The sequence below is a fragment of the Euleptes europaea genome, chromosome 17 (assembly GCF_029931775.1).
Source record: "Euleptes europaea isolate rEulEur1 chromosome 17, rEulEur1.hap1, whole genome shotgun sequence".
Lineage (NCBI taxonomy): Eukaryota > Metazoa > Chordata > Lepidosauria > Squamata > Sphaerodactylidae > Euleptes > Euleptes europaea.
In genome coordinates this window covers 17,530,327-17,674,505 of record NC_079328.1, presented here as the reverse complement: position 1 = coordinate 17,674,505, position 144,179 = coordinate 17,530,327, and the positions used below count along the sequence as shown (strand labels likewise).

General features: G+C 47.1%; 1 protein-coding gene across 2 annotated transcripts; it reads left to right on the top strand.

Moving 5' to 3' along the window:
- Positions 1-36,554: 36,554 nt before the first annotated feature.
- On the top strand, positions 36,555-141,132 carry WNT7B (Wnt family member 7B). 2 transcript variants are annotated; one of them, XM_056862613.1, is made up of 4 exons: positions 36,555-36,671; positions 116,932-117,158; positions 132,537-132,808; positions 140,584-141,132. In XM_056862613.1, exons 1-4 carry the CDS (start codon positions 36,601-36,603, stop codon positions 141,061-141,063), a joined length of 1,050 nt encoding a protein of 349 aa, XP_056718591.1. In that variant the 5' UTR covers positions 36,555-36,600; the 3' UTR covers positions 141,064-141,132. The 2 variants fall into 2 exon arrangements, with proteins under 2 accessions (XP_056718591.1, XP_056718590.1); XM_056862612.1 differs by lacking the exon at positions 36,555-36,671 and adding an exon at positions 48,548-48,636.
- The last annotated feature ends 3,047 nt before the right edge of the window (positions 141,133-144,179 follow it).

Below are 144,179 nucleotides of genomic sequence, written 5' to 3'. Positions count from 1 at the left end.
TACTACTGCCTTAGCCTGTTTTTTCTTTGTCCCCTCCGACCTGTAGCCGCTGATTTTTCATAAATGAAAATAGGGGATAAGCAAACGCTATTTTGCCTAATGTCAAATACGCTTAAACTCTATGAGTGAGAACGAAAACGGAATGTAAACATTTTGAGGTTGCACTTTGGTGAGAACTGGGAATTTGCCAGAGAATATCTAAGCATTTCATGTGAAGCCCTGAAGCCAAATCCATATTGGTTTCTCATTCCAAGTGATTTATATTTCTTTATGTTTCCCCTTACCTTTTATTCCAGCTGCTTCATTGGCAGCAAATCTGGGAATAAATATGTCACTAATTTCTTTAGGATTACATTGTGCAAACCTTTCTCTATGATCCTCTGGAAGAAAACTGCAATGAATGGTCCAGTTAATGGTCTGGGAGCTCTGGAGAGCCAGCGTGGTGTAGTGGTTAAGAGTGGTGGTTTGGAGCGGTGGACTCTGATCTGATCTGGAGAACAGAGTCTGATTCCCCACTCCTCCTCCACATGAGTGGCAGATGCTAATCTGGTGAACCAGGTTGGTTTCCCCACTCCTCCACATGAAGCCTGCTGGGTGACCTTGGGCTAGTCACAGCCCTCTTAAAGCTCTCTCAGCCCCACCTACCTCACAGGGTGTCTGTTGTGGGGAGGGGAAGGGAAGGTGAATGTAAGCCAGTCTGACACTTCCTTAAGTGGTAGAGAAAGTCAGCATATATCTTCTTGATAGCAGAGTGTTCCTGGCAGGGTCGGGCTCGATTCTGAATGGGAGGACATTGGGAATCTCATATGTGGGCTACTTCAGAATTGGCAGGGGCTGTTCTACTCTCTGAACAGCAGTCTAGGAACCAGAAATGTATTTTGCCTCACAAGCCTATTCACACCCCTTTTTAAGTAATGTGTGGTAGTGGACCACTTATTCACAGGCACAGTGATGTATGTAAATACAAATAATATTCATGTTAGGCTGCTTCTACACAGAGTATTTTTTCCCACCTTGGCTTCCAAATTTGAGCAACTTTGGCGGGAGCATCCACATGAGGTTCTCTCCATACTCATTACACTCTTTCCAAAACTGCTTTGCTTTTTTTTTTTAAATGGGGGGGGGGGGGCGGGGAGAATGCAGTCCAAGTGCACCTGGTTGGCCACAGTGCGAACAAATTGCTGGACTTGATGGACCTTGGTCTGATCCAGCATGGTTTTCCTTAGGTTCTTATGTAGTAACACACCACAGGGAAGGGATGGTGTGCGTTTTTCTGTCCTGCAATGGTGCACCCCACGGCAGTGCTATATTCCTAGCCTATTTTCCTGAAATTCATTTATGAAATTTATTTATATTAACAAAAGGCTTTTTGGCAGCTTTAGAAAAAGATACAGTGCTATAGCCCTATACGGTGCTATAGCACTATACACTATAGCGCTATAGCACTGTAACATGATAGACAACAGGACTGCCTACTGCTACATGGGAAATACCTGGAGATTTGAGGGTGAAGCTTGTAGAGGGTGGGGTTTGTGGAAATGAAAAACCTCAGATGGGTATAATGCCATAGAGTCCACCCTCCACAGCAGCCATTTTCTCCAGGGGAACTGAACTCTGTTCCCTGGAGATCAGTTGTAATTCTGGGATCTCCAGCCACTACCTGGAGGCTGACAACCCTATTTCTAATATGAGTTTGCACTGTACAAATGATGCCCTTGGAGTTCTCAAAACTGTCCACATATGGGTATCAATGCGTGGGCACATTGCAAGCATTCATAGGAAACTGAGTTTTCCCACATTCTTGGATGAGGAAGCAGGCGACCATTAGAGAGTATGAAAAGTATGTACTTTAAAAAGAAGAGAGTTTAAGAATGAATAAGACTTGGCTTCCTGTCCTAAAAAACCTCCAGACTAACAAAGACTATAGTCAACAATAGCCATGCAGATTAGCTTTGGACTTCACACATTAACAGATCACTTCAGGATACAATGGTTCCATATTAACATACCACACCGTCATTAGCACATTATCTTGATACTTACAGGACAATGACTAGCACATTACTTTTGCAGGACAATGACTCAGCTCAAACCCAACCCCTTTCTGACTATATCTTCCTACACACTTGATACTGAGAGACACTGTCCTTCAGTGTTACTACTCTGAAGATGCCTGCCACAGCTGCTGGCGAAACATCAGGAAAGAAAATTCCAAGACCACTGTTACACAGCCCGGATAACCTACAAGAACCAATGAACTCTGACCGTGAAAGCCTTCGACAATATTATGTACTTTAAAAATTCTCCGAGGGGAGGGCATTTTCTGAGGTAGAGTTGCCAAATTCGCAGCATAGCTGCAAGGGACTCTCCTTGCATGAATCCCAAGTTTGGTAAAGTTTGGAACAGGGGGTCTGATTTTATGGGGTCCTGAAGAGGTTGACCCCCTCCATAGAGAAGCATTGTAAACTTTACCATGATTCTCTATGGAGGAGAGGGGCAACCCCTTCGGAACCCCATAAAATCAGACCCAATGACCCAATCTTCACCAGATTTTGGGATTCATGCAAGGAGAGTCCCTGAAAATTTGGGAACTCTAACTCCAAAAATGCCCCCACAGGAGTTTCAAAAACAATCCCCATAACTATAATGGACCCAATTTTTTTTTTTTTTTTTGTAAACCTGGAAATAAAGCCAAAATACACCTTTACTGGTATGGGTATTCGGCTTATTCCAGGTTTACAAAACAAAACAAAACTGCTTAACTGCTTAACTTCTGAGATCTGGCAAGATCAGGCTAGCATGAGGTCAGGTCAGAGTGTTATGTATTATATACCAAGCTATATGCTGAGCCTCCTTTCAATTTAAACATAATGAATCAACATCTACTAACTGCAATGTTGTTTTCCTTTCCCGGGTCAGCATACCCTACTCCAGTACATCATTGAAGCTGGGGAAAAAATCTTATTTGAAGAAGGCATCTCTTGCTCCTGGTGTTGTCTTTTTCCTCCCAATGGGAAAGTTTCTACTTTTGATAAGCCTCTCAAACTATTGGACTGCAGAAATATCCCAGCTAAAAATGCGGGCTCTGTGACTAAACATATTCTCAGTTAGTTCTTCACATGTTGTCTTTCTCCTCTTATTTAGAAAAAGAAAGAATATCCCATTGGAGGCTTTTTAGCAACACTGTCACTGCAGCTGAATTTGCCAGGATGAAGTAGAAACTGACTTTGACGTAGAATTGAGGAAGATTTAGACTCGGATAAATGGAGTCTGGACAAACCACTCGCTCTGTTCCATCCGTGTGAATGCCAACCCAACAAGAACAACAGTGTATGTGGCACCAATCTAAACATATGAAGAAAAATGGCATTAATGGGGTAGCGGCAGGGTAGTGGCCCTTGTAAAATCTCCACTGGCATGAGAAAAAAATGCTCCGTATTTAAAGGCTGCACCTTCCCCCCCCCCCCAAAAAATTAAAATTTATTGGATAATAGCAATAACAATAAACAATAACAGCAACTGAAAGAAGCAGAAAAAAAGAAAGACAATCTTCATGATTTAAAATACAGTATATCTATATAACCGATAAGATAACAAGAGGATTCCTATGTTACAGCTTATTTCTTTGTCTTCATATTCATCGTTCCGTCCTGACTGAGCACAACGCATTCCCCTTTCTTGCCCTTATTTATAAACTTCTCTATTTTATTTACAGTTTGTGACCATAACTCATCTAAACTTATTGTATCTCTATTTTTCTGATATGCTGTGAGCTTAATTAAAACATAAATTTCTTTAACTTTAACCAGCCATTCCTCTATCTTTGGATTCGATTTTTGCTTCCAATGTCTGGCAAAGGTCGTTCTAGCAGCAGTTATCATATGTAATCCCATACAAAGTTGGTCTTTAGTTAGGTTAGGTACCAGATTTAACAGGAATATCTTGGGTTTACATGGAATTGCCACCTCCATTCCAACAGCTAAGCATTTCAGCATTTCAGACCAAAATGCTATAGCTCTCTCACATTTCCACCACATGTGTATCCCCCAAACCTAAAATTCCTGCAGATAAGTTTAGGGGTTAATTACACACAAATGAAAGGCTCATTATGCATGCTAAAATGTTGGTTTGGTCAACAAAAGGGGCCTTCATTCATTTTCTTTCTTTTTTTTTTTTAGAAAGAGTCGAGGCTAGACTATCAAAAACTGCATTGCTTCCTTCCCCCTTCTTGCCTGTCGCTCGCCTTCTTCCTTTTCTGTTCCTAACCCGCCGCTGGTACCCAGGCCCTGCACCCCTAATGCACATTTCTGCGGAGAATTCATAATGATACAGCGAAAGCATCTCCGTTTCTCCAGCACCGGAGGAAAACTCCACCCGGCCATAAGCTCCAATTACTGGCCTCCGAAGGCGACTGATGAAGGATTATCCTCTCCCTCAGCTACGTGGCGCTCTCCAGTCTAATCTTCAATTAGTTCAATTCAGAGAGTCCTCTGGCCGGGCCGGTCTCCGGGTTTCCCACGACAGACACAAACAGCCTTTCTTCGACGCCCCCCTCGCCCACTCCTCTCCCCTCCCCAAACAATGCCCAGATGGTTTCGGGGCTGTCTGTTGCAAACTTCAGTGCATATGGCCGCTAAACCCACCTAACGTCCAAGAAGCCGAACAAAGAGGGGGCCTCAAATGCTCGACAGGCCCTGCTTGTTTCAGTAACAGCAGGCTTTTCTTTCTGAGAGAGGCAGACCGAGGGGGGGGGGAGTTTTTTTTTTTGCAAGGAGTCAAAAAACAGGTGGGTAAACAAAAACAACAAGCAGCAACTCTTTTAGACCAACACGGCCCATTCTTCCTTGAGCCTGCTTTTGGGGGAGTCTGGAATGCCTTTCCCCCCCGAACGGCTAATGTCTCTTAAGCTCAAACCAGCCCCTGGGGTCTTTCAGCTGGAAAAAACCTCGATCGGAATTACTGCTTCAGTCTCCATCTTCAGACAAACGACAAGAAAGATGCCATGTTTCCTCTGGATCAGGCCAGAGCTGAGGAAACCGGGGGCATGGAGTCAGCTCGGTTGCTGAGAGGCAGTGTGGTGTATGGTGGTAGGGTTGCCAACCTCCAGGTAGTAGCTGGAGATCTCCTGCTATTACAACTGATCTCCAGCCGATAAAGATCAGTTCCCCTGGAGAAAGTGGCCGCTTTGTCAACTGGTAGAGTGACCAGCCTCAAGGTACTAGCTGGTGTTCTGCTATTACAACTGATCTCCAGCCGACAGAGATCAGTTTACCTGGAGAAAATGGCCGCTTTGGCAATTGGACTCAGTGGCATTGAAGTCCCTCCCCTCCCCAAAGCCCGCCCTCCTCAGGCTCCGCCCCAAAAATCTCCAGGTATTTCCCAACCCAGAGCTGGCAACCCTAAATGGTGGAGAGAGGCCTGGGCAGCATCTCGTTGCCTGGAAGGCCATTTGAGAAGGAACCAAAACTAGCCCTTCAATAGGGTTGCCATACTCCAGGTGGTGGCTGGAGATCTCCTGCTATTACAACTGATCTCCAGGCGACAGAGACCACTTCCCCTGGAGAAAATGGCCGCTTTGGCAACTGGTAGAGTTACCAACCTCAAGGTACAAGCTGGTGTTCTCCTGCTATTACAACTGATCTCCAGCCAGCAGAGATCAGTTCACCTGGAGAAAACAGCCGCTTTATCAATTGGACTCTATGCCATTGAAGTCCCTCCCCTCCCCAAACCTCGTCCTCCTTAGGCTCCACCCCAAAAATCTCCAGGTATTTCCCAACCCAGAGCTGGCAGCTGTACCCCTCAACCTGTTCCTCCTACCGTGGAGATTCTGTTGGTACCAACCAGTTGTCACTTCCTCCACACCTCTTTGTCAGCAACTGATGGGCAGCAATCATCCGGTAGGGGCTGGATTTGGCCCTGAGATCTCCAGCTCTTGGAGGCAGACATACCCCTCCCCAAGCAATTTGGGGCAGCCAACTAGGGATGCCAGCCTCCAGGTGGGACCTGAGAATCTCCTGGAATTACAGCTCATCTCCAGACTACAGAGATCAGTTCCCCTGGAGAAAATGGATGGGTTGGACCTTCTGAGTGGTGGGTTCGAGTGGACTGGATCAGGACTCAGTGAACGATTGGCTGTTTGTGACTGATGATGTCAGAGTCTCTGTATCTGTTTGCCCCCTATTGTTGGGCTTTTGCTAGTACTACGAACTCTCGAGGGAATTCAGGTACTTGCCTTGATAGATAGATAAATACTTTTACTAGAATAAAGACTTGGCACCTGCTTTTTTATAACTTGGGCTCAGGCTTCTGTCACCCCTGGAATTAGGGTTGCCAGCTCCAGGTTGGGAAATACCTGGATATTTTGGGGGTGGAGCCTGAGGAGGGTGGGGTTTGGGGAGGGGAGGGACTTCAATGCCATAGAGTCCAATGGTCGAAGCAGCCATTTTCTCCAAGTGAACTGATCTCTATTGGCTGGAAATCAGTTGTAATAGCGGGAGATCTCCAGCTAGTACCTGGAGGTTGGCAATGCTACCCAGAATTAAAGCTCATCTCCAGACTACAGAGGTCAGTTCCCCTGGAGAAAATGGATACTTTGGAGGGTGGACTCTACAGCATTGTACCCCACTGAGGTCCCTGTCCTCCCCAGGCTCCATCTCCAAATCTCCAGGAGTTTCCCAACCTGGATCTGGCAACCCTACCCCCCCCCAAAGCCCCTGCCAGTGGCCAAGAGGGACCTGGCAACCCTAAAAACTGTGACGCCTGCCATTTATGGCTACTGCTTAAGCAAGCCAAGTTGGTGGTGTGCACACTTAAATGTTAAAATGCTAATCCCCCCAAAAAAGAAGAGAGGAAACCGCCAAATGACACAAACAAGGAGATACAAAGTATCAGAAGTCTAAAAAATAATTATAGAAGCTTCAAAAAAATACAAGAAGGTAGGTCTATAATTCAGAAATTACAGAACATAACAGAAATTACAGAAAATTGTTATTGTGATTACAAAAGTACCTGGTTATGCCATAATATGTCCACAAGTCAATCAGAATCAGTGTCAAAAGGATTTACAAGCCTAATATAGCAAATAGCAATTTGAATACAGCTAATATATACACCTTCAATACGGCATTTCTATAAAGAGGTTAACAAACTGGAGAAGAGCACACATCAGACAGGATACTGGCTAAGTTCCTGTTTCGATGTGTGAATCTTCATTAGTCATGAACAACCTTGCATTGGTTAATTTGGAAGCCTATTTGTAAGCAGTTGTAGATAAATAAGAGCCAACGTCAGTGGTTAAGAGTGGTGATTTGGAGCGGTGGACTCTGAGATGGAGAACCAGGTTTGATTTCCCACTCCTCCACATGAGTGGTGGAGGCTAACATTCCCTACAGAGTTACACCCTTCTATTACCACTGAAGTCAATGGTAGGGTTGCCAGATCCAGGTTTGGAAACTCCTGGAGATTTGGGGTTGGAGCCTGGGGAGGACAGGATCTTCAGTGGGGTACGATGTCATAGAGCTCATCCTCCAAAGCGGCCATTTTCTCCAGGGGAACTGATCTCTGTAGTCTGGAGATAAGCTGTAATTCCGGGAGAGCCCCAGGTCCCACCTGGAGGAATCTCACCTCCCTTCTGTTTCTTTAGAGTAGGCCTGCACTGCAAGGACCCCCCCTCCCCGAGCTGAATACAGCCCAACTCACAAGAAGGGTGGTCCATCACAGCTTTGACAGCTCTCCCTGTTTTTATGTTTCTAGGGAGTGGGAAAAACCAGAAGACTTTTCCATGGATGACACTTGGACTTGCGGGTGGTCCGAGTTTAACTTGAGAGTTGCAAACTGTGCAAGCCAGCTCGGATCCAGTGAGAAACCTACAGTGTCTCTGAGGGTCACCCTTCCTTTCTCGATCAGAGGGGTGAAGTCTGCACATGACCTTGTTTACTTGGTGGGGGGAAGTGAAATGAGTCACATAACTCAAGAATGCGTCATTCAAACCGTCCTTTGTTTTGCATGAATGAAAGTCGTGGCTTCGGGCAAATTTGGCCTGGAAAGCAAGAATGGAATTAAAAATTGGCAATCGTGTTCCTTAAAAGGGCTAAAAAAAGTATCAGTACAGTTTTCTGTTCAATCACTAGTAAAGGGATTGAAAGTGTGTGTGCTGTGTATAGCTCTTGAAAAAGGGTAGAAAGTGGGCATCTGAATTTAGATGGGAATGGAGCAACCTCTGTGTGATGAAAGGCTACAATATTTGGGCAAGTCCAAACTGGAATCCTCTCAGCCCAGGGCCCCTCACTTGATGCCAGTGTCATATTGCGCTGGCACAACATGTGCAGAAAGCCCGCCCCCCCACCAGATGAGATTGTTGAACTTAACTATGATGTGGGTGCAATGCCATGCCATGAAGGTAGAGTTGCCAGGGCCCTCTTTGCCACCAGCGGGAGGTTTTTGGGGTGAAGCCTGAGGTAGGTGGGGTTTGGAGAGGGGAGGGACTTCAATGCCATAGAGTCCAATCGCCAAAGCAGCCATTTTATCTAGGGGAACTGATCTCTATCAGCTGCAGATCTGTTGTAATAGCGGGAGATCTCCAGCTAGTACCTGGAGGTTGGCAACCCTACATGAAGTCCCCTGTGCGACTGGAAGAAAATGAGCACACAGCCACAATTCTGGGTGGACAACAGCCAGTCCACTCTGGTCTCTGCTACATGACCCTTTTTGCTTTTTAGGATCAGAGTCTAGACTCTAACCCAAATGGGTCAAAACAGAGTTCCAATAACATTCCCTACAGGGAAAGGGTGAGTTATCCGCTTGGGCACAGTTTGATAGCATGCAACAGACCTTGGTGGATCAGAACAAGGGGCCATACAGTCTGGCTGTTTTCAACAACAGCCAGGGAATCTGTTGGAAGAACAACACTCCTCCCTGATTTATCCCCAGCACCTGATATTCAGAGCTGCATAGCTGTATATATCTATATAGCTAATATACAAGTGTGGGCCAATCTGCGGATATCTAGACTTTACCTGCTTTCTGTAAAGGGACCCTTTAAGAGGACTCATGTTTAGAAACATCTGAAGACAATCACTTACCTTGTGTGTGTGTGTGTAAAGTGCCTTCAAGTCACAGCTGACTTATGGCAACCCCTTTTGGGGTTTTCATGGCAAGAGACTAACAGAGGTGGTTTGCCAGTGCCTTCCTCTGCACAGCAACCCTGGTCTTCCTTGGTGGTCTCCCATCCAAATACTAACCAGGGCCGACCCTGCTTAGCTTCTGAGATCTGACAAGATCAGGCTAGCCTGGGCCATCCAGGTCAGGGCAATCTCTTACCTTACAGGAGGGTAAAAATAAGTGGTTGGCTAGAGCAGGTTAATGCAGCCAGATTCGGAAGGTCAGCCAAAGAGCGTCTCCGATGTGATGTTAAGAATGACAGTGTGGTAAGAAGGAATACTTTCCCCATGATTTTAAAATGCAAAATATTTATTGTGGTCATATGTAGTAGAATATGCATGTGTTAGGCAGTGGCTTTGCATTTTGTATTTTTTTAAAGTGTAATGTGAAAAGAACTGCTGAATAAGAAATTGAAGAGCTTCGTGCTCAAGTCCAGCTTCCCCAGGAGCGGGTCCAATTCTCTCAAGGGCAGCTGATGGAAGAAAGAGTTCAGAAAAAAAGGAAATACCGGCATCCTTTTCTCGTAGTGGATTGGACTTTTGTGATTTTTGTGGACTAGATATCAAGGACTGGACAATTGGAAGCATTTTCATGGGAATGGTGAAAACTAATGTGGAAAAGAACAATTTATAAAATATTATATAATAGTGTATGTTAGTAGGAATAGATTGCATTTTGATAAGTTTGCTTTTTGGCCATAGTGCTGTTTTCTTTTCATAACCTCTAGGTAGCAGCTGGAGATCTCCTGCTATTACAACTGATCTCCAGCTGATAGAGATCAGTTCCCCTGGAGAAAATGGCTGCTTTGGCAATTGGACTCTATAGCATTGAAGTCCCTCCCCTCCCCAAACCCCGCCCTCCCCAGGCTCCGCCTCAAAAACCTCCCGTTGGTGGCGAAGAGGGACCTGGCAACCCTAGGGGAACCCTGGGTGGATGGAGGGGTTGGAAACGTTGATGTTATGAATAATTTTTTTCTTCACGTTTGTTGATGTTACACACATCCTGAAACACTGGACATCATATACAAGGTGGGAGCCATGTTTTAAGGCGCATGGCTGAACCATTTTAACATAAAGCCACACAGAATAAAAGGCTTTTACGTATTTTTTTTACCTTGTACAACGTATATGTCAGAATGTGTATTGTAAAATTGTATGTATTAGGGTTGCCAGGTGCCCGGTGGTGGCGGGCAAACCCCTGACAATTTGCCCTCTGCCCGCCAACCACCTGAGGGTCAGTGGGCAAACGTGCACATGCGTGCTGACGAGCGTGCGCATCACTTTCGGTTTACAACCAGAAGTGCCGCCTTGTGAGGGGCCTTTTCCTCTTAGTTTGAGTGGTAAAGGGCCGCTTTACCACTCAAACTAAGAGGAGAAGGCCCCTCACAAGGCGGCACGTCTGGCTGTAAACCGGAAGTGATGCGCACGTGTGTCGGCGCACGCGCAATCCCAACCTCAGCCCCATAGCCTCTCTCCGGAGGAGAGAGGGGACCTGGCAGCCCTAGTATGTATGACCACTAGGGTTGCCAGGTCCCTCTTCGCAACCGGCGGGAGATTTGGGGGGCAGAGCCTGAAGAGGGCAGGGTTTGGGGAGGGGAGGGACTTCAGTGCCATAGAGTCCAATTGCCAAAGCGGCCATTTTTCTCCAGGTGATCTGATCTGTATTGGCTGGAGATCAGTTGAATTAGCAGGAGCTCTCCTGCTACTACCTGGCAGTTGCTGGAGAAGAAGGCAGCACAAGGCTCAATAAACATAAGAGAGCCGATAAGTCTAAGCTAATTTTTTCAGAATATATTATTTTGAAGTTCAAGCAAACCAAAATATATTATTAAGTTCAAGCAAACCAAAATATATTATTTTGAAGTTCAAGCAAACCAAAACACTTTCAAAGAGCGGCGGGTTACTTCACACGTTACTTTCAAAGAACAGCGTGTTACTTCACACGTAAATTGCCTCTCTTTGAAAGTAACGTGTGAAGTAACCCGCCGCTCTTTGAAAGTGTTTGAACTTCAAAATAATATATTTTGGTTTGCTTGAACTTAATAATATATTTTGGTTTGCTTGAACTTCAAAATAATATATTTTGAAAAATTAGCTTAGACTTATCGGCTCTCTTACGTTTATTGAGCCTTGTGCTGCCTTCTTCTCCAGTTTCTACTAATTCAGCATAGGTTATCTATTTTCTAAGTTCACAAAACTACCTGGCAGTTGGCAACCCCAGTGACCACTGAGGAAGGCCTGTAAAAGGCCAAAACGTGTCTGGTCAGATTTTGGTTATTTTATGTACTAACGTCAACTGTTATGTGTTGGTAATATTTATAACTATGTTAGTGCTTTTTAGGAAGCCTATATATTAGGCCCTGTGTTTTTAAATACAACTGTGCACAATATATAATAAAAATAGATTTACTGGCTGCTATGTTAGATAGCGTTTAGCTCAACCCCTTTGGTTTCCACTTATCTTTTTAGAGCCGTTGCAGTGTAGTGGCTTAGAGGGGCAGAGCGGGATCTGGGAGATCCACGTTCAAATCCCCACACAGCTGTGAAAGCTTGCTGGGTGACCTTGAGTCAGTCGCAAACTCTCAGCCAGACTTACCTTACAGGGTTGTTGTGAGGAGAAAATGAGAGAGAGGAGAATGATGTAACCTGCCTTGGGTTCCCATTGGGGTGAAAGGCAGCATATAAATGAAGTTAATCAATAAATGTAAATTCTAACAACGAGACTCATGAGACTCTAATTTAACACCTTAACCACAAACACAAACTCAAACCTTTATTGGCATAATTACGATGCCATAAACCTTAACCACTGTACCATGTCAGCGTGGCGTAGTGGTGAAGAGTCATCGACTCCAATCTGGAGAACCTGGCTTGATTCCCCACTCCTCCACATGCAGCCTGCTGGGTGACCTTGGGCTAGTCACAGTTCTCTTAGAGCTCTTTCAGCCCCATTTACCTCACAAGGTGTCTGTTGTGGGGAGGGGAAGGAAAGGTGATGCGAGCCACTTTGAGACTCTATAAGGTAGAGAAAAGTGAGGTACAAAAACCAACTCTTCTTCTTATACCCTGGAAAATTTTGTTATTGTTTAAGATGCTACTATGGGAGGGAAGACGGCATGCTATAGCCCAATCTTGTCAGATTTTGGAAGCTAAGCAGGATCAGTACTTGGAAGACTGCAGAGGAAGGCAATGGCCAGCCACCTCTACTTCTTACTTTCCTTGAAAGCCCCACCGGGGTTGCCACACTTGAATTTTGTTCAAGCACTTAACCAGCAAGTAACTTTATTATCCTAAACAAGATTCAGACTAGAAAATCAGGAATCGGTATCAAAGAGAAACAAAAGGGCAAACTATTATATCATGGAAGTCAATAAAAATCAGCTACTTTGTGCAAACCTAATGTGTAGTTGTGTTACCTGATTAAATACTCTAGATTGTTTCCGTCCCACTTGGCTAGTCCAGAGCAAACCAAGCTGGAGAATGGAGGCTGGTGAGGGACTGACCAAACATTTTGGCAGGATAAAGAGGAATGGAGCTTAGAGCAGAAGGAAAGGCGTTCCTAACCAGAATGCAATGGAGAAGGGCTGGAAGACAGAAAGGCAAGCCAGTCCTGGATGAAGAATGGAGAGCTAAGAGAAGGTAGAGAGGTGAACAGGATGTGAAGGAATAATCTTGGGACTGGGTGCAGAATAGGAGAGAAGACGTCATACTCTACCTGTGTTGAAGAGGAAGGGTCCAGTGATTTTGTGCTCATAGCAATGGACAGGGAATCATCTACAAAAATGGATCAATTATGATGCCCCTCTTAAACACCTGGAATTTCCTGGTGCCGCTGTAGGAGGGTGTGCTATTGGCCCATTTGGCTCTGGAACTAGGATCTGCGCTGACATTGAGCCAAAATTTCACAACCTAGCTGCCCACTGATGAACATTGGGTCAAGCTCTGATCAGTGCACCTTTGGATCTGGATCGCATCCTGTCGGTGCAAATTTAGGATCTGGGCTGCAATAGGATAGTATAACCAGCCTATGGCAGATGGAGCACTTTAATATCCATAGGAAATACACCTAAAATAGGTGAGAATGTTGACAAGGATCTGCTGACATTAGTAGTCGTGGATGGGTGCATGGTGATTCCATGAGTTCCCATTGTATCATGTGGGAACTGACTTTGCGAAGGAAATTCCAGTAGCTTCGGGTTTATCCTGCCGACCTGGGTCATGGCTTATGGCCACAAAGGTGTGAGGTTCCTCTTCCTCACATTGCCACTACGGAAGACCTGCACCTGATGGAACTATCCCTCCACTGCAATTCTCAAAGGGCCAAGAGACCTCTGGCTTCCCAACCAACCTTTGATTTGAAGTTGTCCCCATTTTTTAATCCACGCCTGTCCCTTTTACAGCATCTGACCATGCTTTCCCCCAGCACTGATAGGAAAAGCTTCATTCGCTTTGTTAAAGAGGGAAGCGTTACGTACAGGCCGGGAAAGGAGGCATGAAAATCCTGCTTATGGTGGGGGTCTGAATGTAAGACCTTATTCTGTGCCAAATGTATCTTGAGAATCACAGCTCAGGGTAATGTTCTTATTAAAAAGACCCATTGTAAAAATGGATTGGACTGCATCTCATTATTTGTTGAGCTCGGCCAGGATGGCAGCCACGAAACAAATGCAAGGCGATTGAGCTGTGCAGGCTGGCACCACACTGCTTGTCTCCTCTTTCCAAACAAGCTTGCAGGAAACCCTGCAGGATGTCTCACTAATCATCTCGGTCAAAAAAAAAAAAAAATGCCCCGCTGAAGAGATGGCACTTGTATTGTTCTACATGCACCATTTCAATCCATTACCGCCTCTCCTCAATTCCCAGGAACAAAGGTCTAACCAGCCTCGAACTGGGCACCGTGCCATCTGAGCAGATGGGCAGAGAAACTTGGGCAGCCGGGCATTTGTGCCTGCGTGTTACAGGCAGCGTATTGAGAGCAGAGCTAACTAGCTGCTTCAACGGCCATCCACCCGCGGTCTCCACCGCTACTGGAGGCTTCCTGTCCAGATGCTGGTCTGATCCATATCTACTGAGGTTCAGCAGGGATCTGCCCTCCGATATTCCCAGATCGTTCGCTGTTAGTGTGCCCCCATGGTGAGAGTTGCACTCAGGCCATGGCAGGAATAATGGTTGGGCAGGTGGTTTTGTGAGCAGGGGGAGGTCTCAGGAGCGCTTTTGCAAAGTCTTGGATTTCAATGATAAAATCAACTCATTACATACATTTCAGAGAAGACAAGCAGATAATAGTGAGAATTTTTTAAAAAAAATGACAAGTGGAATGGGGATCAGATCAGATCAGATAATTTATTGTGGTCATTGACCAGTATTACAAAATCAAAATATCCTTAAAACAACAATAGTTCAATACAGCAAAGAGTAACGGCATGGTCATTGGAGCTAGTCAAATGAGTTTAAGGCTCTGCATCAACTTTAGTATCATTTCCCCGCATTTTACATATCCCGAGACATCGTTTAGCTACTTGTCTGGATACCCAGTGGTTTTCATCGGACAACAAATATTCCAATTTAGCCTCATCGGATTCGTCAAGGAGACCATCTAACGCTGGCTGAAGAGATTTAAATCTGGCCTCCTTGAAATATGAACATCTCAAAAGCATGTGCTCTGTAGTTTCCACCTCCCCCACTGGGCATGAACATCATCTTTCTGAATATGGGATCTTTTTGAATCTCCCTACCAGCACGGCAGAAAGTGGCATGGTGATCTATAACTCTGTTCGCTGTTGTAAATCCTTTGGCTTCTTGTCTTTATTATGTTAATTATTTATTGGACAGCGATGCTGTTCCCTTGCGAATACTTGCTTTTCTTTTAAAGAATGATAATATTTTCCGAAATGTTTTTAAGCCCTCCCGAACAACTTATGACAAGGTTAGATTTGGCACGGCGTAGATCAGAAGAAGAACATTCCATCTTGTTTTATGTTTTCATTCTTTATTGGGGCTCTTCTACCCTCCCCCCCAGCCACAGCTGCTACTGGAGCCTGAACTTCAACGGAAAAGCTAGCAGGAGGCGAGATTCCCTTTGAAGACCAAGGCTATGCCCTCCACACATTGGCATGTGGGCGCTGCCTTTGAAAAGGTTCCCTTGGCAGCCTCTCAAAAGACCCTCCGAATGTGAGAATCGCCGAAAACGTACCCACTTGATCATGTACAATTGTCTGACCCTCCAACGTCTCATTCAGATTTTATGGGACTCTATATAAAGTTATTTATGACCGACTTCTGTCTACTGGATTTAAAATATTAGCATGCCTAGGAAATGGTTGCCCGGGGCTGAAAATGTTTTGTTGCAAACTGATTTCAAACACAAAAGCAGGGTTGTAGTTGGAGCGGGCTTTTGAGAAGGTGTTTTCAATTTGTGTTTGGGTTTGGACAAACCTATCTAATCTGCTGAGAACTGGGATATTATTGCACATGCATTTCACAGTCTGATGTTTAGATATGAGCCTTTCTATCACCATCACCACACCAATAGAGCTGCAAGAGCATCTTTTGATTAGAAATGGCCCTGAACGCTCCAACTGGCGGCTCATAGGATTTGGGAGGGTGCAGGTTTTTCAGAGCCATATCAGAACTGGGGTGGGGGTCCTCAGTCCAAAAGAGGTCCTCCAAAGGGTTGAAGTTCCTTTGTCCCCAAGTCCCATTTTCATGTGTGATGCCATCATGAAGCAGAAAGGAGCCCAGCTGGGAGACTTCCTGGGATTACAACTGATCTCCAGGTGACCGAGATCAGTTCCCCTGGAGAAAATGGCCTCTTTGGAAGAGGGACTCTATGGCATTATACCCCTCCCCAAACCCCACCCTCCTCAGGCTCCACCATCTGAATCTCCAGGTGTTTCTCACACCCTTCCTGGATGGAATCATCCCCTTCTGCGTGGCCTCTCTCTACATTAATTGCTATAGGTACTAGGGATGGCAGAGGAAGACCCATTTGGCCAGCAAGGGGGCACTGTGTGGGGGGACATCAGAATGCTCTGTCACCTCAGTGAAGAAGAAGAGTTGGCTTTTATATGCCGACTTTCTCTAGCGCTTAAGGAAGAATCAAAACAGCTGACAATCACCTTCCCTTCCCCTCCACGCAACAGACACCCTGTGAGGTAGGTGGGGCTGAGAGAGTTGTGACTAGCCCAATGTAACCCACCTGGCTTTATGTGGAGGAGTGGGGAAACCAACTCGGTTCACCAGATTAGCCTCCGCCGCTCATGTGGAGGAGTGGAGAATCACACCCGGTTCTCCAGATCAGAGTCTGCCGCTCCAAACCACCGCTCTCAACCACTACACCACACTGGCTCCATTCAAGGGCTCAGTGGCACCATTCAAGAGCTCACAACATTCTGCATCTTTCCAGGACAAATCCCAGAGACCGAGGGAGGAGAGGGGCTGTTTTTGCCTGCTGGGGTACAGGTTGGGTTTGGTGTCCCCACACTGTGTAACAGATATGATTTTCAGGTTCTGTTTAATTCCTACATGCATGCTACCCAATTGAAATCAGGACTGTGCTACACATGGAGAAGGGGCTTCAGGCTTCCCCTCCATACTGAAGAGGCAGTCAATAGCAAAGAACACGTTTCATGCTAACAGGATGAGGAGATATATGGGGATGTGGCCAGAAAAGAGGGCTTTAGCAAAGCTTTTGCCCAAATGTCCTTCTGCTTCTTCCTCCCATTATCCTCTTAGGTCCCCTTATTCCCCACACTGCTAATTTCCCCCACTCCTAATTCTCCCCACTCCTCCTTCATCCGCCACTACCTCACAGGTCCTCTTCCAAAGCGTGGTACCAGCATGGTGTAGTGGTTAAGAGTGGTGGTTTGGAGTGGTGGACTGGAGAACCGAGTTTGATTCCCCACTCCTCCACATGAGTAGTGGAGGTTAATCTAGTGAGATGGATTTGTTTCCCCACTCCTCCACATGAAGCCAGCTGGGTGACCTTGGACTAGTCACAGCTCTCTCAGCCCCACCTACTACATCACAGGGTGTCTGTTGTGGGAAGGAGAAGGGAAGGCGATTGTGACCCGGTTTGATTCTTCCTTAAGTGGTAGGGAAAGTTGGCATATAAAAACCAACTCCTCCTCCTCCTTCTCCTTCTTCTTCTTCTGCTGCTGCTGCTGCGGTTGGTTATAACAAGCTGACACAGCGATCCAATGGTCCATCTCATACAACCTCAGACAATTTACCCTGTTTGCTAATGTAGCATTGAGAATACATTAAGCTATGATTAATTTGAACCAGATCTCAACACAGCTATAGGTATGTCTAGAAATAAATTTCCAGGGCAATACTGCAAATGATGGGTGTGTTAAGTGCCGTCAAGTTGGCTTCCCACTTATGGCGACACTAGGAAGTAGCAACAACTATGAGGGTGCCTCTGAGTATATGCAGAGTGCTTTTACCTCACCATGTTGCTTGAGGCATACAACCTATACAAGGGAGGGAAGGATTCCTCAGGCTCTTCCCAGTAGCAGAATGCAGGTAAAATCAGCTAACATTTTGGTGATAATGCTTCCCTTAGGAAAAAGGAAAAATCTTGTTAGTAAGCAACAGATAGCTGCTGAGTCATATGTTTATGAGAAACTGAGTTTACAGAATGGATTTTTTTTTTTACAAGAAAAAGGATAAGAACGCATTCCAACATCTAGAGATTGTCCAAAGAGTTTATGACCCAGTAAAGCTTGTCGGAGAAACTGCAATGAAAGCAGTGAAATAAGCAGCAAGTAGTTTGAGTAGGATGATAGCGCCCCCTGGTGGAAGAGGAGTTTCTAGCAGAAACCAGCAGAGAGTAAAACTCAAACCCCACAAGCCATCACAGTCCTTTATTGGAACAAGGAGTGCAAACCAGGGCATTAGACCTCTTTTGCCACCGCAACAGTTGTTGATGGAAGAGGATGCAACACAAATCTTTATGCCAAGCAGCGTGCAATTGACCTGTCAGTCAAACTGAGAATGCAGGTGGTAATTCTGACTTCTCAGCTGCTTAGGGTTGCCAACCTCCAGGTACTAGCTGGAGATCTCCTGCTATTACAACTGATCTCCAGCCGATAGAGATCAGTTCGCCTGGAGAAAATGGCCACTTTGGCAATTGGACTCTATGGCATTGAAGTCCCTCCCTTCCCCAAACCCAGCCCTCCTCAGGCTCCACCCCAACAATCTCCCGCCAGTGGCGAAGAGGGACCTGGCAACTCTACAGGCAGCTGCTCCAGCTTTTCTTTGGAGATGAGCTGTAATCCCAGTAGATCCACAGGCCCTACCTGGAGGATGGTATCCCTAGACATCAGGGAGAAGGATGCTAGCCTAATGTCATCCCAGATGTGCCTTACTTAAAACATTGTAACATTAAACCAATAAAAAGAACCCCCAGATAATCCCCTTCCCCTGAAAATATGCCTACAGTTTATACCCCTTTAAAAGCGCCAGCAAATGAAATGGCCCTGCGGAGCTTCCTGAAAATGTCGGAAGTCTAAAGACTTTGTGGCATAAGTGTTTGTGGGCCAGGGCCAGTTTCAGCAAATGCGCAAGGAGATCCAGGACAGCACACAACCCATGGAAGTATCATAGTTAATTTGTAGAACTCCCTTCCCCAGGATGTGGTGATGGCTTCCAACTTGGAAGGCTTTAAGAGGAGAGTGTAGGGCTGTCCATGGCTACTAGTTAAAAGGAATAATAGTCATGATGCATACCATGAAGCCCACAAGCAAGATGACTGCAGCAGCATTATCCTGTCTGTGTTCCAAAGCACCTAATATAATGGGCATGCTCATCTGATCCTGGAGAGAATAGGTATGCCTCATGACCAGTATCCATTTTGACTAGTAGCCATGGATAGCCCTCTCCTCCACGAACATGTCCACTCCCCTCTTAAAGCCTTCCAAGTTGGCAGCCATCACCACATCCTGGGGCAGGGAGTTCCACAACTTAACTCTGCGTTGTGTGAAGAAATACTTCCTTTTATCAGTTTTGAATCACTCACCCTCCAGCTTCAGCAGATGACCCCGCGTTCTAGTATTACGAGAGAGGGAGAAAAGCTTCTCCCTGTCCACTCTTCCAAACCATGTATAATTTTATAGACCTCTATCATGTCCAATCTACTTTTGTCCACAGCTGCTGCTTGTGTTTCTAGGAGCAGCTGTCCCAAGCTATAGCTCTTCCAGAGCCGCGATGCCTCCCTTTCCTCCTCTTACAGCTCATTCCTGAGCCTGGGGGCCGAACAGGCTTAGGAGGTGACCAGCCCTCTACGCCGGCGTCCATGCCACTTGCGCCATGCATACTGCCACTTGCAGTGGCCCCTGAGGACTGCTGTGGCAGCACGGCCCTTGGATGCTGGCTCGGCCTCCTGCCAGTGTCCTGACAGCGCCAGGCTGCCTCCTAACCCCTTTCAGCCCAGGAACGCCCCCTTCAGAAACAGCAGTGCTATGCCAGCTTTTTGTTGCCGCAGCATCGCTGTTTTCAATGGGGCTACTTCCTCCATGTTGGCATTTTTGTTTTAAAAAGGGTTCCCCCCCCCCTTCAGCAGGGGCGAATCCTCTTTGGAGGCGCCGCGGTGGTGCCTTGGCCACACTGTCTCCAGCTGCTGCAGGGAGGGTTGCCAATGTCCAGGCAGTAGCTGGAGATCTCCTTCTATTACAACTGATCTCCAGCCAAGAGAGATCAGTTCATCTGGAGAAAATGGCCGCTGTGGCAATTGGACTCTATGGCATTGAAGTCCCTCCCCTCCCCAAACCCTGCCCTCCTCAGGCTCCACCCCAAAAATCTCCAGGTATTTCCCAACCCGGAACTGGCAACCTTAGCTGCAGGCCTCAGGAATGAGCTGTCTATGGACCACTGTCTGTATTTATTACCTGCATACATTTTGACTTATTCACCCTTATTTAGCGCAACACTGATCCCAGCAGTCAGAAAGCTCATAGGCTTACCTGGCACAGTTTGTTTATTTACGTACTTAGAAGATTAGTATGTCAGCTCTCCAGACCTGCTCGAAGTGGTTTCGTTAGCGATCTGATGGCACTTCGCTCTCAATCTTCAGATTACATCACCCAGTAGTTTCATGCAGATGTTAAAAAAAGCCGAGAAGACAATAACAGGCAGGATTGTTCCGCTGGGGAAGGGCAGTAGTATCCTATGCCCTCTCCTGAAAAGACAGCGCCATAATCCTTGCAGTGTCTCATGTCCAGTGCTCCACCTGCAGAAGTGGTTCAGAAAGAGCTCATGGTTGATAGTGTGATAGTGTCAACCAGCATTGTGTAGTGGATAAGAGCGGTGGTTTGGAGCGGTGGACTCTGATCTGGAGAACAGGGTTTGATTCCCCGCTTCTCCACATGAACAGTGGACGCTAATCTGGTGAACCGTTTTGGTTTCCCCACTCCTACATATAAGGCTAGCTGAGGGGCCTTGGGCAAGTCACAGCTCTCTTAGAGCTCTCTCAGCCCCACCTACCTCACAGGGTGTCTCTTGCGGGGAGGGGAAGGTAAGGTGATTGTAAGCCGGTTTGATTCTCCTTTAAGTGGTAGAGAAAGTCAGCATATAAAAACCAACTTTTCTGCTTCTTCAAAGGCTGCAAAGAAGAATGGGGTGGGGGAAGAATAGAATGATAGTTGAACCACATTTTATTTGTTGGTATGTGTTTATGTACAAGTAGTAAAGTGAGGATCACAAGAAGAAGAAGAGTTGGTTTTTACATGCCGATTTTCTCTACCTTTTAATGAGAACCAAACCGGTTTACAATCTCCTTCTCCTTCCTCTCTCCACAACAGATACCTTGTGACATAAGTGAGGCTGAGAAAGCTTGAAGAGAACTATGACTTCCCCAAGGTCACCCAGCTGACTTGATGTGTAGGAGTGGGAAATCAAACCCAGCTCTCCAGATTAGAGTCCACCACTCTTAACCACTACACTATACTGGTTCTCAGTGATTGTTGAGAACACACTAGATTGGATTCTATGATTCCCTTTGACCAGTTCTTCCTCTAACAGAGAAAGAATTTCATCAACAAAGAATTTCTTCATCAGAGGGAGCCGTTCTCCATTGCAGGAAGTCTTTCTACCTTGATGACTTAGCTAAAGAGTCGTAAGACTCAGCTTAGTAGAAGGGAGTCAAGATCCAACCCACTGTGACCAGTGTTGAAAGGTTGCATCGCCTTTTGCCCTGACACTTATTTATTCATTTAGAATCCAGTCCTCTCCAGGCACCAAACTTAGGCAGTTCGATCACTCCAAGAAGCATCTTGCAATCATCAAGTCCTGCAGTAGAACCCATATACGCTGTGAAGCCCCAAACACTGGTACCGTCGTCCTCATTTTGACAGCTTTCCCCCCAGGCAATTCTACAATATCAACTAACAGCTTGTTTTCCAGCTGGACTCCTGCAACAGCTGTATGAGATGTAGAAAAGGCAGCTAATGAAACTTTCCCCATTAATTCAGCTCCCTGTCAGGAAGAGCTTCCCCTGCTGCGTTTCTGCCTCCTTCCTCTGGAGGAGCCCTAAGGTGGTGATCCTTTTAGTGTGATCTGAAAGGCCCCAAGATCAGTCAGAGTGCACTTCGCTGGAGTGTTGCCTGCAACAGATCCTTGGTAGGTAAGAAATGCAGGTGAGAATGCAGTTCCCAGGCCAGGAAAAGCTCCTCCTGCACCTTCTTGCTGATTGAGCTGCCCAACCAGAGAGATGGGTTGAAATCTTAGCAACCTTGAATTGAAGCAGGATGATAACCAAGGCTGAGTTATGCCTAGGGATGCCAACCTCCAAGTACTAACTGGAGATCTCCTGCTATTACAACTGATCTCCAGCCGATAGAGATCAGTTCCCCTGGAGAAAAGGGCCACCTTGCCAATTGGACTCTATGGCATTGAAGTCCCTCCCCTCCCCAAACCCTGCCCTCCTTAGGTTCCACCCCAAAAACCTCCTGCCGGTGGCAAAGAAGGACCTGCCAACCCTAGTTGTGCCCAGCTTCACTGGTTTTGCTGACATATTTCCTTAGAGACACAGAGAGGAATAGGTGCAAATAAAAGTATCCGTATGTCCTGGATGGCCCAGGCTAGCCTGATCTCTTCAGATCTCAGAAGCTAAGCAGGGTCAGCCCTGGTTAGTATTTGGATGGGAGACCCCCAAGGAATACCAGGGTTGCTGTGCAGAGGAAGGCACTGGCAAACCACCTCTGTTAGTCACTTGCCATGAAAACCCAAAAAAAGAGGTTGCCAGAAGTTGGCTGCGACTTGACAGCACTTTACACACACACATGTCTGTCTATCTATCTGTCTGGAGGTAGATAGGAAGACGAAGAAGAGTTTTTATATGCCAATTTTCTCTACTTTTTTTTTTAATTAAAAAGGAGAATCAAACCAGCTTACAATTTCCTTTCATTCCTCTCCCTTCAACAGACACCCTGTGAATCAGGTGGGGCTGAGAGAGTTTGGAGAGAACTGTGACTAGCCCAAGGTCACCAAGCTGGCTTCATGTGACGTGGGGAAACCAACCTGGTTCACCAGATTAGAGTCCGCCGCTCTTAACCACTACACCACACTGATTCTCTTAATGCATAGGGTTGCCATAAGTTGACAGCGCTTAACACAATGCATATGTGTGTGAGAGAAATAGAAATCTAGGTTTTGCTGCACAGGCCAATCCTATCCATACTGAGCAACTTCAGGAAAAAAACACACACACAGGTTCAAGTCTATTGCCATTGGCCTCCTCTGGGTGGCAGATTCTCCTCATCACAAATATCGCCTGCAATAAAACCAGGAAATGTGTTGCTTCTGTCGATTGCCAGCAGAGGGTGATGCCCCCTTTTAAATGGCTGGCCGCACAATGCCGCTGCCTCTGCCAACTGCTGGAATTATCTCTTGGCGTTGAGGAAACAAGATCCTTTGTTCGCTATCTCCGCGCACCATCTCTGCTCCTGTCACGGTCTTCCAAATAGCCCAGTCACCTATTTTCATTCAACCACAGCTATTTCGAAACACTTGCTTATGTTTGCTAGTCAAAACAAGACATTCCTCCAGATCCTTTATGGGCAGCCGGTCGCTGCTCCCTAGGCTAACGGGGATGGAAAGGAACATCATTCCCAGGCAGGGTTGCCAACCTCCTGCTATTACAACTGATCTCCAGCCGATAAAAATCAGTTCACCTGGAGAAAATGGCCACTTTGGCAATTGGACTCTATGGCATTGAAAGCCCTCCCCAAACTCCACCTTCCTCAGGCTCCACCCCAAAAACCTCCCACTGGTGGCAAGGAGGGACCTGGCAACCCTATTCCCAGTGCTGTGCCATTAGGATCATTAATCTGCTATGCACATTACTGTTGTAATATTTACATTTATTTAGTACATTTTTATTCCATCTCTCCTCCAAGGTGATCAGGTGACCTGTGTGGGTTTTTTCCTCCTCTGTATTATCCTTATAACAGCAACCCTGCAAGGTAGGCTAGGCCCAAGGTCACCCAGTGATCCTCATCTGACATTTTAACCACTACAACATATTGGCTCTTATTATTTTGAAAGAATATTATTATTTTTCATATTATTATTTGGAAATATTACTTCTGAATGTTTATTGGGGCAGGTGGGTGGGCAAATATAATTGCTGGTAAATTATGAAAGAAAGCTTACATTTTAATCTATTTTACATGTAGAACAAACTACCTCCTTCATTCGAGACTATCAGAAAAGAGCCTTCTTTGAGTGCTTGCATAGGGTTGCCAGCTCCCTCTTCGCCACTGGCAGGAGGTTTTTGGGGAGGGCGGAGTTTGGGGAAGGGCTTCATTGCCATAGAGTCCAATTGCCAAAGCGGCCATTTTCTCCATGTGAACTGATCTTTATCGGCTGGAGATCAGGTGTAATAGCAGGAGATCTCCAGCTAGGAGCTGGAGGTTTGAATTCAAAGCCAGAGCACAAGAAAAAATAAGCCCTAAATAAGGCTATTAGAATACAGTGTTGCTGTTCATAGGATAAAGGAGTGTACCTTCCTAGTGTGTATGGACAGCTGGATAAGATGTCTTATCTAGCTGTCCATACACACTAGGAAGGTACACTCCTTTATCCTATGAATGAACCTTTGGCATACTGAGGGACTAGAAGCTTGAAAAATTCTACATGAAATGGGAATTATACCGGAAGCCCATTGCACAGTGTCTTGATTCCATTGCTTTCTGTTGCAATTTACATGTATGGACTTGATATGCTTTGAGCGTTTTACGCCTATGTTTACTTCATTGTAACGCCTAGTGCGCTTTTGTATTGTGTCTTCATTAGACCAGTTTGTAATTCCTTTTTTCAACTGCGGTTGTGTTTGTGAGGTTTCACCTCCCAATATATATTTTTCTAAACAGCAACATTGTATTCTAATAGCCTTATTAAGGGCTTATTTTTTTCTTGTGCTCTGGTTTTGAATTCAGAACTCCTGTTTAGCACTTGTAGCCTTCATTTGACTAGGACCTGGAGGTTGGCAACCCTATGCTTGCAACATATAAATGTAGGGTCATTTAATCAATAAAAACAGTGAACTGAATCAATAACTCCAGTGACAGATTAATGGTTTTAAAAGGCATTCAAACGGTTTTAAAAATAACTTCAAATCCTTAATATTGCTGGGCCCAATCCAGCCAAAGATTTGGGTCTGGCTGAGTTCAGGTGGTCAATGGATCAGTCGCTTCAGTCTCTCAGTGCAACCCATTAGATTGGGATGTGCTTAATTTTGACTGGATTGTGCCCATTACTGATACGGTTGTTCTTTTCTATTTCATATTCACAGGCCAAGCGTTTGGTACTATCTTCACCCCCTCAGTTCAACTGGTATTATCATTACCTTGTGTTCCTCTGCTACTGGGTCGTATAAAGATCCTCAGTATTCCAGAATTACCTTGCAAAAACCAAAACACTTCAGACATTTCCATCATGTGTTCAGATTCCTGGCTTGCGCAAGGGACAGGCCGTTCTTGCCACGTGCCCTCAAATTAAACTGCACCTTGTCTAAAGTTGGCTCTTTTCCAAGAGGTGGGGCGGGGATCCAACCAGAAGAGCAAGAGGGCTGCAAGGGAAGGACATGCTGAATCTTCCCCCTCTTGCATGGCTTAACTCCTTTCAGTCCTTACCTAAACGCCCACACACATATGCGCACTAATGGGCACTGATGCCAGAAGTAAGCTTAGCTGGGGGGTGGGGGGGATAAGATTTCTGGATGAACACATTACTGAACACGTGAAGCTGCCTTATACTGAATCAGATCCTTGGTCCATCAAAGTCAGTATTGTCTACTCAGGCTGGCAGCAGCTCTCGAGGGTCTCAGGCAGAGGTTTCTCACATCACCTACTTGCCTAGTCTCTTTAACTGGAGGTGCTGGGGATTGAACCTGGGACCTTTTGCATGCCAAGCAGATGCTCTACCACGGAGCCACAGCCCCAAAACACATGAAGCTGCCTTATAGTGAATCAGACCCTTGGTCCATCAAAGTCACTATTGTCTACTCAGACCAGCAGACTGCAGATGCCAGGGATTGAACCTGAGACCTTCAGCATGCCAAGCAGATACTCTTCCACTGAGCCACGGCCCCTCCGCTAATGCTTTCTGGATCATCCATATCTTTATGATAAGAACTGCAGGGGAAATAAGATTTGGTGACCATTGGGGGGAGGAGATTCAGCTCCCTTTTTGCACTGAAAATCGCCTTCCCCCTTCTGGTTTATACACTGGGGCCAACCTGTTTGAACAAAGGGATTATTATCATTATCATTGTTGCTGTTGTTAATTAGATTTATAACCCTCTCTCTTCCCGGCTGAGACTGGGCTCAGAGCGGCTAACATTCCTTGGACAAGTCGACATCATTACATAAAATTCTAATAGAACATAACACAGTTAAAAACCAATAAAATTTAACAATAAACCAATAAAACCCGTTGAACCAACTGGCGTGCATTAATACTGCTCTAAGGCTATAGTAGCCCAGACCTGGATGGCCCAGGCTAGCCTGATCTCATCAGATCTCAGAAGCTAAGCAGGGTCAGCCCTGGTTAGTATTTGGATGGGAGACCACCGAGGAATACCAGGGTTGCTGTGCAGAGGAAGGCACTGGCAAACCACCTCTGTTAGTCTCTTGCCATGAAAACCCCAAAAAGGGTCTCCATAAGTCAGCTGCGACTTGATGGCACTTTACACACACACACAAGGCTATAGTGAGCTGGAAGGGAAAGCAATCCGGCCCCACCAAGAATAGATGGAATAAAGCAGAGGGATCTATTGCTGACCTTTGTCATTTGAGCCTCTGCCAAGCCCAGCTGCAGGTCACGGTGGATCAAGCTCACAGATGTGCTTCTTGCACTGAAATCAATGGGATATTCTTCAGAAGATGCCAAAGGAGGGTGCAGAACATGGCCACGACCCAACCAAAGTTCAACGTGCTTATCTGCCATTGATTTCAATTCTCCCACTGAAATCAGTGGGGCTTTAACATGTGCACCATGCCCAAGTCTCCTCTGTAGCTTGTAGTGCCCTCTAGCTAGTTCCTTTCCACTGGTGTGCTTATTTTATTTGTTTTTATTTTAAATCCTGTGTTTCTCCTTAATTTTGGACTCAATGCAATGTACTTCCATCCTCCACTCTACCCTTACAACACCAACCTTATGTGGCAGGTTGGGCTGAGAGATTGTGATGGGCCCAAGAGCACCCAACAAGCTTCCACAGCAGAGTGAGGATAAAAACTTGATTGTCCCAGGCCCAAGTCCAGCACTCTGACCACAATGCCACCTTTCCTAGAGAGCATATTTATTCTTGCTTTCTGCTCTAGTGATTTCTCACGGGTTCGTGAGCTCTGGTGCACCAAGGAGGAATGGCTCACCCCATCCATTTGGTTGGTGGTCACAGAACTACTTGGATTTTCCTTAATTTCATCTAAATAAATTTGGAGGTGAATGAGGAGGCTCTTGTTCAGATAAAACATCGAAGAACTTTAAACAGACCTATTTGCATCCATTCGTTCCTGCAACTGCTGCTGATGTTCTCGGGCCTGACTTGAAAGGACTTCTTTGCTGCTTGATCCCAGCCAATCAGAAGCTGTGTAGTAAATAGAGTGAGAGCCAGCGTGGTGTAGCGGTTAAGAGCAGTGGTCTGGAGTGGTGGACTCTGATATGGAGAACCGAGTTTGATTCCCCACTCCTCCACATGAGCGGCGGAAGCTAATCTGGTGAACCGGGTTGGTTTCCCCACTCCTACACATGAAGCCAGCTGGGTGATCTTGGGCTAGTCACAGCTCTCTTAGGGCGAAAACGCAAGGTCGCTTTAGCCTCCTTTATTCCCTGTTTCAGCCAGGATTCAACCAGGATCGAATGCATGCGTTTTGCCGAACGTGCGTTCGATCCTGGCTGAATCCTGGCTGAAACAGGGAATAAAGGAGGCTAAAGCGACCTTGCGTTTTCGCCCTTAGAGCTCTCTCAGCCCCACCTACCCCACAGGGTGTCTGTTGTGGGGAGGAGAAGGGAAGGTGATTGTAAGCTGGTTTGATTCTCCCTTAAGTGGTAGATAAAGTTGGCATATAAAAGCCAACTCTTCTTCTTCGTAACCATTCAGTATGGCTGCATGCCTTGCCACTCACTTTCTGCCCCAACTAGAGTGGGTTTAGGGGACACACTGGCTTATCAATGAGGACAGATCCCGCTCCGGCCCCCCAGCCCCTGTTACCTTGCCCCTTGTTGAAACATTTCATGCCCTTTTACAAAGGGTGCAAAATTATGAAATGGAAGGGGAGGAGGGACTATTTCACAGGGGAAGAAAATGTCCATGAAATGCTACCCCATTTCAGTTCCAGACTGTATATAGTGAAATGCCCGTTGCCCACCCTGTAGGTGGATGGATGCCTGTACCGTGAGGTTTGCATCTCTGCTGGGCAATGCCAAGGGCTTTCATCCCATCGTGATGGTTGCCCTCTTCCAGTGCAGCCATCTACTGCTCTCCAACAAGAGTGAAACATCCACTTAACAACAGTGGTCCCCAGAGTGACATCTGTGCTTGGCATGGTGACCCCCAATGCGTTTCCTGGAGCCTGCTCTACACTTCTTCTCAAGGCAGTGAGCCAGTCCTGGCTTTCCTCTACCTCAACAGAGCAAAAGGCACTTCAGAAGACCCCAGAAGGTGTTCACGGAGCGCCTATTTAGAAAGAGCTCCCTGTATCATCAGAGGCTGCTTGGGTTGGGCTTGGGACCTCCCAACCTTTTGTAATTGTTTTCCAGGGGAGCCTTTCTTTATGTTTCACTGCCCTTTCCCAAAATTCCCAGTGCCCAATGGCTCAACAAGGTTGGCAACACACAACTTAAAAAAATATATATTGACAATCGGCATGTCATTATAGTATTATAACTTCATTCTGATCTATCAGGTCCTCTGAATTACCAGCTTCCGTTTTTTTTTTAAAGTAAGTCTCTAGCTCGTTTTGTTGCAGAGATATGCCTTTCCCCTTATATCTCTGCAACAAAAAGATTGCATAGAATAGTATGCTGATTGGCATTTTTTTAAAAAAGGCCCTTGACAGGGAGGGGAATGGTCCATGTGTGTGACTGGGTCAGAGAAAATGCAGGGGACCCACTGGTGGGGAAGCCCCATTGCTGATATATTGTATTGGTGGCTGCTGCAGCAGTTAACAAACTTCACAAGTCCACCTCCGAGTGGAAAACACAGAGATGTTGGGTGTTGGTTTTACATATGCAAATTTTGAATCATAGCATCTTGCTGTATGGAAAGTGGCTCTTGTTTCTAGGGTGCTGGACCACTGCAAATCCAATGGCAACCCTGAACAAGGTGATGCCACTGAGTTCCACAGCTGAGAAAAGGGTTCAAGGAGGAGGAGGAGAGTTGTCGTGAGCCAGAAGAAAGACAGGCCCAACAGACTGTGAGGAGCTGGGCATGTGATGCTGCATTCGCTGAGGACTGAGCCATGAATCTGCTGTGAACATTTTCAGCTGCGTGGAAAAGAGCCTCTCCCTGTTCTCCATCACTTTATGACACTTGCTTCATCAGTGTTCTAAGAGGTCCAGTGGTTCAGGACGCATCGCCCTCCAGTGTGCAGTGATCACCTGCTCTTAGGGTTGCCAGGTCCCTCTTTGCCACCAGCGGGAGGTTTTGGGGGCGGAGCCTGAGGAGGGTGGGGTTTGGGGAGGGGAGGGGCTTCAATGCCATAGAGTCCAATTGCCAAAGTGGCCATTTTCTCTAGGTGAACTGATCTCTATCGGCTGGAGATCAGTTGTAATAGCAGATCTCCCGCTACTCCCCACCTGCTCTCTGAGAGGACATCACAGAGCCAAGCCTTGTGGACTATCTAACATTGTGGTGTCAGTTCATTTGTTACATAAACAATGATATGCTGGGGTTGCCCATATGACTGATCCAGGAAGTACCGACCTCTCTCCCAGTTTGATTCCTTTGCCTCCACTATCCTCTTGTAACCAAATCTGCTTAATTACTAGGGTTGCCAGGTCCCTCTTCACCACCGGCAGGAGGATTCTGGGTTGGAGCCTGTGGAGGGCGGGGTTTGGGGAGGGGAGGGACTTCAATGCCATAGAGTCCAATTGCCACAGCAGCCATTTTCTCCAGGTGAACCGATCGCTATTGGCTGGAGATCAGTTGTAATAGCAGGAGATCTCCAGCTAGTACCTGGAAGTTGGCAACCCTATTAATTATAGGATTCTCACAATAAAGGTTCCCAAGATAGCAGGGGCAGTGGGGGGAACGGGGGGATAAAATCATAGAATCATAGAGTTGGAAGGTATCCCCCAGGATCATCTAGTCCACCCCCTGCACAATGCAGGAAATTCACAGCTACCTCCCCCATTCCCAGGACCCCTACTCCATACCCAGAAGATGGGGCAGCAAAATTAAATATGGTTAATCTTTAAGGTGACTCTGGACTTCTGTTTAATTTTGTCAATGTAGAGGGTTGTTTCAGGAAACATGGCTACTTCCTCCACAAAACTATCAAAATGGGACATGGTTTGACACAATGCTACGTTTAATCAGATCTGTGTCAACCATCGGGGCAGCTTAAATTTAGCCAACTTCTTGACCAAGCAAACAGACAAGTCACCGGAGACACACCTCAGCAACTCAGATAATCCTCGGCATCTTCATCATAAACTTCTTCTTCTTCTTCATTGGTGCCATATGCACAGCACAATAGAGAGTTTCTTTTTTTTTAAGTCAGGTCTCTGTCCCCAAAAAACATACAATCTAAATAATCTCGTGTCCATTTTCATTTATTTTTTTTACAAGGCACTTGCTTTTTTAGGATCCCTGAAAAGAGCCTGTGAATTCTGAACTGACATTTGTCTATTCACTGGCTTATTTTTAATGTCTACAATGGGTTTAATGTTCATGTGGGTTTGGGTCACAAACGGCTCTAAAATGAAATTCTGGGTGACGTGTGCCAAACCAGACCACGGAGATTCCTGGAGAAGACCAATCACTCCCACTCAGCAGCTCCAGCAGAGGTCCTGGTCAGCTGAAGCCAAGCCACTCATGAGAGGAGTTGAAGTGGGCATTGCTTGAATGACAAGATTGGCCCCAGATGCCCAAACGTTCCATTGTTTTATCCATATGAGTGAATGGAGGTCATTTGCTTGTGTGGGCGAAAGTAAACAACTGGCGCGGCAGTTAGATCTGCCCTGTGGTGACCTTAGCATCTGAGCTGAGGGTTAGGTTTCCCTTCCCCCCTCAACTGTGTCTTTGTCCAAGACTTAAATAATGTTGAATTGCCAGCGTGGTATAGTGGTTAAGAACAGTGGTTTGGAGCAGTAGACTCTGATCTGGAGAACCGGGCTTGATTCCCCACTCCCCCACATGAGCAGCGGTCGCTAATCTGGTGAACTGGGTTAGTTTTCCTACTCCTACACATGAAGCCAGCTGGGTGAGTCACAGCTCTCTCAGCCCCACCTACCTCACGGGGTGTCTGTTGCGGGGGAAGGGAATGGAAGGTGATTCTAAGTCAGTTTGATTCTTCCTTAAATGGCAGAGAAAGTCGGCATATAAAAGCCAACTCTTCTTCTTCTTCTTCTCCTTCGTCTCCTCCTCCTCCTCAGTGGAGGCCACCAAGAAACTCAGCCTGGCAGGCCCTGAGATGGGTTTGGGGTTGCATTCTGTCCTCTGATATCAACAGACAGTGAAGACCCACAAACATTTGCAGATGTGTTTTTGGTTTGCGATTGCCCTTCCTGTATTCCCACTGTTCCCATAGTCCAGGAAATGTTCCTTGAAAGTATGGGTGTGGTGCGCTGCAGTACACTACCTGCTGGGATCTTGGGAGATGAAGCCAACATGGAGTGCTGATAACATCCTTTGTGAGCAGGCTTGCGGAGACTAGCATAGTTCCTCATCCCACCCCTGGATTAGCAAAATCCAGAACAAATTATGCAGAAGAAAATGTTGGAAGAAATTATGCACAATTTGCGCAGCCTTGAGCAGTTGCCGATTGCAGTCTTTCTGGTACAAACCCCCCCGTGAATATCTTTTCATCATAGCTTTCTGCCCGGCTGTCATTATCCCAAACCCAAAACTGAAGCAAGTGTGAATGGGTGGAGGGTTGGTGACTTGGAAAAGACACAGAGACAGACATTTGTCAGTGTATGAATGTTGTTCAGGTGCATTGCGGCTAAGCATACAAACATACCGGGCTTGAAGACCTGTGTATTGGCATGGCTTGAAAGCAGAGAATTTAAAGGCTAGATTGATGACAGGTTTTTTTGATTTGATTTAAAAGATTGCTCCTGATTAATCAGGACAACGGGAATTTTTGTAAAGAGGAAAAATAGGACTGAATCTGAGTCTTCTTCACTTGGCTCTCAAAGCATCAGTGTGGATGGAAGGTGTGCTGGGAATTCTGCCAGCAAGGAAAGGACTCAGTGAGGGGGGGCCCACAACCCCCCCCCCCAGTGCCTTGCGTTCTACAGCTGGGAACAAAGAAACTGCTTTGATCCGCTGGTGGTGGAATGACAAGACAGGCTTGCTGGAGGCTGTTCCTGTTGTTTCCTAAGGGTAAGGATTAGGCCTGCAGCGGTTACTCAATCTGTTCCATGCATTAAAAAGACATCCTGATTTTAAAAGACAAGACAACCACGACAACGATTTGTGTTTGGTTGATTTCTTTACTGCTTTCCCACCCAACGGGGTGCCTCTTTGAAATACCAGTGCTTACCAAATCCAAAAAGAAAAAGCCATGCGGTACCTTCTCGGTAATTCGGAGTGGTGGACTCTGATCTGGAGAACCGGGTTTGATTCCCCACTCCTCCACATGAGCGGTTGAGGCTAATCTGGTGAACTGGATTTGTTTCCCCACTCCTACACACGAAGCCAGCTGGGTGACCTTGGGCTAGTCACAGCTCTCTTAGAGCTCTCTCAGCCCCACCTACCTCACAGGGTGTCTGTTGTGGAGAGGGGAAAGGAAAGTGATTGTAAGCTGGTTTGAGTATCCCTTAAGTGGTAGAGAAAGTCGTAGGCATATAAAAACCAACTCTTCTTCTTCTAGGAGGACTGAGCAAAATGACACCAGCCTTGTCACAGCTTTCAGGTTCTCTGGAACTTTTCAACAGAACAACTAAAAAGAGAGGGGGGAAACCCCAACCAAATATGTGGAGAGAGCTTCCAAGATTGAGCTACAAACTATACACTATAAAAAAATAATTACACTTATTGCAAGGTGTACCCTATAAAATTGTTAAAAAACACAGGGTCCAGAATACACGCCACATATAAAAATATCTGTTATAAAATTCTGATACACAGTTTATGTTCAATCAATGTAAATGACCAATGCAGGACCAGGCGCATTTTGGCCGGAATAGGCCTTGGTCAGTGGTCTTAAATATAGAAATTTATAAAAAAAAACACATACGGAAATAAACCTTATGAGAAGTTTTTATCTAATATTTTGTGTGGCTTGATGTCAACTCTTAACCCAAATCATGGGTCTTGCCAGAGGGACAAGAGGGGGAAGGGCTGTGGCTCAGCTTGTAGAGCATCTGCTTGGCATGCAGAAGGTCCCAGGTTCAATCCCTGGCATCTCCACTTAAAGGGACTAGGCAAGTAGGTGATGTGAAAGACCCCTGCCTGACACCCTGGAGAACCGCTGCCGGTCTGAGTAGACAATACTGACTTTGATGGACCAAGGGTCAGGTTCAGTATAAGGCAGCTTCATAAGGGGAGGGGCTGTGGCTCAGTGGCAGAGCCTCTGCTTGGCATGCAGAAGGTCCCAGGTTCAATCCCCGGCATCCCCAGTTAAAGGGACTAGGCAAGTAGTTGATGTGAAGGACCCCTGCCTGAGACCCTGGAGAGCCGCTGCCGATCTGAGTAGACAATACTGACTTTGGTGGACTGAGGGTCTGATTCAGTATGAGGCAGATTCATGTGTTCATATGACAATTGCTCACACATCCTGGTACAGAATCAATAATGCTTCCGGATGTGTGTACAACAACCCGTGATAAATCTGACTGGCACTAGTACTCTGACGAAGTCAGCTAATATTAAAAACAAAATAACAGAACGCCAAGAGCTCAAGCTCACCCGGGCACCCTTCTGCATCCCTGCTAGGCCTTCCCCAAAACATCCTTATGGGGTAGGGCAGGAGACGCCTGCTCCACTGGATGAAGAGTTTCGGCGAACTCACAAGCATGCAAAGTGGTCTGGGGCATTTTGGTTGGGCCTCAGAGAAGGCAGTTGCTGGATTTCACTTCGGACCAGTGGGGCTTCCTGCAACCTCTCTGTGCTCTCTGCAACCTCTACAGTGTGGTGTAGTGGTTAAGAGCAGTGGTTTGGAGCGGTGGACTCTGATCTTCAGAACCAGGTTTGATTCCCCACTCCTCCACATGAGTGGCGGAGGCTAATCTGGTGAACTGGATTTGTTTCCACACTCCTACACATGAAACCAGCTAGGTCACCTTGGGCTCCTCACACTTTCTCAGCCCCACCTACCTCACAGGGTGTCTCTTGTGGGGGGGGGGAAGGGAAGGTGATTGTAAGCTGGTTTGATTTTTCCTTAAGTGGAAGAGAAAGTCAGCATATAAAAACCAAGTCGTCTTCGTCTTCTTGTCTTAACAGCATTATAGTCCCCTGGGCCAAGCAGTGCAATGGGGCCCCTACCTACATGAAAAGCAATATCAGTCTGCCTGCGACAAGGCCTAAATATTTAAACATTCTGCTTCCATAATGAACAAGTCTTTTCTTACATTGTACTTCACTATTTATTCTTAATCCAAACCCAAATTAACATTCATATTGTTCATTATCTTTAGTAAAACACATGCTAAATATGCATTTTCCAATAACAAATATTTATAGTTTAGTATGTGTGTGTTAAGTGCCGTCAAGTTGCTTCTGACTCATGGTGACTCTATGAATCAAAGTCCTCCAAAATGTCCTATCTTTGACAGCCTTGCTCAGATCTTGCAAACTGAGGGCTGTGGCTTCCTTTATTGAGTCAGCCCATCTCTTGTTGGGTCTTCCTCTTTTCCTGCTGCCCCCAACTTTTCCTAGCATGACTGTCTTTTCCAGTGACTCTTGTCATCTCGTGATGTGACCAAAATACGACAGCCTCAGTTTAGTCATGTTAGCTTCTAGGGTCAGTTCAGGCTTGATTTGATCTATAAACCCAGTGATTTGTTTTTGTTTTTTTAGGTCCAGGGTATCCGTAACACTCTCCTCCAACACCCCATTTCAAAGGAATCTACTTTCTTTAGTATAGTATAGTATTTATTTATTCATTGACAGCAAGTCACAACATAGATTAGCATGGGGCCCCTATGCTCGGGAGCAACTGCCCAGTGTGCCCATGCGTTAAGATGGCCCTGCACAGAGTGCACGCACACGCTTGCTTTCAAAGAGGCCACCTTCTGTGACAGATGCCCGCAGTAACAAAGGAACATCTCTGCCTTCAAAACTATTGTTTTATGCATATGCAACCATATGCAGCTTCAATTAATTGATCAAAACATGCAATGCATCAGCTATGGCTTCTTTAGTCTGTTAGCAGCCGGAGTAATCAAGGCTTATGAAATTTTTTAAAACCTAATGGTATCTCCAGGACTGGTGCCAGGCAATTTGGGGGCCCTAGGAAAGGCTAACTACTTGTGCCCCCCCACTGCTAACCAATTTTTCAAAAACAGATGTCTTGTAGAAAAAAAAAATAAAAGCGCAAAACTTTTAATAAGATGTTATAATTAATTACATTCCATCACACTGTTGTGGTACTTATCTTAAAATAAAAAAATATAAATTGTCCGTTGCGTTTTTTTCAAGAAACTAATCTGTTTAAAACAGTGCCCTTCAGGCCAGTTCCGCTCCCCTCTGAGGTCTGTGCCCTAGATGACCGCCTAGGTCGCCTAATGGTAGCACCGGCCCTGGTTATCCCGCATCCTTCAGAAGCCTCAGTCATAAACAGGGCTTATTAATTTTAAGATAAGTACCACAACAGCGCAATGGAATATAATTCATTATAACGTTGTATTAAAAGTTTTGTAGGAATGAATCAGGCTTTTTTTCCCCCTACAAGACATCTGTTTTTGAAAATTGGTTAGCAATGGGGGGCGGGGAAGGCACAAGTAGTTAGCCTTGCCTAGGGCCCAAAAAAGACTGGCGGATAAGCAGATATGGCCAGTCAGGTACCCGGGAGGAGATCCCCTGGAAAGGAGCGAGACTTCCTTCTGGGTAACCATGCCGTGGATGGGGCTGTACGGTTTGTTGGAAGGGGATGACAGCCGCCCCTCGGGTTTGGTAGTTGGTTTTGCAAGATCTACCCCCCCTCCGCCACCACCACCTGCAGGGACCGGGCTGTGCATGCATGTGCGTGCGGGGAAGACAACTGCTGGGTGGCAGACCCTGTCATTATCTGCGAGCCCCCCTCCCCCGGTCCGGTGCGCGCCTCCGGCTTCCCTGGGGCGATTGCGAATTGGGCAGAGGAGCGCTGCGAAGGCAGAAGGAGGCGCAGGCAGCGCAGGAGGTGTGCGTGCGAATCCGAGAGAGAGAGAGAGAGAGAGAGAGAGAGAGAGAGAGAGAGAGAGAGAGAGAGAGAGAGAGAGAGAGAGATCCTCCTCCCCCTCCCCTGCCTCCTCCCCTCCTACCTGGAGCTGCAGATCGCAAGATACGCGGCGCTACCTGGGGGAGTCCGAGCCCGGGAGTCCCGCCGCCGCCCGTGCCAGCCTGGTGCCCCTGGCCGGAGCCATGCCCGCGCCCCTCTCCGGCTCCGCCGCGGGGAGCCGCCTGGGGGGCCCCGGCGTCCGCGGCCGCGCCGTCGAGCTGGGCCCCGCGGGGCTGGCGCTGGGCACGGCCGGAGCGGCGGCCCCGCTCGCCGCCGGCCTCTAGCCGCCCCCCCCGGCCCCCCGCCCCCCCCGGCCGCGATTCTCTTCTATGGCTCCCCTCCTGCCCTCCTAGACCATGCACAAGAACTTCCGAGAGTGGATCTTCTACGTGTTGCTCTGCTTCGGGGTCCTCTACGTCAAGCTGGGGTGAGTCCTGCCCGTCGGCCCGTCCGCCCGGGGTGGGGAGGGGGCGGTGCAAGCGGGGGTCCCCCTCCCCGGCTCCTGGCCCCGGGGGGCTCTCGGCTCTCTCCCGGACCCGGAGGAGGGACGGGGGGCGCTCTCCCCGCCGCCCCGACGCCGCGCCGGGCTTTCGAGGGCTGCCCACGCCCACCCTGGCATCGATCGGCCGATTTTGCGGCGGGCGGACGCGGGTCCGGGGATCGCGGACTGGGGGGGGGGGCGCGCAAAAGCCCCCCTGGACGGGCGATCTCTCCCGCGGGGTGGGGGCGTTGCACCGGTGGCTCCGGGATGCCGCGCCAAGGCGGGCGTCGGGTTCGGAGGAAGCCCCGCGGGGGTCTCCCGGGGAAGGGGGCTGGGGCCGGGCTGCGGCGTCGGAGGCTGCGGCAGAGGAGCGCTGCGGGGCCGCCTGCCCAGTACGTGCAGACCCGCCCGGGGCAGGGACAGCCTCCCGGCCGTGTTTACCGGCAGAGGAAGCCCACTGAGACCCCCGGGACTTGCTTTCCAAGCAAACGCGGCGAGGAGCGGGGCGTCGACCCCCAAGGACGCCCCGCTGAGGCCGAGGGGGCCGACTCGCGCCGGATCGCAGTCCCCCCCCCTCGCCGCCCGGGCCCCCGCCCCTCCGCCAGGCTTACTCCCGAGTAAGCGGGACCAGGATCCGCCTTGCAAGGCTCCCGCTTCCTTCCTGGGGAAAGCATGGGGGCCGGGGGGCCGGGAGGGTCCCCCGGGCAGGAGTCCGCCCGCGTCTGCTCCCCGGCCGGCGTGCGCGTGGAAGGAGCGACCTCCTCGCGAGGAGCGGCTCCGGGGGCTCCTGCCCGCTTCGGGGGGCCGAGGTTGCCCCGCCAGGCCGGCCCGGGCCTGCCCGGAGGAGCAGCCCCGACGGGGGGGGGGGGTAGGGCACCCGCTGGCCCCAGAAAGTCGGACCAGAACCAACGGGTTGAAATTAAACCAGAAGAGTTTCCCTCGAGAGACGTTAGGAAGAATTTGTTAACAGCGACAGGGGTTCCTCGGCGGAACAGGCTTCCTCGGGAGGTGGGGAGCTCTCCTTCCCGGGAGGTTTTGAAGCAGAGGCTAGATGGCCATCTGTCAGCAAGGCTGATTCTGTGACCTTAGGCAAATGATGAGAGGGAGGGCACCTTGGCCATCTTCTGGGCATGGGGTAGGGGTCACTGGGGGTGTGGGGGGGTAGTTGTGAATTCCCTGCATTGTGCAGGGGGTTGGACTAGATGACCCTGGGGGTCCCTTCCAACTCTGTGATCCTATGAAGCTGGGCCGGTGGGATCCTCCAGGCGCGGCGGCCGGAGTCCTGCTCTCCCCCGGCCTCTCCTCTCCTCTCCCTCCGCCCGCCCGCCCGCCGCGAGTTGTCTTTCCACATTCCTGAGCCGCAGCCGAGTTCCTACCTGTCGAGCGGCGGCCTGCCTCCGGCTCTCCTTGGCACGGCCGCCGGCCCCAGGCGCGCCGGCTCCCGGCCCTCCCCGGCCAGCAGGCGGCCAGCGCGGAGGGGACCAGGCGCGCGGGGGGGGGGGGCGGCTGGGTGGAAGAGCTGCTGCTTGGCAGGCGGGAAGCCCCGGGTTCGAGCCCCGGCCTCTCCGGTTAAAAGAGTCGAGCTGGGGGTGATGTCAAAGATCTCTGCCGGAGACCCTAGAGCAGGGGCGTTGAAGTCATTGGGGAGGGGCTGTGCCTCTGTGGCAGAAGGTCCCAGGTTTAATCCCCGGCATCTCCAGTTAAAGGGACTAGGCAAGCAGGTGATGGGAAAGACCCCTGCCTGAGACCCTGGGGAGCCGCTGCCTGAGACCCTGGGGAGCCGCTGCCGGTCTAAGTAGACAATACTGACTTTGATAGACCAAGGGTCTGATTCACTCTAAGGCAGTTTCATGTGTTTTGGGGAGGGGCTGTGGCTCAGTGGTAGAGCCTCTGCTTAGCACGCGGGAGATCCCAGGTTCAATCCCCTGCATCTCCACTTAAAGGAACCAGGCAGGTAGGTCTTGTGAAAGACCCCTGCCTGCGACTTTAGAGAGCCGCTGCCAGTCTGAGTAGACGATACTTACTTTGATGGACCGAGGGTCTGGTTCAGTAGAAGGTAGCTTCATGTGTTCAAGCCCCCAGCCGCCTCGCCGGCCCCGGGGTGGGGGGAAGGGCAGAGCCCGGTGACTGGAGCAGGACTGGCTGGGCCGGCGCCATCAGGAGAGGGATCGCTGGAGAGGGCGCAGGGCCTTCCAGTGGAAGCTTCACAACAGCCCTGTGGAGTAGGACGGTTTGGTTCGCCGCAGGCTGCCAGAAGGGAGTGGCTCCCGGAAGGAAGGTCCTGCAGGGGCGAGATGGGGACCCGGAGGGTCCGATCCTAGCTAGGACTAGTGCTGGTAACCTGAGACGGATCCCCAGGCGTGCCCGAGACGGCACCCGAGCCGTTCTGCCCCACTCCCGCCTAGACCAGGGGCCGTTTTCACCAGTTACGCCGGCCCGTATCTCCGGACTTAATGCGCCCCGGATGCAGGGCCACCTATGGGCGCTGAGGCATTCCTTAACGCTGGTATTTGGCAAGACATGACTTCTTTTAGTTGGGCATCTCAACATTTGATTGTGCCTTTTATGGTCTATCGGTTGTATTTGCTGCCTGGCTTGGCCACCACAAACTTGAGCGTGTTTTAAATGTGTTTTTAAGTTTTCGCTACATTGCAGGGTGTCTGGATAGTTTCACTGCCGGTGGCCTCCGTTTTAATCTTGGTTCTCCGTTGCAAAGGAATTTATTTTACTTGACGCTTTATTGTTGTCCACTGATCTCCTGGAGATCGACTGGCTCTCAGATATTATGTCTGTTAAATACGCCACCCTGCATGTAACGGGGCTGCTCCTAGGTAACTCTTCATACTTGGGAAGAAAGTCCCACTGAAATAAACTCTAGTATGCTTAAAATCAGAAGGAGATTGAGACTGGGAAGGGCAGCCATGAAGGAGCTAGAAAAGATTCTGATGTGTCAGGATGTGTCACTGGCAGCCAAGATCAAGTTAATTCATGCCATCGTATTCCCTATTACTATGTATGGGTGTGAAAGCTGGATATTGAAGAAAGCGGATAGGAAGAAAGTAGATTCCTTCCAAACGTGGTGTTGGAGGAGAATGTTTCGGATACCCTGGACCGCCAAAAATTAAAAAAATAATAATTAAGGAGTTATAGATCAAATCAAGCTTGAACAGACCCTAGAAGCTAAAATGACTAAACTGAGGCTATCCTATTTTGGTCACTTTATGAGAAGACAAGAGTCACTGGAAAAGACAGTCATGCTAGGAAAAGTGGAAGGCAGCAGGAAAAGAGACAGACCCAACAAGAGATGGATTGATTCAATAAAGAAGCCACCGCCCTCAATTTGCAAGATCTGAGCAAGGCTGTCAAAGATAGGACATTTGGGAGGACTTTGATTCATAGGGTCGCCATGAGATGGAAGGGACTTGACTGCACTTAACACACACACGCTCGCGCGGGCGCGCTTAAAATGGGACCTACTGATTTCAGTAGGAGAGATCTAAGCACATGTCTGGTAGCAACCCATCCATCATAAAAGGGCTTGATTCCGGCAGGCTCGGGAAAGTTCCTGTGTTTAAGTCGGGTTCGCTCACAAAAGCACACCCGTGTTTTCCTGAAAGGATCCCACGGGAAAGCATTGCAATTGAGGTAATTTGGAGACACGGGTGGTTTTATACTCATCAGGCTGTGACTGTATTCAGGTGCGAACCAATGACAATAGTTCCCAGGCAAGACAGAGCCAGTTTGAAGGCCAATATCTTTCCTCCCTCCAGTGGGGACGCTGGTCTATTTCTGTGAACTGCAGCAATTGCTGAAAATACTGTAGATGTGAGGGATGGCAATGCCCCGTTTTCTTTTCTAGACCAAGACTGGGTGGACGAGGGCCTCCTTTCCACAGGCCTGCCTGACCCTCTGTTGTTCAGTCCTTTGGTGACTGGGGACAGGTTTTTGGTAACAGATTTAAGAGCCAGCATGGTGTAGTGGTTAAGAGCGGTGATTTGGAGCGGTGGACTCTAATCTGGAGAACTGGGTTTGATTCTCCACATGAGGGGTGGAGGCGAATCTGGTGAACCAGGCTGGTTTCCCCACTCCTCCACATGAAGCCGGCTGGGTGACCTTGGGCTAGTCACAGCTCTCTTAGAGCTCTCTCAGCCTCTCCTACCTCACAGGGTGTCTGTTGTGGGGAGGGAAAGGGAAGGTGATTGTAAGCCAGTTTGATTCTTCCTTAAGTGGTAAGAAAGTCGGCATATAAAAACCAACTCTTCCTCCTCCTCCTCCTCCTCCCCCCTCTCCTCCTCCTCCTTTGTGTTTATGATATATTTATGTTATGTTTATATCCTGCCTTTCCATTAGTATACTTAAGGTAGCCAACAAAATAAACGTTCCATAAAGGAGCTAAGCTGGTGAGAATCACACACTGAATGCCACTTATAGGGAACATCCAGGGGTTTCGGGAGAAGTGGGCCGCGTGTTGGCTGATCGCATCCCAGGTCCTCAACAGAGCTAGTGAAGGGAGGCAGTTCTATCTGGAATGATTCATTCACACGTTGAAATCACCCTGATGTTGTCCAGTTAGGAAAGTACCGATGTGAACTGTCAGTTTCGAGTCCAATAGCGCCTTAGAAATCAACAAGATATCCGGGATATGCATTTATGACACTCCTACACACGAAGCCAGCTGGGTGACCTTGGGCCAGTCACAGCTCTCTTAGAGCTCTCTCAGCCGCACCTACCTCACAGGGTGTCGGTTGTGGGGAGGAAAAGGGAAGGTGATTGTAAGCCAGTTTGATTCTGCCTTAAGTCGTAGAGAAAGTCGGCATATAAAAAACAACTCTCCTCCTCCTCCTCTCCACCCCTTCCTTGGACTGGCTGCATGAATAAGGCAGGTGGGAACCTATCCTGCCCTTGACTGTTCACTTGTTAACAGTGAAGGCGTCCACAACCTACATGTACCTGTGTACACCTGTTTGCAGGAAAGAGCCAACGCTCCTTCGCTTTACCGAAGAAATTGGGGACCAGTACTTGGATATTGGGGGGGGGGGTTAAATTATACCTTCACCTCTATGTGCCTTGAATGTAACCTGAGAATGACTTAACCCACATACTAACAAACTCGCGTGTACTCTTTAAACGGATTGTAGTGCATTGACTGGAACTTAGGAACTGGGCTGCAGATGGTGGGATATGCCCAATGAATAGTAAGGTGTGGTGGACTGAAAGGCGACGCCTCCGAGTAGGGCCTGACATGTTTGCATTTTATTGTGGCTGTTGGGATCTTGGCCATCTACTGGGCATGGAGTAGGGGTCACTGGGTGTGTGTGTGTGTGGGGGGGGAGTCAGTTGTGAATTTCCTGCATTATGCAGGAGGTTGGACTAGATGACCCTGTAGGTCCCTTCCGACTCTATGATTCTACGATCTCTGTTTTGGTGGGGGCGAGACAAGGAAGGGGCGCGCATGAGCAATTGCCTACACTACAGACTCAACAGGGCCGGGAACCCCTGCGATAAACTAAACCAGCGCTCTGCCATTTGATAACTGACCTGGTAATCTTGTCCAAGACGGAGAGGATGTTGATTTTTATTATTCAAAAAGAGTAAAGAGCCCCTTCCAAGCTCAGAAAGCCCCCCCTTCTGCTGTTGGCTCTGCCCATGGCTGAAATCTACACTTCCAGGTGCCATGGATGGGTCCCTCTTTTTGGTTTTGCTCGGCTTCCTTGTAACATTCCACCTTCAGTGGTGTGTTTGGGGGGATATAAACGAGACCAGAGGGCTGCCTTCAGCACTTCCTAAATTAGTGCTTTCTAACCTCTCCAGACCTGGGACACACCTCTGCCTTCCACTTGGCAGCAGGTAGCAGGGGAACAGCAGGCACCTGACTGCCTATGCTCAGAACACCTGCCGGTCCCTCTCATGTCCTGCTTGCCAGCGGCAAACAGGGAGCCAGTTTTTCAATGGTCTATTCGTCTCATCACCAGTTAGTCTGCGGCTGCTCAGCAGGTTGCGCCAACTATTCTTTCCTCGCAGTGCAGAGCGGCACAGCTGGCTATGCGTGCACCTGTGTTCTCAGCCCCCCCCCCCATCCCCACGGCGCCACCCTTTTGCTTGGTGATCAGTTTAAACACACAGTTAAATCGGTTAAAAATCATATATTAGTCATAAATAATGTGGGGGTTTGTTTACAGCTACTTTTCGTGTTTTTAGAGTCTTGATTAGAGGAGAGGTCGTGGCTCAGTGCTTGGCATGCAGAAGGTCCCAGGTTCAATCCCCGGCATCTCCAGTTAAAGGGACTGGGCAAGTAGGTGATGTGAAAGACCCCTGCCTGAGACCTTGGAGAGCCACTGCCAGACTGAGTAGAAAATACTGACTTTGGTGGACCAAGGTTCTGGTTCAGTAGAAGGCAGCTTCATGTGTTCATGTCACTGGCTGCTCTTCTGTTTGGATCAGCGGTGTTCTCATTCATGCGCAGTTCTGCCCAAACCTCAGGCAGATTTGTTCACTAGGAGCTCAAGTCATTTGGTGCTGAACCGAATTGGCTCGAGCCTGATCCACACAGTCGGATAAATAGTAAGTTTGACAGTTGTACCCAGGAATGCGGCTGAAATCCCGGGCACACTAACTTTAAAATAAATCTAACTGAATGCATGCGTCTTTTTAAAATTCTGCTTTTACATTAAAATTTTATTATTACTATCATCATCATCATTATTATTATCATTATCATCATTAAGGATTTCCATAGCGCTATGAACGGGGGATCTTATCATTTTCTCAGAAGTAAGTTCCACCAAGTTCTCGGGGATTTACACCATGCGATGCAGCTTTCCCGTTATTCAGAATGCTTCTCGTGTACATATTTGGTCAGAGATGAGCGGTCAGGATCGGGCGCCGGATCGGGTCTCCCCCACAGCCTGGAAGGTCATAAGCCGAAAGTGCCCACTGGCTGATCCCAACCTTCTCCAGCCGATCAGAAGATGGATTGAAGAATTTAAAAAAACCCGCCTCAGAAGTGGAAACGTGGAATCACCCATGAACGAAAACATGATTTTTCTTTTTCCATCGTAGCAGGTTAATACACCTCCCTGCGCAAACAAAAAATTTACGAGGTCCTACAACAACATTGTCGCCAGCTGATGTTTCCGGCTTAGAATACACATTGATAAATGTTGTTTGTCCAATAAAATCAGGGTTTTAAAAAATTGTTTTGTTTCCTAAGGGCTTTCTCAAGGACCAGCGTCCTCAGCCAGAATCTTGGGAGGGCAAAAAGCCCTCGCTGGAAACACGAGCTCTTCTTTCTGACGTTACTTTCGTTGGGTTTTCTTAGGCGGGCTCTAACAACAAAGGCAAGAATGGCGCATCCCTTGCCCAAGGCTCTCGAAGATGCTCTTTGAGTGAGGACCGGTTTTCAACAGGAACCCTGCCCAAACCACCTCCAGATCCGCAGCCCGCTTCGTTTGCCCCGACGGCAACTGTAGGTGGGGCTGTGGCTCAGTGGTAGAGCCTTTGCGGTGCATGCAGAAGATCCCAGGTTCAACCCCCGGCATCTCCAGTTAAAGGGACCAGGCAAGTAGGTGATGGGAAAGACCTCTGCCTGAGACCCTGGAGAGCCGCTGCCGGTCTGAATAGACGATACTGACTTCGATGGGCCAAGGGTCTGATTCAGTGTTCAAAACGCCTTGCCCAGATTTGGAGGGCGCTCCCTTCAGACGTGAGCCGGCATGCCCGCCGGACTCCGGGCCCGGCTCCAAAGCGCCCATCCTTTTCTGGAGATTTCAGCGCACGGAGGGGACTCCTTTTCTGGGAGGAGGCGAAAAAGAACGAGCGACGCATCCTATTCCGCAGGCTGCCGCTTGAAGGGGAAACTTTCTGAAAAGGAAACGGAGCCAACCGGAACGGGACCGTTCCAAGGCTCCCGGGTCTGTTCCCAGAAAAAGCAAAGTTATGCTTGAAGCTGCCTTGGAGACAAGGACTGGAGGCGGCCGGCGCCGACCCCTACAAGGGGGGCAGACCCCGGGGGGGCACAGTTTGTCTGCCTATTTATTTACTTCGTTTAGATCCTGCCTTTCTCCCCAAATGGAGACCCCCCACGAGGGCGTCCCTGGCAGAGTGGTGATGAGTCTCCCAGATGCTAGTTGGGCACTCCGACCCCTAACCCGCATGGCCTTTGCTCGGCCCGACCGGGCGCTGGGAGATGCCTCGGCCCACCCAGAGGAGCAGGGGTCCCAGGCCGGAGGGAGAAGGCAGGGAAAAGACAGGCATGCGCGTCCTTTGCCCGAAATCCCAATCGATTCCGGAGCGAGGAGATACCTTAGAAGGTCTGCAACGGAAGAGGGAAGCGTTCACAGCCGCCGAGGAGGGGGTTTGCTGACATTTTTTTCGTGGATTTTCAAGAACGGAAGGGGAGGGGCGGATTAAAAAAAAAAACCCAACCTGAGAATTTCCCGTCGACTGGAGATGCGTCTGGAGGAAGAGGGCCTGCTCAGTCAGGTGGACTCACCTGGCCCTTTGGCTCCTTGACCCTTGCGAAGCGAGCTCGACCAGAAGGGAAGCGGTCGTGGCGGTCTGGAAAGCCGCCTCTGCTCTTGAACACATGAAGCTGCCTGATACCGAGTCAGACCCTTGATCCATCAAAGTCAGTATTGTCTACTCAGTAGAAAAGGGCAAGAGTCCAGTAGCACCTTAAAGACTAACAAAAATATTTTCTGGTAGGGTATGAGCTTTCGTGAGCCACAGCTAGGCGACACTGCCTGCCCCTTTTCTTCTACCCGGGACTCCTGGCTTAGAATCCGGCCAGCGTCCCCCGAGGCAGCAGAATGAGCTCCGGCATCTTTTAGATCTTGAACCGGTTTGATGCCAGGAGCCACAGAAGGGGTGTCGCACCTATGCTGCCGCCGCGCAATCCCATCCTAAATTAGCAGCGATTTACTGCAAAGTAGCAGCGGATGGCGCCCTGACCTGGATGGCCCAGGCTAGCCCAATCTCGTCAGATCTCAGAAGCTAAGCAGGGTCAGCCCTGGTTAGTATTTGGATGGGAGACCACCAAGGATTACCAGGGTTGATGTGCAGAGGAAGGCACTGGCAAACCACCTCTGTTGGTCTCTTGCCATGAAAACCCCAAAAGGGGTCGCCGTAAGTCGGCTGCGACTTGAAGGCACTTTACACACACACACAGCAGCGGATGGCAGCCTTAATTACACCCGAGAAATGCTTGATGCACCAAAGCAGCTATTGAAAAGTCCCCCTAACTGGGAGATGAAATCCCCATCTTCTTCTTCTGTCAAGGTAGATGGATTTTATTTTATGTTTTAATACCCCCTTCAGGTTCACACGTGTCAACTGCTTGATGAGCGGATTGAGGGTGTGCGTGTGTGAATGAGCCGGTACGGGTCCCAGAGGTTGCGCGGAGCGAGGTTAACCTTTCTGCCGCAAGAGCTAGCGGACGCTTCTGGGATAGCAACAGCCGGTCGCCGACAGCCAGAAAGCCCCGCGGGTTTGGAAGAGCTGGCAGGTTCAGCTGTAAGTCTTCAGTTCGAATGTCGCCCAGATGTTTTACTCAAGCCTCAGTTTCCCCATCTGCAACAGGGCGACAAGATCCTGGCCTGGCTTTTGAGATGCTCAGGATCCCCGGGATGGGATCTGTGAAGGTCTCAACGCGGAATGAGAGCTACTGATGAAATCAGGGGCTGTGGCTCAGTGGTAGAGCCTCTGCTTGGCATGCAGAAGGTCTCAGGTTCAATTCCCGCTATCTCCAATTAAAGGGACCAGGCAAGTAGTTGATGTGAAAGACCCCTGCCTGAGACCCTGGAGAGCCGCTGCCAGTCTGAGTAGACAATATTGACTTTGATGGACCAAGGGTCCGATTCAGTAGAAGGCAGCTTCGTGTGTTCATGTGTACTGGCTTCCAGTGCTGGCTCTCTCCTCCTTTGTATTGCCTTTCTCTGGAGCTCGGGTGCTCTGAAATCCCGTTGTTGTTTTTTAAGGGGAAGAGTGGCTATACCTCAGCATACTAAAGACACATGAACACATGAAGCTACCTTATACTGAATCAGACCCTTGGTCCATCAAAGTCAGTATCGTCTACTCAGACTGGCAGCGGCTCTCCAGGGTCTCAGGCAGAGGTCTTTCACATCACCTACTTGCCTGGTTTCTTTAACTGGGGATGCTGGGGATTGAACCTGGGACCTTCTGCATGCCGAGCAGAGGCTCTACCACTGAGCCACAGCCCCTCGCCAAACAAACAAACACACTTCTTTTTAAAAAGGTGGGCAGGGACTTTTATTCCAAAGAGGGAAGAGATTAAAAGAGGCTCCCAGGTAACGTCATTGTAGTGCCAGGTATACCCGCCTGCCCCGGCAGGCCTGGCGTTTTAGAGATATTGTAGAGTTGGAAAAATGTACCTTAGGGCGCACTTGCACACAGATCCCACACACACGTGTTGTAGGGGACTGCTTGTAAACAGGGCCTGGGGTTAAGACAGGCAGAGTCCCTCAACTATGTCTCGTTTAAGCGGCCTAGTAGCCTTACCAAAAATGAACGCAGGAATGTAAAGTAATTAATATGACTTCCTAATCGGAGTAAGATGTAGGCAAGAAGAAGAGTTGGTTTTTTATATGTCAACTTTCTCCTCCATTTAAGGAAGAATCAAACCGGCTTACAATCACCTTCCCTTCCGCTCCCCACAACAGACACCCTGTGAGGTAGGTGAGGCTGAGAGAGCTGTGACTAGCGGAAGGTCACCCAGCTGGCTTCGTGTGTAGGAGTGGGGAAACAAATGCAGTTCCCCAGATTAGCGTCCGCCTCTCATGTGGAGGAGCGGGGAATCAAAGCCGCTTCTCCAGATCAGAGCCCACCTAACCGTGCAATCCTATGCAGAGTTCCTCCGGTCTAAGTGGGTAACTCTGCCGAGGATTGCTGCGTTAGTAGGCGCAGAAGACCAGCACCGCGCGTAAAGCCCCGCCTGGCGGCCTTGCCTTCGACGTGCGGGCGGCGGAGGCGGCTTCTGCTGTCCGGAGCTGCCTGCTTCCGAGGAGAGGACGGCCTTGGGCTGGCCAGCGTCCTCCCGACTCCAGTCTCCGGGGGTTTCCACGTAGGCCAGTTTTAGAACCCCCATAAGAAAGGGGGGGAGACCAGAGCAGGGAGCCGGAGGAGGGCCCCCGATTCCCTCCTGCTCCGTCGGCGCCCCCTCCGAAAGGAACGCTCCCTGCCCCGGGAGGCTCCCGGGGCCCCCGGCGCCAGCGGGGGAATGGCCGGAGGGGGGATTCTGCCATGGTCTCCTTGCTGTGGGGTGGGGTGGGTGTGGGGGGGGGTGAGCGTGGCCCAGGCCGCAGCCGTCGATTGCCGGCCGCCGGCGGGCAGGGGCGCGCCTGCCGCTCCGGCCCCTGCCCGAGAGCGCGCGCCCGACTCCCGCCCGGAGCGCCGCTCCCCCCGGGAGCGCGCGGCGCGCCCCGGAGGGGGAGCTCTGGCTGGGCCGTCGGGCGGCGTGTCACTCCATTGTCATCCTCCCCCAGGGGTGGGGTGGAGGGGTGGAGGGGTGGAGGGGGGGGGGAAGCCGGGCGGCGGCGGCGGCAGCGCTCAGGCTAGGGGAGCCGCGCCATGCCCGGCGGGAGAGCCGACCCGCAGGCAGCAGCAGGGGCGGGCGAGGACTGGCCCCGCTGAGCAGCGCGGAGCGCCCGGCGATCCCCTTCCCTGCCCGCCCCGTCCAGCCTGGCTGGCGGCGCCCCCCGCCCTCCCCGAGAAAAGCCCCCGCCGGGGCAGAAGGGCGCCGCTCGCGGGGAGGGGGCCCCCGAGCCGGGACAGACCGGCCAGCGGAGGAGGGCTAGCTCCGGGAGACGACCATGATCCTCCTGTCGTCCCGCAGCGCCTTACTCTCCGTCTACTACCCGCAGATCTTCCTCATCCTCACCAGCGGGAGCTACTTGTAAGTGGACCGTCGGTTTGTCTCCCCGGGGGGGGGGCGGCGGCTGGAGGGGGCGGACTTCTCTCTTCGCCCCGGCCTGCCGGGGGGCGACTTGCCGGCCTCCCTCCCGGTCCGGGGGGCGTCTGGCACTGCCCTCCCGGCTCCCGAGATGCTGCCGGCAGGTGCCCCGAAGGAGGGGGGGGGCGAGCCTTTCCTAACCTGGGGGGCGCAGGAGAGAAGGGCCCCAACAGCTCTGCAGGGCAGGGATGCAATCCTTTTTTGGGGGGCGGGGAGAGCAGGTCCCATTGAATGGAGTTAGACTTGCTGCTGGGTAACCGTGCCTAGGATCGGGGGCTGGAAGACAGCTGGATTGGGGGGGGGGGCGGTAGGCAATGGCATCTCCAGGGTTGAAGATGGATAGGAGAACAGAGGTCTTCCGGGCGCGAACGCGCGTGTCAATAGCGGTTGAGGCAGGGCTGCGACCCTGCGCGCCTCCGACCCTGCCAGGCTTACTTTGGAGCAAACGGGCCAAGGCCGGGAGTGCGATCGGGTCCCGATCCCATCCGTGGGAGTGAGAGGGCCCAGTGCCTTTGGAAGGTGACCGGGCGACGGCGGGGTCGGCATCCTGAACCCCAGGCCTCCCTAAAGAGATTGGGATGAGGCAATGCGACTCAGGGCGCGATCCAGTCGCCGCTTTGGGGTTTCGCGTGAGAATTCACCTCCGCTCTCTCTCTCTCCTCGAAGTGGAGGCGGCACTTTGGATCGGGCCCACAGGTTTTAAAATATTTGCCCAGGCTTTCATCCAACACCCCCCCCCCCCCAGTGTTTCCCTTCCACTATGTTCAGGATAGGTGTCCGGCAAGCGTCGCACTGCGCGTCCGGGGGCTTTTCGGGCTGGGGGAAGCGCGTCCGCTCCGACCTTCGTTCCCGTATTTGCTTGGGGAAGCCCCCCTCCCCCGGGCTTGCCCCTTCCCGCCCGCCCCTGACTTCTGGCCCCCTAGCACCGGCTCAAGCACCTCTCCTGCCGCGCGATCTCCGCGCTCTGGTGGGGGCAGCTGCCAGCGAGCTGCGTGCGGGCCGGGGATCGCGGGTGCTCCGCGGCCTGGCTCCCGAGGAGGCTGCAGGAGCCTCGGCGCACCGTGAAAGGGGAAACGCTCCAATCTCTTCATATGCGTCGTGGCGCTGATCTCCCAACAACAGCCCTGCAAGGTAGGCAACTTCCAGCCTGTGGGGCTGGGGGGGGGAACGGGAAGATGGGAGCTTCTTGCCTCCACGCCCCCCCCCTGCGCCCCCCGTTCGCTACCAGGACGGAGGCAGCATTTGAACAGGGAGCTTCCCAAGCGGAGCTGTTGGGAGGCGCGGCGGGAATCCGAGACGGTGCTTCTTGCGCTCGATCCGTCGCGGCCGCCTTTCGGAGTCTCCGGCGGCGACCCTGCGCCGCCTTGCAGCTGAACTCGGCGGGAACTGCTACAGAGGAAGCGTGGGTTGGGTCGGATTCTGCAAGCCCGCGCCTCTTTACCTGGGAGTAAGGCCCATTGAGTTCGGAAGGGCTTACTTCGGAGCAAACAGGAATGGGCTCTTTCGGGGCCCTGAACGCGTCTCTCCGCGACCATTTGCGCGGGGGACGTTTTGCCTTGGATCTGCCGCTCTCTAGATGCGCATTTTCCCCCTCCCAATTCTCCAAACTCTGCATGGGGGCTTATTGTTGAGTTTTAAGAACGGGGATGGGGGGGGGGGAATGCGAACCTAGACAGCAGCCAGTCCAAGGCGAAACCTGCCGCGCATTTGGGACACCCGCCTGCCAGCTCTGGACCCGCGCCCACCCAGCCGTCGCCTGGATCGCGGAGCAGGGCTAGGGCTCGCCTTACTCGCGGGGAAAACGCGCCTGCTTCTCCCTTCGCGGGCCCGCGAGCGTCCTGGGAACGCGCCCGAGGAGCCGTCGGATCCGCTGGCCGCCCCGGGCCGCCCCGGGGTCTTCACGTCGGGGCGCTCGCAGCCCCGGGGAGCGGCGGACGGGTCTCTGGCCGTTGCGAGCCGGAGGCCCAGAGGTGGGGTGGGGCGGGATCTGGGGGGGGGAGAGAGACGTTGCGTTGGGGACCCGAGAAGCCTCGGCGGACGGCGAGGCCGCCAGATTTTCTCGACGCGCTGTAGGAAATGACTCCCCCCGACCAAGTTCTCCTTGCTATAAATAGCCGCCGGCCTCGAAACAAAAGTCTGCTCGACCGCACGCCAGATGCTGGCGGTTTCCATTGCAGTGTGACATAATTATATGGTCCCCAGGCAAAGGCTGGAAGCGAGAGAGGCTGCGAGCGGCGGAGGCGGCCGCGCCGAGGGGGAAACGCGCGCGCCCGCCTCGCCCCACGCCCGCTCGATGGGGAGAACCGGCTGGGGGCCCCCTCGGATCTCCCCTCTCCCCTTCCCCGCTCTCTATCCTAATCTACCTTGCTCTTTCTCTAGGTATGAAAGGGCATCTGCCTTCCACTCCATCTTGGGGGTGGGAAGGCCTGGGCGCAGAGAGCCCCGGCTCCTGGGTCTTGCTCGGATGATGGGCAAAAGGGAAGAGGGAAAGAAGGGAGGTTTTCCCTGACAATGCATCCTTTAAACATCAAAGGGACAGGAAAGGAGGGCAAGGTGTAACTAGAGATGACCTCCCCTTGTCCTGTCTATCTATCTGACTTTGTGGTCAGTTTCCCCCCCCCCCTCTCAATGTGCAGGCAAGTGACACCGTTAGGAAGGGCAGATTTTCCAACACCCTTCCCCGCAGCCTGCGCTGACCTGCCCGCAGCCTGCGCTGACCTGCCCGGCCTGGGGAACAGGCTGAGCGCTGGGGCCTCCAGCCCTCCCCTGGCACAGGGAAGGAGAAGGCATCCAAGGCGCATCGTCTCGGCGGCCTCCCCTTCGAAGGGGCGGGGGTGCTTCTAGGGGCTCCCAGGGAAGGCACGGAGGGGACCGCAGTCCTCTCTGGTACCCTGCCCCAGAACGTGGAGGTTCCCTCTGTAGCCAAGAGCCTCAGATCTGCGGAGTCATCTCCCACTAGCCAGGCCCATCCTACGGGAGTCCCGTCCTTTTAGCACAGGGCCCTCAGGATGCCTGGTGGCGCAGAGACGAAACCGTTCCGGCAGTGAAACGTCCGGGGTGAACCTGCGCAGCTGCGCTGGCTCTCTCCTGGGCTCCAGCCTCGGGCTTAGGCAGTTTCCCCTCCTTATGTCTCTGAGCTAGACTTGGGAGCAATCCTAGGCGAGTTCACTCAGGAGCCTACGCCAACCTCTCCCAGGGTCTTCCTCCCGGGCACCTGCCTTGAGGATGGTCATGGAGGAGAGGGCTATCCATGGCGACTAGTCAAAATGGATACTAGTCATGATGCATACTGATTCTCTCCAGGATCAGAGGAGCAGGCCTATTACATCAGGTGCTGTGGAACACAGGCAGGACAATGCTGCTGCAGTGGTCTTAGAATCCTAGAGTTGGAAGGGGCCACACAGGCCATCTAGGCCAACCCCCTGCCTAATGCAGGATCATCCTAGAATATCCCTGACAAGTGTTTGTCCAGCCTCTGCTTAAAGACTGCCAGTGAGGGGGAGCTCAGCACCTCCCTAGGCAGCCAATTCCACTGCTGAACAACTCTTACTGTAAAAATCCCCCCCCCAATATCCAGCGGATACTTTCCCACCCGCAATTTAAACCCATTATTGCGAGTCCTATCCTCTGCTGTCTGTGGGCTTCCTAGAGGACCCTGGTTGGCCACTGTGTGGACAGACTGCTGGACTTGATGGGCCTGGGTCTGATTAGGGGATATGATAGCCATCTTCAAGTACATATAGAGGATGGTGCTGAGTTGTTTTTTGTTGCCCCAAAATGTCAGATCAGAACCAACGGGTTAAAATTAAATCAAAAGAGTTTCCATCTAGACATTAGGAAGAATTTTCTAACAGTTAGAGCGGTTCCTGGGGAAACAGGCTTCCTCGGGAGGTGGTGAGCTCTCCTTCCCTGGAGGTTTTTAAGCAGAGGCTAGATGGCCTATCTGTCAGCAATGCTGATTTATGACCTTAAGCAGATGATGAGAGGGAAGACATCTTGGCCATCTTCTGGGCATGGAGTAGGGGTCGCTGGGGGTGTGTGAGTGGGAAGTAGTTGTGAAATCCCTGCATTGTGCAGGGGGTTGGACTCGATGACCCTGGTGGTCCCTTCCAACTCTATGATTCAGCAGGGCTTTTCTTATGTTCTTATGACTACTCAGGGGAGAAGCGCAGTCTGCATTAGAGCTAGGAAGGCCCTTTCCCAAATCCGGCCTTTCCCAAATGTCCCGACTGATGTTGCATTTCGGAGCCAGGCCCGCTTCCCGTGGCCCGCCAGCTTCTCTTCCCACCAGAAGAGGCAGGTGGAGGGAGGGGGGCTTCCTTACCCCTGGCTGAGCGCTCCTGCCCGACGGCTCCTGCCTTCCTGGAGCCTGGCAGGGTGATGGACGGGGAAGAGCCAAAGTCCTGGAGGAAGGGTTCTTGTAGGTTACCTGGGCTGTGTGACCATGGTCTTGGTATTTTCGTTCCTGACTTTTGCCAGCAGCTGTGGCAGGCATCTTCAGAGGAGTAACACTGAAGGACAGTGTCTCTCAGTGTCAAGTGTGTTGACACTGAGAGACACTGTCCTTCAGTGTTACTCCTCTGAAGATGCCTGCCACAGCTGCTGGCGAAACGTCTGATCGTGAAAGCCTTCGACAATATCCTGGAGGAAGGCTTTCCCCCCATGTTAAAGGACCTGACTGTCGAAGGGCCAGAATGCAGACCAGGGTCGATTCAGCAGGGGTTGTTGGCCGGCTTTCTGCCCACTTTTCGGCGCAGCCAATGCACGGCCTTTGCCAGGGAAATCTCTCCCTCCCTCGGGGTCCAGGAAGAAGGGTTTCTCCCGGGATCTCCCGTCAGGAAAGGGCTCCCCGCAGGAAGCCACCCTTGCAGCGGGACCAATCTCAGCATTGGTCCCGCGGAGCACACGTCCAGCCCAAGAGGCGGAGTTAGGGATGCGCAGAACTCGACGGGGAGAACAGACCTCACCCTGGCAGCTGGAGGCACCCAGTTTGTGTTCCGGCCTCTCTACCCACCCGTCACCTTCGCCCATCTTTTGCCCACCGTGCGGCCTTCGCTTTCTTTTCTTGAGTGGCCAGACAGACCTCTCCTGATTTAGTGTGTGTTGTGTTAAGTGCCCTCAAGTAGCTTCTGACTCATGGCGACCCTATGAATCAGTATCACCCAAAACGTCCTATCCTTAACAGCCTTGCTCAGATCTTGCAAACTGAGGGCCGTGGCTTCCTTGGTAGAGTCAATCCATCTCTTGTTGGGTCTTCCTCTTTTCCTGCTGCCCTCAACTTTTCCTGGCATGACTGTCTTTTCCAGTGACTCTTGTCTTCTCATGATGTGAACAAAACAGGATAGCCTCAGTTTAGTCATTTTAGCTTCTAGGGTCAGTTCAGGCTTGATTTGATCTATAACCAACTGATTTGGTTTTTTGGTGGTCCACAGTATCAGTAACACTCTCCTCCAACACCATATTTCAAAGGAGTCTACTTTCTTCCTGTCAGCTTTCTTCATTGTCCAGCTTTCACACCCATACATATTAACAGGGAATACGATGACATGAATTAACTTAATCTTGGTCGCCAGTGACACATTCTTACACTTCAGAAGGGAAGACCCCATCGGGAAAGGGCTCCCTGATTTAGTAGTGGCGACCTTTTTAATTTCTGTGTGGGGTTTCTTTCTGAGAGCGCCGGAGGAAATCTGTCCGCATCAGGTGGATAGTCAGTGGATTGAAGAATGGCTGCCTGGTACTGAAAGGCAGAACCCAACAAGAATGCAACATGAGGTTAAACTACCTCAATTGGCTTCAGTTATCTCTGAACCTCATGCTACACTTATCTCCTAAGTTAACGCAATGGCTTTCAAGGATGTGGAGAGAAGAGAGCGAGGAAGATGATCATGGGCTGGAGACCAAGCCCTACAAGGAGAGGCTGAGGGATTTGGGAATGTTTAGACTGGAGAAGAGAAGGTTGAGGGGTGACATGTTTGCTCTCTTGAAGTATTTGAAGGGCTGTAACTTAGAGGAGGGCAGGGAGCTGTTCCTCTTGGCAGCAGGGGATAGGACTCGCAATAGTGGGTTTAAATTGCAGGCAGAAAGGTACTGGCTGGATATTAGGGGGATGGGGGTGGAAATTACGGTAAGAGATGTTGGACAGTGGAATCAGCTACCTAGGGAGGTGGTGAGCTACCCCCTCACTGGCAGTCTTTAAGCAGAGGCTGGACAAGCATTTGTCAGGGATGCTCTGGGCTGATCCTGCATTAAGCACGGGGCTGGACTAGATGGCCTGGATGGCCCCTTCCATGATTCTGTGATTCTAAGTGATTTCTAGTTTCTCTTCTAGAAAAGGATTTTGAGTCTGGCTGGTTTAGAGAGGTATCAGAGACATTGTTTGGACTTTGTTTATTCTATGGTGCGTAACAGTTTGACTGTCTCTTGCCTGGAGTAACTTGAAACCAGCTCCCTTTGAATCTGCTCTGCACCTAACACACAATGCAGGACTTAATACCCTGCCCTGGGGCATTCTCTCTTCCCAAAGCTCTTTTTTTCAACTATTGTTTTAGTAACATCCAGCCCAAAGAAGAGATCTGATGAACTTAAAAGCTTGTACACTGTTATGTGTCACTGGGTTAGTCATCATAAAAGCATGGCTTATTTTCTTGGGTTTTGGATTTTACCTTTTGGACTAATCCAGTTGGAAGCAACTCCTTTCAAGAAAATAAGAACAGCTTTTCCAGGGGTTGACAATGGCCAGGTGGCTGGTTCCCACATTTTCAGAAGTGTGTTCATGCCCTTGTATTCTGCAGTTATAACCACTGAGTCCTGGGCTTTCAAGCATTAATTATTTAAATCTCCACTCAGTTATTAAGCAACATCTCTTGCCTTGAAAACCACATGGGGTCACCATAAATCAATCATTAAATCAGCTGTGACTTGATGGCAAAACAAACAAACAAACTACAGACTAACATGGCTATCCACTTGAAACCTGAACTCAGTTACATTTGGGGGTGCCAGTGGCAATGAGTTTCAAAGACTAAAGTTCTCTGAGTTGTGTGGTGGAAAACCTTTTTAGACATTTCTTACATTAAATAAGCAGCCCTAAGAGCCCCGTGGCTCAGAGTGGTAAGCTGCAGTACTGCAGTCAAAGCTCTGCTCATGACATGAGTTCGATCCCAACAGAAGTCAGTTTCAGGTAGCCGGCTTGAGGTTGGCTCAGCCTTCCATCCTTCCGAGGTCGGTCAAATGAGTACCCAGCTTGCTGGGGGTAAAGCGCAGAAAACTGGGGAAGGCAATGGCAAACCACCCTGTAAACATAGCCTGCCTAGTCACCCCATGGGTGAGGAATGACCTGGTGCTTGCACAGGGGACTACCTTTACCTAAGGGCTCATTCATATGTACATCACTTGCTTTCTCTGCACATAGTTATAGTATTGGTACACCTGAAGACTATCGCTGAATATGTGAACTGACTCCACCAAAGGGTATTGTGTTTGAGGAGATGTGAAAGTTCTGTCTGTCGTGCAGTGCTTGTGAGGGCCCATTTACACACTTGATGTTGCAAAAAGAAATGTACATGCATGTGCAAACTGGGTGATGATAGGCAGTTGACTTCAGGAGCTTCCTCCATTGACAAATGTGTTGGATGTGATGTTGTGTGATAGGGCTTGGAAAACTCAGCAATATTGTTATGGTTACCTAGCAATCCGCAAAATGGCCACTGAGAACTCAGTGAGCATTCTTTCCTTAAAGCTACAGGTGTTGTTGTTATTATTTTGGTGAGTTTTAATCCCCCAATGTATCTTTTCTTCTTCTTCAGATTTCAGACTTTTCTGCAAACTTGCAAAGAAATCCACTCTGTCTATCCCTAGCTCCATTTTGTGGAGCTATTGATTGTATATTTTATGGCCCAATAAGGAATTAGACATAACAGGAAGGGGCTTGCAAGACTCCTGGGGGGAATCTCATCCATACCTCCTTGCCAGGCTGCCCTATCAGCCAGCCAGTATCACTGCCACATTTGCTGCTCATGTGGTTGCAGCAGTGCGGGGGTGGGGGCAGTAGCTTCTTTCCCTGCCTGTTCCTCAGTGGCTTACACAGCAGAGGTGTTGGTCTGAACAATAGTGCAAGTGGTAGCTCTCACTCCTCCATTCATTCACCTATCATGCCACCTACCCGGGACACCCACTCATCTGCCTCTGCTCCCTCACCCACCTGCCAGCCAGCCTAGTATCAGTGACACCGCTGCATCTCATACAGCTCCTCCCTCTGCCTGTTTCCATTCCTATGCAGGTCACATGAGGGGGGTGGGAGTTGTGGCATCTCCTTCCTCCTCCACCCGCCCCTCCACAGCTCACACTGCAGTGGGGGATATGGTGGCAGCAGTTTCCGTTCCTCCTCTCCTGCTTTCCTCCAGCTGCCTGCCACACATGGATGAGGCCAGGCTGACAAAGGTGTGTTGCCTGCTCAAGTGCAGACAGTTCTCTTCCATTGTGGGTGGGGAGTGGAATTAACTCCCCCCTCTTTTTTTAAAAAAATTTTTGAGATTTTTTTCTGCAAACCTTGCTTTCTCCCAAGTTTGTAGAAAGATCTTTTCTCTCTCTGCATGGTCCCAACCCACAGATTTAAGTATCCACTAATGGGGCCATACTGCAAATGAGATATAGTGACGATGATATGTGTGTGTGTTAAGTGCCGTCAAGTCGCTTCCGACTCATGGCGACCCTATGAATGAAAGTCCTCCAAAATGTCCTATCTTTGACAGCCTTGCTCAGGTCTTGCAAATTGAAGGCTGTGTCTTCCTTTATTGAGTCAATCCATCTCTTGTTGGGTCTTCCTCTTTTCCTGCTGCCCTCAACTTTTCCTATCATGACGGTCTTTTCCAGTGACTCTTGTCGTCTCATGACGTGACCAAAATACGACAGCCTCAGTTTAGTCATTTTAGCTTCTAGGGTCAGTTCAGGCTTGATTTGATCTAGAACCCACTGATTTGTTTTTTTGGCAGTCCACGGAATCCGTAACACTCTCCTCCAACACCACATTTCAAAGGAATCTATTTTCTTCCTATCAGCTTTCTTCACTGTCCAGCTTTCACACCTGATGATATACAATATATAAAAGTTCCATTTTTCTTGTGAAGGACAGAAACTGGAGAAAGGCGAGAGGCAGAGGTACTGGGTAGTCAGGAAGCTCAATTTGGCCAGCCTGGTAGCCATGGGTTGTATCCAACAAACCCTCCTCAACAGGAGAACCTGGGTTTTCTGTGTGTTCCCCTGCAGGGGAAATTTATGCATCTTGTAATGGTGGTTGGATACAACCCTCTTTGTTTATATGGAAGTCTTTCTAGAGGGTCCAGCAGAGATCATGTTGACCTTGGAGCCAGGACATCTAACTTCAAAGCTTGGGCTTGCTGTGTGGCTTGGCCACGTTGCTATTTTTCAGCCTCTCCCCCCTGCTGTGTATAATGGATTGGACAAGCTCATTTCCTGCCTCGACGGTGGAGCTCCTGATGTTAAACTTGGTTTGTGAAGAGCTCCAAGGAGGCAAACGGTTAGCCAACTCTGACACTCGCTGGGAAGGACAAAAATCGGCCCTGTTTTCAAGCTTTTCCATTTGGTGGGTCGCAGATTCCCGGTTATGACCTTGGGATGGACAGTGAAGAGTCAGGTCTGCTGTCAAGCTGTTGGTAGGGTTATTGAGGCCAGACAGGGAAACAAAGAGGAAACAAAGCAAAGGTGACACATCTCCAGCATCTCCATTAGGGTTGCCAGGTCCCCCTTCTCCACCGGCGGGAGATTTTTGGGGCGGAGCCGGAAGAGGGCGGGGTTTGGGGAGGGGAGGGACTTCAATGTCATAGAGTCCAATTGCCAAAGTGGCCATTTTTCTCCAGGTGGTCTGTTCTCTATCGGCTGGAGATCAGTTGTATTAGCAGGAGATCTGCTACTACCTGGCAGTTGGCAACTCTAGCATGCCCGTTGTATGTGGAACCTAGAGCCAAATTTTTAGATGGGTTATTGAAAGGTGTAAACTTCAGCTCTGAATCTGAAAAAAAACTGATCTTATTATTATCATAAGATACGTAGATACGTGCTACTTATAAAATGTCACTATTTGCCCTGGCTGCAAAGAAAATAATTGCTAAAGAGGTTTTAAAGAGAGTAACTGTTTAGAAATTTTAAGAGAGATTTTTTTAGTTTAAAATTATTTATAGAAGAAGAATTGGTTTTTATATGTTGACTTTCTCTACCAATTAAGAGAGAAACTGGCTTACAATCACCTTCCCTTCCACTCCCCACAACAGGATCAGAGGAGCATTCCTATTATATTAGGTGCATTGGATCAGGCAGGATAATGCTGCTGCAGTTGTCTGGTTTGTGGCTTCCTAGACGCACCTGGTTGGCCACTGTGTGAACAGACTGCTGGACTTGATGGACCTTGGTCTGATCCAGCATGGCCTTTCTTATGTTCTTATGGCACCCTGTGAGTTAGGTGGGGCTGAGAGAGCTCTAACAGAGCTGTAACTTGACCAAGGTCGCCCAGCTGGCTTCATGTGCAGGAGTGGGGAAACAAATCCAGTTCACCAGATTAGCCTCCGCTGCTCATGTGGAGGAGTGGGGAATCAAACCCGGTTCTCTAGATCAGACTCCACCGCTCCAAATCACCACTCTTAACCACTACACCACGCTGGCTTATACTGCATGGCAAATCTCTTGACAACTGTTGTTTTTACCATACTATTACTAATTTAGAATTTTTAATTTCTTACTTTTAATGCTTTTATTCCTCAAAATTTTGTAAAACTATACGGTTATTTTGTAACGGCCTATGGCTATTCAAATAAATTTACTCTTACTTAAAAAAGGTAAAGGTCCCCTGTGCAAGCACCGGGTCATTCCTGACCCATGGGGTGACGTCACATCCCGATGTTTACTAGGGAGACTTTGTTTACGGGGTGGTTTGCCAGTGCCTTCCCCAGCCATCTTCCCTTTACCCCCAGCAAGCTGGGTCCTCATTTTACCGACCACGGAAGGTTGGAAGGCTGAGTCAACCTTGAGCCGGCTACCTGAAACCAACTTCTGTCGGGATCGAACTCAGGTCGTGAGCAGAGCTTTTGACTTTAGTACTGCAGCTTACCACTCTGCGCCACGAGGCTCTGGCTATTCAAATAAATTTACTCTTACTTACTTACACATAAACAGCGGCACAAGCCCCATTCAGATTTCAGAAGTCTTCATCAGCATCAGGGAGCATCCCTTGACCTGGTCTGCCTAACTGTGCTGAAGAGACATCCTTGCTGATGCGGCTGTAGCTCACCTGTATCCCTGCCTGCCACATGTCAGGTGATGTCCCAGAGTCAGGATCTGCCTCAGCACTGAGTCCTCACATAACAGCACATGTCTGTCAAAGTCTGGAAATACCCAATGAGTCGGCATTCATCCACAGCCTGGTTTTGTTTCCTCTGCCAACGGGGCCAGTCAAAACTATTGCTGCACCATGTGGTACAAGTGAAGCCTGGTCTCTGTGTGCCCCACACCGTGGTGCAGAAGCCGGCGGGAGTCATTGGGGTGACCCTATTCGCATGTCAGAACCCTTTCTGTCTGTGCACATACATGTGCTCACTGTAAAAAACATAGAACTGTCGGGCCAGACAGGTTTTGTGGGCAAAGCTTTTGATTATTTATTGACAAAAGATCAAGTCCACCAGAGACACCTTAACAATACCTACCATCATTACTCTATACCTGACGATCTTTTAGATGCTACCTCGGATAACTCTGCACTTGGCGACTGGGTGTTTAGGATGGGATGCCTTAATTGATAAAGTAGTAATCCGAGAATCTAAATTTCCCCCTTAGTTCCATACTTATAAGAAAGATAATCTCATATCAGATCCCCCTATTTGGTCAACCTCACATCACAGAACGTTAGGGTGGCATTCACTTCCCTAAGATTTCAGACTATGCCTTCGGCCCTTCTGTCAGGACTGTATAACAAAACCCCAAAGGAACATTGCACATGTATCTGTGGATCCTCATCACTGGAGGACATCTTTCATTATGTGTTAATATGTCCACTGTACAGTGAGCCTAGAGCCAAATTTCTGGGTGGAATCCTGAAGGGAGTAACTTTTTGTTCTGAATTTGATCAATTGATCTTCCTACTTTCTGACTCTGATTCGCATGTAACCTTTAGAATATCACACTTTGCTATTACAGCCAGGAAGATTAGAGCTCTTGAAGTTATTAAGAAAAATTCTGCACAGGAATCCAAATAATGTTTTAACAGAGATTGCGTATATAATTGATTTTACCAGGGAAATGCATACCGTTGTAATTTTATCTTTTTTTATATATTGTTTTAAGTTTTCTGTATTTATGTAAGGAAGTTTTGTAATGGCCTATGGCTAAACAAATAAACATATACTACATGTACTCACTGAGCTGAGTGTGCAGACTGCTTTATCTGGCAAGTCACTGGTTTAACCCCTTTCTTTCTGAATGTGTCTGTACTCGGGATTCCTGTTCAATTAATTCAAATTATTCATTGTCCGACTTTTCACTGGTATTGATCAATTGAGTGAACCGATAACATGTTTTTTTTACGAGCTGGAACTGTTTTGATTATTGCAAATGGATATACGACCATGATTTTGCCTCCATTTTTGTGTCATTGAAGTTAGAGGTTTGATAACAGACCTGCGATATTCCTTTAATGGTGATGGATGTTCTTCTCACTGGGCAGTTTGCCTTCTGGGAGTCTAGGGTCAATGCTCCTCAGGATGTGCATGTGTGAGGCGGGAAATGACGATTTTGCAATCTGAATTTTAAAGGGAGAGAAATGTTTTTGGTGGATTTAGCAAAGGGGTAACATGCACCAGGTTGGGGGGGGGGTCGGAGAAGCTACATATTGCTCCTAGGTAATCTGATGCTGGGTTAGTTCTGTCTGCTTATAAGAGCGGCTATTTGCTTCTGGTAGGCTCTGCTTGCGTATTGGAGGCCCTAAGGCTCCTGTGCTTTCTTCTGCAAAGGAATATATAAACTTTCCATTATTTTGGTGAAGAGTCGAAAACTAGAGTGAGGCAGGTGATATCTTTGTATGCCAAACGGCTATACTGGCACCATGTCAGCGTTGGTGATGTGCCAGCTTCCAGGGCTTAGGGTGGCACTGTTAGGTGATGAGTTGTTTGTAGAGATTTGCAACACCAAGATATATAATCTCTTTCTTAAAAGTGGTTTAGAATTATGGATGATCCCCATGTCACTTCAATATCTTTTTATTCTGGGGTTGATATGCCTGCCTGTGAAAACTTTCGACAAATTGTCTCTGAAAACTCTGGGGGTTTGTTGAGCTGTGGCTAGTAGAAACAATTCAGACCCATGCAAAAAAAAAAGAAAAAAAAAAGAGAGACAAAGGCAATTTTTGCAGTACGTTTTAATGACTGTCAAAGCTCAGATCCCCAGCCCCCCCTTTACATTCCTCCTCAGATGAACATTATTTTTATTGCCTTGGTGGAAGATTGGAAACGGGTCAACTTTACAAAGATCATCTCTGCTAGGGGAGCTTCCAGGTACCCATGCTGCAAACCACCAGCTACTGCTGTGGTGGGTTTCACGAACAAATCTCTTAATGAAAAGCTTTGGTTGTGTATATGTTTGCAAAAATTGTCTTGGGCAGTTCATTCCTGAGCTTTGTAGCGGCTGGGGGCGGTGTAGCCATGGCACTGCCATGACGCCTCCAAAGAGTTTTCCCAGCCACCAAAAGGCTAAAAAAGCCTTTGTAAATTAAAATAAATAAATAAATAATGGGGCATTTCCCCCCATAGAGAACAGCAAGGCTGCACCAGGAAAAACCTGGTGCAGCAACACTGTTTTGGAGGGGGGCTTTCCTGGACTGGAAGGGGTTAGGAGCAGGGCCGGTGCCAGGTTTTTTTGTGCTCTAGGCAATGCTTACTTGTGCTGCCGCCCCCCATTGCAAACCAATTTTCAAAAACAAATGTCTTGTAGAAAAAAATAAAAACACAAAACTTGCAACTGCTAATTTTTTTTAAATTGCCCCTCAGGTAAGTTCTGCACCCCTTTGAGGTCTGCGCCCTAGGCCACCGCCTAGTTCACCTAATGGTAGCACCAGCCCTGGTTAGGAGTCAGCCTAATAGCAGCCCTGACCTCTGGAATGCCCCGGGAACGCCTCCCAGGTCGCCGGCGCAAGCACTTGTGCTGGCAGGACGCTGGAGGGATGCTGAGCAGGCAGGACGCCGGCGGGAGGCCGAACCGGCGTCCATGGGCTGCACTGCCGTGCTAGTCCTGGGCCACTGCCGCAAGTGGCACTACGCTGGCGTCCATGCCACTTTGCACAGCGTAAGTGGAATGTACGCCGGTGCAGGGGGCTGTTCGCTTCCTGAGCCCGCTTGGCCCCCAGGCTCAGGAATGAGCTGTTAGTGACATATATTGTGTGAGGGGGAAAAATCACATTAGAGAGATCCATGCAAAGATGGTCTGTCCCAATGGATTAGGAAGCTGAACTTGTGGACAGAGGGAGAGTTAGTAGATATGGTTCCAAATCGTAATGTTACTTATGCACATCCTAATTTTGGAGAATTAGGGGTGCATAGGACCAAACAGACCACAGTACCTATCAGTGATGCGTTCTGTCAAATAACGATATTTACTTTCCATGCTGGCTCATGCATGCATGGAAAGAAGGCTTTTCTAGCACCAGATGCCTGGCTCAACCGTTCAGCAAATGACAAAATAATCCCTCGGGGTGATAGCAAGCCTGAGATGCGTCCAAGTGCTGCTAATCCACCCATGGGTGTGATTTACTTACAGTAACCACACCCTCGAATGGAGGCTTTGGAATTCATAGGCTTGTGGTGGTTGCTTAGCTCGGAAAGGAAGTGACTGCATGTTGGTTGCCACTGTGTGCGCTCTCAGGAAGGCAAAAGTACACAGACGCTGCCATGCTGCCAGCACTGATCTGCAAATATTGTTTAATTTCTAGACAAAACAGTGATCCAAAGGGGTCAAACTAATGGCACCATTTGAGGTTGAGGGAAGCACATGATCCACACAGGACACCAATGAAAATACAAAGCAAAACAGCCAACTCAACCCTGGCCTTTTCCAAAATGTGTGATTCATTCCTTGGTTCCAGATTACCTTATTCTCTCTGGCATGGCACCATCAATGCATGTGGTACTTTACAGAGTAACATATGCAAAAAAGACAGGGCTCTGCCTCTAGGAACACAATTCCAGCAGCGGTGAGAGATAACTGAGGAAGAGAAGGGGGCGGATGAGAGGACAGTTAGAGGTGAATGACAGGGTCAGATGCTGATTCAGCTTATGCCAAAAGCTTCTCTTCTTGTGTGTATATGCGTGTGTGTGAATGTGAGTGGGGGAACCACGAGTTAAACTATGGTCGTTTATGCATGGGTACTTTCACTCATGTTCGCCCCTGGTCTGTCTCAGTTATTCCTTGGAGTTATGCATGAATTTTCTGTCCATTAGCGATGACTTCGCAGCTAGCCCTCGCAATGTCTGGGTCTTCCCATTCCTCTGTTAACCCAACTCTTCCATCTTCCTTGAGCAAAGTCCAGGTGAAGTCCCCATGCATAAGGCAAAGTGCGGGGCACGCAAGCTTGGTTTCTCTCACAGCCAATTACAAAGCAGCATGCCCAGAGGCGGGGATTAAAATACTTCCTGCTTCCTTGGAGCTCTTTCTGAGCAGAAAAAAAACTTTTAAAAACCAAGGCTTGGATTTCTCCCCTCCCTTCCTTTCAGATTGCTCCATTTTTTTGTTGTTCTTAAAATGCTTTTTAATATGGCAGCTGGGTTTGGGGGAAGGGGAATTTTCTCTCACAGTAAGCACTACTAGTAAGCCAATTACAATGCAGCATTTAAAGGGGCGGGACTTGATTTGAGCTTGGAGACTGCTGGTGCATAGATTCCCAACAGGTAAGTGTGGGTCCAGAGAGCAACAAACCTCTGGTAAAAACCCCATGCATAAAAAGCCTATGTGAGATATGAAACACATGATTAGGGTCATCTGACTCCATTTTTTCAAAATTTGATTTGATTTGAAGAAGAGTTGGTTTTTATATGCCTACTTTCTCTACCACTTCAATTTCAATTTCAATACCTTTAATGGCATACCATCATGCAGTCAATTCTCTGCCACTTAAGGGAGAATCAAACCGGCTTACAATCACCTTCCCTTCCCCTCCCCACAACAGACACCTTGTGAGGTGGGTGGGGCTGAGAGTGTGTGACTAGCCATAGGTCACCCAGCTAGCTTCATGTGGAGGAGCGGGGAAACAAATCCAGTTCACCAGAGTGGCCTCTGCCGCTCATGTGGAGGAGCGGGGAATCAAACCCGGTTCTCCAGATCAGAGTCCACTGCTCTAAACCATCGCTCTTAACCACTACACCACGCTGGCTGTTTTGAAGACTGGGAAAGGGTCTACGAGGAAGAAGGTGTCCAGTCCTTTCCTCCTACACCTCTCCTGCAGTTCCATACAGAGATGTAGCATGTAGAGATCCAGCCTTGGGGCATCTGGATTTGACCTTGCTCAGCTGACAAGCTTGTTAGGCGATCGTACTATTCTAAAAAGAAGACAGAAACACACACACACCCATACACACACGCATACACACTGCTGGCCAGTAGGTAAGCGGTCTGTGGCTGAGGTCGTCTTTGAGTGGCCCAAAGCTCCATACGAGTCTCCCCCGCACAAACCAGAGAACCAAATGTGACTGGGGCTGCTATGAACACAAATGAAAAAAAGCGCTTGGGTTTGCTAGCAGATTGGGAAGGGAGAGGCCAGCCCACAACTGTATATACATTCACCAGGCAATAAAACATTCAGTACAACTGCCCAATTTTGAAGAAATTCCTATATAATCAGTTGACCTACAATTGTAATTTATATTTCCATTATCTTTCCTACCACCTTTATAGCATGAATCATCTGACGGAGCGGTTGTTTCCAGAAATGGAGTATTTAATTCCAAGTAGGCGTGCTAATGACAGCCAGCGTGGTGTAGTGGTTAAGAGTGGTGGACTCTAATCTGGAGAACCAGGTTTGATTCCTTGCTCCTCCCCATGAGCAGCGGATTCTAATCTGCAGAACCGGGTTCGATTCCCCACTCCTCCACATGAAGCCTGCTGGGTGACCTCGGGCCAGTCACAGTTCTCGCAGAACTCTCTCAGCCCACGGGGAGGCAGGCAAGGGCAAACCACCTCCGGACGTTGCCGTAAGGCAGCTGTGACTTGACGGCGCTTTCCACCACCACCAGGTGTGCTGACATTTGGGGCTCACCTTTGCCCAATGACTGACACATTGATAGAAACAAGGGGATGCCACCGCCCAGTTTACATGGAGGCAGTAAACTTGGGTCTCGTCTGTACATGTTAGAATATGTGGGGTCCTGTGACTGGATAGTCTTCTGCATTAGAAATTTCCCTGCACCTAGGAAACACTGCAATCTTATGTAGGTTTATACCAGCATGGTGTAGTGGTTAAGAGCGGTGGTTTGGAGCAGTGGAGTCTGATCTAGAGAACCGGGTTTGATTCCCCACTCCTCCACGTGAGCGGAGGAGGCTAATCTGGTGAACCGGGTTGGTTTCCCCGCTCCTGCACATGAAGCCAGCTGGGTGACCTTGGGCTAGTCACAGCTCTCTCAGCCCCACCTACCTCACAAGGTGTCTTTTGTGGGGAGGGAAGGTGATTGCAAGCCAGTTTGATTCTCCCTTAAGTGGCAGAGAAAGTTGGCATATAAAAACCAACTCTTGGAGTGATCATTAGGTTTAGACTTAGGGTTGCCAATATCCAGGTAGTACCTGAAGATCTCATGCTATCTCTAGCCAATGGAGATCAGTTCCCCTGGAGAAAATGTCCACTTTGGCCATTGGACTCTGTGGCACTGAAGTCCCTCCCCTCCACAAACCCCACCCTCCTCAGGCTCTGCCCCAAAAACCTCCTGCTGGTGGTGAAGAGGGACCTGGCAACCCTATTTAAACTGGAGTAACTCTGCATATGACATCAGGCTGTGGGAGAGAAGAGCACTAAACGTCTCCCTGACGTGCTTTCTACGTGCGGGGAATATTTGGGGTGCGGAGCAGTATCCAATCATGTGAACCCTGCTATACTCTAAAATGGTATAGACCAGGCACTGGTGGAAATTGTATTTATTTGTTTATTTATGTATTAAATTTATAGCCCGCCCTCATTCCCAGTCAGTCCAGGCTCAGGGCGGGTAACAACATCTGAAATCACATAAAACCACAAAACCTCAACATTAAAATACCCCAATCTTAACAGCCTTAAAACCGCAGTGATGGTAAAATCAAGATGGCACTCACATAAAGATGGCAAGGGCCACTGTAAAACCGGTGAGCCGATTGAGGCCCCACAGGTTGAAAAAAAGTATGTGTGTGTATGTGGGGGGGGGGGGGAGATGGGGAAACGAGGTTAATGCTGTTTTCGTACTCTATTTTCAGGGGTCTTTACAGCAGTATTTAGTCTAACCCTTTGGTCGGGGAGGGGCTGTGGCTCAGTGGTAGAGCCTCTGCTTTGCATGCAGAAGGTCCCAGGCAGGTTCAATTGCCGGCATCGCCAGTTAAAGGGACTAGGCAAGCAGGTGATGTGAAAAACCCCTGCCTGAGACCCTGGAGAGCCGCTGCCAGCCTGAGTAGACAATACTGACTGTGATGGACCTTTTAACTGCACTGTGTAGATATATTTTAGTATGCATGGTTATTTACGTATTATGGAATGTATTGAATTTGTTTTGCTTATGACCGGTTGGTCCACAAGCATAAAGAATGGAATAAAGGAAATAAAGGAACCACTTTGATGGACCAAGGGTCTGATTCAGTATAAGGCAGCTTCATGTGTTAACCTAGTCTAGTACCTCTACCTCATGAAATTTCCTATTTTTTTATTATTATTATTTTACCTGTGTGCCTCAGATTAACATGACCTCTCATGAATGCCTCTATTGCAGGCATCAGTCATCTTGCTTAAGCCTCTGTTATTGCTGGTAACCGAAGCTCCTGTTTTTGCTTTTCTTAATATCGCCTAATGTGTGTTCCAAAGGAGTATCATCTCTTGGGCTGCCTCATGGCTCCTCGACCGCTTTTGTTCCTTGTGCTTATAATAAGAAAACCTTCCTTAACTCTGCTGCACGCCCTGGCACGGGCAGTGTTCGCTGCAAGACATCTCGGGAGATAATTGAAGTGATGACGGATGCTACTTAATGCGACGAAAGGAATTTCTCTCGCCGTGTAGAGGGGACAATTAAAGGCTGCCTGTGCCAAATCCATCCTTGGCATCGTTCCATTCCCTGCAATTAATTGCACCAGTTTGATCTCAAACTTCATAGCTTCAGGGAATCCCTTTCCCAGCTGTTTTGTCTGCCATGAAATCCTGGCATGTTGCAGCGGATTTGGGAATGGGTTCAGTGGTATACATTCAGACCAGGCTATATGCAGGCAAGGTCTTTAGCTCCATGTGAAGTTCTTTGAGCAAACGCATTCTAGAGCACCCCCCAGCATCCCTCTGTATGCAGCTATATATCTTAGGGGAGAATCGATGGGGGTGGCAACCTGTCAGTCAAGGAAGCTTGTCCACCATTAGCTGATGTTGTCACCGATGAGCCTTCAGATAAGCTACCAAGGAAATCCAGGTCTCCCTGAAATGGTGTGGAGTAGTGGTTAACCGTGGCGGACTCTAATCTGGAGAACTAGGTTCAATTCCCCACTCCTTCACATGAAGCCTGCTGGGTGACCTTGGGCCAGTCACAGTTCTCTCAGAACTCTCTCAGCCCCACCTACCTCATAAGGTGCCTGTTGGTGGGGGGAGGGAAGGTGATTGTAAACGGCTTTGAGACTCCTTAAAAAGTAGAGAAAGTTGGCATATCAAAACCAACTCTCCTCCTCCTCCTCCTCCTCCTCCTCCTCCTCCTCCTCTGTTCCCAAATACAGAGTGATTTTCTCCAAGGCCAGTTTAAATGCACTACTATTAGGGGAGTTAGAAGGCAGGTTTTCAGGGGTCCCCTTTCCTGAACGATTTTGTGATTAAGGATCAGGGAGTTTGGACACTGTTTGGTGGTTTTTTTAATCGATTGTAAAAAGCACGATCTTGCCAGAGACAAATGGATCACAGTATACATTGAGAGGTGGGGACCTGCCCTAAAGCAAGAGATAGTTGCAAACCTATTGGCTGATACTGATCCGAATGTAACCCTCGCCGTGGCAAAATTTTTATCTATGTTTTTTAATGATACTTGAATTTGTATTGCTCAGGTTGGTCTGCGAGCATAAAGAACAGAATAAATGAATAAAAGAATGAAGGAAAGGGGTGTAAAAACCAACTCTTCTTCTGCTGTTCTTCAGTCTGAAGCCCACTCCAAGGATGACTCCTGCCTGTTATTTAAAGGGCAGTCATGGAATTTCCTAACTTCTTGATCAGTGCGACTGTCACCGTATGTGGTCCAAAGATCCATGTACTCTAGATACGTGTAAGTTTGAATGTGGCCCACAAACACCCAACAGGAAAGACTGAAAAAAAACACACTTTTAATATACAGTCACTGGTTGAGAAAACATGTTGCTCTCTGTGTATTGATACAATTGGCTGGTGAGTGGTGAACAGGGGTGACAAGTCTGTTGGTGAGGGGGAAGAAAGGACTGTTTTCGAATTGTGTGTGTGTGAAATATAGCTGGTTACACAGTAATGAACTGTACTGTTTGAATACATGAAAAATATCCTGCAGAACTGGCTGGGATCGGTTGAAAAACTGGCTCCCTGCTTGCAACCAGCAAGTAGGATGGGAGCTGAGTCAATAGGTGTTGGAGCATCCCTAGAAGGAGCGAAACCCACAAATACAGTGTAGCACAGAGTGGTAAGCTGCAGTACTACAATCAAAACTCTGCTCACGACCTGAGTTTGATCCCGATGGAAGTTGGTTTCAGGTAACCGGCTGAAGGTAGCAGGGAAGGCCATGCTGGATCAGACCAAGGTCCATCAAGTCCAGCAGTCTGTTCACACAGTGGCCAATCAGGTGCCTCTAGGAAGCCCCCAAACAACATGACTGTAGCAGTATTGTCCTGCCTGTGCCCCACAGCACCTAATATAATAGGCATGCTCCTCTGATCATGGAGAGAATAGGTATGCATCATGACTAGTATCCATTTTTACTAGTAGCCACGGATAGCCCTCTCCTCCATGAACATGTCCACCCCTCTCTTAAAACCTTCCAAGTTGGCAGTCATCACCACATCCTGGGGCAGGGAGTTCCACAATTTAACTATGCGTTGTGTGAAGCAATACTTCCTTTTATCTATTTTGAATCTCTCACACTACAGCTTCAGCAAATGACCCCTAGTATTACGAGAGAGAAAATGACCAAGCAAAAACAAATAGCATGACTTCATTGGCTCCATGGGTGACCTGGCCCCCCAGAATTTTGCCCCTTCCATCTGCAGCTCTAGCAATAGTAGTACTGCCAAACTGAAAAGAAGCTGAGAGAAAGGCTGAGGGAGTTGGGAATGTTTAGTCTGGAGAAGAGGAGGTTGAGGGGGTGGGGAGAAGATTGCTCTCTTTAAGTATTTGAAGGGCCATCACTTAGAGGAGGGCAGGGAGCTGTTCCTGTTGGCAGCAGAGGATAGGACTCTCAATAATGGGTTTAAAATTATGGGCGGAAAGGCACCGGCTGGATATTAGGGAAAAAATTTATACAGTAAGGGTTGTTCGACAGTGGAATCAGCTACCTAGGGAAGTTCTGGTTATTGTATCTCAAAAAGGACATTGCAGAGGTAGAAGAGGGCAATGGTTTATAGGCGGGAGCACCTTTCCTATGAGGAAAGGCTGAAAAGTCTGGGATTTTTCAGTTTAGAAAAGAGATGACTAAGGGAGGACATAATAGATAGGGTTGCCAGGTCCCTCTTCACCACTGGTGGGATATTTTTGGGGCAGAGCCTGAGGAGTGCGGGGTTTGGGGAGGGAGGGACTTCATTTGAGTATAATGCCCTAGAGTCCACCTTCCAAAGTGGCCATTTTCTCCAGGTGAACTGATCTCTGCCACCTGGAGATCAGTTGTAATAGCAGATCTTTAGCTACAACATGGAGGTCGGCAACCCTACTTGACCCTCATCCTCCTGTGGCAAGGGGGCATAGTCTTGTGAGAATATTCTCATATTCCCAGTGATCTTCTGAGGTTCTCCATCACGCACAACAAGGGTGGTGGCACATAAACCCATGAATCTGCCTTCCACTGAATCAGACCATTGGTCCCTCAAGGTCTCCTCAGATTGGCAGCAGCTCTCCAGGGTCTCAGGTGAAGGTCTTTCACGTCACCTACTACCTTGTCCTTTTAACTGGAGATGCTTGGGATGATCTGCCACTAAGCCACTGTCTCTCCCATGTCCTGGGGAATCCTGGCAGTGGCAGCAAATGCTGGCCTTGAAAAATCATCTGCTGTCAAGTCATTGATAGGCTAACCCAAACAATTAATATATATATCCTTTCAGCTCCCCTGCTGATGCCTTTTTAAAATATGATATATTAAGAGTGAACACAGTATTATTTTGCAAGCACTTTGACTGAGTGCTTTGGAAGGGGAAGTCTTTTTCCACCCACAATGCAATATGACTTTTCCACATCTTTGTGTCTCGGCTGTGACCTCCAAGGGCAACCTCTAGGCAGGAGCGGGCTGTGTTTTTTCTCCCTGTACTTATTTAAACCTCAGCCAAGTTGCTTCAGCTGACAATCAGGTTGCCAAATGTGGTGGTGGTTCCTGTGATGTGGCCGGTTGCCCAGTGGGAACTGGATTAAGATCATCGATGCATTTGCAGTCCTTTCAGCCACAAAACATCTGCCAAATGGTAACTGTTTCCCTTCCCCCCACCTCGGTCACTACAGACTTGTACCATGTTTGGATCAATGATGAAAGTTTCCACATCCCAATAACAATCCCTCAAACAATCTCCTTTCCCAGAATATATTTATTTTTGAGAACAAGAAGGAGGGGAAAAAACCACATTAAATTGTCTTAAATTCTCTTTCATGAACTATTTTTAGGAGTATGAGTCGGTTCCGTAGGTGTATGGTTTTCTAAGCCTAAATACTTGGGTTGAACGCCTGGGAAATTGCTCCCAACAAAGGAAGTGATGTACATTGTGGACCTGGTTGAACTGTGCCACAATGAAGACAATTTTCCTGGAAATGGTCTCAGGTTCTGCCAGGGACTAACTTGTGACCCACATGTTTTCACAAATCGGCAGCAAAAGTCTTGGGTCATGTCTGTCCTCATGGTCCGGCCATTTCAGAACCATGGGAAAAGGCAGATTCAGAGGCTGGAAGGGATGGTGGCCACACCACATGAAGAGCTGGAAGAATGGTAGATACCAGAAGTCAAGGATCTGAGCCAAAGTCTAGTGAAGGGAATCGCGCTGAGTCAGAAGGCCCAGACTGAGGCGGGCGACTGCAGTAGGAGCATAGGGGTGCCACCGGTCTAGCCAACCGACCACGATCACTTCAGTTTCATTAACCAAGCATGTTTTGCTTCCTGCCAGGAATGTATATAGCTGAGAGGCACCTTGTTAATGGGAAAGGCTGCCCCACCCAAGTCTGGATTAGGACTTGTACAATAGAAAAATGGTCATCGCTGATAGTATATATGACAGGCAGAGCCAGCACTCAAGCCAGACATGTTGAAATCCCGTTGAAATAGATGGTGCTAATTTGCTAAATGGTAAATTTAGGAGAGTTGTAATTCTGACTCATTGAAACCATCTCTAGGGTCCCTGATTCCTTCTCTGCCTTGTCACAGGGCATTTCTGCAGGGGAAGTTCGTGTTTGGTTTGCTGCACAGTTTTCTGATCCGAATTCTCAAACATCATATGCATGAGGACTCCCCCCACCAAGAAATTCCAGGAGTACCTTGTGATGAATTATGTATCCCCAGTGAATAACACAGTTTCTGAGTCCCTCCCCCTGAAAACGCAGCCTTGATGCAGTTTACTTGGAGGGGGCGGATCAGCTCTTAAAGGGACTGCTCCTTGCAGTTGCTTTTGCAAAGCTGGGTATTCCTCCCCACCTTTCTTCAACAGCTCCCTGCCAGGAGCTGCCTTCCAGCCTCTCTCCGGTTGGTGTCTTCCTGCACATTTCATGAAGGTTTCAATCCCTCTTTTGTGCTTCACTTTGAGGGAAGTGGTTGGATGGGAGGGACAGACACGTGGGAGGGAAAAACCAGAATAGGTGTGAGGAGAGAAACCCAAAGTTAGGACTGTGCATGGAAATGGTGGGGATTTGCCTCGCTCTTGCCTCGAAGCAGAATTTAAATTCATTATAAAACAGCATCCTAGAACTGCGGGGAAAGAACGAGGTGGGAGTGAAGTGACTTCTAAAGGTTGGTAAAATCATGAATAATGCAAAGGAAGCCTTAAAGCAGTCCATCAGGGATCGCAAGCTAAATACCCCTGCATAAATGGCCAAGGCCATTTAAAGTTTTCAGTTCTTACTCTTGCCTCTTTTAAACATAAGCAGTGAAAGAGTCTTCTCCATCAGAGTTAACTTCCATAGTTCTAGAAACCACTATTTATTTCTGGGTTCCTATTGATTTCAACGGGAGGGAAGGTGGCATGGTATAGCCCGCTCTTGTCAGATCTCAGAAGCTAAGCTGGGTTGGTACTTGGAAGGGAGACCACCAAGGAAGGCTCTACAGAGGAAGGCAATGGCAAAACCACCTCTGCTTCTCACTTGCCTTGAAAACTCCTTGCTAGGAGTCACCATCAGTCAGCTGCCGCTTGATAGCACTTTACACACACACACACACACACACACACACACACACACACACAGATTTCAACAAGACTAAAGGTGTGATTCCCCCCCTCCCCTGGGGTCACTGTGTCTGAGACCAGTGGGGAAACTCCAGTAAATGTCATTTGTATTGATCTCATTGTTGCATCTTTTTATCCGGTTCTTCATTTAACTTCACAGATATCACCTTCCCCTTTCAGATTCAACTCAACCCCTTATTGGTATTCAAAGCAGTTTCATTCTTGTTGGCAAATAAAAAGTAGTAATGTAAATAAAAATAATACAGACTTTTGTGCTGGAAAGAGGGAAGGCACCGAGGTAGAACTCCCGCTGAGAACATTTCATGTCAACCTTGCATATAAGTACTCGAAGCTTCCTTATAATCAGATTACTGGTCTATTTAGCAGGGCTATTGAAATGGGGTTTTTTGTTGTTTGTTTTTTGCTTTCAGTTTTTAAAATTTGTTTCCATTTCATGCTAGGAAAAGTTGAGGGCAGCAGGAAAAGAGGAAGACTCAACAAGAGATGGATTGACTCTATAAAGGAAGCCATGGACCTCAATTTGCAAGATCTGAGCAAGGCTGTTAAGGATAGGACACTTTGGAGGACATTGATTCATAGGGTCTCCATGAGTCGGAAATGACTTGACAGCACTTAACACACGCGCAACACATGGAGGGACTTCAATGCCACAGAGTCCAATTGCTAAAGTGGCCATTTTTTCCAGGTGAACTGATCTCTGTCAGCTGGAGATCAGTTGTAATAGCAGAAGATCTCCGGTTACCACCTGAAGGTTGGCAACCCTACTTCCTGACGTTCTCAGGTAGGCCATTCCACGAGGTGGAGGCCTTGGTGGAGAAAGCTTGGGAACAGGTCACTGATGTTTTTAACCTATTGCATGGTGGCACCTTCTGAAGACTTTGCTCAGATGGGTGAAACTGTTATGGTTGGGCATTGCAGATTGGGTTGCCAGCTCCAGGTTGGGAAATACCTGTAGCCTGGAGATAAGTTGTAATAGCAGGAGCTGGAGGTTGGCAACCCTAATTGCAGAAGAGGCAGTCGCAGATAAGTGGCTCCAAGGTTATTAAGAGCTTTGTAAGTGATAATCAATACCTTGAAATGAACTTGGTAACTGATTGGCAGCTAAAGGAGTGACTGCATAATACATGTAATAGGTCGACTCCCAATAGAAACTAAGCTGCAAAACTCTGTATTTCCCCCTCCCTCCCCCAACCTGGGGCGATCGTACTGTCTTATTACACAAAAACTGGATACCAGCAGCCTTGTTGCTCTCTGCTCTCGTGACCTTTGATATCGGTCAAGGTGTTCTTTCATTTGTGCGATCCTCTCATGGCTCGAAGCAGAGAAAGTGCTCCGGTTGCAGTGGCTTTGGAGGTAGGGTTGCCAACCACCAGGTACTAGATGGAGATCTCCTGGTATTATATCTGATCTCCAGCCGATAGAGATCAGTTCACCTGAAGAAAATGGCCGCTTTGGCAATTGGACTCTATGGCATTGAAGTCCTTCCCCTCCCCAAACCCCGCCCTCCTCAGGCTCTGCCCCAAAAACCTCCTGCCAGTGGCAAATAGGGACCTGGCAACCCTAAAGAAGCCCCACAGAACAGAGGAGGGCAGCTTTGGCATCCTGTCAGTCAGTGGCCACATAATTATGGGGTGGTTTGCCAGTACCTTCCCCAGTCATCTTCCCTTTACCCCCAGCAAACTGGGTACTCATTTTACCAACCTCTGAAGGATGGAAGGCTGAGTCAACCTTGAGCCGGCTAAGCCCCTTCAAAATGTTGGGGGGGGGGGATGGTGTAAATTAGCTTTATGTGTGTATAGGACTCCATATGGATTATCCATCCCACATGCACAAAACATAAGGGGAACAACACACATCCACTGCCCCACAGTTAAAATTTGTCCGTCACTGCTTAATGAATTGGTTTAGTCTTCTGAAGTGATTAAGAGCAGTAGTTTGGAGTGGTGGAATCTCATCTGGAGAACCGGGATTGATTCCCCACTCCCCTACATGAGCAGCGGACGCTAATCTGGTGAACTGGGTTGTTTTCCCCACTCCTACACATGAAGCCAGCTGGGTGACCTTGGGCTAGTCACCACTCTCTTAGAACTCTCTCAGCCCCACCTACCTCACAGGGTTTTTGTTGTGGGGAGGGGAAGGGAAGGTGATTGTGAGCTGGTTTGATTCTTCCTTAAGTGGTAGAGAAAGTCTTCTTCTTCTTCTTCTTCTTCTTCTTCTTCTCCTCCTCCTCCTCCTCCTCCCACAATCTAACATTACAGAGTGGTGCTGCACAAGAAAAGTACATATGCTACTCTGCTTTGAAATTTTGCCTGGACATTGTAATATACTTGGATGTAATTTCTAGAACTTTACCACCACCACCTGCCCCAAATTCTTGAACAAATCCCTCAGCACTTCAACATTCCTTCTCACAACTGAGGAGGCTCTAGTTTCTGCACAACAGCCGAAGTGGTTTGCGCAACAAAACACCTATTGTGCTTCGGTACCCGCTCAATGTATCAGTAGCCTTGATACTTCGTAATATAGCCTGTTTGGTTTTTGAAGTCATCATATGAATTAAGCCCAAGTGTGTGATCTTTTTATTAATCCACATCTTCTCTCTCTGGTATGTGTTGTTGTGTATGTGTGTATGAGAGACCTCATCTTGAGTAGTGTCCAGTTCTGGGCACTGTACTTTTAGGAGGGATTGTAGGCACTGTACTTTTAGGAGGGACTAAGTCAAGAGGAGGGCAACAAAGATGGTCGGGGTCTGAAAAACAAATCCTCTGAGGGAAGACTGAAGGAACTGGGCATGTTTAGCCTGGAAGAGAGAAAGATTGCGATGGGTAGCCGTCTCTGTTGCAGTAGAAAAGAGCAAGAGTCCAGTTGCACCTTAAAGACTAACCAGATTTCTGGCAGGGTATGAGCTTTCGTGAGTCACAGCTCACTTCTTCAACTAGGTATCTGAAGAAGTGAACTGTGACTCATGAAAGCTCATACCCTGCTAGAAATTTGGTTAATTTTTTGTGCTACTGGACTCTTGCTCTTTACTACTGCTACAGACTGACTGACATGGCTACACATCGTGATCTATCTGTATGAGAGATAGAGAGTGATCTATATGCAATGGCTAGAAGTAAGCCATGCAAAATGTAGCAACAGAATTTTAATGTCTTTTTCCAAGCCCTTGAGCCTAACAACTGTAATCTCTTTGGCAAACAAGCACAAAGAATTTTTGGACCACGTATGCAGTCTTTGGAGATCTGTTGAGCAGGGCACTCTTCCAATACTAGCATTAGGAGAGGTCCAGAAGAGAGCATCTCACTCTCCCTCCTAAGACCAGCCAGCCATGGAAGAAGAAGAGTTGGTTTTTATATGCCAACTTTCTCTACCACTTAAGGGAGAATCAAACCGGCTTACAATTCCCTTCCCTTCCCCTCCCCACAACAGACACTCTGTGAGGTAGGTGGGGCTGAGAGAGTTCTAAGAGAGCTGTGACTATCTTAAGGTCACCCAGCAAGCTTCATGTGTAGATGTGGGGAAACTAATCTGGTTCACCAGATTAGCGTCCGCTGCTCATGTGGAGGAGTGGGGAATCAAACCCCGTTCTCCGGATTAGAGTCCACCGCTCCAAACCACCACTCTTAACCACTACACCACGCTGGATAACAGCAGGAGAAGATGTTGTAGCCTGAAGCATTACTATGATTCTCTCTTGTATGGTTTGCATAGTGGTTCTGGTGTTTGTGGTGCTAAACTGGCTGTGGGAAGGATAGTTTCAGGTGGATCGCCATTTTAGACTGTAGTGGTAGGACAAAATTTGAGTCAGATGCTTCCTCAGCGATCTGACTACGTGAGCTTTGACTCATGATGCTTATACCTCTTGGGAAATGTTGTTGGTCTTTAAGATGCTACCTGACTCAATTTTTGTTGGAAGGAAAAGATCCCTGGCTCTGCCTCCTGCAGTAGGATCCTTTCCCACCCCCCACCCCCACTGAGCTTTGCAACTTCCTGCAGGTGTCTTGGGCATCCACCAGAGGGGTCCAGCCCCCAGTTGGAGAACCACAGGATGAAATGCATGAAGAATGTATTTAATCAACAGCTGTTCTCCTCCTCCCTCTGAATGCTGCATGCTGAATACCAGATGATCGTCATCATAATGGTGCCCTGCATGGCAAAGCAAGAAAACCATTTTTAAAATAGGCCCCAATGGCTGACACAGGGACAGGAGGACCTGTGCCTATTTGGGTCTCCTGAGGGTTGTTTGTTGATAAAGAGAGAAATCCTTTCTCCATTCTGCAAAGGGAGTGGGCTGCCTATTGTGAAACGGTTGCGAACCGTTTGCTGGTTGCGAACAAGTCGCTGACTTTTGACGGGCTGTTTGGCTGTTCAGGTGCAGTTTGAGGCAGTTCACCGGGTTACTTTCCCTGCAGGGAAACAGTACAGTAAAGTTCAGCGCAGTCAGCAGTATATCATGCACATGGGTTCTCAGACAGCCCAAAGCGAGTCCTGGTCCCCCCAGCCAGAGCTTTCCTTGCTATATACCATATGGGTGCCAACTGCATAAATGAACAGTACACAAATCAATCAAGCAGCCAATGATTATAAACGCTATATTTTTAGAAGAGTTCTTATTGTTTGATCTTCATTTAAGCAGTTGTTATCATCAAGTTTATTTTGTACATTAGTGTTGCCAGGTCCCACTTCGCCACCGGTGGGAGGTTTTTGGGGTGGAGCCTGAGGAGGGCAGGCTTTGGGGAGGGGAGGGACTTCAATGCGATAGAGTTCAATTTCCAAAGCGGCCATTTTCTCCAGGTGAACTGATCTCTATCGGCTGGAGATCAGTTGTAATAGCAGGAGATCTCCAGCTAGTACCTGGAGGGGGGCAACTCTATTGCACATGCATGCTTTCACACAGCCTTGTGAGAGCTGTAGCACCCCTGCATCATTCCCTTATCTGACCTGACCATTCATGACCTCAGGGGATAATAATTTACACCATCTGAGCAGATGCAACAGTGACAGAAGGAAACAAAACTCAATCAAGCCTCCAGGTGGGACTTGGGGATCCTCCAGAATTACAGCTCATCTCCAGACTACAGAGATCACTACCCCTGGAGAGGAGGGATGATTTGGTGGGTGGTCTCTGTGGTGTTGTACCCCACTGTGGTCCCTGCCCTCCCCAGGCTCCATCCCCAAATCTCCAGGAGTTTCCCAACCTGTGTCTGACATCCCTACACCCCAACTCCTGATGGTGGCAAGTGGGGATCTGGCAGCCCTATATTAAGCAGTATACATCTGTAAAGCTGCTTGGCAGTTGTTTGAGACCAACACTGGACAAGTGAACAGGGCCAATACTTGGCTCCTGGGAGATCAAGGCTGTCAAACATTGTATGTTTTCTATGACGTTCATGGCATTTCCTCAGTGGGTAGCCGTGTTAGTCTGTTTGCAGTAGTCAAAAAGGGCAAGAGTCCAGTAGCACCTTAAAGACTAACAAAAATATTTTCTGGTAGGGTATGAGCTTTCGTGAGCCACAGCTCACTTCTTCAGATACCCATACTCACTTCTGAAGAAGTGAGCTGTGGCTCACGAAAGCTCATACCCTACCAGAAAATATTTTTGTTAGTCTTTAAGGTGCTACTGGACTATTGCCCTTTTTGACTATGGCATTTCCTGATAGTGATGGACAGAGGAGGACGGAGCACAGAAAGACTAGGCTGTGGTTCTTTGGCTACTCCCCCCCTCCCAATGCCACAGCTCCCCTTTAGTATTAAGGGGTGGAAGCAAGGCTTTGCCACTTTCTGGGTAACAGAAATGATGGACATGTCTACTGGATGGGGGATAAACTTTTGGGCAGCGGTGTGTGAACAAGATCTTGGGGTACGGGTGGACAGTAAGTTAAATATGAGCAGCCAGTGTGATGCAGCAACAAAAAAAGCTCATGCAATCTTGGGGTGCAGAGGTATAACATCCAGGTCACAAGATGTCATGGTTCTGCATTGGTCAGGCCGCACCTGGAGTATTGTGTGCAGTTCTGAAGGCCTCATTTCAAAACGGATGTGGACAGAATCGAGCAGGTGCAGAGGAGAGTGACGAGGATGGTCAGGGGCCTGGAGACCAAGCCCTATGAGGAAAGGCTGGGGGAGTTGGGAATGTTTAGTCTGGAGAAGAGGAGGTTGAGAGGGGACATGGTTGCTCTCTTTAAGTATTTGAAGGGCTGTCACTTAGAGGAGGGCAGGGAGTTCTTCCTTTTGGTAGCAGAGGATAGGACTCACAATAATGGGTTTAAATTGCGGGAGGAAAGGTACCAGCTGGATAGCAGGAAAACTGTTTTTACAGGAAGAAGAGTTGTTCCACAGTGGAATCAGCTACCTAGGGAGGTGGTGAGCTCCCCCTCACCGGCAGTCTTTAAGCAGAGGCTGGACAACCACTTATCAGGGATGCTCTAGGCCGTATGGCCCCTTCCAACTCTATGATTCCGTGAGTTCTACAAAGATAGCAGGTGGCAGGCATGGGGGAAGGACTGGATGAGCTACCTATGTCTCTAATCCCTCCAGCTCCTAGGAGGTACAAACAAAGCATTTGTCTACATCTGCAATAAGTAGGGTTGCCAGCCTCTAGGTGGGGCCTGGCCTGGAGATCTCCTGGAGTTACAACTGATCTCCAGGCGACAGAGATCAGTTCACCTGGAGAAAATGGCCACTTTGGAAGGTGGACTCTAGGGCGTTATGCCCTACTGAAGTCCCTCCCCTCCCCAAATCCCACCCTCCTCAGGCTCCACCACCCAAATTTCCAGGTATTTCCCAACCTGGATCTGGCAATCGGAGCAATAAGGCAGGCAGGTCCCTCTCCCCCAACACAAAGATGTGCAGCAGCTCATGATCCTCTGCTGTGCTTTTTCTGGCACCGCTTGGTGTTTTATTTGTTTTAAAATTCGTGTGAGCTGGTATTATTTTTTAGTTATCAGTGTTAGCTACTGTGAGTCTTTCACAGGAGAAAAGCAGGCTAAAAAGCCCTTGTGTGTATGTGTGTGTGTAAAGAGCCGTCAGGTTGCAGCTGACTGATGGTGACCTCAGAGGGTTTTTAAGCAGAGGGGGTTTGCCTTTGCCTTCCTCTGCAGAGTCTTCCTTGGTGGGCTCCCTTCTAAGTACTGACCCTGCTTAGATTCTGAGATCTGATGAAACCAGGCTATAATGTACCATTCCACACCCCCAACACCCCTTAAATAAGGTAAATAATAATTAAATAACATCTGGGGCTAGAAAGACTTAGGCAATAAGAACCCCTGCATATATAGAAAAAGGGCCCTTCCCTATCAATGTAATTGGGGACATCACTGCAAACAGAAATACCATTTAAGGGTGATGATAACCAGGACTGGCCCTGTTTAGCTTCCAAGATCAGATCGGATTAGCCTTGGCCATCCAGGCCCCCCAAATCATTAAGGTAAAGGTAAAGGTCCCCTGTGCAAGCACCAGGTCATTCCTGACCCATGGGGTGACATCACATCCCAACATTTACTAGGCAGACTTTGTTTATGGGGTGGTTTGCCAGTGCCTTCCCCAGTCGTCTTCCCTTTACCCCCAGAAAGCTGGGTACTCATTTTACCGACCTTGGAAAGATGGAAGGCTGAGTCAACCTTGAGCCGGCTACCTGAAACCAACTTCCGTTAGGATCGAGCTCAGGTCATGAGCAGAGCTTGGACTGCAGTACTGCAGCTTACCTCTCTGCGCCATGGCGCTCCTATACCCCCCAAATCATTACAGGGAGCCAAAAAAGTAAACACAGACAATCTTCAGCTCATCCAATGCCCAAGCAAACTCTGGTCCCATGATGTCAGAGAGATGATAATTATACTGAATAGACCCTATTCCTGCACACATGAAGAGTTCACAATATGCAGGGAGCAATCCCAAGCAGGTCTACTCAGAAGTAAATCCCATTTTATTCAGTGGGCTTACTCCCAGGAAAGTGTTCTTAGAATTGCAGACAACACATACACACAGTGAACACTGCTCGCTGGAGTTATTCTAAATGAAGAAATACATATGAAAATACATGTTGACCTCAGGTTATGCCCCTTGGAGAATGGTGGGGCTTATTTCACGTTCAGGGTCATGCTATGAGGTTTCTTAGTAAAGCACAAACTCATGCTGTTCTCATCATTAGATTTCTATGAATTTTAATGCTGGTTTGTTTGATTGAAGGAGCTGGGTAAGTTTAGCCTGAAGAGGAGAAGACTGAGAGGTGATATGATAACCATCTTCAAGTACTTGAAGGGATGTCATATAGAGGATGGTGCTGAGTTGTTTTCTGTTTCCCCAGAAGGTCGGACCAGAACCAACAGGTTGAAATTAAATCAAGAGTTTCCATCTAGACATTAGGAAGACTCTTCTAACAGTTAGAGTGGTTTCTCAGTGGAACAAGCTTCCTTAGGAGATGGTAAGCTCTCCTTCCCTGGAAGTTTTTAAGCAGAGGCTAGATGGCCTATCTGTCATCAATGCTGATTCTATGACCTTAGGCAGATGATGAGAGGGAGGGCATCTTGGCCATCTTCTGGGCATGGAGTAGGGGTTGCTGGGGATGCGGGGCGGGGGAGGTAGCTGTGAATTTCCTGCATTGTGCAGGGGGTTGGACTAGATGACCCTGGTGATCTCTTCCAACTCTATGATTCTATGGGTGTTATCTCACAAAGTCAAATTGTGCGTCCTCACCACCCGTCAATCCATTTAGGAAAATCATCCCTGCACCTCCCCCCGCTGACGCTTTCAACCCAGGGTCCAAGACGTAACATTGTCCCTACGATTCTATGATTTCAATTGCTGTATTTTATTGCTCTGTTGGGAACCCTTTTGAGAACATTTTGCAAAAGGCAGAGTAAATTCCTAAATAAGTAAAGCAGATGAAAGAAGCTCCACATGATATTTCTGTTGGTGGGTCGGATTGTTTCAGCCTACAGTACCTCCTGTGACATATTGCCTTCGGATGCAAAACAAGCTTAAAGGGAAAAAAGTTCTATGTTAGACTTTCCCCTGACTTTTTATTTTTGTAAATACGGAGGAGCGTTCCAACAGCCCCCCCCCTTCCCCAGTTTGCAAAGTGAAATGGTACAGTACCGGGATGGCTCCTTCATTCCACATGATTTCTGCTTGTCCGTTTCAATCCAGAGAGAGTGTCTCTGACGAGGGAATGTGATAACTGCGGGTACCGAAGCCGCAGAGGCATCCCAAGAATCATCACCACAACATCTTTACAGAACGTTATTACAACTGTCACCGGCCAGTCCATCAAAAAAAACGAGAATCCGCAGGGGATCAAATGTAACTGCTGAGGAACAAGGAATGTGACACCATGCTGGCGGAATTTGTGCAGCTCCCCAATGACTATGCCACAGAATGGAAGGGAGGTGTGCGGGGGGGGGGAATGGATGCATCTCCGCTTGTTACTGTTATATAATCTTCTCCAACTCAACATATAATTTGATGTGTACACTTTATTTCCCCCCCCCCACAAGCTGGCATGCCTACATCAGTTAGAATACCCCCTGTCGTTTTGGACCCAAGTCCGAGTGTTAGAATTGAGGGCTAACTCAAGTAATGGGTAGACACCAAACCTCAAGTTGCATACAGTTTTGGATCTAGATCAGATTCGGATTATTTATTAATACAGCAAAGCCATTAAAATATTCATATTGATCACAAGATAGAATTAAAAGATGCAGTATCTAAAACTATGAGATATATAATTCTTAAATAGATGAATAAATTAGCTAAAAAACCTCAGATTAAAATAACATTCTCCATTTTAGGTTGGATTGCCGAGCCCCCGCTTTATCTGACGAACCTTGTATATAGTAGTGCAGAATTTAGCTACTTTTTTCATCGGCTGGGCTGACCCTTCCCATAGGAGATTCCTCAACCTCCCTTCCTCAGAGCTGTCTTGTGCTAGGTTAGGGAGAGGGGAAATTAGCCTAAGTCTTGCTTCCTCATAAAAGAGCATCTGAAGAAAACGTGTGCATGCCTACATCAGTTAGAATACCCACTGACATTTTGGACCCAAGTCTGAATATTAGAACTGAAGGCTAACTCTAGTAACGGGCAGGCACCAGACCTCGAGTTGCACACAGCTCTAGATCCAGATCTAAACGTTGTGCCATCGCTGCTGGTAGGGGCAAAGGAACCAACTAGCAGGACAAACTAATTAGAGGCATGTGGCTGGAAGGAACACCTTGAAAGACCCAAGACTGAATTAGAGCACAATTTGTGGAGGAGAAAGGGATCTGTTGATCTCTTCCCCTATCCTACTTTGAAATAGCAAACAGAGAATTCCTGATGTCCGCAGAAATCTGTAGTGTCGGCCATCTCCCTTGTTTATTGTTAGGGTTGCCAGGTTCCTCTTTGCCACCAGTGGGAGGTTTTTGAGGAGGAGCCTGAGGAGGGTGGGGTTTAGGGAGGGGAGGGACTTCAATGCCATAGAGTCCAATTGACAAAGTGGCCATTTTCTCCAGGTGGACTGATCTCTATTGGCTGGAGATCGGTTGTAATAGCAGGAGATCTCCAGCTAGTACCTGGAGGTTTGGAAACTGGCACGGGAAGAAATCAGTACAATGATACAAAATATGTGTATTGTGTTTCAAGACATTTCAACAAGTACAATGGACTACAAAAAGTGACAATAAACAATATATACAAAATATACAGAACGTGTTTGATGCAGTCTATAAATAGTACAGTCTATAAATAGTACAATCTTCTTAGTATATGGAAAAATAGTTTAAAAAGTCCATCAGGTACATGTATAAATGATCACAAAGTCTTCATTAAGCATGATGGGTGGGGGACGGCCTTTTCAAGAATATTTCTTCAGCCCCATTTCCAATCAAGTATCCAAGCTTAATTAAATTCTATATATCATCAGCTGTGATTACAGGTTGGCTTTAAACAAGCTAAGCTGTTGCCTACACTTGGGAGTATCCTAAGGGAACTGGTGAATTGACTTCATTATGATATATAGAATTTAATTAAGCTTGGATATTTGATTGGAATTGGGGCTGAAGAAATATTCTTGAAACGGCCGTCCCCCACCCATCATGCTTAATGAAGACTTTGTGATCATTTATACATGTACCTGATGGACTTTTTAAACTATTTTTCCATATACTAAGAAGATTGTACTATTTATGGACTGTACTATTTATAGACTGCATCAAACACGTTCTGTATATTTTGTATATATTATTTATTGTCACTTTTTGTAGTCCATTGTACTTGTTGAAATGTCTTGAAACACAATACACATATTTTGTATCATTGTACTGATTTCTTCCCGTGCCAGTTTCCAAACCTAACGGTATTAGCACGGAGGTGCTCTTTTTTCTTGTTTTGCTAAGTACCTGGAGGTTGGCAACCCTATTTATTATAATAAACAGGAGAATCTTGCCTGCTTGTTGTATAGTTTCATTGTTTGGACATAAGTATTATAAGTCCATGTATAGTTTGCACTGTTTGGACATAAGTATTTCGAATATTTTAAGTCTATATGTGATATTCAATTTGCAAGATCTGAGCAAGGCTGTCAAAGATAGGACATTTTGGAGGACTTTCATTCATAGGGTCGCCATGAGTCGGAAGCGACTTGACGGCACTTAACACACACACACACATGTGATATTATAAATCACCTTTTTGAAATTATATAATTTATTACATTCAGTTGTATAGTGGTATTTTTTTTCAGTATATATGTGCTTTGGGTACTACTCCCCTTTTGATATTTTGTATTGTCAAAAGTAATACAGGAGAGCTGCCAGCTTACCCTCTCAGTGAAAACTAGGGCTTCTTAGACCAATCTTTGCGCTCTGAGCTTGGTCACAGGATCAGTGTTTTAGAATACGGGGACCTGCTACTGGGCATGAGGCCAGACAGGATTTGTGGGGAGGTGCTATTTGCATGAATTGGTCACCCGGGCATTGTTCACATGGCTGCTATGATTTACCAGAAGCCCTGTTGTAATAAAGAACTGATTTGTCCGAGGTAACAACAAACATGGAATTGGTGGCTGTCACAAACGGTGCCTTCGTGGTGTAGTTGTTAGGATCGGCAGACTCTAATCTGGAGAACTGGGTTTGATTCCCCGCTCCTCCACATGAAGACTGCTGGGTGACCTTGGGTCATTCACAGTTCTCTCTGAACTCTCTCAGCCCGACCTCACAAGGTGTCTGATGTGGGGAGAGGAAGGGAAGGCAATTGTAAGCCAGTTTGAGTCATCTTAAAGGTAGAGAAAATCGAGGTATAAAAACCAACTCTTTTTCTTCTTGAACACATGAAGCTGCCTTATCCCGAATCAGACCATCGGTCCATCAAAGTCAGTATTGTCTACTCAGACTGGCAGTGGCTCTCCAGAATCTCAGGCAGAGGTCTTTCGCATCACCGACTTGCCTGGTCCCTTGAACTGGAGATGCCGGGAATCGAACCTGGGACCTTCTGCCTGCCAACCAGATGCTCTACCACTGAACCACAACCCCTCCCCCTTCTTCTCCTTCTCCATGGGCACATGGTGCAGATGCCAGCAGCCTCAAACGCATGAGCCAGTCGCATGGGGGAGAGACTGAGATGTGGGTGAAGATACTGCTGCTTCCACGGCATTTCGAAATTACATTTAGCATTTTTGAAACGCTAGATGTTCGTTTTGTAACACGGAACGCTTAGAGAGCCTTCTCAGAGCCTAATTTTGCAGCAGTTGACAAATAATCTGCAATTATGTGGCCACATAATCACACGACACAGAGGGCCCAGCTTGTGAAGAGCAAAGCCGCAACGGAGTTTCAGGACGCTTGTGCCAAGAAATTGCTTGTGTCAGTCTCTGGTTATTCTACATCCGTAACTTTGTCCTTAATAGCATAAGCAGCTACTTTAGGAACATTTGAGAGAATCGGCAACGCTTTGTCGTTGACCGCCTGCTGTCGGCCTTTGCATACTAAGCGGGTTGTTTTAGCACCCCACCTCCACCCAATAGCCAGGCAACAGTGACGGTGGGAGTCTTTGAACCGGAAAGGAAACAATTGAATTAGCTGACACGAATGCTGAGATAAGTAATCAGCACGGGGAATGATCGGCACCCTGTCAGCACCCTGCGCATAAACCTCACCCCCAGCCATGCCGCCCCTTGCTTTAGCATTCGTGTCCCTGCTAATTCTGTTGGTTTTGCATGATGTTCTGCAACACTAATACTGCACTGTGGCCATGTGAAATGACCAAAAGGGGCCGTCCTGGATTGCTAACCGAAGGTCTGGAAACGGGCTCGTCTGTCATTTGCAAAAATAGTCAATTGAAAATTGTACGAGTAGAGCTTCCATGCGTGTTTCAGGGCTAGCCTTAACATTAGACCATACTGGGTAGAAATATGGAATATAATTTTATATATGGCAGGGTATCCTACATCTATGGGTTGTATCGCTTGGGAAGTAGGCAACTGGGATTCATAATATACTTGTATGTATTTTGACAGTAGGCAGGAGAAACCTCGCCGAGCTTGGGGTTCTCCGAGGCTCCTAAAACTGTATGCGCCATTGGTCACTAGGGGTCATTGCCCCCCCAATCATGGACTGGGGGGGAGTGGCCGCAGGCAGCCAGAGGAGCATATAAGTGGGGTCAGTCCACTGTAGTTCAGTTCTGTTCTCGTTCTCAATAAAGCGGTTGTTGTGACCTCGTGTGTCCTCCCCCATGCGGACTTAACAATACTCACAGCAGTAAAAACATTGAGCATTTACTGCTGACCTGGATAACCCAGGCTAGCCTGATCTCGTCAATCTCAGAAGCTAAGCAGGATCAGCCCTGTTTAGTATTTGGATGGGAGACCGCCGAGAAATACCAGGGTTGTTATGCAAAGGAAGGCCATGGCAAACCATCGCTTTCCTTGAAAACCCTACTGGGTTTGCCATAAGTCAGCTGCGACTTGACGGCAGTTTATACGCACACATTTACCACTGCAGAATCCAAGACCTCCTCCTCCACACAACTGAGTTCATGGGCTGTCGGGGCCGATCTAGTTCGTTTGACAGAGAATGCGATAATAGGTGTTCACAAAACTGGTTTTTAATTGTGGCTCAATGAAATGAATAATTTTAATGACAATATAAATCTGTATACATTATACTCTTTGGTGTGATAAACTTGTCAGATCATACTTTAAAAAGTGACACTACCACACTGTAAAAAACACTGAGCCAAAAACATTGTTTCTTTTTAGAAAAGAAAGAGGAAAATAACACCCCATGGACACAAACTGGATGCTCATGTCTGCTTAAGGTTACCAACCTCCAGGTACTAGCTGGAGATCTCCTGCTATTACAACTGATCTCTAACTGATAGAGATCAGTTCACCTGGAGAAAATGGCTGCTTTGGCAATTGGACTCAATGGCATTGAAGACCCTCTCCTCTTCAAACCCTGTCCTCCTCAGGCTCCACCCCAAAAATCTCCAGGTATTTTCCAATCCGGAGGTGACAACCCTATGTCTGCTGCCAGGGGTAAGCAGGGTTACAGGGGTGGAGACACTTTGAGGATATTCACAGAAGAGGAGAAGAGGTTGCTCCACTCAAAATGTACTCAAAATATTTCCATGTTATATATGGAAATGTGAGAACTCAGCAGCCACACTAATGAGCACAGAGATCTTTGGGCCCATGGGCATGAGAGAACAGAAGAAGGCTGTCTGGCCTGGAGTTAGGGCTGCCAACCTCCAGGTACTAGCTGGAGTCACTTGGGATTACAACTGATCTCCAGCTGACAGAGATCAGTTCACCTGGAGAAAATGGTCACTTTGGAAGATGGATTCTATGACATTATATCCCACTGTAGTCCCTCCCCTTCCTCAGGCTCTGCCTCAAAAATCTCCAGGTATTTTCCAACAGAGCTAGCAACCCTACCCAGACTCTGCTTTTCTCTACCATAAGGAGTCTCAAAGCGGCTTGCAATTGTCTTCCCTCCCCTCCCCCCTTTTGAGGTAGGTGGGGCTGGGAGAGTTCGGAGAGAACTGTGACTGGCCCAAGGTCACCCAGCAGGCTTCATGTGTAGGAGTAGGGAAACAAACCCAGCTCTCCAAATTAGAGTCTGGGGAGGGGCTGTGGCTCAGTGGTAGAACATCTGCTTAGCATGCAGAAGGTCCCTGTTTCAATCCCTGGCTTCTCCCATTAAAGGGACTAGGCAAGTAGGTGATGTGCAAGACCTCTGCCTGAGACCCTGGAGAGCCGCTGCCGGTCTGAGTAGACAATACTGACTTTGATGGACCAAGGGTCTGATTCAGTATAAGGCAGCTCCGTGTGTGTCTATGTGCGTACTCATCTGTAAATCCCACCAACTTCAATGAGATTTACTCCTAGGTAAGCATACTTAGGGCTGCAGCCCTTGCAATGTGCTGATTGATGTTTCGTTATATTAGTGTATGTATATTGAATTGGAGAGGGCACCAAAATCATAGTTTGCCTTGGGGATGTATGTCAAAAAACTCTTGGGCTGGCCCTGTTCCGTTTGGGTGAATGTTAAGCTGGGATTAATCCTTGGGTCTGTCAAAAACATCTGGACTCTGGCTCCCTCACTGAACTTGGCCTGCCCAGGTACCAAACTTACGTGATTTCAAAATTGTTTGGCAAGCTGATCTCCATCTCATTCAGCGGCTGTGTATAGTAGCCCTAGTGATTGGCAAAGGGAAGGAAGCTAAAACGAGATAAGCTTGTAAACTACACCTCAAACCCCAAATGTGTTGGCTGTGTTTGTGTGTGAAGGATGTGATCCAAAACCCATTCGAGGTACTGGAAAGACTTCAGTGAACTTGAATGGTCTTTTGGTCAGGCACTTTACTTTTTTACTAGATCAGTTTCAGAGAGATTCTTCCAAACGCCTTTTGAATTTCAGCCCTGGAACAGTCTCTGTGGGGAAAAATCTCTTTGCCTAATACAAAGTATGGGCTGTCCTTTCTGCTAATGGGGCTGTGTGTTGGAGATTAAACCACAACAAACATTGCCACTCTGAGATTTAATAATAGGCCTGTGGCTCCCTACAGAATACTATAAAGGGGAACAATTTTAGATTTCATTGCATGTATATGGGAGGGGGAGCAAAAGGATTTCAGCGCTAGGGATACCAGCCTCCAGGTGGTGGCTGGAGATCTCCCACTATTACAACTGATCTCCAGCTGATAGAGATCAGTTCACCTGGAGAAAATGGCTGTGGACTCTATGGCATTGAAGTCCCTCCCCTCCCCAAACCCCACCCTCCTCAGGCTCCGCCCCAAAATCCTCCTGCTGGTGGCAACCCTAATTGTACCCCTCAATGCATGGGAATCTGCCTGGAGAAAACGAGCGTTTTGGTAATTGGACTATGGCTTTGAAGTCCTTCCCCTCTCCCAACCTCGCCCTCCTCAGGCTCCACCCCAAAAATCTCCAGGTATTTCCCAACCCGGAGCTTGCAACCCTATATTTCAGTGCTGGGGTTGCCAACTCTGACCTGGGAAATTCCTGGAGATTTGGGGGTAGTGCCTGTGGAGGGGGGGATATGGGAAGGCATTTTCACCTAGAATCTATGGCATAGCATAGAGTTTGTCCTTTGAAGTTGCTATTTTTCTCCACGGGAACCGATCTCTGTAATCTGGAGATCAGTTGTAATTCTTAGAGAATTCCAGGTCCACCTAGAAGTTGGCAACCCTAAATGGGCATGGGTGTGTGTGGGGGCGGGGAGATGTGCATTTTAAACTCATTTGTTGTAAATATTTTTTTAAACACTTCATAATAACCATCATATAGTTATAGGGTTGCCAGTTCCAAGTTGGGAAATACCTGGAGATTTTGGGGGTGGAGCCTGAGACGGGTGGGGTTTGGGGAGGGGAGGGATTTCAGTGGTGTATAATACCCTTCTGGATGATATTTCTCCTGCTCTGATACCTTGTGGAACGATCCTAGAGAATAAGAAAAACATATAGACATATCAGCATTATATCTCACTTATGTGAATACTTACCACCATCTTACCTGTATGGAGACCTTTGACTTTGTACTATGCCCTGCGAGGCATTTACGTGTGTGGTGTAACACGTATCACATTTGAATATATTCACTTTCTGCTTTTTTGCTTTTTGGTGAATGTACCTTTATATATATAATTTTCTTGAACTAGCATAGTCTAGACTTTCATTTATTAGTATCGTTGAGCCTTGTGCTGCCCTCTCTTCCAGTCTATACTAATTCAGCACAGGTTAATCATAGTACCTGGAGGTTGGCAACCCTACCACCAAGGTATACCAGGGTTGCTATGCAGAGGAAGGCAATGGTAAACCCCTGCTGAAGGTCTGTTGCCTTGAAAACCCTACTGGGTTGCCATGAGTCACCTGCAACTTGATGACACTTTATGCAGACATAAAAAGCGAGCGTGATTGTAAATGCCAGAGAATGTTTAACAACTGGAAAGTCCTTCTGGAAGGCTGTGAAATTGTTGCTCATGAGGGGAAGGCTTACAGATATGACAAAGGGAGGAAGAAAAGCCAGGTTAGTGTGGAGGAGAAGGTGGTAAAACCCCTAAGGACACCAGGGTTCAAATCCCCATCAGTCAAGCAACTTGCTGGGTTGCTTTGAGCTAGCGGTCCTCTCTTATGGCCATTAGGAGGATAAAATGGGATAACCCTATTTGAACTTGGAGAAAAAGCGAGATACACATGTAAGAAATACAAGTTACAAAGAAAGAGGTGACAACTTTGACTGTGGCTTGATAGAAGCAAGTTCAGTCTGTGTCATTATATAATTTGTTGATGTCGCTTTAATTGCCTCCTTGCTACTGAGACTATATTGCACAGGTAGACTGGAGATGCTCTGCTGAGCTGTGATCAGATAGGATGGGGTGGGCTTGAGACAGGTGTGCCTGGCTGCTTCCTCTAAGGGCCTCATCCATGAATGTTTGAACCTGGCGGAAAAGAGGGGTCTCCGCTCAAGCTGTATCCAAGCATCAGCATGGCTCCAGCCAAGAAACCCCAGTAACGCATACGCTGGTGTCAGATTTGGCTTCCTTGGCTGGGATCCAAAGAGCTGGCGAAGTGGGATTTTGTCGATCTTTGCTTTGAGTGGCAGCCCATAAATGGCTTTTGAAGGTCTCTCCAAAGATGTTTGCCAAGAGCTGAAGTTTGTGAGACAACAGCTCCAAAGCTGCCGTGGGAATGCAGAACCGAGCCTAAGATGCCCCCCCCTCCCCTTGTGGCTTTACTCACAAGAAGAGCAATATCAACATTGATCTCTTCAGTTCACTTGATTGTATCTAAACAAAAGGTACTGGAATGAAACGGTTTGGAAACAGTATTTCTTTCAATGCGCAAAAATGCGCAAATAGCACCGTTTTGACATTTCATACCAAACCAACACAAGTGATGACTTCACACAGCAGTTGACTGCAGACCACATCCTTCTAAATGCTTGGTTAGATATAAGCAGGTCATTGAAACCAAACAAAAAAACAAAGCTTATGTGGATATATTTTTAGCAGTGGTGGATTTATTATGAAACTAATGAAGCTTAAGCTTCGGGGTCCCTAATCCTGGAGGGGCCCTGAAGCAACCTTTTTTTAAAAAAGTGAGTGAATTTTTCAACAAAATGGATGGAGTTTTTTTTGAAGAGTTTGTTATTAGAATCATAAGCCAATGGGTTGAAGTACTTAATATTGACCTTAGAATATGCTCTAATACCCATTTCATATGGCCTCAAAATGTCCCTGTAATTGGTCAAATTTCAAAATTTTCTGGGGGGTTTGCAGCGCCCCAAACCCCAGCTGTATGGGCTCACTGAGCTCGCCAGAATCTATTCATACATTTTGGCAGCTGGATCCTCGAATCCTTTGTTGGTGCATGGCTTAATAGTTCTATAGCCTTGAGGCTAGAGCCAATCGGAACCATAAAAAGATGTCTGAATTCTCAATTCAGGCTGCACTCGTTTCGCTTGTGCATTTTAACACCAAAAACCAGATTTTCACCACTTTATCCTAACGAGCCCCCTCTGATGCCCTTCTACCTCTCTGTTAGAGAATGAACCAATACATCTGCCATAGAACAACCCCACTGAAGAAGATAACACCAGTTACCAGGCCTGGTTGCTGGTGGGAAGGGGCTCACTGTATGGCCCATTTTCAAGGACTCCACCCCACCCCCTGTTCTTTCGCATTTGGACCTCGAGGTCCTTGCAAGGGCAGCAAGGCCCTTTGGACCCTGTTGGATGTTGCCCTATTTCTGCTGGTTGCAAAGCCCCCCCCCCCCCCAATAACAGTTCAAGCTTCAGGGTCCCAAAAATGTAGGTCCACCACTAATTTTTAGTAATGCCGTGTTGTATTTTCTTGTATTTTTAACACACATAAATGAGTTTGAGAACTGCAAAAAGACCCTTTAAAAGCCCTGCCTTGGAGGCATGTCCTCACTTTTTTGTCCCTTTTTGCTGCCCTGGTATAGTGCTGTTTCATTGTCTGTTTTAGGGCTTCATCACAGCATGAGCCCATCCAACCAGGAATCCCACAGTGTACATAGGGTTGCCAGATCCCTCTTCAGCACTGGTGGGAGGTTTTTGGGGTGGAGCCTGAGGAGGGCGGGGTTTGGGGAGGGGAGGGACTTCAATGTCATAGGGTCCAACTGCCAAAGTGGCCATTTTCTCCAGGGGAACGGATATCTATTGGCTGGAGATCAGTTGCAATAGGAGGAGATCTCCAGCTAGTACCTGGAGGTTGGCAACCCTAAGTGTACATGATAATTCATGGCATCAGCTGGCCAATCAGATTTGGCAATGTGAAAATATCATTAAGAGCAAAATTAAGCCCTCCCCCTCCTCTCATTCTGAAGGGAGGAATATTCTTGCTTCACCCTCCAGCCCAAATCTCTTACTCAAGTCTGACATTAGCTGCCTATAGCCAGGGTAGAATGTAGATCAGGTGCACATCCAAATGTGTAGCCTATTGCAAGAAGCTAAGTGCAGGTGGATGATCTCTGCATACATATGTTTATGTGAATATGGATTTAGTCTGGATCAAGTCGACTCCCTAGCCCACATTGTTTTAGCATGTCCACAAAATAATATTGCACAAAATAAATATATCACTCCCTGGATAAAACAGCTAAAGACGCTTTCTGAGAAGCAGATACTGCGTTATCTGTTGTCAAGTAGATCGGTCCATTGCGTGAGAAATGTGGCAACTTTTATCTTCATAGTGTCAAGGACAAATTAAATTTAATTTCCTCTTTTTAAATGTATGAAATGGCAGATGAATAGCCAGATGAATGGCTGTTAAATCTAGGGAAAGGAATATTAAGGATATTGATTGCATCCACCTGTGCTGCATTACTTAAAGAATATTCACTCAGATATACATGTGTAGGATTCACATTCTGCTCCAACAAATCACCTATGCTCAGCTAGATCAAGGGAGGTAGTTTGGGCCTTAGCAAAGGGATGTCTTCTTTCTGACACCTGCTGCCTTTTCCCCTAAGGGTGGAAAGAAAGAAAGAAAGAAAGGAAAGAAAGAAAGAAAGGAAAGAAAGGAAAGAAAGGAAAGAAAGAAAAAAAGAAAGAAAGAAAGAAAGAAAGAAAGAAAGAAAGAAAGAAAGAAAGAAAGAAAGAAAGAAAGAAAGAAAGAAAGAAAGAAAGAAGGGCCAAAAATATTTGCAAAAAAATCCTACCCATTTTGGCTCAACATTCATTGTTACATAACATTTTATGTCATTATAAGATTAGAATACATTGTAATTTTGCTGTTGGTGGAAGGATGAGCCCAATTCTGCTGGAGGTAACACTGTAAGGGTGTAACAGAAGTAGAACATTTGTTTAAATGCTTCTTAGGTGGCTACCACAACACAAAATATTCTTTTTTAAAGAAATAACTTGTAGAATTTGTGCCTTTCATATCAGCTTGTGTTTCAGCTGCCTTAAACAAAAGGAAAAAAATAACATTTGTTTCTGGTGTGAGAGTTACTGGTTTTAAAATGAATAAAGTGATCTCTGTCACCTGGAGATCAGTTGTAATAGCGGGAGATCTCCAGCTACTACCTGGAGGTTGGCAGCCCTAAGCGTGACTCTGTCCCCACCTGCTTTCCCTCTCTGATGATTCTCTGCCATAGCCATGCCCTCCTGGCTGTTTACGTGTTTGAAGGGGTTGCAGGGGAAAGTGGCAGGTGGGTGAAGGGTTAAGCACCCCCACATGTCAGTTGTTCCCTACCCCTGACTACTGCTAACCAGGAAATGTGATTTGGAGCAGGCCACAGGTAGTTCTACCATCGTCCGGTTGTTCTGTTTTGCACACCCCAGTGGTTCCAGGGGTGAGGATGGAGGGGCATCAAAGAGGCTGGAAGGAGATTTAGAAAAACTCTTGAGCAAGACCTGGAGCAGAAACAGTGATACGTTTTTCATGAGAGGAAGAGCAGAGAATCGAATGTCTAGAGTTGCCAGCTCTGGGTTGAGAATAGTGTAGCCAGGTCCCTCTTCGTCACCTGCAGGAGGTTTTTGGGGCAGAGCCTGAGGAGGGCTGGGTTTGGGAAGGGACTTCAATGCCATACAGTCCAATTGCCAAAGCGGTCATTTCCTCCAGGTGAACTGATCTCTATCGGCTGGAGATCAGACGAAACAGCAGGAGATCTCCAGCTAGTACCTGGAGGTTGTCTTGTCATTTTCCATTATTGGGGCGATGGTCCAGATTTTGGGCATCAAGGCATCAGCCTGAGTCAATTTTGTAAAGAAAATCACATCATAGAAGGCATGGAGCTGCATAGCACAGGTTTGGAAGGAGCGATGTTCTGATTGGATTAATCAAACCAGCTGACTCGGAAGTAAGTGCATTTTCGGTGTGGTGTGTAGGATCCACGCACCTACTATGGATTTATCTTTTGGAACGTTTTGACAAGTTTGGTTTATATACAGTTAGAAATGCATAAGGGACATTGTTCTACTGAATAAGATGAATCATATGAACAGCGTTGTATCTGTGTATATATATTTCCCTGTATAAATAATACAACAGCTTTCTAACATATTGTATAAAAAGTGCATATGATGGTTTATCTTGTAAAATAAGTATATAATTGAATACTTGAAGATTTTTCCTCTCAAAAGTAAAAGAAATAGTGTGAAAAAGTACAAGAAATAAGTGTGTTGGTGGCTGCGTACTAAATAATTCCTTAGCCGAGTACCGGGAGGTTGGCAACCTTAGTTGAGAAATTCCTGGAGATTTGGAGATGGATCCTGGGGAGGGTGGGGTTAAAGAAAGGAAGGGGCCCTAGTGGGGTATAATGGAAGGCTTCCACCCTCCAGTGCAACCATTTTGTCCAGGGGAACTGATCTCTGTCATCCGGAGATCAGTCGCAAACCTGGGACAGCTCCAGCCCCCATCTGGAGGTTGCAAATGTCACAGCGTCCAAAATAGCCAGTGAGGTCTTTGGTGGTCTGGAAGTCATACCTTTGACATGGCTGAAGATGCTGCTGGTGAACATTTCTTTTGTCAGCTGGAAAAAGGCCCTAACAGGGTTGGGGCTCTCCAAGCTGTTTGCTGGACTCCATATTATCTTAAGTCTGTCATACCACCAAGCAGCAAACATTTCCCTTTAAATGCCAAGACAAGTTAGCATATTTCAGTTCCATCAGAGAGTGAACTAGTCCCTGAAATCAGTGTAAGGTGTATACCATGAAAACATTCCAGCGTTCCAGAGTGCATATTTGGATGGAAACCCATTGTTGTTCTCTTGTGTAACAAGAAACCGAGTCCCGCACGCTTCTCGCGAATTGGTTTGCGATGTTTAGATTGTATTAGTGGAGTAATGCACCAAATGGATTAGTTATCAGATCCTTTGTGAACCTGCTGTTTTCCAAGCGACGAACAATCAAGCAAAGCGGAGCAATTTTCTTAATCTGGCGCTTATGCAACGCAAAGAGAACTCTGTGGAATTCCCCGCGCACACACCCAAGATGGGTGAAGTTGTGAAGCATGACAAACACAAGCAGGCGGTTTCAAAGAGCAATAAAGCATACCATCTGAGGGTAGCATTAAGGTATTATTTCAGAATGCCCTTTCAGTGAGAGCATTCCTAGCATTTGCTGTTATTTGCTAATGTTACTTCCTGAACAAACAAACATGATGAATGCCTTCTGCATCTATAAAACTCTCCCTCTCTCACACACATACGCTGGTTATTAAAACATTCTTTGAATAGCTTTCTTTAAGGTGCTCAAGAAGCAGGAAAACCTTCTTAGGTGGTGCTAAGGTTGCCAGCTCTGGATGGGGAAATACCTGGAGATTTTGGGGGTGGAGAGCCTGGGGAAGGCAGAGTTTTGGGGGAGGACTTCAGCAGGGTACAACGCCATAGAGTTAGGGTTGCCAGGTCCCTCTTAGAACAGAAGAACATAAGAAAAGCCATGCTGGATCACACAGAGGCCCATCAAGTCCAGCAGTCTGTTCACACAGTGGCCAACCAGGTGCCTCTAGGAAGCCCCTTAAACAAGACGACTGCAGCAGCATCCTCCCTGTGTTTCACAGCACCTAATATATTCGGCATACTCCTCTGATCTAGTATCCATTTTTACTAGTATCCTGACTAGTATCCATTTTCCGGCTTACCCCGGAAGTGCTGGCATTGCATGGGATGCTCTAGCACTGTTCTCCAAAACCTCTATTCCAAATGTTGCTGAATGTGCTTGAGCAAAAGTCCAACTAGACCTGTTGTGAGATCGAGCCTTTTATTATTAAACATCCTTGCATTTTAAACAAGGAAACTAGCATGGTCCATTTATTAACAAACCCTCCTCTGGTAGCCCGTACAGGAGAAATGAAGCATAAGAAATGAACATAAGTGACTGGTGCATGCAAAAGGCCATTTGCTATGTATGGGGGTGTGCAAAGGCGGTGGAACTTGGAGCAAGAAGCAGCAGGGTGCTGCAAGCATAGTAGAGTTTCCCCTTTTTGCTCAGTGAAACCTTAGAATGTATGAGGGGAGGGGCTGTGCCTCAATGGTAGGGCATCTGCTTGGCTTGCAGTAGGTCCCCGGTTCAATCCCTGGCATCTCCAATTAAAGGGACTTGGCAGGCAGGTGATGTGAAAAACATCAGCCTGAGACCCCGGAGAGCCGCTGCCAGTCTGAGTAGACAATATTGACTTTGATGGACCAAGGGTCTGGTTCGATATAAGGCCGCTTCATGTGTTCAATGATGTGAAATGGGGCTAAAAATTCATGCATTGCCCCTCTATTTCGGACTCAGGTAGTTATAAAATATTTCTAGGTGGAAGATTTTATTTTCAGTTTGCAGGTTGTCTTACTCTACCGTAAGGATGCCAACTGGTTTGGAAATACCTGGAGATTTGAGGGTTGATCCAAGAAGAGTGGGGTTTTGGGAGGGGAGGGACCTTGGTAGGGCATGATGCCATACAGTCCTCCTTCCAAAGCAGCCGTTTTCTCCAGGAGAAGTGGAATAAATGGTTTCAATTAATAAATACTGAGTAAATAAGTGATGTATGTAGTCTGGAGATCGGGTGTAATTCCAGATCTCCAGCCTCCACCTGAGGTTGGCAGTCCTATTCTACGATTTTCATTGACCACCCCACCCCTCAGATTTAGGGCTGCCAGATCCCTCTTCACCACCAGCAGGAGGCTTTTGGGGCAGAGCCTGAGAAAGGCAGTGTTTGGGGAGGGGAGGGACTTCAATGCTGTAGGCTCCTATTGCCAAAGCAGCCATTTTCTCCAGGTGAACTGATCGCTATTGGCCGGAGATCGGTTGTAATAGCAGGAGGCCTCCAGCTAGTACCTGGAGGTTGGCAACCCTACTCAGATCCCACTCCGATCCCTGCCCTCCCCTCTGAGTCTCATGGTCCATTTGCAAAATAAGGGAGACTTTTTTTCCCTGATGACCCCCTGAATGGGTGGCCAACTCATCACACAGATTTGTCTGTCAGCTCAGTAGATTTGCGGCAGGGGTGAATAGGCCTCGGGAAGGGATGGAACCCATGACCCCCTAATCCGATTGCATGTGCCAGGGCATGTGCAGATCAATCGACTGAACAATTTGGAGGGACATCGGAGGCACTTGAAGGAGAGAGGGTTTGCAGCAACTGAGATGCCACGTGGCCTTTTGTGCGGCTGCCTTTTAGTTTGGCTGGCGGAGTCAGGGTCTCATCCCACACCTACGTGTCCAGGGCAGCTCCTGAAATTTTGAAGAATATTGTCTTTAACCCCATAACTTCCAAAGTGTGCCACAAACGAACTGCTCAGCTAAAGCCTGACTGCCGTAAGCACCAAGGGCTGTCTGCATATGGCGCTGCCTGTTATGCCTAGGGTTCCCTGGTCCCTCTTCACCGACGGTGGGAGGTTTTTGGGGTGGAGCCTGAGGAGGGTGGGGTTTGGGGAGGGGAGGGACTTCAATGCCATAGAGTACAATGGCCAAAGCAGCCATTTCCTCAAGAAGAACTGATTTCTATTGCCTGGAGATCAGTTGTAATAGTGGGAGATCTCTAGCCACCAACTGGAGAAGGGTTGCCAGGTCCCTCTTTCCCAACCTGTTTGCAACCCTAATTTACCTACAATGTTCTTATTACTTTGTTGGTGTGAAGCATACTATCCACATGTGGTAACAGGCTTCTGTCGATCATTCAAAGGGTTTCCAGGTCCCTCTTCGCCACCCGTGAGAGGTTTTTGGGATGGAGCCTGAGGAGGGCGGGGTTTGGGGAGGGGAGAGACTTCAATGCCATAGAGTCCAATTGTCAAAGTGGCCATTTCGTCCAAGTGAACTGATCTCTAAGGGCTAGAGATCACTTGTAATAGCAGGAGATCAACCTGGAGGTTGGCAACCCTAGTTATGTCCCTGCAGGAGTCACCACTCAGGCCATACCAAATGAAATCTGCTGCATCGGCTGAGGTTTCCCACTATGTTTCTGTGAGAGTTACTGTTCTAGAAAGAAATGAAAGGAGAGAAGGAAATCTGTCTTTTCCTTCCCACGGCCACCCTCTTCCTTCCTAGGGTTGCTAACCTCCAGGTGGGTTAAGAATTATGACACCTCTGTGTAATATGTTAGAGACAACAAAACCTGACACAGAATGACAAAATCAGCTTATAGTCTCTATATTTAAAAAGGGAAAGGTAAAGGTCCCCTGTGCAAGCACTGGTTCATTCCTGACCCATGGGGTGACGTCACATCCTGACGTTTTCTAGGCAGACTTTGTTTATGGGGTGGTTTGCCAGTGCCTTCCCCAGTCATCTTCCCTTTACCCCCAGCAAGCTGGGTACTCATTTCACCGACCTCGGAAGGATGGAAGGCTGAGTCAACCTTGAGCCGGCTGCCTGAAAGCAACTTCCGTCGGGATCGAACTCAGGTCGTGAGCAGAGCTTGGACAGCAGTACTGCAGCTTACCACTCTGCGCCATGGGGCTCTTAGTCTCCATATTATCACCTCTTATATAACTACATACACATGAAAGAATCTTAACAATACCTCTAGTGTGCAGTCCAAATTCTTAATCAAAAAGTCCATATGTGAGTCCACAAAACTGTGTTAACTGTGTTAATAATCCATGCACTTGCTGTGCTCACGTTGTCACTCTGTTCCTCTGCAGGAGAGCATGTTAGTGACTCCGAAAGACGACTGTTCTCGAGACCACCTCGTTTCGAACTTCCTCCCCAGTTCCATTTTTCAGAACTCTCCTTTGCATACATATAATCAACAGCACATCAGTACAGATTCTATTATACAACAATGAATAAAATACAAGTTTCATATATCTCACCTCTGTGGTTATTTCTCCTCATAACAAGTCATTCGATTTCAGACTTCAATTTGGACTTTTTGATTAAGAATTTGGACTGCACACTATAGGTTTTGTTAAGATTCTTTAATGTGTATGTGGCTATATACGAGGTCATAATATAGAGACTATAAGCTGATTTTGCCAATCTGTGTCAGGTTTTGTTGTAACCTCCAGGTAGGAGCTCCGTGGCGCAGAGAGGTAAGCTGCAGTACTGCAGACCAAGCTCTGCTCACGACCTGAGTTCAATCCCAACGGAAGTTGGTTTCAGGTAGCCGGCTCAAGGTTGACTCAACCTTCCCTCCTTCCCAAGTCGGTAAAATGAGTACCCAGCTGGCTGCGGGTAAAGGGAAGACGACTGGGGAAGGCACTGGCAAACCACCCTGTAAACAAAGTCTGCCTAGGAAATGTTGGGATGTGACGTCACCCCATGGGTCAGGAATGACCTGGTGCTTGCACAGGGGACCTTTACCTTTTACCAGTTGGGGCTGGTGAGCCACAGGACTTACAGCTGATCTCCAGATGACAGAGATAGCTTATTTATTTATTATTAATTTATCTAAAACATTTCTTCCACTTCTCCAGGAGAAAATGGCTGCTTTGGAAGGTGGATTGTATGACGCTATGCCCTACTGTGGTCTCTCTCCTTTCTAATAAAAATTTGCACAGAAGAGTTACTGGAGAGAATGTTGGGCTGTGAATTCCAGCTTTGGACAAAACCTGTGCTTTCCATTGGGCCTGTGACATGAGAGGCCAGTCCAGACAGAGGGAAGCCTGAGCCGGTGAACGTCTCTGGTGTGGTCCGTGCCTCTCCATGCGAAAGGAGCGGTCTCTACGGCCCAGCTGGAGCCTGCAGTTAATCTTCAAAGGCAGCCACCCACGCAGCACATGATGGTAGTTGAGTCTGGAAGCTACGAAAGTATGAATGATGGCTTGACGAGTCCAAAGTTAGAAAGCGAAGGTTGCCGCCCCTTCCCCAGGTGGATCTGGTATTTTTCAAAAGCCCTCTGCTGTAGCTGGAACTTAATTGTGCAGGTGCAGACCTGGGAAAAGCACCCCAGGGTTTCAGACCTCAAGAACTGTTCTGTGCAGCACCCTGCAACCGATGACCAGACCCTTGCCCTGCCTGTCCTAATCACTATGGGCAAAAATGCACGGTTGTTTTAGCCTCCTTGATTCCCTGTTTCAGCCAGGATTCAGCCAGGATCTAACGCATGCATTTTGCCAAACATGCGTTCGATCCTGGCTGAATCCTGGCCAAAACGGAATAAAGGAGGCTAAAGCGACAATGTAGTTTCGCCCTACATCAGCTCCAGTCAAGACGTAATGAATGTCTGCACTGAGGGGAGAAAAGTGGGTTAAAAATACATGAATCCAGTCACTTTAGCCAGGTATAGTGGTTTGGAGCGGTGGAGTTTGATCTGGAGAACAGGGTCTGATTCCCCACTCCTACACATTAGCAGGGGAAGCTAATCTGGTGTACCGGGTTGGTTTCCCCACTCCTCTGCATGAAGCCACCTGGGTGACCTTGGGCTAGTCACAGTTCTCTCAGCCCCACCTATCTCATAGGGTGTGTGTTGTGGGGAGAGGAAGGGGAGGTGATTGTAAGTTGGTTTGATTCTGCCTTAAGTGGTAGAGAAAGTTGACATATAAAAACCAACTCTTCTTCTTCAAAACATATAACTCTCCAGTTGCTTTTCGCGAATTTAGACTCATATTATCTTTGACTATTTGAATGTCCCTCCCCATAACCTTTGGATCTTCAACTGACCAGAAAGAGAGATAAAATTCTGTCTAGATTACCCTGCCAGTCATGCAGACTTGCACGTCTCGGAATCCACACAAATGCAATTGTAAGCCCCTGCGTGTGCAGACTGCAAACCACGGTATTTTGCCACCCCTGGCCTTTTATGCAGGGATGTTTCCCCGTGGTCACCTCTGCCGACTGCTTCGGGGCTTCCTTTTGATTATGCATGCCTTTCCCGACCTTTAGAGGTCGCCTTGCTCTCTCTGCGTGTTGTCCTAGACAAGATAGAGATGTGATCAACCTGTTCCTGTGCCACAATCAGAACCCTGTGCCACAATCAGAGTGGAAGAGAACGTAAGTGGGAGCCATCAGTAGGGTTGCCAGCTCTGGGTTGGGAAATACCTGGAAATTTGGGGGGCATAGCCAGAGATGGGCTGGGTTTGGGCAAGGGAGGGACTTCAATGCCACAGAGTCCAATTGCCAAAGCGTTCATTTTCTCCAGGTGAACTGGTCTCTATTGGCTGGAGATCAGCTGTAATAGCGGGAGATCTCCAGCTAGTACCTGGAAGTTGGCAACCCTAGCCGTCAGAGAGATGGAAGGGAGTCCAAGCCACAATGTAGCAAAAAGGAACCAAAAGTCAGAGTTTAGGAAGGAAATATATTAGAAGTGGGGGCCAAGGAAAAGGACAGAAGAGGAGCCCTGCTACTGACTTTGTTATTTTTTTCTGACTGCAGTGTGAAAATTACTTACAGCTGTACAAACTAGGCTTTGCAAAAACGTTTCCATTCTGCATGGGAACTCTTTCGGACTACTTAACAAGCTTAGACACTGCTATTTCCCTAAGAGTTACAGCGGAACGTTGCTGCTTATGCAAGAGTCCGAAAGCTCTTGGCAGACGTGTCTCAATCTAGTTTATGATCTGATTCATAGGGCAGTTTTGGGGAACGGAGTGTGCATTAGCCTTGGTAGTAGAAATGCCCCCTTTTCAGAGAGCGACACATACCCTGCTCATTCAGAGGTGTTCAACTTGTGTAGGGGCCATAAACAGCAAGCATGCCTCTTGAGAGGCCAGCCACAAAACTGAAAAGTCATGCACAGCCAAGTGCTTCAAGCGCTACTGAATCTAACTGAATGTAATGTAATGTTGTAACCACAGGTCATAACACAACACAACACAACATAACACTGCTTCCACACTGGGATGATCCTCCATTGCTCTGGCAAAGGCATCCATGGCAGCAACGGGGAGTCCACATGTGGCAATCCCCGTGGTATCCCCTAGTAGGGTTGCCAATCTCCAGGTACGAGCTGGAGATCTGCTATTACGCCGAATCTCCAGCTGATAGAGATCAGTTCACCTGAAAATGGCCTGCTTTGGCAACTGGTAGGGTTGCCAGGTCCCTCTTCGCCACTAGCGGGAGGTTTTTGGGGCAGAGCCTAAGGAGGGTGGGGTTTGGGGAGGGGAGGGACTTCAATGCCATAGAATTCAATTGCCAAAGCGGCCATTTTCTCCAGGGGAGCTGCTATCAGCTGGAGATTGGTTGTAATAGCAGGAGATCTCCAGCTAGTACCTGGTGGTTGGCAATCCTAGCAATTGGACTCTATGGCATTGAAGTCCCTCTATGGCATTGAAGTGGCATGGAAGCAAAATAAAATAAAATAAAATAAAATAAAGCTTCAGTTGAGGGGGGGGCACTGAGACAACCCTTCCTGTGGAAGCAATTTTGGCTAGGAAGCCAGGACATTTCGCACATGGCCTTCTTGCCCGCCCTATCTAATCTTCTTTTCCATAGAAACCCCCTTCAGAATTAGCCCATTTTTGTGTTTTCGTTTTTACATTTGTTTGACAAAGGGCTAGATATATAGCAGGCTTCTATTATTTAATGGTGGTGAAGTTCTTTCTAGCCATTTAATTCTAATTCTCAATCTTTTTGCTTTTGGGATGTAGTTGCATGTTTTTTGATAGGCAATTTAGTCGAAACCGTGGCTCATATATTGCTACACTGTGAGCTTGGCTCACCCTTACGGGAACAAATCATTGAACCCCTCTTGAAAGATTGCCCTGGTGGCACCGATAAGGAGCTAGTCAGGTTTCTTTTAAATGACAGCTATCCTCAGGTTACAGCAGGGGTTGCTAGCTTCTTGGGACTTATTTTAAAACAAATTTAAACCTCGCATATGATCTAAGGAAGAGACTTGTTCCAAATTTTAAAACCTCCTTTTAACCTCAATATGTTTATTTTTTTATTTTTTTTATTTTATTTTTTATGCCAATAAAGGTTTGATTTGATTTGATTTGATAGGCAATTTGAATGGAGGTGTACTTAGCTTTTGCTCCTTATGATATCATTGAATTGCGTTTTTGAAAGTGCATCTTTTATGCATCTTGTATACTGCCTTGAATGCCACAGTGCTACATGTAAGTCAGTTGCTTAGAAGCCCGTATGTATATTCTTACATATTGTCAGCTCTGTTGATTTTTATTACCAAAAAATACACATACTGCTTCCCCCATCGGCCAGCTGAGGGGCGGCAGGCAGAACTGTTAATTGGTGGACAATTGCCTGCCATTAACAGGCATCTGGCAACCCTAGTTGTTAATCTGGCTAGTCATACCCACCCAGAAGCACACCATACATATTGCGGCCTTTCAGCACAGCGGCCCCCCCGATACAGCACTGGGAGCCTATGTTGTACTCATGCACTGTAACACATGGACCTTTGATGTACTGAGAGTTGAGGCCAGCCGGCATCCTCTCCATGTGTTCAGAAAGTTGGATGCCCAGGGCTTTAGTGTAGCGCTTATTTTCATGGGGTGTCTTTTTAATGTAAAACCCCACACAAAGCCTGAATAGCTACAACCTAGCTAGGAACAGTTTTTACCACATGGTATGTTAAGTGCATCGATCATGCCACACTCTAACAATTGACTGACAGGTTGATTCATAAAACGTTGAAAGAATCTCTTTTATTTAAGAGACAGAAGAAAGCCACGGTGGAAACTGTTTGCAGCCCAAACCCGTTCCATTTAGGGTTGCCGACCGCCAGGTACTAGCTGGAGATCTCCTGCTATTACTACTGATCTCCAGCCAATAGAGATCAATTCACCTGGAGAAAATGGCCGCTTTGGCAATTGGAGTCTATGGCATTGAAATTCCTCCCCTCTCCAAACCCCGCCCTCCTCAGGCTCTGCCCCCAAAATCTCCAGGTATTTCCTAACCCAGAGCTGGCAACCCTAGTTCCAGTGGAGTTCTCGGGGCAGAGGAGGGTGAAAACGGGGACTGGATTGGATCCCACAGTGCCAGATCAGGCATAGTCCCCAGGCAGCATGGCCTCTGGGAACATCAGCTATTCCCGACAGTTATAGATTTCTGAGAGGCTTGGGTGGAGAAGAGGCTCAGAGCCAAGATGTCTATTCAGCTGAACCACAATGTTCCCATTTGTATTTGTTTTTGCAACTGGCGGGATGGAAGGCATTAACTGGTTGCAGTTGCAGTAGTCAGATTCTGACTACCGTACACATCGGGGAGGGCCAGCAGGTTCCCTGTAGGCTGGATCTGGCCTATGAAGTGACAAGCCCTCCCTGCTCCCTGACTCTCAGGGTGAAAACGCATGGTCGCTTTAGCTTCCTTTATTCCCTGTTTCAGCCAGGATTCAGCCAGGATTGAACACGTGCTTTTTGCCGAACGTGCGTTCGATCCTGGCTAGATCCTGGCTGAAACAGGGAATAAAGGAAGCTAAAGCGACCAGGCGTTTTCGCCTTGATCAGTCCCCAAGCCTTTGGTCTATTTCCTGTCACTTTAACAGCTGCATTCATTCAGACATCATGACAAACGCTAACTAAGCAGAGGTTTGCCAGCACTGAGCCAGTGTGGTGTAGTGGTTAAGAGCGGATGTTAATCTGGTGAACCAGGTTGGCTTCCCTACTCCTCCACATGAAGCCTGCTGGATTACCTTGGGACAGTCACAGTTCTCTCAGAACTCCCCCAGCCCCACCAGTTGTGAGGAGAGGAAGGGATTGTTATTATACGCCACTTTGAGATGCCTTAGGGTAGAGAAAAGTGGGGCATAATAACCAACTCACAGGGTGTGTGTTGTGGGGAGAGGAAGGGGAGGTGATTGTAAGTTGGTTTGATTCTGCTTTAAGTGGTAGAGAAAGTTGGCATATAAAAACCAACTCTTCTTCTTGTTCTTCTTCTTCTTGTTGTTCTTCTTCTTCTTCTTCTTCTTCTTCTTCTTCTTCTTGATTCCCCACTCCTCCATATGAGCGGTGGACAGGACTCTAATCTGGTGAGCTGGGTTTGTGTCCCCATTCCTACACATGAAGCCTGCTGGGCTAGTCACAGTTCTCTCAGAACTCTCTCAGCCCCACCTACCTCACAAGATGTCTGTTGTGGGGAAAGGAAGGTGAGTGTAAGCCGCTTTGAGATTCCTTAAAGGTACAGAAAAGTGGGGTATAAAAACTAACTCTTCTTCTTCTTCTTCTTCTTCTTCTTCTTCTTCTTCTTCTTCTTCCTGTGTCTTGTCCAGCCTGTGGGTTCCCCTTGTCCTTTCTACCACTCTCCTCCTCTAATGGGTGAAGGTGGATGGAAAATTGGATCAAGCTCCGGTTTGTCATGACTATCAAAATGCAGGCAGCTCAGCAAATTGTCGTATGTCATTCCCCCCCTCCCTGGGATTTGACTAGGATTGCTAGTTCTGGGTTGGGAAATACCTGGAGATTTTGGGGGTAGAGCCTGAGGAGGGCAGGGATTGGGGACGGGAGGGAGGGACTTCAATGGGGTATGATGCGATAGAGTTCACCTCCCAAAGCAGCCATTTTCTCCAGCTGAACTGATCTCTGTTGCCTGGAAATCTGTTGTAATCTCAGGACATCTCTAGACACCACCTGGAGCTTGGCAACCCTAGGTTTAGAAGCTTGGTTGGTGGGGGCGGGGGAGAGAAACGCCACTTTGCGATGTCATCAGCGTTTGGACATAGTTCGCAGCAAATGGGAGCTTGACCAGACCAGGGAGTCCTCTGTCCAGCTGCACAGTCTAGAAGGGGTGCCAGGGAGTGTGCTAGCCCATAAAGCAGCTGGGATCATGCTCAGTCCTGACAAAGGCATGTCGTCTGAATGTTGCCCAAATGGCCTTTGGGGTTGCTTGGATTATTTTTCTAAGGTGTGGTAAATAACATTTTAAAAGAGAAACCACCTCCGGTCGCCAGTTTTTACACACATATTTAGATCAACAGCTTGCTGCGGGACACAGATTACGTAAGGAAGTTAGGAAGGAATGTCGCAGCTTTCACATTGCGTTTCACAGTTGATCCTTATAGGTGTATTACTAATTTTGCTCCTATGTTGCTTTGTACAGCATATTCAGTAGGGCATGGTAATAATCCTTGTTATCACTCGTCAAACTGTATATTTCTTAACTCCTAGAATTGCTTTTAAAACCACTCCGCCACAAAGCTACCAACAAACTCATTAAGGGCCATGAAGCTGTTGTTCCAGGACTTCTGGATCCAAATGAGGCTCAAGACTTTACTGGCTGGGCAGCTAATTGCCTGTCCGACTGGGAAGGGCCACGGGGTCAACTATTTAAGAGGATTCCCGGCCCTTCTCCCCTAGGTTCAAGGTTCCAAATTGACATTGTCAATCAAGAGTAGCCAATTAGTCCTGGCTGGACCAGGATCTGGGAGACCCAGGTTCGAATTCCTGCTCCGCCATTGAAGCGCACTGGCTAATCTGTCAAAAACCCAGTAGCTCACTGTAAACTCACTGGGTAAGCTGCAAAGATCACAGCTGCCACACGCCGAGGCAATTGTGCGAGAGGACCCCTTTAGTTTTTACTTCACTTCAGAGCATATGTCTTTGTTTACAACTCAGGAAAACGTTCTCAAGGAATAAACTTCCTCCTTCCAAGGTACCTCGGAAATGATTTCCACTGCAAAAAGGCACATGAGTTGGAGATCTGCCCCGCGAGTCAGAACCACAACTGGGATGGAGCGGGCTTACTTGATTTATGGAGAGGGCTTACTTGATTTCCATTTCATCACGGTGCGTGCCAACAGTGATTTCTTGAAGCCTGAAGTGGAAAACAAAATTGAAAGCATAAAAACATATGCAGATGAAATCTAGAGTGGGGGAAAGCTTTTGCCAACTCTCGGCAACTTATGTATGCTCAAAAATATTTACTTAGGAATTCTTAATTAAATAAACCATCCAGTAGTGATATCCTATTTCAGATGTGTCACAGTGTCACCACAAAATATGTTGCTGGTTCTTTTTCACAAAGATTCCATTATAGGGCTTTTTATCAGTCACGATGAAGTCAGTTTTCAGTGCTGGGTGAAGGGATTTGGGCTGAGCAGGTCCTCTTCTGTTTGTGGGACTGTTTTTTCCCTTCCATGCCTCGTGTAAATTCCTTGTCCTCGGTGACTGAAGGTTGTGAGCTGGGTACCCAAGGTTGGGTGGAGAAGGTAAAATGAAATAATAGAAAAATATGTTTATTTTAAGGTGCTTATATCAGGGTTAAAACCATTAAAAATGATAAAACAAGGCACAATGGCAACTCATAAGGTTGATAGACTTAAACCATACACACCATATGCGTAAAGGATATATAAAGCAGGCACTGCACACTCTGTATGAGAGATGAATACAGCCCAGTGTAGAACAACTTACAGGTATTCTACCTAGAGGGATTTCTAATCTGAAATTTATTATACATCCTATACGCATGTCTGGGCTTGTATAAAGTTATCTATCTCAATATGGTGATACATTTGTATATTACTTGAGTGTGTATTACATGAGTTTTTATTTGACCACTGATGAAGGCCTGTAGGCTGAAATGCATATGGTGTGTGGTTCGAGACTATCAACCTTACGAATTGCCACTGTGCCTTGTTTTATCATTTTTAATGTTTTTAACCCTGATATAACCGCCTTAAAATAATTTTTTTCCCCTATTATTTCATTTTACCTTCTCCACCCAACCTTGGGTACCCAGCTTTTGGTTTTTTTTTAGGTTGGGTTTCTTCCCCCCCTTTTGTTTATTGACTGAAGGTTGTGACCCATAATAGTAACACCCCAGTAATCCAACAGTGGCCCCTGTATATGCAGATTCTGAAAATGTAAAAAGAATTCTGGCTTGGCAAGCTATATGGGCAGATTCACATGATACAAAATCCTTGTGGTTTCCACAAGTCCCTTGCACCGTGCATGTACCAGAAGTTGTGTCCCTCTAAGGCAGGGTTGCCAGCTCCGTGTTGGGAAATACCTGGAGATTTTGGGGGTGGAAACTGAGGAGTGCAGCGTTTAGAGAGGAGAGGGACTTCAATGGCATAGAGTCCAATTGCCCAAGCGGCCTTTTTCTCCAGGGGAACTCATCTCTGTTGCTATTTCTGTGAACTGAAAAGTCCCCAGGGAACTGCTGATCGCTGTTCGGAAACTTACGTGGAAACATCATTACATGGCAGGTTCTCACCAGAGCTCCCCAGGGACGTTTCAGTTTGCAAAAATGGTGCATGTGTGTATGAGTGTGTGTGTGTGTGTGGGGGAAGCTGAAGCCCCTTCTCCATGCATGCTGCAGTTGCAATCAGAATACAACCTGCGTGTGCCTGGGAGGCACAGAACTCCTGGCACATTTGGTGATACAGAGTTCTCATGAGGGACACAAGGACTTTGTATCATGTGAATCTAGGGTTGCCAGGTCCCTCTTCTCAACCAGCGGGAGATTTTGGGGGCGGAGCCTGAAGAGGGCAGGGTTTGGGGAGGGGAGGAACTTAAATGCCATAGAGTCCAATTGCCAAAGTGGCCATTTTCTCCCGGGGAGCTGCTCTCTATCAGCTGGAGATTGGTTGAATTAGTAGGAGATCTCCTGCTACTACCTGGCAGTTGGCAACCCTATGAGAATCTGACCTGTGAAGTTGCTTCACCTTGCTTCAGTTCACTCGTCCATCAAGACAAGGGCCATTTATGCAGGGCTGTTTCCCTCGCAGCCACCCCACCAACTGCTTTGGGGCTTCCTTTTGATTATGCATGCCTTTCCTGACTGTCAAGGTCACCTCGCTCTCCCTGTACGTTTCTGCGCATTTTGCCCGTGTTTTCTGGATGCCGTTTTAGCCAGAATCCGGAAAACGCAGGAAAAGTGCACTGAAACACGCGGGGAGCGTGAGGTGACCTCTGACAGTTGGGAAAGGCATGCATAATCAAAAGGAAGCCCTGAAGCAGTTGGCATAGGGTGACAGCGGGGTAACGGGCCTGTATAAATAGCCATAGTTTTCTGTATACTCTGACCTGCAGCAGATCTCCATGGCTGGAGATAGATATCTTACCCAGCTGGATCTCCAAGATCTAAGATGTCTGTCTGTCACATTACCTCCTACCTGATCCTTTTAACTGTAGATGCTGGGGATTGAACCTGGGACCTTTTTGAGAGCCAGCATGGCGTAGTGGTAAAGAGTGGCGGACTCCAAACTGGAGACCTGGGTTTGATTCCCCACTCCTCCATATGAGAGGTGGACTCTAGTCTGGTGTACCAGGTTTGTTTCCCCCCTCCTTCACATGAAGCCTGCTGGGCTAGTCACAGTTCTCTCAGAACTCTCTCAGCCCCACCTACCTCACAAAATGTCTGTTGTGGGGAGGGGAAGGGAAGGTGAGTGTAAGCTACTTTGAGACTCCTTAAAGGTACAGAAAAGCAGGGTATAAAAACTAACTCTTCTTCTTCTTCTTCATGCCAAGCAAATGCACTACTGCTGAGCTACCTTCCTTCCCCTTTTAGACATGCACTTTCCCCAACTGAACGGTGAAGTGGAACATTCATGCAAGATATGCATTGTGTAGTCTGGCTATCGTGGAATGAGGCTTCCTAAATCTCCAACTTCCCAAACTTCTGCTTTACACCAACTTCTATTTGCAACACTAACAGTGCAGTCCTATGCAACATTACCCCAGTCTAAGCCCACTGATTTTGATGAGTTTTGACTTGAGTAACTCTGGATTGTGCTGTGTGAAGCTTGCGGGCAGGGCAGAAGACACTCCTCTGAGAACCAAGCAGCATTTATTAGCCACTCGTTTCTGTTGAGTTGCGCGCATGGCGGTACGCATCTAGCCCTAAAGAGAATACGCTGAAGTGTTTTTGCATCGGAACGGGGTACCGTGCCGTGCCATGGCATTAAGGGTTTCCTGCGATAAAAAACCAAGGATATTACACCATAAAGAAAAATGAAATGAACAGCAATGCCAAAAATCTAGCCTGTTAATCTGTTTTTAGCTGTTATGAAGCAAAACGCTCTCAAATCCAAGTACAGACGTAGCGCAGTCTGCCAAGACCCAAATGTGCAATGTATCGTCTTAGAATGTGTGACAAATGAAATGAGGAAGCCCACAAGGAACAGCTTAAGAGGAAGCTTGAAATGCTGTTGGGCATATTTATTTAATACAGAATTATCCAAACCTCGGTCTCATGACTCAGCATTTCTGCTGGCCCTAAATTACAGCAGCAATTTAGGAGCTAAAAATGGAGCTGGAGGGTGGATTGGAAAGAAGGTTGCGTAGCGGGAAGATGAAAAAGGTGACTTTCTCTAACTAGGACTATTAAAAAAAATAGGATGGAACAATTTACATTTTATATATGTATCTGATATCTTCTAAATCTATATCCAAATCAAGAAAATGTTGACTAGTGACTATGAACAAACCCGGGCCTGGACATGTGCATGGGGTGGAAGGTAGAGGCCATTTCTCCCGACATTCCTTTATACCTTTATTGTTCTGGAAATTTTCTCTGTGGTTTGTTCCATTCCTTCTCAATTGCAGGAGATTTTCTAAAATCATTTCCCTGTGTGCATTACTATGTGTGTGTAAAGTGCGGGCAAGTCGCAGCCAACTTATGGCAAACCCTTTTGGGGGGTTTCATGGCAAGAGACTAACAGAGGTGGTTTGCCAGTGCCCTCCTCTGCACAGCAACCCTGGTATTCCTTGGTGGTCTCCCATATCCAAATACTAACCAGGGCTGACCCTGCTTAGCTTCTGAGATCTGATGAGATCAGGCTAGTGAGCCTGGGCCATCCATGTCAGGATTGTGCATTATTATACAGTATCAAAAAAAGGAGGGGGGGAGAAAAAAAGTTATCTGATAATACATTATGGTTGGTTCACAATTCTTTCTGTGCAGTGTTTCATTGATGCCCACATGCAGGGCTGGTGCTACCATTAGGTGAACTACTAGGCAGTCACCCAGAGCCAAATATCAACAGTACAACGATTGAGATTTCTTTTGAGAGCCAAAACACCTTTTAACAACCATTCATGCACGGGAGGTTTTGCCTTGGATTTGCTGCTCTCTAGATGCACATTTTCCCCATCTGCATTCTCAAAACTCTGCAGGGGGGCTTATTGTTGAGTTTTGAGAATCTGGATGGGGAAAATGTGCATGTAGAGAGTACAAATCCCAAAAAGAGTACAAATGAATCAAACATGGCTTCGCCCCCCAAGCTCCGACGTCCTCCTCCTCCTCGCCGCGTGGGCTCCTTCCTTCCTTCCCTCCCCGGCCGGCGTGCCGTCCGCCCGCCCGTCCGCCCGTCCGTCCGCCCGTCTGCCAGTCCACCCGTCCACCCATCCGCCCGGCCTCAGCACCTCGGCCTCAGCCTCCTCCGCCAGCCAAAACCAGCGCGAAAAATCCCACCCACTGATTGGCTGCCGCTGCCCGCCTTGGCGCCGCTGGCCCTTGAGCGCCACGTGCAAAACCCGGCCGCACTGTGAGGGGAGGGAAAGGGGGGGGAGGAGGAGAAGGGCGCTTTCCAGAGCCACATTCAAGGGGCCAGAGAGCCGCATGCAGCTAGCGAGCCGCGGTTTGCCGACCTAGGGTGCAGACCTCAGAGGGGCGCAGAACTGGCTTGAGGGGCACAGTTTTTAAACAAATTAGTTTCTTGAAAAAAATGCCACTGACAATTTATATTTTTTATTTTAAGATAAGTACCACAACAGTGCTATGGAACAGAATTATTTATAACATCTTATAAAATATTTTGTGCTTTTATTTTTTTCTACATCTGTTTTTCAAAACTGGTTAGCAATGGGGGGGGCACAAGTAGTTAGCCTTGCTTAGGGTGCAAAAATGACTGGCGCTGGCCCTGCACACAGGTATTGCCAAGCATTAGTATAAATACCCAAAAATAAGCTTCATGCAGTCAGATGTGGCCACATTGATTGCTGTTGTGCCGTGTTTAATTATTGCACCATGTGTATCGACAAAACTGTGCATAAACCACACTCTGTAAGGGATCTGGAAAATTAAAAAATGAAACAGTTGAGAATTCCTAATGCACCAGTCCTGCTTCAGAAGCTTCTTTGGGTAATTTGGAACATTAAAATGCAGCATCCATACATCGTTGGGTACTGTACTACAACAGTCAACTCGCAAGTGGATTGCATTGTCCACCAAGATAATCTGGCTGTGAATGACTGAGGTAGTGCGATGTCTAGAGATGAGTTGACACAAACCAGGGAAAACGTAGATATCTAAGGCAGTATCTCCAGTTGTCAAGGTCTGCCACTGATCTACTGTGCTCAGCAGTGCCCTGATTCCCTTGACCAACATTGGCTTTTGCCTCATCCATTCTTGCAAAGAAAGGATTTGCTATTATCCAGCCCAAACCACCTTCGCTCGCTCTTGACATGATTGCTGGATGCCTTTCCAATCTGCCATTTCTGAGTACGGTAGGGTTGCCAGGTCCTTCTTTGCAACCAGTGGGATGTTTTTGGGGCGGAGCCTAAGGACGATGGGGTTTGGTGAGGGCTGGGACTTCAATGCCATAGAGCCCAATTGCCAAAGCAGCCATTTTCTCGAGGTGAACTGGTCTCTATCAGCTGGAGATCAGTTGTAATAGCAGGAGATCTCCAGCTAGTACTAGGTGGTTAGTGACCCTAGAGTACAGTCATACAAGAGTGGAAGAAACTGATGACCTGGATCCTTTTCAGTGAGGGTTTTGACTTACTTATGAGACAGAAACTACCTTGGTCAACCTGTTGGATGATCTACACCATTCTAGCATGGGCTGATTCACAAAGTCCACATGGTGAACACGTGCCCCCCTTGAGGACTCTGGACCAGACATATGCCTGGGGTTTCATGCTGGGAAACCCGTTCCCAGGTGCACAGGGGCCGATTTGGATCAGAACTATGGGATGCCATCTGCCCACTAAGACTAAGCCATTATGGCTGCTAGGAACCACCACCTCAAGGAAGATAAGCCAGGTGAGTAAGCAACAGAGAGAGCATCTCATAGGTACCATGGCCACTCTGTTGTTTACCCACTTAGCTGCCAATGCCAATGCTTTTGGGAAGCTTGCTGCCCAGAAGGACAGGGACAGGCAAGTAAGCAGCAGTACCTTGTGTGGTGTGGAAATGGACTGTGTATTAATGATAATCCCAGCCAGCGTGGCGTAGTGGTTAAGAGCAGTGGTTTGGAGCAGTAGACTCTGATATGGAGAACTGGATTTAATTCCCTACTCCTCCACATGAGCAGCAGAGGCTAATCTGATGAACTGGATTTGTTTCTCCACTCCTACACGCTAAACCAGCTGGGTGACCTTGGACTAGTCATGCTCTCTCAGCTCTACCTACCTCACAGGGTGTCTGTTGTGAGGAGGGATAGCATTTCCACCTCTAGCTTTTTTTTTGGGGGGGGGGGTCATGTGTATTTTGAGAAAACGCATTGTAGAATTGCTGGGTCACACAAAAACCAAACTCCAGCTCGGCTGCTTTCCCTGCTGCGCCACTCTCAATTCAATCAGTTCAATTCATTCACAGTCAAAGACCAGCAAAAACTGATACAATACCAAAAAAAGGTGTTAGAACTATCAGATACTATTACTACAATAAAATGATAACTCCTTGATCTAAAAGGATAAATCCCTGATCTAAATACATGGCTACTAAGTGCTACTCCAACATTACAAACATAAACATATCCACATACATACCTACTTACATAATTACAAATACACACACACACATATGGGTTATTAACAAAAATTACATTTAAATACACATAAATCTCTATACAGAGAGTGCAATTAATAAAGGATGAATTAAATAATTAATAATACGTAGGCTACCTTCTTCTGCCTTCTACAGCAGCCTCAAGGCTCTGCCTTGCCTGAATCTCCACATTCCATTGCGGTTTAGTGCATGAGCCGTCATGAAGTGTTCTCTGGTGGCATTCATTGTTAAGAGAGTCGATCAGCAAATATTATTTTTGTACCAAGTTAGTCACTGAGGCAGGCACTGCAGCAGTGCTTTGGAATCCGATCTGATTGTTATCAAAGATTAACATTTATTCTCCTGCTGATCTCTAAAATCATGCAGAAGGATCAGAGCTGGAAGTGTTATCTTCCAGTGTTATCTTGAGAGCTAGCGTGGTATAGTGGTTAAGAGTGGCGGACTCTAATCTGGTGAATCAGGTTTGATTAGGGTTGCCAACCTCCAGGTAGTAGCCAGAGATCTCCTGCTATTACAACTGATCGCCAGCCAATAGAGATCAGTTCCCCTGGACAAAATGGCCACTTTGGCAATTGGACTCTATGGCATGGAAGTCCCTCCCCTCCCCAAACCCCACCTTCCTCAGGTTCCACCCCAAAAACCTCCCGCTGGTGGCAAAGAGGGACCTGGCAACCCTAGGCTTGATTCCTCATTCCTCCAGATGAGCGGCAGACTCTAATCTGGCAAAACAGGTTTGTTTCCCCACTCCTCCACATGAAGCCTGCTGGGTGACCTTGGGCTAGTCACAGTTCTCTCAGAACTCTCTCAGCCCAACCTGCCTCACAAAGTGCCTGTTGTGGGGAGGGGAAGGGAAGGTGATTGTAAGCCGCTTTGAAATTCCTTAAAGGTAGAGCAAAGCAGGGTATAAAAACCAACTCTTCTTCGACTTCTATCCGGGGCAGCAAGCTAGCTCTAGACTAGTGGCTGACCTATGAACTAGAGAAGCCCCCTATTCAGACCCCTATCTAAGCCATGAACCATCTGGTGGCTTCAGGCAACCAGTGAGCTCTGCCTCAGCCAGGCCTCCTTTGGGTTCAGATCCACAACCTTAAGGTCTTATAAAGGGAAGACTGAGGCAGTTGAGGGTATGGTCCAAATCCCACTGTAGTCAACAGCAAGGCTCCCAAGGTTTTGACCTGGATTGCAACCCCAAAACTGTTTTTCAGCTGTACACAAAAGTTTGAACAAAAATTACAAATGCCTTGATTACAATTATTTGAAGATGTGCCTTTTACACGATCTAAACATTTTAGATGTTTTTTTGAGAAACGTTCCAAACCATTTCCCAGAACTAGAAAGTAAAAAAACCTGCCTCCGAAATGCATGCTTCCCGGCTCCTATTAATCATTCAGCACCTCATGTTTACAATGAAGAACACAAGTGTCGGTCAAATAGTCATTCTCTGCTTTGTATGTTTTAGTTTAAAACTAGAAGGGGATGCCCTGGCTTGAAAGCATTAAGTATCAAGGTGGACCCAATATCCGTTTAACTCAACGTACACTTTGACCATCCTCTCCAAAATCCGAGTCAGTTTTTAATGTCGGTTTCCTCACTTCCTGGTTCAATGGCAGACAGAGGGTAGAAGTGCCAACGTTCTGTAAAAGGGATTGCACATGTGGTAACTCTGGGCCAAGCGAAACCAGGCATTACCGAAAGTCATGCAAGGTTTCCAGCCCAATTGCCAGACCAAAGAGGTTGGGATAAGTGTCTGTAATTATAGGCGCTCCTTCCAGCCCTTTTGCTCGTAGCCTGTTGCCTCGTCCAGCGCGCTATGCTATCAAGGAAATGGAATTAATGGCCTCCATTAGCTCTAATGCTTCTTTTCTGCTTCTCTTCAGAGCTTTGTCGTCTGTGGTGGCTTTAGGAGCAAACATCATTTGCAACAAAATCCCAGGGTTGGCCCCTCGGCAACGAGCGATCTGCCAGAGCCGTCCCGATGCCATCATAGTGATCGGGGAAGGGGCCCAGATGGGAATCAATGAATGCCAGTATCAGTTCCGATACGGCAGGTGGAACTGCTCAGCACTGGGAGAGAAAACTGTCTTTGGACAAGAGCTTCGAGTAGGTAAGAGATTTCTTAACCTAAAATTGAGTACAAACTGCTACAATCATTTCCTTTTTGGCCTGGCCCAGAGTCATAGACATATAACATTTGCTTATGTTGCAGCAATGCATGCACGCACAGCCCATTTAGGACAACTGAAGTCCTGCTTCTTTCTTCTGTTCACGTCTAACTTGATTTATTCCTGCAAAGCAAGGGATATCTCCCTGAGACTGCATTTCTTCTGATGGACTCCCATCAACAATTTTTATAGTGGCAAATCTCAACACAATATGTCTAAACTAAACAGATATGTTTTTGTTAAAACTGATAGATTTAAGCATGGATGATTAAATGTATATTGAACTAAGCATTTGGTACAAAACCATTGCATATTAACAGGTACATCACAAATGTTCCATGTAGCTGCTTCCCTGTGTGTGTGTGTGTGTGTGTGTGTGTGTGTGTGTGTGTGTGTGTGTGTGTAAGTGCTGTCAAGTCGCTTCCGACTCATGGTGACCCTATGAATGAAAGTCCTCCAAAATGTCCTGTCTTTGACAGCCTTGCTCAGATCTTGCAAACTGAGGGCTGTGTCTTCCTTTATTGAGTCAGTCCATCTCTTGTTGGGTCTTCCTCTTTTCCTGCTGCCCTCAGCTTTTCCTAGCGTGACTGTCTTTTCCAGTGACTCTTGTCGGCTCATGATGTGACCAAGATACGATAGCCTCAGTTTAGTCATTTCAGCTGCTTCTCTAGAGATTAGAATTCTTCTTTCTCAGCTTTTTTAATGACTTCATTGTGATGAAGTTAAAGTGCATGGATTCTTTGGAATACCAGGAGATACTACTTTGTCACCGAATAATGTCATACATGGTATTTTCACAGGGGCAAAACAGAAACTCAGGAATACTTATTTTGCCTTTAAAGCTGCATGGAAGAATTTCCCAGAGTCCTGCTGTATATTTACCCCAGAATTCTCCCTCGCTGCTTCCTGAGGTGATACATTTCTGATACAGAGATCTCTCTTCATAGGACCTTCCATGAGTGGTCTTCAACTTTTCCAGTCCCTCTTTAATTCCCATGTGGCAGCAGAATCATGTGCCAATAAGAGAAGGAGCCAGAATTATGGCCTCCCCTGTGTCAACAGCAGGACTCTTGGACACAGTGCAAGGGAGACTGGGACAGGAAACACAAACTGGGCACTCAGGTGTGTCTTTTAGTGAAGGACAAGGCAGCTAAGACAGGTTCAGAGACACTCCTCCTCAGAAACTCTCCAACACCAAAGGTATCTTTTTCAAAAGCACAAGCACAAGTTGAAGGAAATACTTTTTACTTCAAAAAATGTTCCTCTTGATGCTCTGTCAGTATGTCTCCTGCTCTCCGTTCTTCTAGTCTTTAGCCGTGCCATCTTTTGGCTGCGGATCCATCTGGCTTTTCCAGTGTGAGTTGGCTGGGAGAGAAACATAAGCCAATAGTAAAAACATCTAATTTGCATTTAACATTTAGGCTTTGGGAGGGAAAGTACAGCAGGAAAATAACCAGGACGTTCATTTTAAAGATTAAATTTTATGCCAGCTTGTGTGCCTCAGTAAAAACTTCTAGATTTACATGATCAACAATTTTTTAGCATCACTATAAGAAGAAGAAGAAGAAGAGTTATTTTTTACATGCCGACTTTCTCTACCACTTAAGGAAGAATCAAACCGGCTTACAATCACCTTCCCTTCCCCTCCCCACAACAGACACTCTGTGTGAAAGACTTTGGTCAAAAGATTTGAAAGGAATAAACGCGCAATCAATTCGAGAAAACATTTATAAAATGATGTATAGATGGCATTTAACACCTAAGAAGATGGCAAAGATATATAAAGTGACATCCCCTAAATGTTGGAAATGTAATATGGAAATTGGTTCCTTTTACCATATGTGGTGGACTTGTGATAAAGCTAAAGATTTTTGGGATATGATATACAATGAACTGAGACTAATAGTACAAAAAATATACCCAAAACACCAGAAATGATGCTATTAAGTATGATACCTGACGACTTGCTAATACAAAGAACTTTTTTGATCTATGCTACAACAGCTGCGAGACTGCTTTATGCAGCAAAATGGAAGGGGGCAGAAATTCCCGAGAAAAAAGACTGGATTGGGAAAATGTTCGAATTGGTGGAAATGGCAAAACTTACAGCCATTTTAAATGAAAAAGACAATGTTCGATTTTTAGGGGAATGGGAGGATTGGATGAAATATTGTGAATATGAATTAAAACTGGGGAAAATGGAAGAATACTTATTAATCTGATCTAGAAGACACAATTAATATTAAGAGTTATAATCATTTATATTAATAGAAGATGTTTTATGAAAGTTAAATGAATTTATGATAGTTAAGATCAGACCAATTACGATGGGATGAATATTTCATTAAGAGGCGGAGAGAGGTGATGGGGAAGCCATAAATTTTCCTCTAATTTGTTTTTTTTTTTGTCATGAATTCAAGAAATTATAACAACATAGAGTTAGAATTTTGAAATTCATATTGCTTTTATTGTTATTTACTATCATGGAAAATTTGTATTATAAAAACCAATAAAATTATTATATAAAAAAAAAACAGACACTCTGTGTGGTAGGTGAGGCTGAGAGAACTCTAAGAGAGCTGTGACTAGCCCAAGGTCACCCAGCTAGCTTCATGTGGAGGAGTGGGGAAACCAACCCGGTTCTCCAGATTAGAGTCCACCGCTCCAAACCACCACTCTTAACCACTACACCACCCTGGCTATGGTGTAATGCAGGGGTGGGGAAAGTCAGGCCCAGGGGCTGTTTAAGGCCCTCGAAATCATTTGGCCTGGCCCTTCGTGGGCCCTGGCAGATCTTTAGCTCAGAAGGATCTAAGACTGGTGATCAGCACCCACCCGCGGACAGGAATAGCCTCTATTCAAGGCGGATGTGAGTTTGTTTTGCCGAGAAAAGGAACCTTTTTCCCCCTTGCAGAAGAGTCGTTAGCTATGGAGCTGCTAGGACCTCCCAAGAAACTGTGTTAACCCTTTCCCACCCGTGCAGTGGAGAAACGTATTCCCTCTGTACTACAAGAGGGCTGGGGGCAGAAGTGGCGACAGTGGAGGGGTTAAAGGGGGCAGGGCCAGAATGTGCGGGGTGTGTGTGGTTTAGCCAGTGTGTTCTCATTTCATCCCTGCAGATTGAGGTAGCAGGAGCCGGCTGTAGAATCTGGTTCCAACCATGCGGAGCAGGAGCAACTCCGACATGTGGCTGGATGGCTACACCCGGCTGGTGCAACAGACCATCCTGTGCCACCAGGTGGGCAAGTGTGCCACTAGTTGGATGCCTGACTGCTTGCCCCTGCTGGGGGTGTCATCTGGGGCAGCTGCCTGCTTGGGGCTTGGTCAGCTAATTTTTAAGTTGATAATTTTGTATGGCCCACAAATGATGTTACAAATATCCAAATGGCCCTGTTGGCGGAAAAAAGGCTATATGGAGCTATATTTACAACTTTAGGATTTCTGTTCTGGCCTTTTGCTTGATGATCTGTCATTAGTAGACAAAATGCAAATAATTAAAGGAATATCTTTAAAATTAGGACCCTGTGTCTAAATCCAGGGTAAAACATCTGCCTAAGAGGGTCCCCTGTCCTAGAGTTTCCACTAAATGTTTGCTGAAAGCCAACTTGAAAAAAAATTGGGAGGGGTTTCCTGTTCAGAGAAAACATCTGCATTTTTTTTGAAAGAGTCAAAATGCTTTTTTGTTTTTTAATAAGACTAGTAAAATTTCTAAGTAGCATTCTGTGGAAGGGCTGTGGCTCGGTGGTAGAGCATCTGCCTGGCATGCAGAAGATCCCAGGTTCAATCCCCAGCATCTCCAGTTAAAGGGACTAGGCAGGTAGGTGATGTGAAAGACCTCTGCCCAAGACCCTGGAGAGCCACTGCCAGTCTGAGAGTAGCAATACTGACTTCGATGGACCAAGGGTCTGATTCAGTCTAAGGCAGCTTTATGTGTTCATGGACATCAGTAAACTCATGAAATGAGAACTTCTATATGATATTAAGACCACATTGGCACTATCAAGACGTTTCTGGATGGCTATCACCTAGCTTGGGTAAACTATTGTTTAGATTGAAGTTCTAACTAGGATGTAAAGTGGCCACATTAACTGGAAGGGGATGATCATTGTATTTAAACAATTATGCTTCCAAGTGAACAGTTAATGTCAGCTTTATCTCTGGAAAGAGTTATTTAACAAAATATTCACAAAGTTCATGAACTTGTTCAGCGAACCTGAAGAGCTTCCAGAAAATTTCGATTCTGATTGATGTGGTGCTTGTTGGGTTTTTATGGATTAAACCAAATTCAGACTAAACATGTCAATTTCAGCTGTGCTTTGCTTTGAGACTGGCGGTTCATTTGAAGCCAAAGCAGAAGGTTAATTATAGAGATACAAAACCAGAAGAACAATAATAGATGGGAAAGCAGGATCGTGAACACCTTCTGGCTAAGTCAAATGGAATACATAATTCTCAAATCTGTGCCTTTCCAGCAAGAAAATATTATAAAAGAATGATTACAGGCTTAAAGCAAGGAACCATTCTGCTTTTGTGATGATGAGTTTGCCTTAAGTCAGAGATTTAGCTCAGTGGGGGAACACATGCTGGACATCTAGGTTCAATATTTGGGTTCTAGGTACTTTACACTCAAATAGCACTTGTTCAGTGGTTTCAAGCACATCCTGTTTGCATATACATCTGTGTGCTTCTGTGTGGTCGTTTGTTATATTTCCCATTTAGGAACGTGGATGGCAGGGCATTATACTGAAGAAGCATAAAGGCTCTGCAATATTCAGGATCTGTAATATTAGACAGTGATATTCCTGATAAGCAGATCCTTTCTACAGAGAGGATTCAAAATCTTATTTAGATCATGTTGCCTCTCTACATCAACTACTCTGTTCTTAAGACGCTCCTTTGCCTTCTCAAAGGTCATTGTTAAGAGAAATTGGCAGGAAAGCCTTGAAAGTGGATTGAAAGTGCATTATTTAGGATGTGCCAAAGCACCCCTTTGAGTAATATCTAACGCTACCTTTTCAAGTTTACCTGCAAAGCTATTAGGGCTGTAAACATCCTTAAATGAGGCGCTTTGCATTGAATACCTAATTCTGAGCATTTCTGCACTTCAGTGGGATATACACAGCTCTTCTGAAATCTGGAAACTCAGTTTGGAAATGATTAGGGAGAAATCCTAAACTGACTCAGCCAAGATGCGAAAACATCTGCCTGCTTTGCTTGTTTTAATCCATTCACCTCCCTCGGTCTGTTCTTGTGTGCCACTGTCAAGTTTTTGTATTGCCTTCTTATTGTCATTGTTATTTATTCATTTATTAATGGGGTTTGTTAATGTCAGGTTGATGGTATGTTTATTGTAAAAACACCTGTGGATTTATTATGAGAGGATTTTTCTTGGTATGATTGTACTTAATCCAGTAAATACATTATGGAAGGGGGGAAATAGCAAAGAAGACAGGAAGCTGGAAACAATTTGGAAGAGAATAAAGAGGGGGGGGGGACCAGATTGTTCATAGGAACACCAAACATTGCAAGAAAGAAGGAGCTGTATTTACTACCAGGGATGCTGTGAAGTTTGCACACGCACACACAAATGGCACTTATTATTTGAACTTTCCACGATCAATCTGCTTGTCTGTGTATGAGTCAAGCATAGGGTTGCCAAGTCCCCCCTCTCCACCGGCAGGAGGTTTTGGGGGCAGAGTCTAAGGAGGGTGGGGTTTGGGGAGGGGAGGGACTTCAATGCCATAGAGTCCAATTGCCAAAGCGGCCATTTTCTCCAGGTGGACTGATCTCTATCAGCTGGAGATCAGTTGTAATAGCGGGAGATCTCCAGCTACTTCCTGGAGGTTACTCAAAAGTAGACACCACTGTGTAAGTACAGAATGTAAGGAAGCAAACACAGGAGAGAAAAGGTATCACAAAGTGCAAAATGTTATATTATACAAGCTACGCAACATGGAAAACAAAATCAATGGCAGTACAACTATCTTCTTTTCTTGACATTTGGAACCTGCATTTTCTCTTGCACCTGGCTGAAGGACATCTGAAAATAAGAAGACATACAACAATATGATTTTTCACAGGCTATTGTACTAGTATTTGACTTTTATAACACATGGACGGTGTTAGTAATCTTGTGTTACTTATCGGGCTATTTATAGCTATTAGGATAGATATATAGTTGTACTGTCATTAATTTTGTTTTCCATGTTGTGTAGCTTGTATAACATAACATTTTGCACTTTGTGATACATTTTCGCTCCTGTGTTTGCTTCCTTGCTTCCTGGAGATTGGTAACCCTAGTCAAGCCTCTCACCAGTTTACCTGCTAAATACAGGCATTCCTCAAAAAGTGTGATCTGTTCATGGTGATCCCTGCTCTGATCATATCCAAGTTAGATTGCTGTAATGCATTCTCTGTAAGGCTGCCTTTTTTGACTATGGTCCAGCTCGTCCAAAATGCAGCGGCCAGGCTATTGTTGGGAGTTGAATACAGGCTTGGAGATCGGTTGTAATAGCAGGAGATCTCCAGCTATTATCTGGAGGTTACTTACAAAAGGACACCTCTGTACATATACCACAAGGGTTTGGAAATCAGCACAGGAGCGAATAATATTAAAGAAGTGCAAAATACTATTAAGTGCAGCTACAAATACAATAAACGTGAATACAGTAACAATTTAAACATCCTATAAAGCTATCCTAATCTGTATAATACAATTCAATATAGCAAGCCCTAGCACATAAACTGGAAATTGTATTTTTTGTATGCAATGTTCTAATTTCTTTGTTATTCTCCTCGATAACTTCGTAGTCCTTTAGCAAGGTACAAAGCGAGAGAGTTCCATGCTGAAAAGAGAAGGGGAACTCTCTTATTTTGTACCTTGCTAAAGGACTACCTCTTGGTCCTGGGAATTCAGAAAAGCCTCGTGTCTGCCCTGGTCTCTGCCCAGTGCCACTACCAGCATGGTGTAGTGCTTAAGAGCGGTGGTTTGGAGCGGTGGACTCTGATCTGGAGAAACGGGTTTGATTCCCCACTCCTCCACATGAGTGGCGGAGGCTAATCTGGTGAACTGGATTTGTTTCCCCCTCTTACACATCAAGCCAGCTGGGCTTGTCACAGTTCTTTCAGCCCCACCTATCTCACAGGGTGTCTATTGTGGGGAGGGGAAGGGAAGGTGATTGTAGCTGGTTTGATTCTTCCTTAAGTGGTAGAGAAAGTTGGCATATAAAAACTAACTCTTCTTCTTCTTCTACCTCTTTCCCTTCCAGTGGAACGCCAACTTCTCTCTGGGTATTAACTGCTGCCACCAACCAATCTATAAGAGTATCTCCCACTGGAAGGATTTGCATTTCCAGCGCACTCTGTTGCAGAGGAAAAAAACACACTGGCAAAGATTAATCCAGGCTTTGCTTCCAGATAGGGTTGCCAATCTCCAGGTGGTAGCTGGAGGTCTCCTGCTATTATAACTGATCTCCAGCCAGATCAGTTCACCTGGAGAAAATGGCCGCTTTGGCAATTGGAGTCTATGGCATTGAAGTAGGATTGCCAGGTCCCTGTTCGCCACCGGTGGGAGTTTTTTGGGGTGGAGCCTGAGGAGGGCAGGGTTTGGGAGGGGAGGGGCTTCAATGCCATAGAGTCCAATTGCCAAAGCGGCCATTTTTCTCCAGGTGAGCTGATCTCTATCGGCTGGAGATCAGCTGTAATAGCAGGAGATCTCCAGCTAGTACCTGGCGGTTGGCAACCCTACATTGAAGGCCTTCCCCTCTCCAAACCCCACCCTCCTCAGGCTTGGCCCCCAAAATCTCCAGGTATTTCCCAACCTGGAGCTGGCAACCTTACCTCCAGAGTATCTTTGCACTGAGGAAAATTTTTCAAAAAGAGATTTCTGAATGCATCAGTTCCTTTTTGGCAACAAGACCAGGTAATTCAGAATTTTGGGATCTGGGGAGAAATTCAGGTGAGGACAATTTTGGAAGAATCTCTCGGTATCTGACGTTTAAAAGATCTGCGTTAGCTGGTCTTGAGACCTTGGGGAGCCAGTCACCAGTTAGAGTAGACAAAGTTAGGCCGGATGGACCAATGATCTGATTCAGTAGAAGGCAGCTTTATATATTCTAAGTCTGAAACAGCCAAGCAAAGGGGCCATTCTTTGAATAAAAACAAAATCCAACTAGGGTGAACACACTTATCTTGTACTGGTCGAACAAAAACAGTATTTTGAGCTTTGTAAAAGTCACTGTCAGAATACATCCAAGTTTAACACTTACTGGAATACATAACAAAGGGAAGCCGTTGAACGATTTCAGCCCTATTGAATTAGGCACCCCATAGGCGGCAAGCTGAGGCAATGCTAAATTGCACCGTCTGAACGAATGAATGGCGTTTCATTGTCCTTGAAGCAGTAAATCAATAGGCAGGCATACAAGCGGTGGCGTTCTCGCTTTATCGTCAGGCAACTTGGAAGCTGAAAAACTCTACTTAGTGACTGCCTCACAGAGAGAGAAGAAGCTGAGCTAAATATTATGTTACCTGTGATAAGATAAGATAAAGGTACAGAAAGTAAGTACTGGCGTCTCAGTCATACATCCACTCTTCTCTCAGTCCCTGGAGCAGTTTGGTAATTTTTAAAAGACAGTTTGCTTTCAAAAATAAATAACTGGAAGGGTGGAGGCAGAAATGAATACTTGTTTCCATGGCACTTTGGAAGAAGGAAACTTGTGGAGGTCAGAGGCAAGAGTAACTCAGAGTGGGGACTTCAGCCCTGCTACATGGCCAGCTGGTTCTCCTGTCCTTCACGGTTGCCACAAGACCAGCATTTACTTAAGAACATAAGAAAGGCCCTGCTGGATCAAACCAAGGCCCATCAAGTCCAGCTGTCTCTTCACACAGTGGCCAACCAGGTACCTCTAGGAAGCCCCCAAACAAGACAACTGCAGCAGCATTATCCTGCCTGTGTTCCACAACACCTAATATAGTAGGCATGCTCATCTAATCCTGGAGAGAATAGGTATGCATCACGACTAGTATCCATTTTGAACGGCAGAACTGCTCAATTCCTACTTTTCCTCAGTCTTTTCATGCGAGGGAAATGGTGTTCAACATGGCATAAACAGAATACATGAGGAGGGAAGGGAGTTGCAGCCTAGGATTGGCATTGAGGTAGTGCACAAACACCTAGTTTCTTTAAATGAAACAAAGTCCTCAGGGCCAGATGAATTGCATCCAAGGGTACTTAAAGAACTTGCAGATGTAATTTCTGAGCCTCTGTCCATTATTTTTGAGAATTCTTGGAGAACAGGTGAGGTGCCAGAAGACTGGAGGTAGGCAAATGTTGTCCCCATCTTCAAGAAGGGGAAAAGGTAGGATCCAGGTAACTACCGATCCATCAATGCAGGAAATTCACAACTACCTCCAACCCCACACCCCCAGTGACCCCTACTCCATGCCCAGAAGATGGCCAAGATGCCCTCCCTCTCATGATCTGCCTAAGGTCATAAAATCAGCATTGCTGACAGATGGCCATCTAGCCTCTGCTTAAAAACCTCCAGGGAAGGAGAGTTCCTCACCTCCCGAGGAAGCCTGTTCCACTGAGGAACTGCTCTGTCAGAAAATTCTTCCTAATGTTTAGCCGAAAACTCTTTTGATTTAATTTCAACCCGTTGGTTCTGGTCCGACCTTCTGGGGCAACAGAAAACAACTCTGCACCATCCTCTATATGACAGCCCTTTAAATGCTTTCAGTATGATAACCATCTTTAAGTGCTTGGTTATCGTATCCCCTCTCAGTCTTCTCCTCCTCAGGATAAACATACCCAGCTCCTTCAACCTTTGCTCATAGGACTTGGTCTCCAGACCCCTCACCATCTTTGTTGCCCTCCTCTGGAAAGTGGAAACACTCAGGACTAGACTCATTTCTTCAAAGAGCATTAATGTTATAGGTATTTTATTGGGGTGCTACAGTAAGGGGGATGAATGAAATTACCCAGTGCATTCTCTCCCCCCCCCCCTTAATCCCAATTTTATTTGGTATGGAATAATTAATCGTTTCAAAATGGCAGATGGGATACCAGACACCGCTTTGCCCAGAGGATTAGTTCAGCCTGACTGGCTGTCTTGCAGTTCCTCATAGCCTTTTCACCTGAGGCCTGGCACAGCGCAACGCATTCCACCGTTGAAGAATGTAGGCAGGAGAGGAGAAAACTGGAAATATGTGAGACTGGACAACAGTAGACAGCAGGTGTTTTGCTCAACAGTTTCTGAGCAGGGGCAGTCTATCTGAGCTGCAAGGACTCCGCACTTGATCAGCTATACCTTTCATGGTTCAGAACCATTCCCAACTTCCCTGGTGCTGCTAACCAAGGGAACTCTCTCCTGCAGGGCACTTCCCTGGTGTGTGTGTGTGTGTGTGTGTGTGTTAAGTGCCGTCAAGTCGCTTCCGACTCATGGTGACCCTATGAATGAAAGTCCTTCAAAAAGTCCTCCAAAATGTCCTATCTTTGACAGCCTTGCTCAGGTCTTGCAAATTGAGGGCTATGGCTTCCTTTATTGAGTCTTCCTTTATTGAGTTTATTGAGTTCCCTCCTCTGGACAGTTTATTGTCTTCCTTTATTGAGTTTATTGAGTTCCCTGGTAGCATTTGGAAAACTAATTAAAGATTTTTATTGGAAATTTTTTTGACAGGCTTTCCATTTGAATTGCTAAATATCATTTACTATTTTAGCTCTGGGCTGTTTTGATCTTTGGTTTTGAATTTGTTTCGTCCGTGGCCTCAACGTTTTATTAAATCTGGGCCTGACATTGGTATTGAGGGCTGAAAATGTGAAAATAGCTACTAAACAGATAATTGACAAATTGACAGATCTGCAATTTTGAGTGATGGTGTTGAACCTTTGTCGAAATATTGGAGATTGGAGTTCGCTCTCCTACCCCGAGTAATGGCAAGTACTCATAGTATATGGCTGATATCATAGCAATGGGTGTGTTTTAGCATGAAAGGCTGTTTATTAACTTTCTAATTTGGGGGGGTAGATCCTTGTTGAGGGGGCTGTGAATTTTCTTGCTTCAAGGAACCATTTACTGTTATCTGCCTGTTGAGAAGGAGCCACCGACTTTTCATAATGTCAAGTAGAGGGTGCCTTCTAGAACAGGGTTGTCGAATTCATTTGCTATGAGGGCCAGATATGACATAAATGTCACTTGGTGGGGGCTGAGCTGTGCCTCACCAGCCCCAATTGAGAGTGGAGGGGTATAAGGTTGCCAACCTCCAGGTGGTTGCTGGAGATCTCCCACTATTACAACTGATCTCCAGGCAACAAAGATCACTTCCCCTGGAGAAAATGGCCACTTTGGCAATTGGGCTCCATGGCATTCAAGTCCCTCCCCTTTCCAAACCCCGCCCTTCTCAGGCTCCACCCTCCAAAATCTCCAGGTATTTCCCAAACCTGCAGCTGGCAAACCCTTGGGCCTAGGATTGCCAGGTCCCTCTTCACCACAAGTGAGAGGTTTTGGGGGCGGAGCCTGAGGAGGGTGGGGTTTGGGGAGGGAAGGGACTTCAATGCCATAGAGTCCAATTGTCAAAGCGGCCATTTTCTCCAGGGGAACTGATCTCTATCGGCTGGAGATCAGTTGTAATAGCAGGAGATCTCCAGCTAGTACCTGGAGGTTGGCAACCCTACATCCAGGCTTTATTGAGACTGGAGTTGCCAACCTCCAGGTACTAGCTGGACATCTCCTGTTATTACAACTGATCTTCAGCAGATAGAGATCAGTTCCCCTGGAGAAAATGGCCGCTTTGGCAATTGGACTCTATGGCATTGAAATCTCTCCCCACCCCAAATCGCACTCTCCTCAGACTCTGCCCTAAAAACCTCCAGTTGATGGTGAAGAGGGACCTGGCAACCCTAATTGAGACTTTTCCTAAAACTTTGAAACAAAGCAGGTTTGAGAAGGATTGGAGAAAAGTTGTGAAACCCCTAGGAAGTCCATAAATGCACCACAATGCTGTGGGGAAGCAGGGGGAAAAATAATGCCCTAAGAATTCTCCAAGATTGGCAGACAGTACTCTAAGGGGTAGGTAGGATTGCCAGTAGGGTTGCCAGGTCCCTCTTCGCAACCGGCGGGAGATTTTGCAGGCAGAGCCTGAAGAGGGCGGGGTTTGGGTAGGGGAGGGACTTCAATGCCATAGAGCTCAATTGCCAAAGCGGCCATTTTTCTCCAGGTGATCTGATCTCTATCGGCTGGAGATCTGTTGAATTAGCAGGAGATCTCCTGCCGCTACCTGGCAGTTGGCAACCCTAGTTGCCAGGTGCCCGCTGGTGGTGGGCAAACGCCTGGTAATATGCCCCTCTGCCCGGCGACCAGCTGAGGGCCGGCGGGCAATTGTGCATGCGCGCGCCGACACGGCACTTCCGGTTTACAAACGGAAGTGCCACCTTGCGAGGAGCCTTCGACCTTAGTTTGAGTGGTCTAAGGCTCCTTGCGAGGCAGCACTTCCGGTTGTAAACCGGAAGTGCTGCGTCGGTATGCGCACTCGCACGCACACATACAATCTACACAGAAACATGTTGCCGAAGGTGAGTGAGGACCTGCCAACCCTACCTAGGGGTAGGGTTGCCAGCTCCATGATGGGAAATACATGGAGATAACTGGTGTAGAATGGCTCATGTACGTATAATATTATTGTAGTTATTATTTGCTTACAACAGCATCAGTATGCTTTATCCCATAAATGGAAAGGGAAGTCTCTGATCCAAGGAATTTATAATCTCCATTTTGATTCTACCAGATGCATACATATTCAATTGAAATAGAAACACTGGGAATGCAATCAGCAGACACATTAAATACACTGAAACACACACATTTAAGATCTGGCTGCTTTTCAGCATGCTCAAGGATTTGTGTGTGGTTACCCTGTTGTTGAAAACCCTTCCCTGCAATTACAGATGAGAGGGTTGGTCATCTCGTCCAGTTCTTTACAAGTGGGAAATGCTAAACGCGGCCTGAAAATTCAAGTGATACATGTAGCATCTTTCCCTTTCTTCTCTCTTCCTTAGTGAGCAGCCAATTTAGTAAATCATATGTTCCTTAACCAAAAAAACACTGGAGGCCATTTGCTGAGTTGGTAAGAAAGCCTCACACATACAAAACTCACACAAACTACACTGTAACGTAACGCTGATGTTTGTGTAACGACATGTTTACAACATTCTGCTTCCTTATGAGGACTGCCTCTTTATTTCAAGCATTTGGGAATTGTATGAAAAAAGGACATTTTATTGAGACAGATACAAGAGCTGCACATTATCTTACACAGAACAGAATATAGATTGACTTGTACGTTACAGCAGCTGATCAAATAAATGCCTGCAAGCAAGACGGCTATATTGGCATCTCTTAAATTTGTTTTGGAATGCTACAGCTATGTGGCTAAAAATAAACTCAATGTATATCTGAATAAGGATGTTTTTATGAATTGGAGGCCAATGGATAATCATTTTAAATTAGGTGGTAAACTCTTTTTAACAATGGTTTAAATAGAACTCACTTCCACTCACTGTAGTCTTCCTAGCATCTATCAAATCATGATGGAGATTGTGAAAGGATGTGCAGATATAATGTTACTGTTCTTTGGGGGGAGGGGTTTAAAAACCCCTAATATAATTTTTGCAACTTTTAGGGTTTTTCTCCAAACCTGGGTGGGTCCGAGTGTGGAGAAAAATCTCCTTTCTCTCAGTATGGGCCTGATCCATGGATTTAGATATCTGCAAATCTGCCCACATTTGATGTATAGATGTATAGATAAGATAATAATAATGATAATTATTATCTAATTCCTCCAAAGTGTATACAGTGTGTTCCCCAGAAACTGTCAGACTTTCAGCCAGGCATTCAACGTGACAGCTGACACATGTTGGACCAGCATTGAAGGTTTCCGTGGATTTCAGATCAAGAGATGCAGAATCCCAACTAGGGTTGGGCAAAAAAAACCAAATTCTGTAAATTTCGGGTTTATTGGGCCTGATTTTTTCCCAGTAAACCCAGAATAAGTCGAATAAAGGGGTATTTTGGCTTTATTTCCTGGTTTACTGAAAAAAATTGGGTCCATTAGAGTCTATGGGGATTTTTTCCGAAGCTCCTGTGGGGGATTTTTGGAAGCAGAGCCACCAAATTTGCAGCATGGCTGCAAGGGACTCTCCTTAGATGGACACCAAAGTTTCATGAAAATTGGGACAGGGGGTCCAATTTTATGGGCCACAAAGGGGTCACCCCCATCTTCCAGGCATTTGCGAGCCGAGCTGTTCATCGGTTTTCAGGTTCAGAAGTTCAACGTTGCCAAGGACTGGTGGAAAGAGTCAATTGGCAGGCTGGCGCCTCAAAGTCTGGGTGCTCCCTTGGTATCTGGGGCGCATAGCATGATGTCCACGCAAATTAGCTTCCAAACTGAGGGAAACAGCTTAAATGCAAGAAAAATAAGGCATTGGAAACATTTCTTTTGGTGGCAAATAACATCCTGTGAACAGTCTTACTATAGTCACCAAAATCTGATTTCAAGAGATGGCCACGGTGCAGGGAAACGAAGCCTCTACTTGGGGCGACCTTCAGTTTGAGAGCAGGTTTTCAGTGTGGGGTGATATTGGAGCCAGCCGCAGTCATGACCAAGGCAGCTCTTGTGAAGGAGATTGCTCATCCACACAGGTGAGGAGTCTTCTTCAAAAGCCTAATAAGTAGCCGTAGAATCTGGGTTTTTTTAGTTGGAGGGTATATCCCTCCGGATGGGACTGGGTAAGCCCTGTCTTTTAAAATGACCCTTTCAGACTAGTTTGGTCAGAACAAGTTGGTCCCATTTACATGGCCCCTACCTCAAAAGAGCCCCAACTATGGGCCCCTAACAAAACCAGTAAAAATAGAAAAATGGGAGAAAGCACAGAGCTGTGCATCTGAGCAAAGGCTAATAGCCGAAACCCTAGTTACAGAACAGATCATTGGAGTCCAGCTGGGCTGTTAATAGGGTTGCCAGGTCCCTCTTCACCACGGGTGGGAGGGTTTTGGTGCGACGCCTGAAGAGAGTGGGGTTTGGGCAGGGGCGGGACTTCAATGCCATAGAGTCCAACTGCCAAAGCGGCCACTTTCTCCAGGTGAACTAATCTCTATCAGCTGGAGATCAGTTGTAATAGCAGGAGATCTCCTGCTAGTACCTGGAAGTTGGCAACCCTAGCTGTTAGCACCACTTTCTTTAACGACACCATCTCTTAAGCAGCATGGCTTCCTTCTCTCTCCTCCCTGCCCCTGACGTTGGCCTGTTTTTAAACATTTCTGCAGGAAGCAGGGAAGCTGCTTTCACCTACGCCATCACCGCTGCTGGGATTGCGCACGCCGTCACTGCTGCCTGCAGCCAGGGGAACTTAAGCAACTGCGGCTGCGACCGAGAGAAACAAGGCTACTACAATCAAGAGGAAGGGTGGAAATGGGGAGGCTGCTCCGCCGATATCAGATACGGCATTGAATTCTCCAGGAGGTTTGTTGATGCCCGAGAAATCCGAAAGAGTGCTCGGAGACTGATGAACTTACACAACAATGAGGCTGGAAGAAAGGTATCTTAGATTAGGAGGGGATGGGGGAATGCACAGGGAGGGGTTTCTTTTGCTCTGGTGGGAATGGGGGGGGGCTCATTCTCACGGAGGTGGTCTTCCTGCATGTGGGGGAGACACATTAGATTGAACTCTCTCTTATATAAATCACAGGAAAATAGCTCCTTGTCATGGAGAAGAATTAGGGTTGCCAACTTCCAGATACTAGCCGGAGATCTCCTTCTAGTACAACTGATGTCCAGCCGATAGAGATCAGTTCGCCTGGAGAAAATGGCCGCTTTGGCCATTGGACTCTATGGCATGGAAGTCCCTCCCCTCCCCAAACCTGGCCCTCCTCAGGCTCCGCCCCAAAAACCTGCCGCCAGTGGTGGACCTGGCATCCCTAAGAAGAGTTCTGCCCTTCATCTTGGCATCTAGTTTTCTGTGTGGGAGATTTGTGGGGGGAGTTATGAAGGACCATTTGACTTGCAGTCTGAAGTAGCTCAGACGGAGCACCAGCCTGGTTGACAGATTGCTTATTTTACTTCATTTATTATTAGGGTTGCCAACCTCCAGGTACTAGCTAGAGATCTCCCGCTATTACAACTGATCTCCAGCTGATAGGGATCAGTTCACCTGGAAAAAATGGCAGCTTTGGCAGTTGGACTCTATGCCATTGAAGTCCCTCCCCTGCTCTCCTCAGGCTCTGCCCCAAAAGCCTCCCGCCGATAGCGAAGAGGGACCTGGCAACCCTATCCAAGGCAGAGCATTCCACCAGGCCGGAACCAGGGCCGAAAAAGCCTTGGCTCTTGTTGAGAACAGCCGCACACTCTTAGGGCCGGGGACCACCAACAAATTATTATCTGTAGATTGTAATGTCCTTTGGGGGGCATACCAGGAGAAGCGGTCCCGAAGATATGAGGGTCCCAGACCAGGTATGCACAGCTGGGTGCAGGTTTGAGGTACTTCTGCTCATTCGTGTATTTTCCTCATGTGCTCATTGATTTAAAAAAAGTGCAAAAAACACTACTGATGGGATGGGATGGTTTTTATCAAGATTCCCTTTGGGTAGTGTTTGCCAGTGCAGAGGCTTGCCCATTAGACACTGTGCAAAAAGATTTGCACGCATACCTATGATAACTTCTAGAATTCTTCAGAGGGTAGCCATGTTGGTCTACAGTAGAACAGAACTGAGTCCAGTAGCCTTAGGTCATTTATGCATGGTCGCTTTACCCTCCTTTATTCCCTGTTTCAGCCAGGATCAACTTTTTTAGTATGCACGTTACCTCATTCCTTGGAAGCTCAACGCTGTTTCTTTTTTTCTTTTTCTTTAATTTTTTATTGATTTTTATAATAAATCCAAAAAATATATATACATAATAATAAAAAATAATAATAATAAAATAAAAATAAAAATACAAACATACATAGAGCGTACAATTATGTTGTTACACTGTTCATATAAAAACATATATTGTTAATATTGTTATACATATATTGTTATACATAATTTGTTATACATATAAGAATATATATTACGCCCTACTTCAAAAATCCACCACCCACCACAGTGCCCATCACCAATGGACTTCCGATGGGGTGTAGTGACTAATAGAAAAAATCACATTATTATACATTAATTAAAATCACATTATACTATAATTCGTTAACTATATTTTTAAAATCCGTTTTTGCCGATTTATCCCAGTATGCAGCGGCCTTTGACCACATAATTTTGAATTCCTCCATATCTTTACCATGTAAAGATGCTGTAATTTTGGCCATCCGCATATACAACCATAACTTTTCTCTCCATTCTCTAATTGAAGGTTTAATCTGAAGCTCAACGCTGTTTCAACGCAAAACGAACCCGGCTTTTCCCATTCCTCTTCTGGCCCGAATTAAACCGTTCATCCTGGCTCATTCTGGAGTCACAGAGCGTGCATACTCTGTTCTTGGGTTGAGCTTCGCCCCACCCTTTTCCAAACCCCTCTTCAAGGCAGCATTCAGATAGCCAAATCAGATAGCCAAACTGGGGAAGCACAGAAGATTGGCTTCTCTCACAGCCAATCACGAAGCAGTGTGTAAAGAGGCAGGGATTCAAGTGCTTCCGGTTTCCTGCTACCTTGGAGCTCTTTCTGAGCAAAAGAAAGACTTTTTTAAAACCAGGCTTGGATTTCTCCCCCCACTTTCAGATTGCTCCATTTTTGTTTGTTTGTTTGTTTGTTTGTTCTTAAAATGCTTTTTATGCGGCAGTTGGGTCTGGGGGGAAGGAAATCTTCTCTCAGGGTGAGTACTGCGAAGTCAGCCAATTACAGAGCAACATTTAAAGGGGTGGGACTTGACTTGAACTTGGGAGACTGCTTTTCTGTATTCATGCCCCCATTAGCACACAGTTTCATCCCTAAACATTCCAGCCAACGCATACAGTTTCCCCCAACCTGGGTTACTTTGATCCTGGCTGAAACGGGGAATAAAGGAGGTTAAAGCGACCATGCATGAATGACCTTAGAGACCAACAAGATATCAGGTATCTGACGAAGAGAGCTTTGAGGCTCAAAAGCTTATACCTGGAAAATCTTGTTAGTCACTAAGGTGTTACTGGCCTTGATTCTAGCTGTTCTAGATTTCTTGTTTGCAGTGCTTTCATAACGTTCATGTATGAATTGGTGATGTATTGTAGAGGAATGAAAAAAGGTACAAGTGAACTGAACGTTCTGGCAGTTAAAAGTCACAGGGATTTTGTTACCTCCAGCGAAAAGGAGCATCTCCACCATGAAAGACACAAAGAATGGAGAGCAAAGCCAAAACTAACCCACGTAAAATATAACTACTTTTAAAATTGTATATTTGATCTAGAAAGCATTGTAATATTCATAGAAAAGGCATCTGATCCTATATGCCTCATTTAAAACTGACACAACTTTCTATGTATTTTGTTTTGGTTTCTTCCTCAATACAAATTTTCTACCCAGGGCTGGATCTTCGTTTTCTTTTAAGGGGGGCAAAAGTACAGAATTACACCCCCCGTATATTATATACATATATTTTCTTCTTCCAATTTGTCAATCCTGAGGTTTGTAAGGCTGACAATCATCCTGCAGCGCTTGTAGCATCAAGAAACATTGTTTGACGTGCCCTCAATGATTCCTCCTTCCAGCCAATGTTTTAATTGCTGGGTTTTTTAATTATATTTATTTATTTTATATGCTAAAAAACAGACGGTGAAAAATAGAATAGATAAAGCTGATAATATAGATAAAACTGAGATAACTACTACGCATGAAGATATCTAGCAAAATCAAACCAAGGACACGATTGTTATTTTCTCTGTGTGCGTGTGTGTGTATTGTATGTATTTTAACTCCCTTTTTTATTTGTTTTAATGATGTGTGTTTGGGAGGAGAGTTGATTTTAATGGTTTATCATGCATGTTTTAAAATGTCAGCTGCCTTGTTGGCTTTGGTAAGGGCAGAAAGGCAGGATACAAATTTTGCCAATAAATAAAACGAATAAAACAACATGGGTTAATTAGGCCTTGCTTGCTTGTAAGCAGATTTAGAGATGAACAGTAGGGTTGCCAACTGCCAGGTAGTTACAATGCGAAGAAAAGGCACCTCCGTGCTTATACCGTTTAGCTTAGGAAAACAGCACTGGAGAACAAGTGTACAAAAGTAGCAAAATTCTTATTATGTGCTTACATAACAATGACAAACAAGAGTGGAATACATAAACAAAAACATATACAATATATACAACATATGTTTGATGCAGTCTCTGTGCAACAGAATAATGCAATCTTCTTAGTATATATTTCTTGACAATAATAAGAATTTCAAGATTGTCCAATGAATGGTACATAGTCAAAAAATCCCAGAAATACAATTAATGGGAGAAGATGGGGGGGATGGCCGTTTCAAAGTCTTTTCTTCAGCCCCGAAGCCATTCAACTTTATCTTTCCAAATAAATTTCTGCCTAGTATGTCATCAAATTGATTCACTAGTTCCCCGAAGGATACTCCAAAGTGTTGCAGAAATTTATTTGGAAACATAAAGTTGAATGGAATTGAAATTCTTATTATTGTCAAGAAATATATACCAAGAAGATTGCATTATTCCGTTGCACAGAGACTGCATCAAACATATGTTGTATACATTGTATATATTTGAACTGCCAGGTAGTAGCAGGAGATCTCCTGCTAATTCAACTGATCTCCAGCCGATAGAGACCAGTTCACCTGGAGAAAAATGGCTGCTTTGGCAATTGAACTCTATGGCATTGAAGTCCCTCCCCTCCCCAAACCCTGCCCTCTTCAGGCTCCACCCCCAAAATCTCCTGCTGGTTGCGAAGAGGAACCTGGCAACCCTAATGAACAGGGATGCCAGGTCTTTCTTTGCCACCGGCAGGAGGTTTTTGGGGTGGAGCCTGAGGAGGGTGGGGTTTGGGGAGGAGAGGGACTTCAATCAATGCCATAAAAACAAACAGCCAGTGTGGTTAGGGTTGCCAACCTTCAGGTACTAGCTGGAGATCTCCTGCTATGAAAAGTACTGCACCAGCAGTGGGGAGGTAGAAACTGCAGGAAGGAAATGGGGAAACAGAGCAAAAAGCAGTGGGAGGCAGGAGGGGGAAAGTGCACCCAGTGGAGTGGGACCACTGCAGGGACAGGGAATTTCCATTGTTGCTATACTATGTGTCATGCATTATTTCATGAAATAAAAAATAAGACCAAGGCTAGGGTTGCCATCGGCAGGAGGTTTTTGGGGCAGAGCTGAGGAGGATGGGGTTTGGGGAGGGCAGGGACTTCAATGCTATAGGGTCCAATTGCCAAAGCGGCCATTTTCCCAGGTGATCTGATCTCTATCGCTGGAGATCAGTTGTAATAGCAGGAGATCTTCTGCTATTACCTGGAGGTTGGCAACCTTAGCCAAGGCCGATGGTGCAAAATAAGGTAAAAATATATTTTATTACTCAATTAAAATCCCCCAGATTCCCTATGCATTTCGCTAAGAGGCTTCTTCAGGGGAATCTGTTAGCCTTGCAGTGATTTTCTAAAAAAAGTACAAGATGACTAGCCTCTTGTACTTGGCTAGAGAATTTGGGGGATTTTAACTGAGTAATAAAATATATTTTGCCTTATTTTGCACCATTGGCCTTGACCTTATTTTTTTATCTCCTGTAATTGGTGCTGCCCTTTTATTTCTCCATGCATTTTTTCATAACATAAACCATGGTTCTACTAAGCAAATCCTGTATCTTTCTTGATGAACTTTATAGTGACAGCCATGTTTGTTTGCCTGATTATTTGCATTATTTATAGTCCGCTTTTCTCACTGAGTAGGGTTGCCAGGTCCCTCTTTGCCACTGGTGGGAGATTTTTGGGGCAGAACCTGGGGAGGGTGGGGCTTGGGGAAGGGAGGGACTTCAATGCCATAGAGTCCAATGGCCAAAGTGGCCATTTCCTCCAGGGGAACTGATTTCTATCGACTGAAGATCAGTTATAATAGCAGGGGATCTCCAGCTAGTACCTGGAGGTTGGCAACCCTATGACTGAGACTCAAGGCGGATTATATAGTGTAAGTCATATCAAAGGGATGGTACACCCACTGAACAGTGCAATAGGGTTTGGACTACAGAAAACTGAAAACAAGCAGAAATCTAAAAGAGAGCTAAAACAAACCTGAAACACAGCATGAGCATTTAAACATGACACATTAAATGGTCTAGAAACTACATAGCTGTAGCATGCTGACAGTGATGGGCAGCAATATAGTGGTACAGGCCACAGTTCCTATCCCTTTACCAATGCAACTTTCTGAATAGGGTTGCCATCCTCCAGGTTCTAGCTGGAGATCTCCTGCTATTACAACTGATCTCCAGCTGATAGAGATCAGTCCACCTGGAGAAAATGGCCGTTTTGGCCATTGGACTCTATGGCATTGAAGTCCCTCCCCTTCCCAAACCCCGCCCTCCTCAGGCTCCATCCCAAAAACCTCCCGCCGGTGGCAAATAGGGACCTGGCAACCCTACAGGCAAGTTAGGGGCCACAACAGAGAATACATGAATATAAGTGGCTATTGATTTTGCCAATTTGCAGGGTGGCACCTGCAGAAGGCCCTGCTGAAATAAATGTATTCAGACACCACCAGTTGCTATGGGCAACAGTGCCAGGATCTCAGCCCATATGGTAGGCACAAACTGTAACCGATTATGTAACACACAGCTATTAATCCAGAAATATTGGGCTGGATCCAACCAGTTTTCCCACTGATGAAAAGGGAGGAAGGGGTCCCGTTTGATCACCCAAAAGGCGTGGACAAAAACCTTGTGGAGCAGGAATTGTAATCAGGAGAGGAATGGGCCAAAATAGAGCAAAAAAGCTGGCGGGATCCAACTCAGCGTTTTATTTAACTTGCCTTTACATGCATCTGCCTTTTAAAACCAGTGTAGCACAATCTTAGTTGTTCCATTACATGTTTCACAGAACCGGATTGCTCAATTAAGTTGTTTAATTTGATATATTGGAACAGGCTTTTATTGTTTTGTTTTGTTTCATCTGTGAAATACCATGTTATCTTCCAATCATTCCTGGCAAAAACTACCACATTTGCTTACAAATTAGGGTTTTGCTTTGGGCTTTGGCACGTTCTTCCCGGTATACCTTTTTGAACTGTACGGCTCTTGCCATATGTAGTTAGCTTTATATGGAGCTTGGCCTGGCTGGGAATGAGGGCACTGGGCAGGCTATAAATATAATAAATAAAATAAATATCATCATGGGGAAACAACTTGTATGTGATACAAATTGTATGTGATAGTTGTGCCTGTATGATCACAGTCATATTGTTCAAGATAGGGTGCAAAGATGCAAGAGTTAACACTGCATTTTCCTTTAAATGAAATTATAGGAAATTTAGAGGTTCCTGATCAGATGAAAAACTGGGGGGGGCGGGGATTTTAAGGGAAACTGAAAGAATATCCATAAGGTTGGTAGAATTTCTTGGGGTGGGAGAATTTCCACCCAAGACGAATGATAGTTCAATAAAATGTAAGGTTCTTTTTTCAAATCAAGGGCATAATTCAGTTAAATCAAGGACCCCCAATTTCTAGGGTTGCCAGCTCTGGGTTGGGCATTCCCTGGAGATTTTTGGGGGTGGAGCCTGAGGAGGGCAGGGTTTATTGAAGGGAGGGACTTGAATGGTGTATACTGTCATTAAACCCACCTTCCAAAGGGGCCATTTTCTCCAGGGGAACTGATCTCTGTCGGCTGGAGATCGGTTGTAATAGCAGGAGATCTCCAGCACAATCTGGAGGTTAGGAAATTAGCTTAACTCTGGTCCTATCATGCCTCAGGATAAAAGAGCCAGCGTGGTGTAGTGTTTAAGAGAGGTGGTTTGGAGCGGTGGACTCTGATCTGGAGAACCGGGTTTGATTCCCCACTCCTCCACATGAGCGCCGGAGGCTAATCTGCTGAACCAGGTTGGTTTCCCCATTCCTACACATTAAGCCAGCTGGGATAGTCACACTCGCTCAGCCCCACCTCACAGGGTGTCTGTTGTGGGGAGGGGAAGGGAAGGTGATTGTAAGCCGGTTTGATTCTTCCTTAACTGGTAGAGAAAGTCGGCATATAAAAACCAACTCTTCTTCTTCTTCTTCTTCTTCTTCTTCTTCTTTGTTCTCTCTTGTAAGATTGCATTGACTATTTTAATCTATCCTAAGGGACAGCTGTTCACAGAGTAAACACCAATACTTTTGCCATTTTTTCTCATTCCCCCTCCCCGTCCTTCCCTCATGTACACAGGTACTTGAAGAGAGAATGAAACTGGAATGCAAATGTCACGGGGTTTCCGGTTCGTGTACAACCAAGACCTGTTGGACAACGCTTCCTAAATTCAGAGAGATTGGATACATTTTGAAAGAAAAGTACAATGCCGCTGTGCAGGTGGAAGTGGTCCGGGCAAGCAGGCTTCGGCAGCCCACCTTCCTCAAGATCAAGCAGATCAGAAGTTACCAGAAGCCAATGGAAACGGATTTGGTCTATATCGACAAGTCGCCCAATTACTGCGAAGAAGATGCTTCTACCGGGAGCGTAGGCACGCAGGGAAGGCTCTGCAACCGTACCTCCCCGAGTGCCGACGGGTGTGACATGATGTGCTGTGGAAGGGGTTACAACACCCACCAGTACACCAAAGTTTGGCAGTGTAACTGCAAGTTCCACTGGTGCTGCTTTGTGAAATGCAACACGTGTAGCGAGCGGACAGAGGTATTCACCTGCAAATAGCAGCAGAGGTTCCCAGGAGGGCAAGGACACGACCACTCCATGTGACGGAAAGTCAAGTGGAACGAAACAACGACAAGCATCATTTTGCACATTTAATTTTCTTCGGGAGAAGGGGGGGAACTCCCCCCATCTCTGCCCACTTCCTTAATAGCTCGCGCTTCTAAGAGCGATGCGTCTCTCGCTGGCTAGCTGCTTCGATGCACTGGGAGGTGGGGTCTTGGCGTGGGCGACAGGGACTTCGTTCAACACAAGCAACTTTCTTCCCCAATTGCAGTCTGGGTGTTGTAGAATTTTGCTCTTAGATTAATTTATACTTATTGAAGACACTGACTCCAGGATGTCGTTTTCAGATTTATAACATTTTTTTTTTTAAAAAAAGGAGTGAAACAAGACTTTTTGTGGACAAACTAGAATCAAAGCAGTGTTGCCGAAAACTTTTATTTCTGATGTTTTTTTTTTTTAAAGAGCAGGTACAAAGGGCAGCCAGTGAGACAAAGATGTAAAATGGGGAGGGGGGGATGCGGAGGACTCATTTGTAAAACAAAGGTAGGTACGCAAATTCTGACAGCTGCCGGTGACACTGGAACTTTTTGAATGGACTTTTTAAAAAAAAGATTATTTTATTTATGTTTTAATAGTATCAGAACAAATTCTCTAAGCACTAACGGGTAGCTATGTCTTTATTCTGTACTAAATGTAAACTTATTGGAACTTTCTGATTTTGTTTTGTTTTGTCTTGTTTTTTGTTCTCCCCAGTGTTTCTCAATGCTACTGATTTCATGGCACGCCAATGTTTAAAAAAGAGTTCTATTATTATACTCCTCAAGCATAGCCCAGGGTAGAACACGAACAATTAGATGGTCATGGATAGCTGTCAGTGAGGGCAGAAATCCTGACAATAGCACTGCTAACCCCTAGGTGAAATCTCCTGCTATTACAACTGATCTCCAGGTGACAGAGGTCAGTTCACCAGGAGAAAATGGCGGCTTTGGAAGGTGGACTCTATGGCATTATACCCCCCATTGAAGTCCCTCTCCTCCCCAAACCCCACCCTCCTCAGGTTCCACCTCCAAAATCACCAGGAAATTCCCAACCCAGAGCTGGCAACCCTAGTCATGGACAAAGTAGGTCCCATGCACCAAATTCCCTGTACCCAGCTAGAGAGTGGTGGCAGTCTTCCTCTTTGCACTGGCAAAGCCAAGTTGTCTCAGACCAGATTTGCAGGATGCATGCTTGATTACTCCTCCTTTGGGTCTCCTTTGCACATTACAGATGTGCCTAGGGGCTGGCTTCCATTGATTCATGGGTGTGGCTGTGACATTTAAAAGCTCACCACCATTGGGAGCAGGCCAACCATGCAGACTTTTGACATGAAATGGTCCCCCTTGATTGTAGGTGCGGAGCAATTTTGCATGAAGAATTCAGGACTGGCAACAATGCTTTAAGGTTCTGCACTATTGGCTTTGCCCTTGTGGCTGTAGATCTTTAAACTTTACAGCCACACCATGGAAGGAACTAATGGAAAAGCATCGCTGTTGGCATGTCCGCAATGATTGAAAGGTAATTAGTATGCACAAGTTGGTTTGGGGGCTCAGTGCAGGGCTATTTCATCCCACTGCTGTTGAACCTTGGGAAGCGCTTGCCCATCTGGTGTGAGGGGAAGCCTTCCAGGCTCTGTCCTCAGCATGAGGCACAGCAGCTCAGGTGAGAGAGTAAGATTGTTAAGGCACCCAGAGGACACCAAGCAGCTCAGGTGAGAGAGTAAGATTGCTAAGGCACCCAGAGGACACCAAGAAAAGGGTGTAAAACCGCCACCGCCACCCTACTGAGGCCAACGTGCCCTTCTCTCTCTTTTTACTCTCTCTTCTCTGTGGCCAGCTTGCTCTCCTCCAGCAGCTGCCCAGGCTGTAGAGGAAGGTGCAAGGGTTATCAGAGCAGATGACCCCTTTACTTCCATCACTGACTTCAGGGCCACCCCTCAGGGAGGCTAATGAATAACCCACTTCTAGTCCCTCCAGTGTCAACTGTTTTGAGGTGGGAACCCCCTGCCAACCACAAGCCCTGCCAGGCAATTCCCTTGCCTACTTTCCTGGAACATGGAGAGGGTGCCACATGGGGTAGCAGTGCTCAGAAGATCCACAGAGGTCACCAGCCACTGTGAGAATATCACTGCCTTCAAACATTTCACTGTGGGAATGGAGACCATTACACAGTGGGTTTCCCTATCCCCCACACCCCCAAGCAATACTTCTTGCAGGGACTAGGTGATTATCACTAGGTGATGCCCCCCAATTAATGCAATGAGTTGCACTAAACCATATGCCTGGCAGGATGAGTGGGAAATTCACCACTGGGGTGCCAATCGTACCGGCCCATATAATGTGTCATTTATTCTCATACACAAAGGACCACTTGAGGCCAGCCCAGACATAGCAGATGGATCTCCATACCATCTCAAATGCTTTTCAGCGGAGGCCTGTCACATTTATTGCTGGACTTCAGGTGCTGGGTAACCAAGCAATATATTCTTGTGTGTGAACTGGCAGTAAGTCAATTTGGAGAATTCCTTAAAATTTTAACTTTGTGAGGTTGGACTATTTGGGCAACTTCCTTTCTTGATGTCCAGATTTAGATCGATCTTCTGGTCAGTGTCCTTTTCATGCTCGTTTTGGTCAAGGAAGGGCAGCAACACCTGACATGCACTTGGTAACTGCCAGAGCTTCGTCAGCACCGCTGAACAAGCTGATACCTGGATGATGGTTTAAAATGATACCATTAATCACAATAAGGATGACATCTTACAGATCCCCTCCATCTTCCCCTGTAAGGTCGCTTCACACATTACAAAAGCCAGCAGAGAACTGACCGAGGCTGGGAGAGGGCCGGCAATTTATCCCCAGCCAGCGGACCAGTGAACAACCCTGGTCAGTTGGAAGCTGACCGGGATGCCCTCGGCCCTGCAGGGCTCTGATTGGCCTGATCAAAAAATAGGGGCGGGGCTAAGGATGCGCTGTAGGGTTGCCAACCTCCAGGTACTAGCTGGAGATCTCCAGCTATTACAACTGACCTCCAGCCGATAGAGATCAGTTCCCCTGGAGAAAATGGCCGCTTAGGCA

Excerpts from the sequence above, each read along its gene's own strand:
- WNT7B (XM_056862612.1), top strand. The coding sequence starts at position 48,554 with ATGATCCTCCTGTCGTCCCGCAGCGCCTTACTCTCCGTCTACTACCCG. Across the intron at positions 117,159-132,536 it reads TGGACAAGAGCTTCGAGTAG|GAAGCAGGGAAGCTGCTTTC; the intron begins GTAAGAGATTTC and ends ACATTTCTGCAG. Across the intron at positions 132,809-140,583 it reads ACAATGAGGCTGGAAGAAAG|GTACTTGAAGAGAGAATGAA; the intron begins GTATCTTAGATT and ends TCATGTACACAG.